This window comes from Peromyscus californicus, unplaced genomic scaffold (genome assembly GCF_007827085.1).
Source record: "Peromyscus californicus insignis strain IS unplaced genomic scaffold, ASM782708v3 Scaffold_3__1_contigs__length_106647218, whole genome shotgun sequence".
NCBI classification, from domain to species: Eukaryota; Metazoa; Chordata; class Mammalia; order Rodentia; family Cricetidae; genus Peromyscus; species Peromyscus californicus.
In genome coordinates, this window is record NW_026294551.1 from 39,399,142 (window position 1) to 39,519,151 (window position 120,010).

At 44.8% G+C, this 120,010-nt stretch overlaps 5 protein-coding genes across 5 annotated transcripts; 3 read left to right on the plus strand and 2 right to left on the minus strand.

The window, feature by feature from the left end:
• The first annotated feature begins 22,367 nt into the window (after positions 1–22,367).
• Ccl5 (C-C motif chemokine ligand 5) lies at positions 22,368–28,186 on the plus strand. Its single transcript, XM_052759782.1, has 3 exons — positions 22,368–22,475; positions 23,617–23,728; positions 27,833–28,186. The coding sequence occupies exons 1-3, from the start codon at positions 22,400–22,402 to the stop codon at positions 27,918–27,920; spliced, it is 276 nt and encodes a 91-aa protein (XP_052615742.1). The 5' UTR covers positions 22,368–22,399; the 3' UTR covers positions 27,921–28,186.
• A 4,611-nt stretch (positions 28,187–32,797) lies between these two features.
• On the plus strand, positions 32,798–43,376 carry Heatr9 (HEAT repeat containing 9). Its single transcript, XM_052759410.1, has 15 exons — positions 32,798–32,840; positions 34,053–34,102; positions 35,554–35,735; positions 36,014–36,140; positions 36,329–36,385; positions 36,591–36,647; positions 37,670–37,727; positions 38,101–38,231; positions 39,695–39,877; positions 40,270–40,359; positions 40,457–40,576; positions 41,735–41,808; positions 42,238–42,289; positions 42,642–42,728; positions 42,940–43,376. Exons 1-15 carry the CDS (start codon positions 32,798–32,800, stop codon positions 43,306–43,308), a joined length of 1,680 nt encoding a protein of 559 aa, XP_052615370.1. The 3' UTR covers positions 43,309–43,376.
• Positions 43,377–48,230: 4,854 nt separating this feature from the next.
• Positions 48,231–82,219, minus strand: Taf15 (TATA-box binding protein associated factor 15). The gene is made up of 16 exons (XM_052755993.1): positions 82,092–82,219; positions 73,395–73,434; positions 70,665–70,716; positions 70,462–70,546; positions 70,277–70,379; positions 68,076–68,266; positions 66,285–66,405; positions 58,014–58,048; positions 57,385–57,417; positions 55,862–55,971; positions 53,847–53,976; positions 52,297–52,389; positions 50,609–50,690; positions 50,415–50,503; positions 49,698–50,292; positions 48,231–48,558 (listed from the first exon to the last, which is right to left on the minus strand). Exons 1-16 carry the CDS (start codon positions 82,096–82,098, stop codon positions 48,519–48,521), a joined length of 1,806 nt encoding a protein of 601 aa, XP_052611953.1. The 5' UTR covers positions 82,099–82,219; the 3' UTR covers positions 48,231–48,518.
• Positions 82,220–92,321: 10,102 nt separating this feature from the next.
• On the plus strand, positions 92,322–117,502 carry Mmp28 (matrix metallopeptidase 28). Its single transcript, XM_052758095.1, has 8 exons — positions 92,322–92,616; positions 106,086–106,165; positions 106,298–106,485; positions 110,724–110,948; positions 113,728–113,973; positions 114,431–114,580; positions 114,891–115,058; positions 115,868–117,502. The coding sequence occupies exons 1-8, from the start codon at positions 92,506–92,508 to the stop codon at positions 116,260–116,262; spliced, it is 1,563 nt and encodes a 520-aa protein (XP_052614055.1). The 5' UTR covers positions 92,322–92,505; the 3' UTR covers positions 116,263–117,502.
• A 118-nt stretch (positions 117,503–117,620) lies between these two features.
• CUNH17orf50 (chromosome unknown C17orf50 homolog) lies at positions 117,621–118,940 on the minus strand. The gene is made up of 2 exons (XM_052758096.1): positions 118,270–118,940; positions 117,621–118,190 (listed from the first exon to the last, which is right to left on the minus strand). Exons 1-2 carry the CDS (start codon positions 118,887–118,889, stop codon positions 117,944–117,946), a joined length of 867 nt encoding a protein of 288 aa, XP_052614056.1. The 5' UTR covers positions 118,890–118,940; the 3' UTR covers positions 117,621–117,943.
• Positions 118,941–120,010: the final 1,070 nt, after the last annotated feature.

Below are 120,010 nucleotides of genomic sequence, written 5' to 3' on the forward strand. Positions count from 1 at the left end.
CATTCAATCAGGGACAAGCATACATCTTCCTGCCTGCATACCTCCCGCCTACATGTGATCAAACACATCCAGCGCAATTGAGTCAAAAAAATGTAGGGAACTGAAAACATGTGGTTTGTTATTTTCCATAAACAATAGCCTCCAGCACTCTAGGAAGTTATCTGTCCTCGGACAAGTGGGGCTTACAGGTTAGCTTTGGCCCTTACATTGCTTGCCTGTATGTCTGTGTACCATGGAGGCCAGGAAAGGGCATTGTGTGGTACTGGAGTTTCAGATGGTTGTGAGCTGTGTGTGAGCTGTGAGATGCCATGTGGGTGCTCTGAATCAACCCCAAGACCTCTGGAAGAACAGTCAGTGCTATGAACCACTGAGCCATCTCCCCAGCCCCAAGTAAAGATAATCTAAAGATAGAGCTACAAAGTGAAATCTTGTCTCAATAAAATAATATTAATAAATAAATAAGTAAAACGTGTCTGAAAGAGATACTTTATAACCCTCCGTGCTAGTTTTTGTCAGCTTGGCATAAACTAGAGGCACCTGGGAAGAAGGACCCTCAGTTAAGGAATTGTCTCAGACAGATTGGTTTATGGGCATGTCTGTAGGGCGGGTTTTGTTGTTGTTGTTTTGTTTTGTTTTGTTTTTGTTTTTTGATGGCTTGTTGATGCAGGAGGGCCCATCTCACTGCGGTAGGCACCATCCCTAGACAGGTGGGCCTGGGCTATAAAAGGTTAACTGAGCAAGCCAGAGAGGAAACCAATTAGCAGTGGTCCTACATTGGTTTCTGCTTCAAGCTCCTGCCTCAGCTCCTGCCGGCTTCCCTACACGATGGACTATACCGAAAACTAAAATAAAACCTTTCCTCCCCAAGTTGCTTTTGCTCAGTGTGTTTATTTATGGCAACAAGGAAGTGCACTAGAACACCCTCCCTTTGCCGATCAGATGACTGAAATAATGAACCTGAAGAACTGGAATATTCCCAGGCATCTGAGCCAGCGGGGAGAGAAATCTGAAGATTGGTGCCACTGAGGAGCAATTTTCCTCCCGGTTCTGACAACTTGTCAGGCCACTTTGCAAGCCAGACAGGAGCCAAGGATGGGTTCATGATGCGGCAGACCACACCTTGAGCAGGACTGCTTAGTTACCAATATCTGTTGTCCTCTACTCAAATCTAAACCACACGTCAGTACCCCGAAGAAGGAGTTGGGTCAGACTCTGGTGGTGCATGTCTCTAATCCCAGCACTCAAGAAGGCAGACCCAGGCAGGTCTCCGAGTTCAACATCAGCCTGGTCTACAGAGCAAGTTCCAGGACAGCCAGGGCTACACAGAGAAACCCTGTCCAAAAAAAAAGGGGGGGGGGGGACTTGGGAGGGGTTGACACTAATCTCTTTCCACAGTGGCCACACTTGAATAAATCTCCTTTCTCTGCTTTTCACTATGACTTGCCTCTTGACAACTTGTTAGGGTGGCCAGAACCCAGGCTTTGACCTTAAAAATCTCTAGTAACATGAGGTCAACTGAAGCTGCCATTGAGGATGGATATGGTTCATTAAAACCCAATAGAAACTACGTGGTATTTTTGGACAACAGACCAAAGGAAGGAGCCTGGGCCACAGAGGGGAACCACAGAAGGGGAAAAAGCCAACAGAGGGGAATCCCAAGGTCTTTGCACAAATTCAGTCCAAGTTTCTGGCTGGCCCTTGAACCGTACAAATTTGATTAGACTAAAAGCATTTGGCAGCTAAAGAACTAAACTAAGATCTGAGCTGCTATCCATGACAGTTTGCAGTTTGAACCCAAGCCCATGGCCTGGTGAAACAAAGACAGAAAATTCATCAGAGCAGTATGGTAGAGTCTAGAGTCAGGACAACGTAATACTCATAGTGTCCAAGACACAAATACGAACTGACTCAACAGGAAATGAGATCCAACCTCAAGCAATAGAGGCCAGCTCTGAGGTGAATCAGATAATGGCATCAGCAGAGAAGGACTTTAAAACAGCTACTGTAAAAAAACAAAAATCCAGCCAGTGAGATGGCTCACCGGATTGAGGCACTTGCCCCCAAGCCTAACAACCTGAGTTCGATCCCTAGAGCCCACACAGTGGAAGGAGAGAATCAACTACCTACAAACTGTTCTCTGACCTCCATATGCTGTAACACACAAAATAAATAAGTAAATAAATAAGTAAGTAAATAAATAAATAAATGTGAAAAGTCACCCTCATATCTGAAGTCTACCACAGACCTTCCTGGGGGATTAAAAACATAGAACAGGTGCTGATGCTTTGCTCATCTAAGAAACCAAATGCCAAGTGACCTGCCATGCCAGATCAGGCTCTAGTCTCAATGATCATGTGGAGTTAGTTACACACAGAAGTCAAAAAACACAGCCTAGGCAAGGGTGGAAGCTAGAGAGTGATATGCTGCTTTTGTACCCATCTCCCAGAAGACACTGATGCACAACACAGCAGCCATATATCGCACTGACCTCAGTTTGAATCCCAGCCCCATCACTCAGACGTAAACTCGGGACCCAGCAACTGCGAAACCTCAGTAGACAACAAGGATTCGCTTCACTGACAGCAGGTCGTATGGTCTAAACTGAATGTGGCCAAATGGCTAAACTCTGTTATTTGTGCCTAAAAGAGCTCATATGATAAAGACTGCCCCATAAACACCAACAAAGCTTGATTCTATTTACTCTAGAACAGGCTATTCACAGCAGCAGGTGTAAGTCACCAAAGCATAGAGTAACAAGGGGCTTTTGTACAGCTTGGGCTTTTGCTGAATATTTTGAGGGAATAAGAAGAAGCTGGAATTCATTTAATAATAATTGCAGTTACCTTTATCCAGAAAGTAGAAGGAACTAGTCAAGGCTGGGGAAAATGGTAGGTAAGAAAACGGTAATCAGATAAGCATGGTGGCATACATCCTCCACCAGGAAGCTGAGGCAGGCAGATCACGAGTTCAGAGCCTGAGATACCTAGCAAGAGCCTGTCTCAAAAAAGAAACAGAAAAATAGCAGTCATTCAAAAAAGATTGTTACAAGGTGTTTTGTTTATTCTTCTATCATTTTTAAATTTAAAATTACACTTGTTGATTTACTTATGGCAGGGGCTGGGGCCAGTGTTACAGTGCGCACATGCAGGCCAGAGGACAGCTTGCAAGAGTCAGTTCTCTCTTTCCACTATGCGGGTTTGGGAGCTTAGGTCACCAGGCTTAGTGGCACTGAGTGATCGCTTGCCTGTAAGCAACATGGTTTAGGCTGCAAAGTGATCCTAGAGAAACAGTTTTCTCTCAACTTCGCAGCTGGCTGGTACTGAGGTCTACCACAGTCTAGTCACTAACAGGATGGTTTTCCACTTTCTCGGTTCTGAGGGGATGTTCTGTGTCTCTCATCTTCCTGGAACAGTGGGCTAGCCAAGGCATATCTTTTTTGTGGTGATGTTAGAGACACTCGAGATGCAATCTAACCTGTGTGTGTGCTTTTCTAGCCAAAGCTTGGTCTCACCTGCAAAAGTATCACTGACCAAACCAAGTGTCACAGCGGAGCCCTGAATCACAAATGAAATATTATATCATGGGGTGATATGGTAAAAGGTGTAGATGTATTAGCCGGTTGCTGAGAACGGTGATAAACAGAGCACTAATCTATCTACCACAAAGTAAGAGCCTGGAAAAATCTGTTGCGTTCTCAGTTTCACTGCTTCCAATCTTAAAAATAGCCTCTAAATGACAGGGCTGTGAAAAGAAGTTGGAATACATATAAACGAGGTTCAGGACCTCTCACCCCAGGGTATGCCATCCCAAACATTTTGGCACGAGGATTATTTTGATCTTATTATTTGGGGAGACAGTAGGCCTAGAAAAAACTCCAATGGAGAAGAAAGTACACATCTCTACAAAAGAAACTATATATAAAGGTGTCTTACCTCTATATTAGAAAACCTAATCGATAGTGAAGCACCAACTTAACGCCGCATTTCAACTTACAGCTCTCAGGTCACACTCCATCACTGAGGGAAGTCAGGTCAGGACCTGGGGGCAGAATATGATACAGAGGCCTTGGAAGAATGCTGTGTACTGGCTTGTTCTTCATGGTTTGCTCAGCCTAATTTTTTCTTTTTCTTTTTTAATATTTTATTTATTTATTATTTACTTATTTTCTGTGCATGCATCACATCTCAGTTAGTTGGTGTGTAGATAAGAAGCATAATAACAATATCTCAAATGGGTTGCTTTATTTTAAATAAGACAAAGTATGTCTGCCACAGAGCACATTACCACAGTTTTAGCTACATGTGGCTTTGATTTAATTAACTTCAGTGTGCATTGGTGACATAGTTGATAACACAGAAATAATAATTTCTGTGCACCCCTGCCACAAGGATTTTAGGAGCTAAAAAGGATGATCTATTTGAAATATTTATGTAGTGTCTTTGGAGCAGTGAATCAGTACTTGGCCAGTTTCAACTATAGTTTTTGTTTGTTTGTTTGTTTAGTTTAGTTTAGTTTGGTTTGGTTTGGTTTGGTTTAGTTTGGTTTTTGTTTCTCAAGACAGAGTTTCTCTGTATAGCCTTGGCTGTCCTGAAACTCACTCTGTAGACCAGGCTGGCCTTGAATTCACAGAGATCCACCTGCTTCTGCCTCCTGAGGGCTGGGATTAAAGGCTTGCACCCCACCACATTCAACCATAGATTTTACTAACTGTATTTATCATTAGAGTTATTGTGATTGTTGTCATCAAGAGTCTGCACTGACTTCACCTAAAAGGAGGAGAAAGAGGAAGAATAATGGTGGTGATTACAGACCAGCCAAGAACTGATGATTCTCAGCTAATTAGGCTGGTAGACGTGAGGCAGGCAATAAAACTAGACCTCTCTGTCACACCTTCCCTGTCTACTTTCCCAAAAGTTAGACAGGACACTAGAAGTGAATAAATAAATCTTTTCAAAAGGTTTTTTATAAAAGAGAGAAGATCAGAGCCTCTGCCTTGGAAAATGGTATATACACTTGATAGATGGACTGCAAATATCAAAGGAGAGAGTCAGAACTCAGGGCAAGGGGGAATGGAGGGATGGCTCAGTGATTAAGAGCAAGTACTGCTTTTCCAGAGGATGCAAGTTCAGTTCCTAGTGCCCATCTCTATGGCTCACAACCACCTAGAACTCCTGAATGTATGTCTGCGTACCATGTGCATGCCAGCTGCCTGTGGAGGTCAGAGGAGGGTATCGGATCCCCTAGGACTGGAATTACAGACAGTTGTAAGCTGTTACGTGGATGCTGGAAATTGAATCCTGGGTCCTCAGGAAGAACAATCAGTGTTCTTGACCTCTGAGACATCTCACCACCACCACCACCACCACCACCACCACCACCACCACCACCACCACCATCACCCATTTTGTTTTAAAGAATTCAGGGCAATCCAGACCTCAGTTGCTAAAAAATAGTAAGTAACAAGAACTCAAAAGATCAAAGTCAAGTCCATGTTCTTTAACTGGAGTCAATGGTGAGAAAAATGGTAATGGTAATAATGGTATTTACAACGTATCTTTTACATGCCAGTGTGGCACTAGGTACTTGGAAGGAAGCTGTATAATGTGCATCCCAGGATGTGTACTGGAGCATTGCCTTCCGTGGCCAACCACGGCCAACTTTAAAAAGGCTCACTACCACTCATAGCGGTCTTCAAGTCAGCCTTGAAATGCTTCACAAGGAGCAACCAAACCTGCGTGTGGAAATCTGCAAGTCCCGCTGTGGGAGGCCAGGGCAAAAGGTGTGAGGAAGGACAAGATGACTTCTGTATCCCTTGCTTCATATCTAGTAAGACTGTAAAACTTTTACTGAGTTCATCTTTAAATGACGTTTGCAAATCATCTAAGTACTGAGTAATGCAATGCTCTCCATCATCGAGGTGGATGTATTCTACACGCTGGTGGCATCATGTGCTTGGTATCTGACAAGGAAATCTTTACTTCAGACACAGTCAGTGCTGAAACTCAGCCAGGTCTTCTGCCTGGAGTGGCTGTGGTTCTGACTTTCCGTAGTACCATCTCTTTCTTCCCAGTGCGTTCCACTAAAATCGCAGAAGTGTGCTTAACACAGCTGTGATGGGTCTGGGTTCGGGCCTGGTACTGACGTACCTCATCTGAAGGTGATGAGTAAGATGAAAAAGATCCTCCAGTAATCCCAACCGCTCTTAAAAGGGGGGTTGCCTTTGTTAAATGAAAGGTAAATGGAAGAAAGGAATCTTAATACATGTGATGGGTGAGGGGGAAGAAACAAAGCTGCAGGGTGTGTGATGTGGGCAAGAAGGTATGAGAAAGGAAGAGAGAAAGTAAAAAAGATGGACAAAAGACAAGACAGCAATACAAGAGAGTGACCAACAGAAAGAAATCCCAGGTGATGGCCAGACCAGAAGACACCAAAGCCTGGGGTGTCTGCCATTTCATTCTGGTTACTTAAGCCATCTAATGTCCCTTCCTACCATTCAGGGAAGCCGGATCTGTGCCCACACACTGGCTGGTAGTGTTCTGAGAAAAAAAAAAAAGGGTAGGGTCGTGAAGGGAAGAGTGTCCTGCCCCACATTCACCCCTCAAGTGAAAAGGGACTGCTTTGCATCTACTCTGCATGGCACGTAGTCTTAGTGGGAGTGTCTGTCTCCCAGAGTCTTGCCAAACCTGACTCACCAGAAAGATGAGTTCCAGATGTGGCCTCCAAACACACACAGGCCAGATGGAGTCACATCCTAAGGGACAGAGAAAGAAACTCAATCTTACTAGGGTTGGCTGAGTTAGAACGAAAAACTTAACCTGAGTTTCTGTCCGTTTCACGAACCTCTGCCTGAAGTAAGCCCATCTTTAGTGGGGAGGAAAAAACCCGGGCAACATACAGAAGAAACAGTGATTAAAAGTAGATTGTAAAAGGGGTTGTGGGAGCCGGGCGGTGGTGGCGCACGCCTTTAATCCCAGCACTCGGGAGGCAGAGCCAGGCGGATCTCTGTGAGTTCGTGGCCAGCCTGGGCTACCAAGTGAGTTCCAGGAAAGGCGCAAAGCTACACAGAGAAACCCTGTCTCGAAAAACCAAAAAAAAAAAAAAAAAAAAAAAAAAAAAAAAAAGGGGTTGTGGGGGCCTGGGGGTGGTAATCAATACTAGTGCTTTCTCCAGAAGACATGGGTTATTAAATAGAAATCTCAGTCCTGGGCATGGGATCAGGGAGGCCCCATAGGCCCTCAAAACAACCCAGACAATGCTCTTGTCTGGCCACCACTACTAGATGGCAAGATCCTATTGCCAAAGACACTATAAAGTTTGGTTGTGGTACATAGAGAAATAAATAAGGAACTAACCTGGAAACTTCCTCCCTACCAGCTAGCTTTCCACTGTGGCAGAAAAGACATCAACAGTCTTACCTGGCACTGAACACTGAATGATGTGCCCATTGGTCCAGCACTGGTGCACTGAATGATGTGCCCATGATGCTATAGGGCAGCCATCAGCTTTCTGATTGGATCTTAGACTTACTCTAAGAAGGGGATTCATTCCGGATACTGTAAACCCACTCGAACTCCTATATGTAGTGAAAGATCCACTGCATCTGGCATGAGTTCCCGAGTGCTAGCACCTAAGCTCTGAAAATAACCTTTTGTTTAAAGTCGGTGCTTGTTATCTGAGTTGCTCTTCCTGGAGGAATTTCAGAACCTTTCCAGAACTTAGTCCTGAGACTAACCTGGCAAGCCAGGAAGTCTCATATGGCTGAGAACTGCTTAGGTACTGGTTCCTTCAAATGACTCCAGATGGAGGTTTTAATATGCAGAAACTGATTTGCTGGACAGTGTCTTTGTGTAAGAATAAAAAGGCTTTTGCAAAGTCGTGAGGCAGTCAGTTCATCAGAAGCTAACTCCTCTGCTGGTGCTGGAGAAACCAAAAACATGCTGGAGTGACTCCCTTTCTTCCACTGACCCATGTAACACAGAACACCTAGGGCAGGGCTGGGGAGATGGGTCTATGGTCAAGGGCACTTGTTATTGAAGAAGACCTAGGTCTGATTCCTAGCACCCACATGGCAACTCACAACCATCTGTAACTCCAGTTGTGAGGGATTGTATGCCCTCTTCTAACCTCCTCAGATATCACCCATGCACGTGGTGCACGGACATTCATGTAAGCAAACACTCATTTGCAAAAAATAAAAAATGCATAAAATAAAAAATAAATTTTATTTTTTGTTTTCTAAATCCTATGGCTATGGAAATCATAAACTGTAGTGGGAAACCTACTACAGTTGTTTTCCAGGATGCTCATGTTGTCAAACTGCATTCTAAATATTTATATTTATACCCATAGAGTAGTGCTATTCTCAACCTTGGTCAGAAAGGCTTCTTTTTGCAGTGGACGAGAGCTAAGGCAGAGACTCATAATTGGTCAAACCACTGAGAATACATGACTGTGGAGTGCTCAGTCCTAAATGGAACATATGTATCAATCCCGGCAAGACTCCAAGAGCCTCGTGGAAGAGGAGGGAGGGGAGCATGTAGAGCAGAAGGATGGGGGCGGGGAGTGTTGTGAAATGCTGTCTTCTGTATATGACACAGTCATGGCACTCATGAACTCACAGTGGCTGTGGTTATCTGCACAGGACAAAGTAAAGATGGTGGTGTCTGTGTGTCTTGCTTGAGGTGCGGTTAGGCTGTGAAGACACAGGAAGGCTGGTGAACCCAACTCTGAGGGCTCTGCTAGGTCCACTGCTTAGAACACAGCATCTTTCCAGTGGGGAGGAGGGTCACAGGGAGCAGTGAAGAAGTGCCTCTGGGGTGGCGGAGTGCTCCCTCTCAGGGACTAGCACAGGTTGCCAAGTTCACGTGCAGACAGACACACTGTTTGTGGGGTCAACTGTGGGAAAGGACTCCTTGTCAGAGGATAGGCTCTGCCATTCTCTTCTCTGGTAGGAAATTGTATTTCCCTATTTTTATCTCTTCTGTTACTCAAGCACACTTGGGGTTCGTGAGGCAGGCAGAGAGTAGAGTTGATTCTTGCTATGTACCCTGACAGGAAGGACCAAAGAAGAAACACACAACATCTTTGCCAGAATTTTTAAAGAAAGCAGATGTCCTCCAAACCAACAGGAGTGTGGGATGGGGGTCCAGGTGTTGCATATGTATCCCAGATAGGAAGGGCTGCAGGGACCACCCAGACTGATGAGCCATCTCCTTTCTCAAGAGGAACCACAGACTACCAGAAAGCCAGCAGACAGACTCACAGCCATGTTTACTGTGGGAACGGTAGTTCAACAAGAATCTGTGGACACAGACAGCCCTATGAGCACCCAAATATCTAAACATGGCCCAGAAAGGCCAACATGGGTGTCCCACCAGGCCCCAAAATACTAGGGAAAATGTATATTCAATTAAGTTATGGGAGTAAACATTCATTTCCTGTCAGTGTAAGTATACACACTTAGATTCTTGCTATGACTATGTGCACGTCTGCATCCTTTGGTTTTTTTGTTTTGTTTTGTTTTTTGTTGTTTTCTTTGGGTTTTTTTTGAGACAGGGTTTCTCTGTGTAGTTTTTGTGCTTGTCCTGGATCTCACTCTGTAGACCAGGCTGGCCTCGAACTCACAGAGATCCTCCTGGCTCTGCCTCCCGAGTGCTGGGACTAAAGGCATGCGCCACCACTGTCCAGCCCTTTGTGTTTTTTTAAGATTTATTTTATTTCATGGGTATGAGTGTTTTGCCTGCATGTCTGTCCATGTTCCATGTGTGTGCCTGACGTTCATGGAGGTCAGAAGAGGACATGGGATCCCCTGGAACTGGAGTTATGGATGGTTGTGAGCCATTCTGTGGGTGCTGGGAATCGAACTCAGTTCCTTTGCAAGAGTAGCAAGTGTTCTTAACCGTCGAGGCAGCTCTCCAGCCCCAACCCTTACGTTTCCTACAATGATTTGTATATTTTCCTTTGAAGCTCTGTATTTGTGCTTTCTCGCCTGGTTGTCATTGTCATTACTGTTGTTGTTACCCTGGGACCATGTGACTCGGGATGGAGGCCCACGAGGAAGGTAGGTGTCAGCAGAGGTGTTCCCACGGTGGCATCCCCCCCCCCCCCCGCGCGCCCCCCCCCCCAGGCCTGCTAGTCTCCCTGCTGCGGCTGCTGGGGCAGAACTAGCTGGGCTCCCACCTGCCTCTTGCGTCTCACTGCTGGACAGCTCCTGGAAACCTCAGAGAAGGGGGGCTCTTCCCCCTCCAGCAAAGCCCCAAATCCCTCCGGTTTGGCTGAGTCTTGTCTATGGACACCTTGCAATGGCAGAGACATTCTGTGAAAGTCCTCAGTCATCCAAGACCCTCTGCACCCCCTTGCCCTCTTCCAGCCTGTGTTTGTTTTTGTTTTTGTTTTTTTCCTGCCACTCTCTGTCCCCATTTCCGACACAGCAGCCCTGTTACTGGCCAGCTCACGGGAGGACAGTTGGAAACAGAAACTAACACTGGGCTGCTGACTCAGTAGCTGTGCTAACCAGACCCAAGTCATCTTGCCTGTGGCATGGGGAAGATAACACTACCTACTGTGAGAATTGAAAGGGAAATGCTCCTGCAGCATGTTACCTGGTACAGGGGAGAGTGGATGAGGTCTGGGGTGAGGGGCTGAGTCAGGGAGGAGCCTCTGTGTGTCACACCATCCCAGAGAGCCTCTGCTGAGAGCAGCTGGGTCTCTCTCTGGGTCTGGGACTGAGCTCCATGGGAATTCTCTATTCGGCACTACGCACTACGGAGGCCCCAGAGCACATGTGCCTTTATTTATGAAACCCCTACTGTGTGCCAGGCATCACATAAAATGACCATTCCTCTTCCCAGGCACCAAGGAAAAACCATCCCATTTTATATATGAGGAACTGCCTAGCAGGAACATGGCATTTTCTTGAGTTTTTGAAGCTTCAGAGGCAGTGACCAAAGTCACACAACTCTGGGGACTGCTCTCTCCCTATACACCACCCTCAGTCAGAGAAGATTATGACCCACCCTCCCTCCTTCCCTGACCCTTGCTCTTCGAGAGGAAGGCACAGAGCTAGGCTGTTTTATTTGAAGTGTGGTCCTAAAAGCCCACTTCCCTGGTGCAGCAAAGGGTGAGGTGAGGGGGCTGGAATAGAGAGGCCGTGAGTGAGTCAGGCCACCTCAGGGAGCCTTTACTGAGCAGCCGGGTCTGTTCAGAGGACCCAGTGAGCTCTGAGGCCTGAGAAAAGCTTTGTGTTGAATCTCATACTTTAACACTGGCCATCACTTCATAAAATGATCAGACATTCGAACACTTACCTGGTATGAAGTTCTTCCTTTGTTTGTTTGTTGTTTGGGGGGCTTGGCAGGGAGAGGGGGTATTCTCATTATCTCTGTTTTTGGAGACAGATTATCGGTGTGTGATCCTCCCTCCCACCCAGCCTTCTAAGTGCTGGATTTACAGGTTTGCGCCAACAAGTTTCAGATGATATCAATTCTAAATGTACAAAATGGTATATAAGGGAAGGGGGTCTCCTGCCATGACCCACCTGGTTCCCTCCTTCACTGTCTTATCAGGAAGGTAACCTTTACTAGTTTTTAATGATAGGTAGTATTCTCTCTCTCTCTCTCTCTCTCTCTCTCTCTCTCTCTCTCTCTCTCTCTCTTTCTCTCTGTGTGTGTGTGTGTGTGTGTACGCATGTTCATGTATGTTGTGTGTGGGGGGTACATGTATGCTCAAACGTGGTGCAGAGGTAAAAAAAAATCAACCTTAGGTGTTTTTTCTCAGATACTGTCCACCTTGTTTTTTGAGGCAAGGTCTTCTCATCAGCCTGGAGCTTGCCAATTAGGCTAGGCTGATTGGTCAATGAGCCTCAGCCCCCCCCCCCCAGCACATGTACAAATACACGCCATCACACACAGCTGTTTGATTTGGGAGCTGAGCTCAAGTCCTTATACCTGCATTCCCACTGAGCTGCCCCCTCAGCTCTCCTCCTGGTTTTGCTTTGTCAATTTTACCCCAGCATACCACACACATTGCAGTAAATTGTACCAGCCTTCTTCCCCTCTTGTTTCTTTTTTTCTTTTTTTTATTTTTCGAGACAGGGTTTCTCTGTGTAGCCCAGGCTGGAACTCACTCTGTAGCCCAGGCTGTCCTCGAACTCACGGAGATCCGCCTGCCTCTGCCTCCCGAGTGCTGGGATTAAAGGCGTGCGCCACCACCGCCCGGCTCAATTTTTTTTTTTTTTTTTAATTTATTTTAATTTATTTTGCAATACAATTCAGTTCTACATATCGGTCACGGATTCCCTTGTTCTCCCCCCTCCCGTCCCCCTCACCTTCCCCCCAACGCCCCCCCCCATTCCCCTCTCCTCCAGGGCAAAGCCTTCCCCACAGACTGAGGTCAACCTGGTAGACTCAGTCCAAGTAGGTCTAGTCCCCTCCTCCCAGGCCGAGCCAAACAATCCTGCATAGGCCCCAGGTTTCAAACAGCCAACTCATGCAATGAGCACAAGATCTGGTCCCACTGCCTGGATGCCTCCCAAACAGATCAAGCCAATCAACTGTCTCACCCATTCGGAGGGCCTGATCCAGTGTGGACCCCTCAGCCATTGGTTCATAGTTCATGTGTTTCCATTCATTTGGCTATTTGTCCCTGTGCTTTATCCAACCTTGGTCTCAACAATTCTCGCTCATATAAACCCTCCTCATTCTCGTTAATTGGACTCCCAGAGATCCACCCGGGGCCTAGTCATGGATCTCTGCATCCAGATCCCTCAGTAGTTGGATGAGGTTTCTAGCACAACAATTAGGGTGTTTGGCCATCCCATCACCAGAGTAGGTCAGTTCGGGCTGTCTCTCGACCATTGCCAGCAGTCTGTTGTGTGGGTATCTTTGTGGATTTCTGTGGGCCTCTCTAGCACTTTGCTTCTTCCTGTTCTCATGTGGTCTTCATTTACCATGGTCTCCTATTCCTTGTTCTCCCTCTCTGTTGTTGATCCAGCTGGGATCTCCCGCTCCCCCAAGCTCTCTTTCCCTCGACCCTTGCCTTTCATTACCCCCACTCATGTCCAGGCTGTTCATGTAGATCTCATTCCATTTCTCTGTCATTGGGCGATCCCTGTGTCTTTCTTGGGGTCCTGTTTTCCGGGTAGCCTCCCTGGTGATCAATTTTTTTTTTTTTTTTTAATTAAAATAAAAATACCCCTTGGAGTCCCTCTGTGCCAATAGCTTCTCTCTATTGCCTTGTCCTATTGTACCGCACTGGGTCTGACAAACCTTTGCCTCCTTCTGTCTTGCTGAATTCATGCACAGCTACTTCACCACAGGCCTGTCAACGTCAGCTCCTGTGTTGACTTGGCTACAACTTGGAGAACCCAGCTCCTTCCTATTATGAGCTGAAACAGTTGGGGCTCCCAAAAGGCTCAGAGTTCAAATTGCTGAGGCCATTTGAATCTACAAGAGACCAAGCCCAATCCCACAGCTACATCCTTACCCAGCTGCCATTCCCAGCCCACCCTAGGCCCCCAGAGCTTTGCTCATCCGCTTCTCCGAGGTGGCTAGTCCTGAACGCTCTATGCCGCCTACCCGAGCATCAAAACCACTTCACAAATCCTCTCCAGTGTCACCGATGGGTGGTGGACAGTGAGTGTGTGGCAAAAGTCAGCAACACCGGAGCCACTCTGGGGATGCCTGGAACTCTGGTGACTCAGTTTCTCCTTTTGCCCCTTGGACAGTGACTCCACATCCATTAACTCATCTCACCTCCACGGCAGTGCTTTAAGGCAGCCAAGGAAGAGAGTCTTATGTTCATTCTTCCCATTTTATAAATGTGAAAGGTGAGGTGCACCCTGTCCACTCTGTGCTGAATCCTAGCTTCATTCTGGGCTTCCCTATGATAAGCAACCTTCTGGTGGTATGATACATTCATCTCTTACTGCCCCATACCTAGAATGAAGTGGCTTTCTGATAAGATAAATAGGTTCTTGAATCTGCTTTTAAAAAGCAACTACTAGTTTTAAATATTTTACATTGGATTGGATTTTTGTATATTGTATACAAATTATGCATATTTATACAAATTTGAGATTGATTTTGTTAGAAAATACTGTATATATATTTCTAATCTTGTTCAAGGTATTGTACCTATACAGCTCATTTAACAATGTAATGCAAATTGCTAGTCCCTGAAAGTTACTATTACCAACTAATTAGGATATAAAGAAATGCAAGTTAGTATTTAGTCACCTATTATAATCAAACTTGTATGTTTTCAAGATCAAACAGAAATATATTTTAGATAAACAGGTCATCTTCAAGCACTTCAGAGATCTGCAGAATATGGCATTTAAGATGTTTTAATTACATAGTGTGGGGCGTTTACCCAACCACCCCCACAGTTCCCCAGAGTTTTCTTAAGTGCGAGCAGCAGGAAATATTAGATAGGATTTATTGCGGAGAATATCGCGGAGATAAACAGATAGAAAATAAAGGATAGCCTCGAGAGGACCTGGAACCTATTCCAACGGGCCCTGACTGTCTCTGCCCCAGGGTTTTTATAGAGACGCCAAGGGGTGGAGCAAAAGACCTCCTCCCCCAGCACAGCCAAGTGCAGACCATCCCAGACACCTGCACTCAGGCCGGTGATCTAATCATCCTCTATGCGGACCTGCTGGGTAAAGCCAGGAGGAACCCGAGAATGGGCTCCCACAACATAGATTCCTTTTTTATGACTATGAGACATGTCTGCTCCTGGCAGCACCAATCTACTTCAGAGAAGATGATGGGCATCGAAGAAATTCCATATGGAGTTTACTTTCTCTGTAAAACTTTCTTTGCAAAAGTTAGCCCCTGGGCAAGAAAGTGCCCTTGCTTCGACTGCTGATAGCGTGCTGTCCAAAATGGACAAGCAGGACACAAAAGAAAGGACTGCCAAACCTTGCCAAGACAAGGTAGGAAGGCTCTTTAGAAAATTCTGCTTCACAGATGAGTTTGTCAGATATGCTAGGCCTATAGGCCGAAGATGGATGCCCCAACGTTGCAGAGAAATCTTGGGTGACTGTCCAGGTAGCCAGCGGTTTCTGTCATTTCCCACATTTTTTGGAACTTGCTTGTTTGCACTTCCTGCTTACTTAGGATATATTATTTCCTTCTTGGATCTCTGAGGGGGTTGAAGACTAGATAGTTATAGTTTTCCTTGTTAACAAATTCAGAAAAGAAACTCACTAAAGATGTGTAAAGTGTGTAAGTTTAAAAGACATCAAAAGATAGTTTTCAGTTGGTAATACAAGTTAGGATAGAAAGTGAATTAGGTGCAACATTTTGGACTCACTAAAATAGGGTAAATAATGGAGTATTTTCTCTGAATCTGTCAAATGTTAATGGACTGGACATTGTTAATGTAATGCTTGACTGTATACATTGCATATACTTATTGTATATAGTTTTTCTTATATTAATTATAAGCTTCTTTTATTATTTTAGACAAAAAGGGGGAAATGTGGTGATATATTGTGTACCCTAATAAACTTGCCCTGAGGATCAGAAGACAGAACCAGCCACTAGATTAGACATAGAGGTCAGGCAGTGGTGGCACACACCTTTAATCCCAGCACTTGAGATCTCATGCCTTTGCTTGGGAACTCACATGTCTTTAATCCCAGGAAATAATATGGCAGGGCAGAGAAAGGTATATAAGGCATAAGGAAACAGGAATTCACTCTCTTTAGGCTGAGGATTTCATAGAGGTAAGAACTAGTGGCTGACTGCTCTGCTTCTCAGACCTTTCAGCTTTCACCCTGATATCTGGCTCTGGGTTTTTTTTTATTAAAAGATTAGCTAAGATTAGAACAACAGCTTTGTCTCTAGTGGTGTACTTTTAGACACCCCCTCCAAGTACACAAATACATATGTGTAGATTTCTTTCCCTGTGTCCTCATCTCTGTTTTAACTGTTGAGGAATCCCTTATGAGGAGATCCTAGATCTCACTGGAGGCCTACAGGTGGTGTCACCCCTAGGCAAGTTGTCCTGAGCTATATTTAAAAAACAACAACAACAAACAAATAAACAGAGCAAGCCATGGAGAGCAGGCCAGTAAGCAGGACTCCTCCATGGCCTTGGTTTTGGTTCCTGCCTTGAGTTCCTGCCCTAAATTCCCTTCATGATGGATTATAATCTGTAAGACAAAATAATCTATCTCCTCCCCAAGTCACTTCGGTAGTGGTGTTTATCACAGTAACAGAAAGCAAACTTACTATATCTAAGCGATTAGCTCATCTTTTGGAACATGATGGGCACTCAATAAAGGTGGAGTTTCTGGCTAAGAAAGCAGATGAATAGATGGATGGGAGCGGATAGATACAGGGATGGTGAGTGAGTGGGGTATCCGTTAGTTTGTTTAGTTTTTCTACACAGTATACATGTTTCGGTCTCACTGTTACCCTGGCACCTTTTCGTGGAATCACCCCTCCTCCCCAGGGTCCTACAAATCCGATGCCTCCTCCCAGCAAGCAAATGACAAAGCTGGTTCTTCCTCTCCTAGAACTGGGAATCCTTAGAACGTATCCAGTTAAGCACTCTGACACCTGCCCCTCTTCCAAGCCGCTTCTCCTCTGTTCCGACTTTTCTATAAACCGCTCCACTCACCCCAGTACATCACCTTCTTGACTGAGTCAACAAATGTGGCTTTGCCCATTTATGAACAATGCATGTTAGCAGACAGGAGCTGTGGAGGTGACTGAGTAGATGGAAGGATGGATGGGTGGAGGCTGGGAGTGGGGAAGTGACTGAGTGGCACAATGGGTAAATGGAGGAATGTAGTTAGAGTTTTCCTGCCTTGCCCACAGTCAGGACAAACCTTTGTCACCCGCCAGTCCCACAGCCGCTCAGACCCAACCAAGTAAACACAGAGACTTATATTGGTTACAAACTGTATGGCCGTGGCAGGCTTCTTGTTATCTACTTCTTCTATCTTGAATTAACCCATTTCTATTAATCTATAAGTTGCCACATGGCTCGTGGCTTACCGGCATCTTCACATGCTGTTTGTCATCGTGGCGGCTGGCAGTGTCTCTGACTCAGCCTTCCACTTTCCAGCTTTATTCTCCTCCTTATCCCGCCTATACTTCCTGCCTGGCCACTGGCCAATCAGTGATTTATTTATTGACCAATCAGCAACACACTTGACATACAGACCATCCCACAGCAGAGGAATACAGAACTGCCTGTGGAAGGGGTACATAAGCTGAGTTGTACAGTGAGTCTCCAGGCCCCAGAAAATGAAAGTGCAAAGAAACCTTCCAGCCTCACCCACAGGAGGAATACTATGTGCTGACTTTAGGGGAATGAGCATCCAGTTCTAAATCACTCCAATGCACTAGAAATCACCCACTATTTTATTTTTCAAATGAGAAGGAAAGGGCCTCAGGGTGATACCGTTACACCTCTACTTCTCTGCTGAAGAAACCAAGATTCACAAAAGCTTTGCCAAATCTCACAGCTAGGTTTAGCACTCGACTGGGACCAAAATTTATGCCTCCTACATCCGGGTCCCTTGCTCGCCTCACATCCAAAGTGGATGTTTAGGGAAAATGACTAAACTGTAGAATTTCCAAACTACAACTTGATGAAATTCCCCAAGGGGACTTCCCTACCCACCCTGACATTCCTAACACTACAGACCTAGGGAGGTTCTGAGGGTAGAAGACTCTCAAGACTTCAGTGCTGAGGGGTGGGTGGGCAATGGGGAGAAGGGGAGGCAGCATGGAAAAACCAGGAATCAGAGATGCCCATCTATGAGCCTGGAAGAAAGTCATAAGGAACAAGGGACTTTCCGAAACCAGATCAAAAAAGGAACAGAACCTAGGAACTTTTGTCATTTCCTTTATAAGCCTGTCTGTCAAAATTGTCTAAAAGTGGTCTGTGTGCTGGACTGTGGGGGCGGGGCAGCCAGGAAAGGAGAAGAGTCAGAGCCTACAGGCCGAGTATTCAGGGCTGGTTTCTTCCTAGGTTGAATAATCATTTAAGGGTCTAGCCCGAGTCTTGGAGCTGATTTGAAGGTCTGACCTGAGACTTGGAGTTAATAAGGCATCACTTTCTGCTTTCCACTTCTCACCCTGTGCCTCCAACGTCTCAACTGACATGAAGTTGGGAAGGAGAGAACAGTAAGGAAAGAGATGTTGGAGCTTGGAGATTTGGGGACTGGTTTTCTAAGTATCCACTGAGAGCTAGAAATAGGGCATTTCCTGACTGCCTCCATTTGGTCATCCTGGGTGTCCTAGGACTGGGTGTTCTTAGCATAGTTTCCATAAGAAAAACCAAAGAGTAGATGTAACAAAAGGCAGCAAGTGCTACCTGATTTCAAATTCAAGGCTGCCTTGCTCCAGCAGACTTCCTTCTGGAGGGGAGGGGCGGAAGAACTGAGGGGCTGTGCTCTCGCAATAAGCTTTCCCAAAGCGTAAAGAATAAAGAATTTCACCAGGGGTATGAAACAAAAAAAGGGAATTCTCGAAGCAACGTGCAGAAGAAAACAATGAAAATGCACTTCTCTCATGGAAGAGGAAAGCCTAAAGTTATCTGTTGATAAGCAATTTTGGAAGAATGCATGTTCCCCACCACCCTGGCCTGGTCATGGCCCTCGTCAGGGCTCCTCTATGACCCGGGCACAGTTCCCGTCAACAAACACACCACATGTGGTCTCCAGCTGCAGAAAGCAAGCGGCTGTTGAGAGCCACTGTCCTGTGTGGCGAAGGTGAGAAGAGCTGGCGGGGCTAGGCTGCAAGCCTCTAGTCTGAATGTGGTTGGAGCTGTTATGAGAGCAGGCGTTAGAGACAGGGGTCAGGACCAACGCCTTCACCACTGGAGCACCTTGTCCAACAGGGCCCTCTGGAAGCAGAAGGCGTGAGCCAACAACTTGCTGTCCCAGATGTAAGGAAGGAAAAAGGGATCCAATCAAGAAGCACGCTCCAATTTGCATATGGCTTTGCTTCTGGCTTTCCTGGGAGCCCAGATGCCTAGAAACTAGACGTTCCCTGCTTTGAACACTTTGACAGGGATGGCCAGAAGAGCCAAGCGCTGACCCACACAGTCATGGGGAAACCCCAAAATCTGACTAAAGCCCTGAAATTCATGTGAAATGGGGTTTCATTTTCTTTGGCTGCCACTGGCTTCATAACATCAGTGTGACTGGGCTGAAAGCCAGCTCCGCTTGGGAAAAGAGTCAATGAGAGAAGGAAATCAAAATCAAGACCAGGCCAGGCCAGGGGGATGGGTGGAGGACTGTCTGCCTATCAGAGAGGCATCTGTAAACACACACCGAAGATGTGAGGGTTGATAAGAGCTGGCACCAATGACTCAGAAGCCCACAAATATGTCTGTCCAGGACTCTAAAAATTAAAAAAAAAAAAAAAAAAAATCACAGCTTTCATCATATCTTAAATGGCTTGAGCAACCAACATGGATTCTGTGCATTTTCTTAATTCACAGAGGAAGAGACTGAGAACCAAAGGAAATAGCAAGTTGCTCGAAGTCACTAATAAGCAATAGAGAGCAGACAGGGAGAACTGTCTGCTGCATCACGAATATGTGCAGCCTTAGGAAATAAGGAGTAGATCTGAGGTTATAAAGGGCAGGGAGGTGGAGGCATGGAGGGACGGTAGCCCGGGGGGTACACAAAGCTGCAGCCATCCAGGGTGAATACGTCTGCAGATCTAAACCCCAGCGTGGGGACTGCAGTTGGTCACACCATGTCTGGTGCTGGAAATTTGCTGAGAGATTTCAGACGCTCACACCACATAAATACAAAGCGGTGGCTATATGAGGAGACAAGTGTGTTCATATGTCTGCTGTAAACATGTCACAAGGTCAAAACTTCATGATACACCGTAAATGTACATTGATTTATTTTAAGAAGTGGAAAATAAAGAAGAGATCTGGATTTTCAGCTCTAGGCAGCCCAGGTACTTAGTGGATGTGCCACAAGAAATGATTAAGACTAACTCACTGCTGATTTAGTACCTATCCTATCCAAACATTCGCTGAAAAGAAGGGGAAGGATACAGAAGACAAACATGATAAGATACTGTGCTCAGGACTGGAGAGATGGCTCAGCGGTTAACAGCACTGGCTGCTCTTACAGAGGACCTGGGTTTGAGTCCCGGCACCTACACGGGACAGCTCACAACTGCCTGTAACTCCACTTCCAGGGGATCCAACACCCTCTTCCAGCCTCCAAGGGCACTGAACACACATGGTACACATACTTGTCAGTATGGCACACTCACATACACATAAAAGAAAATAAATTTGTAAAAGATCCTATGCACACAGAATTGAGAGACAAGTCTGTAACTCCAGCACTGTAGAGAATGGAGAAGTTTAAGGTCAACCTAAATCACAGTGTGAGCACTTTCTTTCTCAACACAAAAGACAAGAGACAAGGCAGAGAAGAGGTGGTTCACAATTGGGGAGTTTATATTTACATATATATTGTCTGTCTCCCTTCTCCCGCTTCATCTCAGAGCCTTAACAAGAGCTGCTGGATTTCTCTAGAAACAATGAAGGGTGGTAGAAAGTGGTCACTAATTCAGTGAGATCTATCATTGCAAGTTATGGCCATAAGCTGCACACTTAACCTCCTTAAACTTGAACCAACCTTTTCAGAGGCTCAAATTCAGGATCCTCCTGCCTCAGCCTCCCAAGTGTTGGGACTACAAGGTGGATGTGGTAGTACACATTTATAAATCCCAGTGTTCAGGAGGCACAGGCAGGAGGATTGCTGTAAGTTCAAGCCCAGCCTCATCCATATAAAAAGTTTAGTCCAGCCATGGTTGCATAGAAAGAAGCTGTTTGCCTCAAAAAGAAAAATGAAAAGGAAAGAGAGAGGGGGGGGGTAAGAGAAGAGAAGAGAAGAAAAGAAAAGTAAAGAAAAGAAAAGAAAGAGTGTTTTCAGTATGTGGTTACTCTTTTCAATATTCAGTTTGGTCACTGCTGATAAATATTTATCTCTTATTCAGAAACCAATTTCAGCCCCCATCCCCTGGCTAAATTTTCCCTAATTCTGAATTGATGATGCACCAAATCCTTTGGAATGGAGTGAGGTCCTACCTCTAACCCCGTGGTTCAAGGAGTCCCCATTCTTTAATGACCAGTTAGACTTACAGATATAGGACCAAAGTGAGACACAGGACAGCTGACTTCAGAACACCTAACATGAGGGTAACAACCTCCACCAGCCTGTCATCGGGCCACATGGTATGTGTGGCAAAGGACTGACAGGCAGAGAATTGCAGACTGTCCCAGAACTTGAGCTCAGATCCATTCCCACTGTGGCATGGCCTACTGGAATTACCATCCACTAGTTCACTTACCTGGACCTGCCATTCACTGCTTGTCCATTGTCCATCTGGACCTAGTCTCCCCTTTCACTTCTACAGCATCCATGTTCTTACATTTTGCTCCAGAGTCTAGCTGGGACTAGACTCTGAGGTTTGCTCTGAGTTGTGATCCTGAAGCTTGATTCTGCAGTAGGCACCTCCAGCAGATCTCTACAGTTTTTAATCTTTAATCCCATAGAGACTCTTTTGCAACCTATGGGATTCCCTATCAGTTCCCCTAGCTCCTAGATAGATAGATGATAGATATATAGATGATAAAGATAGCTATGATAGATAGATAGATAATAGATGGACAGACAGGACACAGATTCTTTTATTCCTTCCTTAATTACTAATATTAACTCTCAGATCACACAGTAGATACCTCTATATCTACCTGGTTATCAAGGGAATCAGAATTACTTGGCAAATTGCTGTCAACAAATCCACCTCCTTCGTTAACTTGCTGTTATCAATAAAGCCTGACATTGTAGAAAGGCACAAGTGTGTTCTATGTTTCTGATACAGTGTGACCATGACAAATATCCTTCCATGGACAAAACAGAAAGACAAAAATCAAGCTCCAGCTAGAACTTGGGAACTTGCCAAGTGAAGATCAGTAGGTCTTGACCTTAACTTAACTGACCCTCATTTGCCTTAAGGCAGCAGCTCCCTGCTATCTGGGGAGGGCCTGCTTGGGAAGGAAGATCTGAGGATGCAGCAGAGGAAGGGATTTTTCATGCCCCGCTGTGCTTGGCCAGAGGAAGCTAATAAGTCATCCTTGGACTGTAGGGTAGTAGAGGCAGAGTCATTCACTTCTGAAGGTGATTTCACTTTTCTTTTCCATTTTGTGTATTTTCATTTATGACAGCAGCTAGTGTTTGGTGTCTGTTGTGGAAACTCCCCCAGTCCGGGGGGGGGGGGCACTTCCTCTGCTGCCCTGCCTCCCTTTAAAAGGTCTGCCTGAGCTGCAGAGCATCCTTGCAGAGGATCCTGAGACAACGGATGCTGCGTCTCCTGTAGCCTCTGCCCCGGGTACCATGAAGATCTCCGCAGCTGCTCTCACGGTCATCCTCACTGCTGCCACCCTCTGCGCTCCTGCATCTGCCTCCCCACGTGAGTTCTGACCACCTTCACCCCTTGTCTAGATGCCCACCCCACCCTCCCTCTCTTTTCAGTCATAGTATGTGTACTGCTTCAACCCCATGCACATTCCTACATTTCATTGACACAGAGATCCTGCCATCCCTGCTAAATCGCTAAGCCACATTATGGCAGGACCCCCTGATGAACGTTTCTGTGTCTCCAAAGTCTACACTATGAACTCTGCAGGTACTCCCTAAGTGTGAACCGGTGCTGGGCATACTGTAAGGCAGGGTAGCTCAAGCCAACTTTGAAAAATGACTGACTCGTATCTGTCACCAGCATAGTTTCTAAGAAATGTCTAATACTTTTTAAAGTGCCTGAGGTGTGATAGTCTCTCGTTTCATAGATAGAAAAGAATTTAGGGATTGAAAAAAAAAAAACAGAAAGAAAGAGAACTAAGTGCTGATACAGGCTGGGCATCACGCAGATTCCTTGACTTGTGCCATCCTAGTCTTTCAGTGGCTGTTCTTGACTTACGGTGGGAAACAGAGGCCCAAGCAGACGGATTCTTGTCTAAGGGCGCACACTGCTAGAGTGTGGAAACTGGTATTCCAACCAGTCTTAACTGGCTGGGAAGACAAGCATCACAGCTCTGCTGTGGGGATGACAGTGTGCCGCTTAGTGGCGTCTTGAATGATGTGACCACCAAGAGCTTCTCTGTTCCGGGGACCTTCACTTCAGCCCAGCCAGGCCCCAGGATGCTAGAGGCACTTTCAGTCCCTATTTAGAATGCCAAGTTATAAAATCTTGGCCTTGGGTGCTTCCCTAGATCTTATTTTACGCATCAAAGAAACTAAGCCTTGACTCCACTAGGGGAGCTGAAAGAACAAGGCAGAAGGCCCAGAGCAGAGAAGGATCCCAGCAGGGCTTGTGGTACAGAGAGCAAAGCACAAGCTTGACTCCAGGACCACATGGGTTTGGACAGATCCTTTCAAGCATCTGTTCAAATCTTCACTGCGGCCACGGTGTCCTCTGAGCCTCCATTTCTGCCAAGATGGATGACAACAGACACTGCTTTGGAGATAAATCATGTGAAGGGCCCAGCACAGTGCCCAGTGTAACTGCCAATTAATAAATTAATTCTTCATCCTTCTTCTCTTCCTTCTCCCAGATGGCTCAGATACCACTCCCTGCTGCTTTTCCTACCTCTCCCTTGCTCTGCCTCGTGCCCACGTCAAGGAGTATTTCTACACCAGCAGCAAGTGCTCCAACTCTGCGGTCGTGTGAGTCTTAGCCCCCATGGGTTCCTCTTTGGGGTATAGAAGCCACCACCGCACCCCACCCCCGCCATGCCCTGACTATAGCCCTGCCATGATCTTTCTCGGAGAGTGTACTCTATCACCCCCACTCACCCCCTCAGCTCCTCAAAGAGCCATGGCTCCTCATCTCCAGCTCAGAGTCCCCAGTTGTAACATAAAAAGAACTAGACACAGTATCCTTAGAGCAGTGGTTCTCAGTCTGTGGGCCATGACCCTTTGGCAAACCTCTATCTCCAAAAATATTTACATTATGATTCATAACAGTAGCAAAATTACAGTCATGAAGTAGCAACAAAAATAATTTTATGGTTGGGGGGGGCTCACCACAACAGGAGGAACTGTATTAAAGGGTCGCAGCATTAGGAAGGTTGAGAACCACTGCCTTAGAGGATCCTCCCTACCCTGACAGACACAGTTCCTAGGACACCAATTTTTGCTGGCGCAGCTCTTATTTGAGCACAGGCTGAAATGTCTGGGAGAAGATCCACTCCATCATTCCTCTCCAGTTAAGAGCCCAAAGTTTCCATATTTCATACCCGATCCAGCTCAACTAATACTCTGAAGAACTAGGCAAGATCAAGGACAGGATGAGTCAAGATCAGGATGGGTCAAGGTCAGGGCCCTAATTTCAATCAAGTAAATAAAATCTAAAATCCTATCCATTTAAGAAGTTATAATGAGATTCAGCCTTAAGTATGCATATGGACAGATTTGGGGAAATATAATAATCCCCACCACACAGGGAGTACTTACTGGGGTGTCATGTCTATGTGAGCTGTCTCTAAATCACACATAGCCCTTACCAATGTGTACAAGTATCTCCACATAATGAAACTGATTTCCAGAGGCGTTTGCTGACTTGCTCAATGCTGCACAGTAAAAGAGGAATGGAGTCTGTCTGTCTCTGGGGCTCCCTTTTCCTGCCACAAAACAAAGTGATTAGTGACAGTAGCTTAAGAAATGTAAGATGCTAATGATTTACAGAATGAAAATGGAGGACTATAGACATGGCTCAGCGGGTAAGAGCACTCGCTGCTCTTGCAGAGGATCCAGGCTCACAATTATCTGCAACTCCAGTTCAGGGGATCCAGTGCCCTCTCTTCTGATCTCCTCAGGCACCAGGAACACATATGATACACAAACATATATGCAGATGAAATATACACATAAAATGAATCCAAAAGTAAAAGAACAAAATGGGACAATAAAAGATTGAAGGGTGTTAATTAAAAAAAAAAAAACACTTTTTTTGTTTGGTTTGGTTTGGTTTGGTTTTTTCGAGACAGGGTTTCTCCATGTAGTTTTGGAGCCTGTCCTGGATCTCGCTCTGTAGACCAGGCTGGCCTCAAACTCTCAGAGATCAGCCTGGCTCTGCCTCCTGAGTACTAGGATTAAAGACAAGCACACCATCACTGCCCGGCTCCAAAAAAACTTTTTTTAAAGATTTATTTATTTATTTAGTATACAGTGTTCTGCCTGCATGTACTCCTGAATGCCAGAAAGGGCACCAGATCTCATTATAGATGGTTGTGAGCCACCATGTAGTTGCTGGGAATTGAACTCAGCACCTCTGGAAGAGCAGCCAGTGCTCTTAACTGCTGAGCCATTTCTCCAGCCCCAATCCAAAGATTTTTGTGACCCTGGCAAAGATGAACTTGGGTCCTGGTGAATTACCGAAAGAATAATATTAATACTTCATTACTAAATTTAGCATTACTAAATTTAGCTCTAAAAATTAGTATTTTTTAAAACCATCCCTTAAGCACCTATTATGAGCAGGCAGAGATGAATAAAATTGCCATCCTCAGCTATGGAGATTTTATTTAGTAAGAGTGATACGTGGGACAGAGAATGACGAAAGCACCCCATAAACCATTACTGAAAGGGAGGAGGGGTTGTGTCTTCAAGGGTAAGGGAGGCAATTCAGAGGTGATGACTGTAAAAGAGACTATGAGTGGAGAGATTAGGAGACGTGTGGGGGGGATGGGGTGTATCCCAGAACATGTTCACAGGCTTCTACTTTGGTTTGTAGGGACATGGGCAGGAGAGCAGAGAGCACCTTGAGTCTCAGAAAACCGAAGGAAAACAGAGCTGGCAAGAGTAAAATGGCCTGGGACAGGGAAAGCCTAGGAAGAAGGGATCTAGATAAGAGGCTGTTGAAGTCACCCGCAGGTGAGGTATTGTAGGCTGAGTGGTACCCAGAGGCAAGAAGAAATAAGAGTCGGGAGCTTTGGAGGCTGAATCAGCCAGGGTAAGAGATTTATGGTCAGGAGCAAGAGATAAGGACGATGCTGAGGTTTTGATGCAGAGATGGAGAGGTATGCAGGTGTACAAGTCTGTCACAGGCTTTTTCTTTTGGGCCACCAACCAGCTCCCAAATCAAGACACGGAGACTTTTTATTAGTTATGAAAGCTCAGCCATATCTTATGCTTGTCCCACTAGCTCTTATAACTTAACCTGTTTCTCTTCATCTACATTTTGCCTTGGGGCTTTTTAACCTTTCTTTCCTTCTGTATACACCTTACTTTCAATGCTTCTCCTGTCTGTCTGTCCAGCAGCTGCCTGGCTTCTGGCCCCGGGTGTGTCCCTCTTTCTCCCTTGTTCTCTCCTCCTCCTCCTTCTCCCTCAAGCCTAGATTTCTCCTCCTACTTCTTTTCTCTGCCCACCGGCCCCACCCATCCTTTCTCTGCCCAGCTATTGGCCAGTCAGCTCTTTATTAGACCAATCAGGTGCCTTAGGCAGGCAAGGTGAAACAAATGCAGCACATCTTTACATAATTAAACACATGCAGCAGAAACAAATGTAACACACCTTTACATAGTTAAAGTAATAGTCTGCAGCAAAAACAAATGTCACACATCTTTACCTAGTTAAAGTAACATTCCACAACACAGGTCTAGAGGGGAAACTGTAAAGAGGGAAGAACCAAGCAAAGTTCTAGGAGACAGTCTGTGGAGATGTTGGGTGGAGTGCAAGCCAAGGGCTGAGGAGAGAGTCCAGGGACTGCCAATAAAAAGAGGCTAGGCCACCTTGTCTTGAACACCCCTGGCTACAGAGCTGGTCTGCCATGTTAGAATCTTAGTTATGGCCCTTGGTCAACTGGGGCCCCTCAGCCTCTCTGAGGTAGTTCCAAAAGAGGGTAATTAAGGCACTATTTTCTCTAGGTCACAGAGAGAATAATAGTCCTTAGACTACTCCCTGGCACAAAATGGGTATAAAGAAGTATCGACCTGTTGTCATCATTATCTAAAGTGTGTGTGTATGTGTGTGTGTGTGTGTGTGTGTGTGTGTGTGTGTGTGTGTGTGTTAGGAATGAATGTAATTCATTCATCCACTTATTCATCCAGTAAGTGTTCACCAAGCATCAACTATATGCCAGGCCTGGGGCCAGAGTTGGAAAGACGAGAACTCAAAAGGGACAGTGTCTTTGAGGACACCTGCTCTGAAGGGACAGGTGGAAAGGGAAGTCAGCTGAGCAAAGGGCCCCAAAAATGGAGGAAGGAAGGGAGGGAAGATTTAGCCAAGATGACTTGTTCTTTGGTATCACACACTATAGAAAGGAGGAGGAAAGGGAAGCCCAACCAGTCCTGACTGCAGGGGTTGTTATCCTGGTCTTTTGACCCCTAGCTACAGGCTGGGAGTCCTGAGAAGAGCGACTAGCCAGTCTTAGGGTTCCCTCCTAATTTCCTCAACTCAGGTTCTGATTTAAATCCAACCAATACTCCACTTCTTTGAATTCAGCACTCAGCATAAGGCCTGGAGCAAGGGAAGGGGCCAATGAAAGGCCAGTGCTTGCCCTGCTCAATGCTGAGTTCCAGATTTGTGTGTGTGTGTGTGTGTGTGTGTGTGTGTGTGTGTGTGTGTGTAGGGAATTAACATGAATGAAACTCTGCCTGGAGCTTAGTGCCTTTAATTCCAACAGAAAAAGAAATGTCTTCTAAAAGGAAAAAAACAGTCCTGAGCTACGAAAAAGCCCTCCCCAACTCCCATAACCATTTCCCTGTATGCTTTTCAGTTTCCTGACACCAAAAGCCGCCCCACTGTCCACCTCTTTTTCTCTCCTACAGCTTTGTCACCCGAAGGAACCGTCAAGTGTGTGCCAACCCAAAGAAGAAGTGGGTTCAGGAATACATCAACTATTTGGAGATGAAGTAGAAGAGAGGGCTTCTTGAGCCTGCTCCTGTATAACTTACCCGTCACTGCTCGTTCTAGTGCTAACCTGCTTGCCGCTCAGCAACCCCCTGCTCCCACTCACTCCTAGGGGTGCAGAGATGCTACCATACCATAGAGATTCTAACAGTGTCCTCTCCCAGAGCCTGGAGGTCTACTGAGGCCCCGCCCCATGACAACAGGAGGGCTCCAGACTCTGAGCTTCAGGCTCCTCAGCTTGGTTTTGGAACCAGAAAAGAAGTCCGAGTATCTCTCAGGAAAAGAAGGAAAATGGAAACCCCACATATAAATGCTCACATGCCAGGCCCTCACAGGCTCTGCACAGCAAACCCAAGAAATCAGCGTTTCATTAAAATTTCTGATGCAAGGACAAAGCTGGCTTCTGATTTGATTTTCTTCCTAAGGAACCCTCTTCCCTACAAGTATGAGGCATGCAGAGATCTAGGCACACACACCTCATATCAACATCAAATTGAGGAGGTATGGCCTGTGCAGTCGGCAGGACTGGGAGCAAACAGCCTCTGAAAATCGAGCATAGATACGCAAAGCTGGTGAAATAACCAGGGACTTACCTCCTAGGGTGGGAATCTGAGTATCATCATGTACAACCTGTATGTCTCCAAGGGTTTATCTGGATCCCCGCCACAACACCTCCCTGCTTGCTCAGGCTTGACTGACTGACCCTTCTACCTTGGCCTGACCCACACCTTATCTCCAGTGGGTTCCTCTAACACTATTATTGTCCCTAGAATAAGACTTAAGGACAATTTCAGAGGCCTACGTTATTTTAGATAAGGTTTTTGATAACTGTACCAGCATCTTTCCCATCGATGGGTCTCTTCAGGTGAACACATATAGGTAACAGATGTAGTCACAGTTGTAGATAACATTAGCTGAGCACTATGTGCCAAGCATTGGTTCAGCCCCTCACGTTCATCACCCTCTTTCACTTTATAACCTTAGGGTGGGCACTAATATAGACCTGTTTACAGTACCAAACTGTTTTCATTTTTAAATTATGTGTGTGAGACAGACAGACAGATACACAGACACACACACACAGACACACACACACACACACACACACACACACACAGGCACACACAGAACTGGGGGAACGGACATATGTGCCATGGCATACATGTGAGTGGGTTCCATCTTCTCTTTTCATCTTCTTGTGGGGTCCAGGGGTAACCAGGTAACCAGGCTTGTGCAGCAAACAACTTTACTCACGGAGCCATCTCACAAACTCAACACTCAGTAAAATTCATGGTAAGATGGAATTTGCCCAAAGCGCCACAAACAAAAGGAAAACAAGTTTTAAAAGTTTCTAAACCCACTAGATCTAATACAAATGGGTATATGTTCCCCCATATTCAATTTACAAATTTTTTAAACACAAAAATTTGTAAACAAATTTTTAAAATTCTCCCTTTTCCTCTGGTATATACTTTTTTTTTCTGAGCCATTCAAAGCTGTATATGCAATACCACTATACCTCTGAGGGTTTCAGTATTATCTACTAATAACAAGAACATTTTATATAACCACAAAGTGCAAAACACAGGAAACTTAATGACACTATTATTTTCTAAAACACAACCATCAAATATAAATGATCACATCCTCCCACTGTCTCAATAACGCCCTCTACAGCTATTTTTTTAAAATTAAGAATCTAATTCAGGCCAGGCAGTGGTGGCACACATTTTTAATCCCAGCACTAGGGAGGCAGAGGCAGGTGGATCTCTGAGTTCGAGGACAGCCTGGTCTACAGATGGAGTTCTGAGACAGTCAGGGCTACACAGAGAAACCCTGTGTGTGTAGGGTGGGGGTGGGGGGATCTAATTCAGTACACGCACTGTATTTAGTGGAATAACCTTTTAGCATTATTTAAAAAAACAAACAAACAAACAAACAAAAAACCCCAAGATCTCACTGTGTAGCCCTTACTGCCTGGAACTGGTATGTAAATAAGGGTGACCTGAACCACCTGCCTCTGCCTTTTGAGTGCTGGGATTAAAGGCATGCACTACAATGCCCGGCCTTTTTAGTGTTCTTTAACACACTTTTTTGGCTTTTGTGGGGCGGGGGAGAGAGAGGGAAGTTTTCCTATGTAGCCCTAAATTGCCTGGAACTCCCTATGTGACTAGGGCGGCCTGGAATTCATGATAATCCCCTCCATCTCCAGTGCTGAGCTTACACAGCTGACCCACCAAGCCCAACCATTTGTTTATTGAGTTGGGATCTCAGTACATAGCCCAGACTGGCCTTGAACTTCCAGGTTGGGATTTCAAGTGTGTGCTACATCACCTGACTGAACAACTTTTTTTTTTTTTTTGGTCCTGAAATTGTTTAGATGTTTAGATTGTATTTTTGTATTTTGTCGTTTAAATTTGCTTATTTCCTTATAATTAGACTTAGATGAAGTAATTTTGGTAGGAATTCCATTTGAATAATGTTATCTTCATCTGTGTAGCACATAAAAGCATATCATGTCAGTTTACTTACATTAAGTCTGATGACTCAATGATCCATATTTTTAATTTTTTAGATTTGTTTATTCCATTTTATGTGTATGAATGTTTTGCGAGCACGCATGTATGTTCACCACATGTGTGCCTGCTGGATCCCTTGTAACTGGGGAATAGATGGTTGCCAGCCACCATGAGTGTGCTGGGAATTGAACTTCAGGTCTTCTGCAAGAGCATCAAGTGCTAACCTTAACTTGGTCGTCAAGACTCAATGAGTCTGACCTGGTGGTAGTGCCACAAGCCTTTAATCCCAGCACTTTGGAAGCAGAGGAAGAAGGATCTCTGTGAGTTTGAGGCCATCCTGGTCTACAAAGCGAGTTCCAGGACAGCCAGAGCTGTTACACAGAGAAACCCTGAAGGAGTCTGGAATCAACTAAGCCACTGGCCATACCTGGAAGGGATTTCCCTTTTTCTTTTTTTAAACATAAATTTAAAAATTGTATTTATTTTATGTGTGTGAGTGTTTACCTGCATGCCTGTGCACCGTGTGTGTTCTTAGAGACCATTGTGAGTTGCCATGTAGGTGCTGGGAACCAAACCCAGGTCATCACTAATGATCTTAACTGATGAGCTACCTCTCCAGCCCCTTGATCAGTTTATAAGTAGTGGGAAGATCTTCCTTTAATGTGGGCAGCACCATCACATGGGTCCGGCCCTGTACTGAATGAAGAGAGTGTGGTGAGCACAAAGTGTTCTCACTGTGACTGACAGGCTGCTGTGACTTCCTTGTCATAATGGAGTGTAACCTGAGCTATGAAATAAAATAAACCCTTTCACCCTTAAGTTGCCTTTGTCAGAGCATTTCAATCACAGCACCAGAAAAGAAAAGAAGACACACAGTAGGCTTCCTGCTGCACATTGACCTACTACATGCCAGTACTGTTAGACACTGGGGTGGAATAAGAAAGGGATTACATCAGAGTCAGGTAGGGAAGGGAGCTTGGGGAGGAAAGCCTGCAGAAATGATGTAGCATTGCCGTGGATTTGAAAGGTCTGAGTCAGGTAGGAAGGAAGGGAAAAGGTGACAAGGTAGATGGAACTACATAAACAATCAGAAGAGATCTGAAGAGCAGCTCCTTACAGTAAATGTTGCAGCTTGGATGGGAGCCAAGGAATACCACAAAGTCACTGTAAGCACAGCAGCTTACAGTTCTGCTCCAGGGAAAGGTTTCCCCAGTGTCACAACTCTGCCTGTGCAGGAGAGGGTTGGCCCAGCAGAACTGTTACAGCTTTGCTCAGATCCCCTGGAGTGTAACAACTCTGCTCTGCTAGGGGAACATTTCCCTAGAAAAAGCGTTACAGTTCTGTTCCCTCTGCTCTGCTCTGCTCTGGCTCCAACCGACATTGTTACTTGTCATCTGTGTGATTTATTGGGAGGGGGGAATCCAGGAGAGTGGCTGCCTCTGCCAGGGTGGGAAAAGGCAGCAGCCAACTCAACAGGCACAGACAGGGCTTATATAGGGCTTCTTAGGGGTGGAGTTTTTCCAGGGTGAAAATTTTCAGGGTGAGAATTGCTCAGATTTCAATCCCTGAGTTTGGACAAGCTCAGGGATTGGCTGGATCTCGTGCTTAGGGTTTGGTTGGTTTTGTGCTCAGGGATGGGTTGGTTTTTGTGCAAAGTTAGTCAGGAGCAGAGTGGGTTTCTTTGGCTCTGGTTTCAGAGCCAAGGTGTTTTTCTTTCACTGGCCCTTTTTAACCTTTTGGCTCTGGTTTTAGGGTCAGTGAATTGGCTTCTGATCTCAGGGTCAGGGTGTGTTTCTTTGGCTCTGGTTTCAGGGCCCAAGTGTTTCTTTGACTCTGGTCAGGGTGTGTTTCTTTGGCTGGCCCTTTTACCGTACAGTTACCACACAACCTCCTACCAGCAGGGAGGGATGCGTTTAAAAGAGCTTTCTCTATCCCTGTCATTTTCCTGATGACCAATCCTGTGAACAACTCCTGCCCCTAACATGGGCTGACTTGAGCTTGGTGGTTCACAAACACTTTGTGGGCCCACCAAAGCCACGGGAGTCGAGCAGACATGTGTGGCTTTGCCACTTTTCTGACGAGGGAAATGAAATTTAGTGAGCAGCTCAGCCAGCAGGCCAACAGAGGCCGGCAGTGGGGCTCAACAATGGAAATGGGTTCTGTTTCCATAGCAACCTGGTTGCCTAGCGCTTGGAAGTCCCAGTGCCTCCCTGTTTTCTCTTGCTAGAGGAAGAAGGGCCGTGTCAAGCTGTGCCCCCTTGGCTTCACATCCTTGAGTTTTTGGCTGTCCTAGCTCACCTCTGGCCTACATCAAACACGATGGGCCACGAAATACGGGACAATTTCTCTCAAATCCCCAAGCCAATGTTCAACTACCCATGGCTGGAATATCGAAACAGGAACAAAAGTGAGGAAGGGATGGGAAGGCCTGGGCCAGGGGCGGGGCCTGAGAGAGCAAAGCTAGCTACCCAGACCCTACCCCAGACACTGGCACTGGGTTTAGCAGATCCATGGGAAAGGCCAGGGCGAGCCTTTGAACAGTTGATGGCTCCCCACAGCCCTGCATCGTCTCTCTTTCTTCAGTAGGATTTCCTGGATTATCTCAAGTCGGGACACCTGTGTGTCCCCAGCTTCTCCCATGCCTGTGCCTTGCTCTCCGCACCAACTCTCACACCTCCAGCTCTCTGCATAACGTCTCTCCGAAAACCCCTGCTCTTACCCCTGACTTTTCTGATGAATTTTTTTTTTTTTTTAATTTTTCGAGACAGGGTTTCTCTGTGTAGCCCTGGCTGTCCTGGAACTCATTCTGTAGACAAGGCTGGCCTCAAATTCAGAGATCCGCCTGCCTCTGCCTCCTGAGTGCTTCGATTAAAGGTGTGCACCACCACCACCTGACTAACTCTTGCTTATATGCAAGCCTTGGTCTGGGTCATCATAAATATCTCATCCTCAGCCCCTCGGGTGCCTCTCAGCCATACTGCCCGTGTGTATTTCCACATTAGTTTCCCTTTGTAAATCACTATAGACCAGAATTTCTACCTCAAATGCTAGACCAGTGGTTCTCAAAATGTCCCAGAATGATCAGATCAAAGCCTAGAGAATCAGATACTAGGGGAATGAGTCCCAGAAATCTGGGTTTTAACATGCTGAGTTTAACAGATGAGTTTATTGCACATTCACATTTGAGAAAATGAATGAGACCAACAGTTGTCACCTTTAACTGATTTTTGGCTCTCCAGGAGAGCTTCCCCAAAATGCCTAGGCTGTATCACCACAAATCTGACTCAAATTAGTTTGATACAGGGCCTAGGCATGTTCAACTAGCATTCCAATAATTCTGATATGCAACCAGGGTTGACAACACTCCGCTAGTCCTGTGTTCCTTAAATGTCAATGACATGGAAGGCACCTGGGGATCTGGTTGAAATGAAGTTCCTGATCATTTCTGAGAGGCTCTCGGGCACAGAAACAGGAAGACTACAGAGCACTGAGTGAAAGTGCCACCCTGGGTCCTGGGGAAATACCTAGTGCTAGTATTTACTAACTGCAGAACAAATGAATGCCTTTAAAAACTACTGTCTTATCTGTACCACACATATATCCTTGCTCCTCCTGCCAGAATACAGAAGAGCCATGGCTCCCATTCACCTGCCTTTGTCCTGTTACAAGGTAAGTAACTTTTACTACCTTAGGAGCTGTGTCAAAGTAGGAAGGGCACCAAACTCCCTCCCAAGTCAAGCTAGCTCACAGAACTACTGACATTCACCTGTGGGTCTGCCATTAATGCTGTGTGATCTTGGACAAGTTACTTTCCTTCTCTGAGTGAGCCTTCAGAGTCTCCTCATTGCAGGTCAATAGTGCCTGCCCCCTTGTGTAGAGTTTCTAATGAGACAAAGTCTGTAAGGCCTGGGCTATGCAGAGTGCTTGCTAAAAGGAATCATTTTGCTAATGCAGCAATCCTTACCTGAGGTTGCCAGATAAAACACAGACTGCCCAATTAAATTTCAATATCCCATAAACAATGCACGGGACTTTTCAAAAAATATATAAATGTCCTAAATATTTTATTCATTACCTGAAATCCAAATTTAAGCTGACAGCCTTTTGAAGTTTTTTATTTGTGCTTTGCTAAACATAGAAGCACTATTTCTACAAGTCAACATTCCATGATTTGAAATCATGATAATCACAGGAAAACCCTTAAGTTCCTATCAGTCACTACATTGGGAGCTCCTGGCTGAAACCCATTGTTCCCTATTGCCCAGGGAGATCTGTTGTAAAGATAGAAAAGTTTGAAAGATGGTTGGATCTTTGCCAAATCCTCCGAAAACCACTGGCCTACACGAACCCTTCTGCTACAGTCCGAACTGTACCACGCAGTCAAAGGCTTGGGATCTAACATGCATAAGGCCCTACATGTGGTCTCGCAACACACACAGCAGAGTAGCCACACAGTTAAGAGAGAACTTGAGGGCTGGAGAGATGGCTCAGAGGTTAAGAGCACTGACTGCTCTTCCAGAGGTTCTGAGTTCAATTCCCAGCACCCATGTGGTGGCTTCCACCCATCTGTAATGAGATCTGGTGCCCTCTTCTGGTGTGCAGGGATACATGCAGGCAGAACAGTGTATACATAATAAATAAATCTTTGGGGGGGGAAAAAAAGTACTTGAAGGAAGCCTGTTTTCTCAAGTAGCCTATGAAATAAATTCACGGAGGTGGAGAACTATGTAACATACAGTAGGTGCTCATGTCTGAATAAGCAGTAGCTTATTCAAATTGTGAACTCAGATCAATTTACAAATCTCTTCAAAAAAAAAAAAACCACAAATCTCTTCAAGATCTAGAGTGTGTGTGAGCTTCGTGACTATGTTGGGAGAGGAACAGAACAAGTAATTAGACTCATTTTACAGAGAAGGTTGAGGCCTTGGTAGAATGAAGTAACTTCCCTAAGCCATATAATGGGGGACATGGTAGCTGTGGCCCCAGCCTAGATGAGAGGCTTAAAGTGCTATCTCTCATGTTTCCTTTTCCTCCCTCCAATAGCCTTTCTCTGGCCTTAGCACTCCAGTAACGGCCTAGGAGAGCCCTCTGAAGGCTCTGCCACTTTCTCTCCCCACCAGATGCCAAAGGAAGCATTCCCCCCAAATCCAGAGCGCTGGAGGGTGCATCCAAGCAAGCCAAACTCAACTCCTTGCTTCCGTGATAAGAACCCTGATATCTTCATACATTGGCGCACCCTGTTTGATCAACGCAAGGAACGAGAGTCAAAGAATTTGTTTTGGAAAAGGAGAAAGCTCCCAAGGTGTGCTTTGCCCATCTCCACATTCTTCATACCGTACAACAACTCCAGGAAAAGAGAGGAAGAATCAGAATGGGTTGGGCCAAGAGTGGGACAAGTTGGGTGCTAGGAGAACGCTGGGGTTCTAGAAGGGCAACTCCATCAAATGGGTATCATTGAGTCCTCTTTGACATCAGTCTCTCTCTGGTCTCTTCTCTGAGACTCTGTGGCACAGCTACGGTTGGGACCTGAAGAGGGGAGGAAGAAAGGGACCATGGCTGTCTGTGCAATTTCTCACACAGGTACTTCAAAGACAGTGCCCAAATAAAAAACCTTCGTGTCTCTATCACCAAGTTGACTTTACAGCCTAAGTTGGTGACAGGACCATTAGATCCCACCAAGGACCACCTGAAGTGGCAAAGACTAAAGGTCAGGACAGTGGCGGGACAAGGACTGTGGACACTCCTTTCCTGTGGATCCCTTTACCTACCCGTCAGCCCTGAGTCGTCCTCTGCCAAATGGAGGGAAGGGAGAATGGGGATACAGTTGCCTGGACACCTTTCAATTCGGAGTTCTGCTTTTTTCTTCTATTCAATTGGCCCACCTTGGATGAGCAGGAGCTCACAAACAGCCTGAAATCTCCACGAGAGGATGAGCAGCGCTATGCAGCCTATGTGAGAAGCAGCAAGGGGATGGGAGGGCAGGGTCCAGGGGTGGTAACTGAGATGGAAAGGTAAAAAAGCAGCTAGAGGTGGATGGTGGGGGGCGCGGGGGACACCCCAGGTATAAATTCCAGTGGTGTCCAGAAGACAATAACTCTTGAGCTGGTGTCCAAGTTCTTTTTTTTTTTTTTTCTTCCCTCCATCCCTCTTCCTGCAGGCTTTAGGGACCCTGGGCATCAATAACAAGTTTGTCTTAGAAGCGCTGTGGCAGGTGGTGAGTCTGGGGGGCTGCATGGAATTCAGGGAAAGAGGAAAGAGGGTCTGAGGTCTGTAGAAGGCGGGAGCATGGGCACAAGATGAGGCTTCCTGGAGTACCAGGAAAGGTCAGGTCCACTGCTGTGTGGTGAAGTTCCCATCTTGTGCCTGTGGCCTCTTTAGACTGCAGCTTGAGGAGCGTGGGAATCTGAAGATCCTCCTTGTTTATGAAAATATTTTGGACTAAAAAGCCAGAAAAGAACTGGAGTTGCAGCCAGGCTTAGCAGCTCATGCCTGTACTCCTAGCACTCAGGGGGTGGAGGCGGGAAGACTCTATGTTCCATGAGAGCTTGAGCTACATGAGTTCAAGCCTGGGCTGCAGAGCAAGACTCGGTCTTGAAACACTAGGGACTGAGGAGGGAGCTCAGTAGTAAAGCCTTGGCTAGCATATACCCGGCCCTTGAGTTCTATCGCCACACATGGAAGCGTACACCACCCTGGGACTGAGTTCATCCTGACTTGAAACATCACTCCTGGCTCACATACGTTAAGCTCAGCATCCCTGCTTTCCTCACTGACGGTGGCCAGTTGTGTTGTTGTCATTTGTTGGAGACAGGGTTTTGCTGTGTTGCCCAGGCTTGGAACTCGTGGGCAATCCTCCTGCCTCCCGACCAAAGTGTTGGAATTACAGGCATGAATCACCACCCCCAGCCTGAGCCCTAATTATTCTTTATAGTCACACCTACAATCTTACGGAACTCTCAGAAAAGTGAATCGTGCCTCACAAATAGAGGCTCTGAGAATCCAGGTGCTGGCCCAAGCCAAGTGACTACGAGACACCACACAAAGATGTGCACAGAAGCTGACTCCCTGGCTCCGTGCTGCTCCCATTGCACCATCCTGCCTGTGTACTCTGTGTGAGCAGGAACAAGCCACTAGTTCTCTGACTTCTGCTTTGTAGAAGTTACACTGACACAATCCTTAAAGCTTTAATAATCTATCACTTTTGGGTATGTTCTCACTATTTCCTTCTTAAATCAGGCTCGAACTGGTTCAGCAAAAGTGAAGGATGAGGCCTATAGAGCCCTGGCCATCCTAGGTATGTTCTTACGCTTTGTAGGGAGTTGAGGAGGTATAAAAGTGCGGCCACTTTCTTCTATGGGTATGGGTGGAAGGGAAGTGGGAATGACCCCACTCCAACCTAGCATTCTGCACGGTCTGGGAACTACCTTACTAGGTACTGCTGGGCAGAGAGAAGGTAGGATGCAAAGGGAAAACAGATTTGAGAGAGGGACAGGGAAGGCTCTACAAATTCCATTCATGCTTAGCCAGCTCTCTGATACAGTGGGTAACACTCTTGGAAACCAGTACTTGGACTGCCTGTCTTAAGAGTAAAGTGGCATTAAATGGGTCCTTACAAAGAGGAGCAATCCTGGAGGCCCTGGCCTGACCTGAGCACCCTCCCTGCCCAGGTTGCTTGGACAAGGCTGTGATCCACGCTTTCATCAAACACCTGACAGGACAAAACGAGAGTAAAAAGAGAGAGGCCCTGGTGGGGCTACGAGTCGCTCTGAACTCCTGGGCTGCTGTGCCTAATAGCAAGGTGATTGGGAAGAGAATCTGTAATTGGGCCAGAGAAGGTCAAGGTAACTGGTGATTTGGGCTGGGACTTGAGTCCAGAGGAGGGTAGCCTAACTCTTAGATTTAATAGAAGACACTGTCCTTGTGGAGTTCCCTCTAAGGTTGAACAAAAGTATAGGCTGATATACTCACAGCTAGACAAGCTCTGCAAAGTTGAACAGATTAAATGAGATTCTATAAGAAACCAGCATGCCTGTGCTCTTTAAGTGGGAACCATCGTTACCATCACGTTTAAAGCAGCCCATTGATGCAAGCTTTCTGTCAAAAAGGAGCAGAAACTAAGGGAGTCCACTGATATGGCTCTCACTTATTCCCCCTTTACAGCCCTCATCCTCTCATTCCAACAGTGCTTCATGTGAAAAAGAATCCATTACTCATCCATTTATTCAGCAAATACATATTAAACAGTTACCATGTGCCAGGCACTGTTGGTCCTTTGGGATTATCAAAACAAACAAACAAACAAACAAACAAACAAACAAACAAAAAACCAAAAAGGCAAAGCACCCTGCCTTTGTTGTGGGACTCACAAAATAATTTAATTATGAAAGTATATAGTATGTTAGAGGTCACAGGTGTGGTGGGAGAAAGGAAGGAGCACCAAGACTGCCAAGTAGGGATGAGGATGGGCGGTGGCAGACATGGTAGACAGAGAAGGTCCAATATGAACAGTGCGTTTGAGCAAGACACGAAGATGCTTTACAGATACCTGAGAGAAGGTGTCCCAGGCAGAAAGACTAGTCAGCACAAAGGCAGGAACAGCGTTGGCATGGTCAAGGATCATCAAGAAAAGCCAGTGGTGTTGAGTGGAATCAGAATAGGAAAAGCAACAGGAAATGAAGGTCTACTCAAAGCAGTTAACAGACCAGACCGTATGTGGCTTTGCGGACTTTTTAAGTACCTGGGTTCTTACTCTATATAAGGGACTATTAGAAGTATTAACCAAAATGTAATTTGCATTTCAAAAAGTTCACTCCTAATGGGCAGATCTCTGTGAGTTCGAGGTCAGCCTGGTCTACAGAGTGAGTTCCAGGACAGCCAGAGCCACACAGAGAAATGCTGTCTTGAAAAAGAAAGAAAAAAAGAAAAAAAAAAGTTCACTCTAAAGAGATATGGCTTAGGAGAGAGCAGGCAACAGCAAAAAGTAAGGGAAAGAGTGCAAACACCATGTGACGGCCTGCAGCAGCTTAGTTTAGAGAAAAAAAAACACGAAGCAATATTCTAGAAAACAGGAAGCCTGAGCCAGGGATGGCAGCATGTGCCCGAAATCTCAGCTCTTGTGAGACTGAGGCAAGAAGATCCTGAATTTGGGCTCACCTATAAAATGAGGTCCTATCTCAAAAAAGAAAACATGAAATTAATGGGGAATGCCAGCTGGAGACATAGCGCCCCCTGCTGCCCGGTTCAATACCGTTTCCCTTTCAGAGGCCTGAAATCGGAAATGAGGAAAAGCTGGTGCCTGTGCTGCAGAAACTGATAGACAAGTCATGGAATGAAGTGTCCTTGGAGGCAGCCCTGTGCTTAGGTTTCCTGAGGCCCGGCAACAGCATGGTCCGAGAGTTCTTGCTGCTATGTCTGGGCCAAGGGCCCATGCCTCAGAGGATGAAGGTACGAGAGGCAGGAAGCCAGGAAGTGCTTGGAAAACAGTGGTCAGTGTTGTCTCGGGTGGAGTATGGGCCTACCATCACATCCAAAAAAAAAAAAACAAGCTTCAGCTTGGGGCACAGCACAGTTCTCTGTGTGTCTACGAATAAAATATGTAAATATATGACTATGGGAACACATGGGCAAGTAAGTGTGCACACTTGTACATATAATTGGTATGAGTGTTCATCTATGTGTGCACACACCCACTTGTACTCTCACTCCAAAGGCCAAGGGGCAGAAAGAAGCACCCTCTCCCAGTTCTCCAGTGACTTCTAGGCCCAGCCCTAAAGTCTGCTTGGCTATCAACACACCGCTGGGTACACCATACCCTGCTGCCATCCCATCCTTCACAGGCACTCAGGATGCTGGTCAAGATGATGAATGTTCACTCAGCTGCGGTCACCAGGGCCATTCTGCAACAACTACACTCTGACGTCCTTGACGTAAGCTCTAGGCTACCTGCCTCAGCACTAGAAGAGGACAGTTGGAGGATGGGAAAAATATATATCATCTTTCACACCTCCCTGTCCCTTCCCCTAGGACCGCTTTGAAGCTACCCAGATGCTCAAGACCATTGGGCTGGAAAAGATCCAGGCGCAGGGGCTGGAGGAACTCACATTTGACCTGCTCAAGAGGAAGATACACAACGAACCTTTCCTAGTGAGACCATAGCTCTTGGGCCCAAATCTGTCTCCTTTTTCTTCTCTGGAGATGGTGGTTCCTAACAAACCCCACACCCTAGTATCACACTGGTTTTCCCCTATTCCTCTCATGTTGTCCATGTTTTTAATCTACCTTGTCTGGTCAAGCAGTTCCTCAGTACAAAAATGCCACCCAAACTGCTTCCTGTATTCATTTCTTCTCCTTTCTTCCTATGACAATGCTATTACTCCTTCCAGACTATTCCAAGCCCAGTGTGGTAGTACACGCCCACAATCCTAGCACTCGGACGGTAGAAGCAGGATGATCAGGAATTCAAAGCCAGTCTCAGTTACAAGTGTGAGGACCCTGTGGGCAAACATGGGATGTGACAAGCAAGGATGGTCCACACAGCACCTCCTAGGGGGAGCTTCCCCAAATCACCAGTCCTGCCTTTCCCACACCCATTGCATTTTACTTGATAGAACTGCAGCATTTCCATTGTCCTAAGATGGAGATTCTCTCTCTCCTCTTCACAAAACTTCTCAGTGGTTTCCAGCGCCCTCACTTACTTTGTGTCCCGTCTCAAGCCCTACTGACCTCTTCAGTTTGTTCCCTCCAGTGCTAAGGACCAAACCCAAGCCCCTGTGTATGGTAGACAAGTGCTCTGCCACTGAGCTATGTCTCCAGGCCTTGATTCTTTGAAGACTCATTGTCGCTGGCCTCAAACTCACACTCCTCCTCCCTCTGCCTCCCAAGTGCTGAGGTTTCAGGTGTGCATCACCCTGCTCAGAGCCTCTCCAGCTTTACTTCTCAGAGCCACATACCAGCTGTGCTGAGGGTGGCTATATCCCGATTTGCCCTTGTATACCAGTATAATTACTGAGGGCATTCTGAAAAGCCCTGCCCCCCACCTCCACTCCATCCTTCCGCTCCTCCTTCAACGACAAGCTGAGGCATCACTTCCTCCAGGAAGACATCCCAGAACCCAACACTGAATAAGGAAATCCTATGTGCACCTTTCAGAGTACTGGAATTGCCTGTTGGCTTGTCCTTTGCCCATGCAGTTGCTCAAGGCAGATGCCTTTTGTAACAAAAACTGAGTGTTGAATTAATAGCGGTGTATGAAGTACTGCAACGGTACAGCCTTCATTCTCTTTCTGTTGTCCCACTCTGCAGGCAATGAGGCAGGCTGTATCGGAAACAGCAGAAGTTCTCAAGATGAAGCCTTTAATAATGAAACTGATGGAGGCGTGAGTTGGACTAGATAGGGCCAGAAGGCAACAGAAGGGTTGGCTGAAAACCTTATCTGTACTTCTGGGCGGGCCACTCTGACTCTAGGCTTTTATCTGTTTTTTTGTTTGTTTGTTTGTTTTTTGTTTTTTGTTTTTTTAAAAAAAGCTAGTAATGTCACTCAGGGTTACTATAAAACTGTACCACAACCCCAAGGGAAGTTTCAAAAGGCCAACAGTTGTGGTGACGATCAAACCCTGATCACCATGTTAGTGATTCATGGCAAACTACACTATCTGTTCCCCCCCAGCTTCTGATCTGAGAAACAAGAGAGGGAAAGGAAATTAGCAGCACTCATCACGCCCGACTCACTCCGGGCTTGCGATGTAACCAGCCTCCCTCTCACTCTCCCTTTCCTATAACTGAACAACATACTCCCTTCTACACAGGCAACTGATGAGCCCAGATGCCAGTGACCGCCAGGAAGCAATCATCTCTTTGGTAAGCAGGCTATTTTTTCTGACTTAATACTTAATGTGTATTGATGATGGTGGGGGAGAAAATGGCTTGTCAGTTACTGAGGATAAGAAAGAACTGTGGTTTGGGAAGGTTATTTACTTCAGAATTCTAGTTCTATTGAAGGTTCAAGCCTTGAAGGATGCTAACATTACAGGTATTACAGAAAAGGTCTTGACTTGCTGATAATGGGAACTAGATCCCCAAAGCCAAGGAAAGGGAAACCATATCTCTCTGTAGATCATAGAGTCATCTCAAGGGAGTAAAATGGGAAAGAATGGGCATCTCCCCTTTCTGGGGTTGGCTACTTAGGCAGATTTATTCATTCTCTGCCCAGGGTGCCCTGGGGATCCGTAATCAGCAGGTGTTCCACTTGCTGCTGGACATGCTAGATGCAGAAGAGACCCAGGCTGTGAAGAAGAGTGTAAGTCATTCCTGTCACATACCCCTCCCATTCATCTTCCAATTTGTGCAGTCAACAGTGGGGAATTGGGGCAAAAGTCCTTAGACGCTGTCCCTTGGCTTAATTCCTTGGGGCCATAGTAACCATGTCTTAGAATTTCCACTCAGGTGCTACCTCCTTTCCCAGGCCCAGCCCACAGTGAGCCAACTCCAGGGTCTTTGTTTCCATGCAGATACAAGAAACACTACTTGTTTGGGCCTCAAGCCACCCCTGGATCCAAAATAAGCTGCAGAATAAAGTTTTCTTTGTGTATGACATACCGAAAGCCTCAAAGGTAGAGCCTACAAGGTTCCGCTGGAAGGAGCCCGAGAGCGTAGATGACTTATGTATCAAAGACTTTCGATGTGCTAAGCTGAGCCCCTTGTTCATCGCAAAGACGTGCAACAAGCTAGGCAAAAAGGAAGAGGCGCCTGCTTTTTCATTCTATTTCTCCAAACCAAGAAAGCAAAGGCCAGAAGCCACAGGCCCTTGGGAGCCAAAAATCAGGGAACAACTCCGGAACATGGTGAGGCCTCAAAATAAGTTTGGTTTTTGGGCCTAATTCCTATTCTCTCCTTCAGGATGGTTTCCTGATAACTCTTTTGTTTTCTCTTCCATGAATAAATACTTGTTGCTTTACCTAGCTTCTGAAGCACTATTGCTGAGGCTGCACTGGAACAGACAGACGCCTTCCCGTGGTTGAGTGTTCTTTCTATGCAGTCATATTTCCTTTCATCAGAGCAAGAAGGGAAGGGCAGAGCCAAAAGTTCTTCCTCTGTGGCTACGCTTTTCCTCTTGTTCTAGCTTCCTTCTCTTGCTATGACAAATACCATGACCAGAAACAACGCTGGGGAGGGAAGGATTTGTTTGGCTTATACTTCCAGGTCACAGTCCATCAGTGAGGGAAGTCAGAGCAGGAATTTAAAGGCAGGAGCTTGAAGGCATGAACTATGCAGGAACACTACCTGCAGGCTTATGCTTAGCCAGCTTTCTTACATGTCCATGGGATGATACCACCCAGTGAAACGGGCCCTCCTATATCAATTTGGAATCCACATAATCCTCCCACAGTCCAATCAGATCTAGGTAACAATGCCTTAATTGAAGTTTTCTTTTCCCAGGAGACTAAGATTGTGTCAAGTTGATAATAATTAAAAAAAAAAAAAGAGCCGGGCGGTGGTGGCGCACGCCTTTAATCACAGCTCTCTGGAGGCAGAGCCACGCGGATCTCTGTGAGTTCGAGGCCAGCCTGGTCTACAGAGCGAGATCCAGGACAGGCACCAAAACTACACAGAGAAACCCTGTCTCGAGAAAAAAAAAAAAAAAAAGTAGGACACTTCCCTAAATCAAGTCCCTTGTTAGTGCCCAGAATCTGGCAACAAAACTAGAGTTGGGCCTCTGCCAAAAGAAAGTAAGAAGATGCTGGGAAGTTTGCTTCTCAGATCATTTTCTTACTAACTTTGCCCCAACCTCATTCATCTCTCTAAAATGGTGAGAATTTTAACTTTTAAATTTTATTTATTCATTCATTCGTGAGTACCTATATGTATATGTATATGAATCCACACACCATAGCTTAACTTGGAAAAGTCAGTTCTCCCCATACACCATATGGATCCCAGGCATCCAAGTTGTCAGGCTGAGCCTTAAAAAAAAAAAATCTCGAAAAGAGTATTTTTTGAGACAGCATCCAGCTATGTATTCCAGACTAGTGCTGACTGATAACTCAGCTTAGTCAAACTTTCTGCTGCCTACCTACCTCACCATCATTCACTTAAAAGACCCCATTAACTCTGTAAAATTGCCTTAGTTTTCCTCTTATTTCTATTGACATTTGGATTGCTCTTTGTCAACAAAACCTACTCCACCAATCTCAACAAGCTACAACCATATTAAAAGGTTGCCAGGTATGGTGGTGTATATCCATAATCCCAGCATTTGGAATGTTACCCGAATAGTAGGTTCGAGGTCAGTCTGTTGTACATAGTTGTTTTAAGATTTAACCAAAGCCAGGTCCTTTGCAAGAGCAACAAGGCTTTTGACCACTGAACCGTATCTATAGCCCTGTAGATACCGAGTTTAATGCTAGCCTGAGCTATCTACAGCAATAAAGAAAACAAGTGGTGAAAGAAAGGGAGGGAGAAAAAGGAGGAAGTTGAAGGCAGTGTAGCTGGCTGCAGTGTGGGACCTTTAGAGGAACAATGATGTTTTGTTTTGTTTTCCCGAGACCAGGTTTCTCGGTGTAGCCGGGGCTGTCCTGAAACTCATTCTGTAGACCAGGCTGGCCTCAGACTCACAGAGACCTGACTGTCTCTACCTCCCGAGGGCTGGGATTAAAGGTGTGTGCCACCACAGCCTGGCAGAGAAACACTGATTTTTTTTTTTAATGCAGTATGGTGGTGACAATACAAAGAATAAATGATCAACATCTGAGAGCTTTGGCAAGTGGTTATATCAAGACAAGATTTCAGATAAGCAAAGAGATGACAATGTTTGAAGAAGTGGAGCTTGTAGATAGCCTTTATTTGCTATTAGGGAGCATGCAGAGATCCCATTTCAAAGATTTGTTACAGAGGGGTGTGTGACATTTTGATGTCCTAGAATCAGTTCTAATAGACTGTGATGGTTGAGTAGGCATCTTGGGACTCTGAGAGGAGCTAATGGGAAGGCTCGGACACACTGGTGACAGACCCAGATGGTAGGTGCTGTGTGAAGCCATTTATGCTCAGTGCTATCAATTCTTCTTCTGAGGATGGGTGAAATTAGGATCAAGATGTTACCATGCAGAGACCGCTTATCTGGTTGAGTAATATAAGACATGACTCCAAAGACACCATAAATACAGGAAAAAGGGGTTGGGGATCTGGGCAGGGTTTTACACTAGTTGAAAGCTTAAACAATTTAGTTAATAACACAATGTTTGTGTCTGGAGGCTGTTGAAACCCAGGGAAATAAGAATTACATTGTTCGTTCATCCAAAACTACAAGAACAACCAAGGAAAAAACATCTTTACTGTCTTTGAACATTGTGCCACACTGTTGGGGGGGTTCTCTATAATTTCTATTTTACTTTGCATTCAGAATTCAATTCTCTACCAAAACTTTCAGTAAGACAGTAATTCCCCAAAAGGGCAACTCTGCCCCCAGGGCATCTGGCAATGTCTGCACACATTTAGCTGTCAGGATTTGGTGTGCAGAAGGGCTATTATTAGCTTCCAATGAGCAGATAGATATCAGGGATGCGTCAGGATATATGCCTATAAACCCAGCACTTTCGAGGCTAAGGAAAGGGAAGAGTTCAGACTAACTTGAGTTACATAGAAAGATCCTGTCTAAAAAACAAGGGGGTGGTGAGAATATGTAATCCAGAGTATTACTTTATTTTTTACTTTTTTGTGTGTAAATGAATACCAGTGTGTGAGGGTATCTGTGGAACCCAGAAGAGGGCATCAGATCCCTTGAAGCTGGAGTTAAGAGGTGGTTGTAAACCACCTGAGGTTGGGTACTGGAAACTGAACTTGGTTCTCTGGAAAAGCAGCAAGTGATCTTCATGACTGAACTAACATCTTTCCAGCCTCAATACTATCATCTTCAGAAAGGATTTTATACTATATGTAGCCCAGGCTGGCTCTGAACTTATGACCTCCTGCCTCAGCCTCCCAAGTGCTAGGATTAGATGCACCACCACACATATCAGGTTTTCACATCTTGAAATTCACTTTTCCCAGTATTATATTAACTCAGACTTAAGACAAAAATTATGTTCTTTCTCATATGTAGGTACTAGTTCACAATGTATGTGAGAGTGAGTATTGGTATAGGCTATGAAGCTAGAAAGGAAAGCACAAGAGGTGAAAAAAGGCCCCATTAGCCACACAGGTTATTTCCTAGTTTCAGGATCCTCTTTTAGTCACCTTTTTTTTTTTCTGGTTTTTTGAGAGAGTTTCTGTGTAGCTTTGGAGCCTTTTCCTGGAACTCACAGAGATCCGCCTGCCTCGGCCTCCTGAGTGCTGGGATTAAAGGCATGTGCCACCACCGCCTGGCATAATTGTATCTATTCTCTCAACTCCCACTTATTGGTTGGTTCATAAATTGCAATTATGTATAATGAAGATGTTACAAAAGGTGATGTGTGAATGACTAAGAAGGGGCAGTATTTTAGATAAAATGGCCAGGAAAAACAAGGAAGAAAATGGTAGACTATAATCTAACGCAGTATTAAAAAAGGAGTAGGCCATATAGTATCTGAAAACACTACACAAAGATGTGCAAAGATACTGAAGCAGAAGCCTATTTGGTATGACCAAGAATTATAGGCCAAAGGTTGAGATGTGTTAAGAATGTTTGCTTGCCGGGCGGTGGTGGCGCACGCCTTTAATCCCAGCACTCGGGAGGCAGAGCCAGGCGGATCTCTGTGAGTTCGAGGCCAGCCTGGTCTCCAAAGCGAGTTCCAGGAAAGGCGCAAAGCTACACAGAGAAACCCTGTCTCGAAAAACCAAAAAAAAAAAAAAAAAAAAAAAAGAATGTTTGCTCAACATGAATAATCTCTTAGGTTCAGTATTGCCACCCCTCAAAAAAGAGGGATGATCACTGAGGTTGAACAATAAGCATGAGTGGACATTACAGTATGAGGTTGGTGAGAAAGACAAATTCTGTTGGATCTTGTAATTTAGGGAGAGGAATTTAGGTTATAGCCTAAATATACAGCAATATATAGCAATATACAATATAAAGCAGTTCAAAGAGGGGCTGGAGAGAGATGGCTCAGCAGTAAAGAGTGCTCACTGCTCTTGTACAAGACCTGGGTGTGGTTCCCAGCATCCACATAGCAGCTCACAAAACTCAAGTTCCAGGGGATCCAAAGCCCTCTTCGGATTTCCACAGGCTCCTCTGCACATGTGGTGCAGACATATACACATAAAATTAAATAAACATTAAAAAAAGTAAAGTCACTGAAAGTTTTAAAAAATACTGACATATAGTATTATAACTTATATCTTTAATCATTTAGCTGTGTAGGGAGACGTGTGAACACACTATTACAACTGTCATAAAGAGACAAATGTAGCTTGCTATCAGAACTGTCCAGAGTATATATAGTTGTAGTGTGTATTTTGAAGGTAGAATCAAAATGGCCTGCATATGTACAGGATGTAAGTTAGAAATCAAGAAATTCTAAGTTTTGATCTGATCTGACCTGGGTGTGCTGGTAAAGACATCAGGTTAGGAAGACTAAGAAGAAGGTGAATTGGAAGATCAAATATTCTATTCAGTACTTGATAAGTTTTAAGACTTAAATTCCTCAGGTGATTCTGACTCTAAGTCATCCCAGAGAACCACTTCTAAACAAAGCAGGAGCTCAATAACTAATAGTTGGAAATAACAAGTTATATTTAAATTTATTTAGGTAATAGTGGTTTTTTAATTCTGTAGGGTTAGTTTGCTGTAACTGAGTCCAAAGTATGATAAACAATGTACTCAATGTCCACAAAAAAACAAGCAGCTTTTATTGCAGTATTACAAAACACTTTCCATTTTGGCAATATTTTACAACGCACTTAGCTTTAAGGGTTAGGAAAGAGAAGGTGGGAAACTAGAAGGGAAAATTTCAATGGACATTTCTAAAAGGAAAACTGTCCCTAGCCCTCCCACCCAAATAAAAACCCAAATGTCAATTTCACTACCCAAGAGGCCATGAGGAAAGCAGCAGGCAAACTCTTGACAATTCCACTACGGACCATGTCAGAGACAAAGGGATTTTCCAAACAGTCATCAGTATGGTCGGTTGCGCTGATCATTTCTGTAGTCATTTCTAGGGATGAAAAATAAAGACCCAAACTAAATTCTAGGTTTTTTACCAATGGACATATTTCTTTAGAGTGCTGGTGACCTGTACCAGCTAGATACTTTTTATAAAAGCTGGCACTACACCTTATTTCTGTATCCCATAAAAGTATTCCTTTTTTGAGACAAGGTCTCTATATAGCCTCAGCTGCCCTGGAACTCACTACGTAAACCAGACTGGCCTCAAACTCAAAAAAGCATTCTTAATAAATCTAATTCATCACTTTAAGACTTAACAAAGTTTCCTAAAGAGGCTTTGCCATCCATCAACTCTAGCAATTTTCCGCCTAGACAAAGGACTAACAAAACCACTGTAAATACTTCCAGATATCTACTATGCCAACTATCCTAGTATCTATTATGCCACAGATCCGTGGCACAATGGAATAAGCAAACTTTTAAAATTCACATTTCATGTATGAGTTCTGTCACATACTATGTACGTGATCTCAGAAAAGTTACTAAATGTCTGACTGTTAGGAGACTGACACAGGGACCAGAATTAAAGTTGTATAAAGATACTCTACAGTATTTGCCACACAACAAGTTTATGAGAACTAGGCTATTAGTAATATCTAACAATTATACAATGCTTTCTAAGGGCAAGCAACTGTTATAATCTCATAAAACTCTACAAATTAGGTATTATTTGCTCCATTGTACAGATGAGGCTACTGATGCTCTAAAGGGTTATATAACTTGTCTAAGGTCACATTAAGATGGGGAGCAGAAGCCAGGCATCTTGACACTACAATATGTAAGTACTATACTAACTAATTCTCATTAGCTTATACTATCTACAGCAAATAGAGGAACTTGTATAAGGAACAAGTGCAGGGGTTGAAAATCCTCCATGATACTCTTAATTTAAATATTATCAAGTTATCTCTTCATCCCAATTTTCTTTAGCCATGAGAAAACAGATTTATTAATTTACAAAATAAAACCAAAATTTTAAATTATTAAACAAGGAACTAAACATTTTCCTGAAAGGTATCACTGGGATTAAAGAAGGGAAAAAAAAACCAAAAAAACCAAAAAATGGCTTGAACCCTAAAACCTAGAAACATTGAGGCAAAGAGATCACAAGTACATTTGAGTACTCACCTTCCTCCCATTTTGCCTCCATAGCCACCTCGGTCTCCTCCATAACCCCCACCTCGGTCTCCTCCATAGCCACCACCACTTCGGTCTCCAACGTAGCCTCCACTTCGGTCTCCACCGTAGCCTCCACTGCTGCCACCACCACCACCACCTCGGTCTCCTCCATAGCCCCCCCGGCTTCGGTCTCCTCCATAGCCTCCTCGATCACCTCCATAGCCTCCTCGATCACCTCCATAGCCTCCTCGATCGCCTCCATAGCCTCCTCGGTCACCTCCATAGCCACCTCGATCTCCTCCATAGCCACCCCCTCGGTCTCCACCATAACCACCTCGGTCTCCTCCATAGCCACCTCCTCTATCTCCACCGTAGCCGCCACCTCTATCTCCACCGTAGCCACCTCCTCTATCCCCACCATAGCCCCCCCCACTTCTGTCTCCACCATAACCACCCCCACTTCTATCTGCACCATAGCTACCCCCACTTCTGTCTCCACCATAACCTCCCCCACTTCTGTCTCCACCATAGCCACCTCGGTCTCCACCTCTGCCCCCACGACCTCTGTAGCCCCTTTCTCCACCGTAGCCTCTCCCCCGGAAATCTGCAAGGTAAAATTACAAACCAATAAGGCCAGTATTAATGCAAAGCCTCCCCAATGCTAGTTAGAAGACAAGCACCTTATACATGCTGTTAAAGGACTACCTAAAGAAAAAGCTGGCCTACCTCCCCCTGAGGGACGAGAGTCCTCCGGTCTAGGCTCATTGCACTGATTGCAGGAATTCCTTCGAGCAAAATTCATATTTCCACATGACCTAAAGAAGGGAAATAAATGTTCCTAAGTCTCCAATAAACCCAGAATCATTCCTTATACCCTCCAACTATATCTCTACACCCACCAACATAAATGGCATACTTACGGATTAGGGCAAACCCAGTCCCCATTCTTGGGGTCTCCACCTCGCCCCTGAAAACCTCCACGGCCTCTATAGCCTCCACGGCCTACAGGGGGAATAAAGTAGAAGTGAAAAATCAGCAGCAGATATTAACAATAGACAGGAAGAACACCAGATGAAAGAAATAAAAGAATAAAGTGCCCATTAATACCTGGACAGACCCCTTCAAAATGGACTTCCAGTACAGCAAGACTAATTCTTGGAGGTTTCACTTAAGAAATGCAGCAAATGTTAAGAATGGCCGTGGTAAACAGCACAATATAAAACTACAGTAAAAACCCTTCAAAGTCTACTTTTCATAATAGTCAACATAGTTTGAGAATTTCAGTTATAAAAATTAAATCTATGTAGTGCCGGGCGGTGGTGGCGCACGCCTTTAATCCCAGCACTCGGGAGGCAGAGGCAGGTGGATCTCTGTGAGTTCGAGGCCAGCCTGGACTACCAAGTGAGTTCCAGGAAAGGCGCAAAGCTACACAGAGAAACCCTGTCTCGAAAAAACCAAAAAAAAAAATAAATAAATAAATAAATCTATGTAGTAAATTCCAAAGTTGAGGAAATGAACCCAATTTTTAAAAAAATTAAGAAGCTGCACTGGGGAGCTTAAAAATTGGGTCGGCTCTGGCAGCGAGACTCAGCAGGCATAGGACTTGCTCTAAGCCTGAAAAACTGAGTTTGTGTACCACAGCGTGCATGTGCACACACAAGGAAGTGCTTTTAAAAAGTTACATCAACTACCTAAGTAGGTTCAATTAAATAACTGTTCCAGAGGTCCTTTACCACAGCTGTAGAGCGTTGCAAAGGCATTTCTACAACCTTTCCTACCACTTTCTTAACCACTGGAATATCCTCATTTTAAGATAAAAGGCAGACTTGGAGAGAAACCTCAGTGGTTAAAAGCACTAGATGCTCATGCAGAAGACCAAGGTTTGACTGCCAGTATCCATATGATGGCTCACAACCATCTGTAACCCCAGTTCTAGGGGATCCAACGGCACCTTCTGGCATCCTTGTGCACTAGGCATTCACATGGTACATATACGTACATGCAAGCAAACCATTCATGCAAAAGCCAAAAGCCAGGCATGTGTGGTGGTGGTACACACCTTTAATCCCAATTGGGGGTGCAAGGTGGCAGAGTGTCAGAGGCAGGTGGACCTCTGAGTTGAGGCCAGCCTGATCTACAGAGTAAGTTCCAGGACAGCCAAGCTACACAGAGAAACCTTGTCTTGAAAAAAACCAAAATTTTTTTTAAAAAAAATTTTTTTTTAATTTATGGGGCTGGAGAGATGGCTCAGTGGTTAAGAGCACTGGCTGCTCTTCCAGAAGTAATAATATTTTTTTTTTTTTTTTTTTTTTTTTTTTTGGTTTTTCGAGACAGGGTTTCTCTGTGTAGCTTTGCGCCTTTTCCTGGAACTCACTTGTTAGCCCAGGCTGGCCTCAAACTCACAGAGATCCGCCTGGCTCTGCCTCCCGAGTGCTGGGATTAAAGGCGTGCGCCACCACCGCCCGGCTCAATAATAATATTTTTTAAATAAAAAAGGGAAGCAAGTAATTCCATGCAAGCAAGGACAGAATAGACACAAATCCAATGTATAGCATTTGGGCCTTTTTATTTATTTACACAATGCTGAAAATCAATGTAAATATCCTACCTCGTCGTCCACCTCCACTTCCACCACCTCTCATGAATTCAGGCCTTCTGGTAGCAAACGACACTTTAATGATGTTTCCATGGAATTCTTTTCCTAAGAAGAAAAACAGTTCTGAGGCTGAGCAAGGTGGTACACACCTACAATCTCAACACTCAACAGGCTGAGCAAGGTGGTACACACCTACAATCTCAACACTCAACAGGCTGAGCAAGGTGGTTCACACCTACAATCTCAACACTCAACAGGCTGAGCAAGGTGGTTCACACCTACAATCTCAACACTCAACAGGCTGAGCAAGGTGGTTCACACCTACAATCTCAACACTCAACAGGCTGAAGCAAGAGGATCACTGAGATTGTGAGGTCCCAGCTTCAGCTACACAATAAGACCCCTTTTCCAAAAGGAAAAGGAGGGAAAGGAAGAAGGGAAAAGGAGAGCATTTTAAATAAATGCTACAATGCCACATCATACCTCCACCTCCCGACAAAATAATAAGACTGTCTTGGCTTAGTTTCAGAAGAATAATAAACACATCCCCACAGAAACTCAAATATACTACTGTTCTGTGTTCCACAATAGTGCTAAATATAACCCATAATCTACACAAGAACAGATCTCCCCATAAGCTGAAAGACAAAGAAAAACATCTAATATTTCTAATAGTAAATGCAGGCAAAAGTTTGTTTTCCAGTGTTGAAGACTGAACCCAAGGCCTAATGCAAATACTCTACATAGCACTGAGCTACATTCCTAATTCCTGTTTAATATTTTATATAAGGATCTAATTTGTAGAATTGTCAACTGTGCCACCATTTATTTCTTAAAGGGAATTGGTGTATGTACATGTGCATACACATGTAGTTAACTATATATATCCACACATATGCATGAATATGGGCTTCCTAGTGTGTTTATAATTTAAAATAAACAAACTGGGGAAGGGAGGCGGACAAGACTGAGGTTCAGATTTGAATGTAAAATTGTCCACAACAGGATCATGTTTGAATACTTGGTCCTCAGTTTGTGGCACTGTTTGGGAAGTTTGTAGCATGTTTTGAACAAAGTGCCTAGCTGGCAGATGTCAACTAAGCCAATTTTCTATATCTGTATCAGGGTTAGAATTAATGTGCAAGGTTAAGATTAAGGGAACACTCTGAGCAAGCAAAGACATGAACTATTCATCTCATTTCTACAAGCATATAAAAGCACACACTTGTATTCTTGATCGCTATTAAACTGGAAAATAACCATGATCTCACAGAATATGTTTTCACTTTCAGATTAGGAAAACACTTCTGAAGTATATGAATGGAGCTAGAGAAATATTCAGCAGTTAGGAGCACTGGCTACTCCTCTAGGACCCTGGTTTGATTCCCAGCACCCACATGGCAGCTCACAACCATCTATACCTCCATTTCCAGGGGATGTGATATAACTCTTTGGGCCTCCAAAGAATTGCACCAGCTGAGCAAATGTCTGTATGCACAGACATACATGCAGGCAAAACACCCATACACATATGTAATTTTAAATACAGGAATGAAGCATACCATCAAACCAATCAATGGCCGCCTTAGCTGATGGAGGGTCATCAAATGATACTGTTGCTTCCCCTTTTGGCTTTCCCGTGTCTTTGTCTGTGTAAAGATTTATCATTGGTTTTCCAGTCTTTTTGTTAGTCTAAGAAAAAAAAAATGACCAAATTGATGTTGTATTTCAGGAATAAGTGATCATGAATCATTCAGGTAGATTTTTTTTCAAAGATTATTTTTAATTATTTGTATATATGTATGTATGTATGTGGTGTGCATATGAGTTCAAGTCCCTTCAGAAACCAGAACCGTCCGATTCCCTGTCGCTGAAATTTCAGGAGGGGTAAGCAGCCCAACAAGGGTGCTGAAAACTGAACTCAGGTCCTCTGGAAGAACAGTACACGATCTTCACAGCTGAGCCATCTCTCAAGCCAGGTAAAGATTTTTAAAAAGGCATCCACACATCTATACTACAAAATATTATATATCTAATATAAAAATGAAGTTATCTGTAGGTGTGGTTAATAAAAACTTTCCATGCTACAGTAAGTGAAAAACAAACTATAAAAATTTTGTAAGGGGCTGGTCATGGTGGTACATGCCTTCAATCCCAGTACTTTGGAGACAGAGGCAAGGTTGATCTTAAGAGTTTAAGGTCAGCTTGGTCTACCTAGTGAGTTCCACAACAGCCAGAACTTTACAACAACAACAACCAAAAGAAAAAAAAATCTTGTAAGGGCTAGCACAGGTGAGAGTCTGGATCCCACTTCCGCAAAACAAAACAAAAACAAACAAAAAACCCAACTACTCCCAAACCCTAAAAAATAGTATGCTGTTTATGTGCAATTTAGTTAAACCCATAAAAATCAAATGTGGATAATGTTTCATAAAAGAATGCATATTTTGTAAAAACAGGAAGAATCTTTCAATAAAATCAATATTATTATTAAGGAATACACTGGGCTTTGGCTGGGATGAGGGTAGAAAACAGAATTCTACTTTATTAAAAATGTGTGGCCAGCAATGGTGTCTTGCACCTCTAATCCCAGTACTCAGGAGGCTAAGGCAGATAGATTGTGAGTCTGAGGCTAGCCTGGGCACAATGGGAACCCCTATCTCAAACAACAAAGAAAAGCTCTGAACTTGTGTGAGTGTTTCATGTTTAAATTAAAAAAAAAACAAAAAAACAAAAAACAAACAAAAAAATCAGTAATTCCTCAACAAGAAAAAAAATGAGTAATTTCACCAACAACCAAAACAAGGAATAATGAACACAAACAAGTACTTAACCCTGCTCTAAAGGCTGCTTTTCAGTTCAAGATGAGAGGTACATGCATGTAAGTGAACAACAACAACAACAAACCAAATACAAGATAATGGATTAATGCAGTACAGACATTAAGCATAAAAGAAGTTGTTATTAATAACTTTAGTTTGCATATATTGGCATTTCAGAATCCGGGAATGAAGCTTAAGCACAGGTAGAAAGATAAACATGAGTAAGAAATAAAATGTACTTAGTGTGCTCTTTAGGTTTGTTTGTTTGTTTGTTTTGTAAACTTGACTCTAGCTAAAGTCATCTGGGAAAAGGAACTGCAATTGAGAAAATGCTTCCATCAGACTGGTTGATGACTGATGTGGGAAGGCTCAGACCACTGAAGGAGTTGCCACCTCTGAGCAGGTGGTCCTGGGCAGTGTAAGAAAGCAGGCTGAGCAAACCACCCATGGGGAACAAGCAAGTAAGCAGTGTTCCTCCACGGTTTCTACTTCAGTTCCTGCCCTGACTTCTTTCAATGATGTACTGATATGCCAAATAAAATAAACCCTCTCCTACCCAAGTTTCTTTTGGTCAGAATAGTCTATCACAGTAATGGAAACCTAAATAAGACACTTAGCAAAGGCCTATAGACATGAGGTAGCACATGCATTACAGGATTTAGATAATGCTTACTTCAGTATACACAATGTAATGCATGTATCTTAATTAGAATATTAGTAATTATGAAATCTTCAGTGTGACACTTTTTACTTACCTTGATAATTCCTATTTGCTTAAAGAATTCTCCCACTTGATCTGTAGACACACCCTCCCCAAGTCCTTGCACAAAGATTGTGTTGTTATCTGAATTATCAGACTCTGAATCTAAGGGGAAAAAATTACGATCAATTTCATGTACATATTCCTTGGTTTTACTACTCCTGTTCAGTAATCAAAATCATTTATTGACTAATATTGTATTGCTTCTAAGCCCCAAATAGAAGGACCAAAATGAAATCTTATATAAACATGCAAAGTATTTACAGTAGTTGTATGGAAGATCAATTCTTACAACAAAACTTCAGATAAAATGCAGGTTACACTTTGAAATACATATAGACCAATGAAGGGAGATGTTAACAGTATCGTTCTTCAGATCCAGTACTACAGCTCATGAAGAGATGAAGAAAGTTAATTAGCATACCTTTCTCTGAAGAACTTTTAATCATATATAGTCATATGGCTGACTAATCAATGCTTTTAAAAGACTTTCTAGTACAAAATTCCCCCAAATTGGACACTTGACTCTCAAGTCAGCTAGCCAAGCAGAATTGCTGGTTTCCCATTCACTGCAAAAAGCCTTGTATATATCAGAAGGTAAGAGCACCTGGTACACACACCTTACCTTACACGCACACTTTTGGATTAGTACAACAAAGTAAGAAAGTTGTATAAAAATTCAGTCCATCAAGGGATAATTCAGAAATTGCCATCCATATAGAATACTTTGGCATCTTAATAAAAACAAAAGTTCTGATTTCAATATATATTAAATATTTTTTACTCAAATAGATTTTAACCTCTAAACCATAACTTTCAAAAGGCTCCAAAAGCAAATCTACAGCCTTGAATTCATCTAAAAATGAAAAGCCACATAAAATTAGTGCCTTCCACCCAGAGAAAGACAATTCTCTTATGCATGAACTTAAATTTCTTATGCCTACTAAAATTATTAATCTAATGTAAGAACTTTTTATTTTATTACTATTATTATTATTTTACTATTTTTTTTTTTTTTTGAGACAGGGTTTCTCTGTGTAGCCCTGGTTGTTCTGGAACTTGCTCTATAGCCCAGGCTGATTACAAACTCAGAGATCTGCCTGCCTCTGCCTCCAAATGCTGGTATTAAGGCGTGCATCACCACTGCCCAGCTGAAAGAGTTTTTTCAACATATCTTTTTTTTTTTAACCTCTATGTTGCTACGATAGCAAACTTCTCTTAAGTTGGACTGCATTAATACTAATAACAGCAAAAATTTGAATGTTTCTTCAAATAAGAAAAAGCACAAGAGAGGAAAGCACAAACCCAGCAATTTCTCTAGCAAGCTTTCTAATCAGACCTCCTGAATTTTTATTTTTTTGGTTATTTTTTTTAAGAAATCAAATTGCCCTAATATGGCAGCACCATTAAATTAAATTAAATCTCCCTTTAGTATTTACTCCTCCAAACACATATCCTCTTTCAGAAGTGGAAAACTGACATTATGTAACTGCAAAACTAAACTATCAAGAATCTTACCAGCATCTGGTCTGGGTCCATAATCCCTGTGACCTAAGAGAGAAGAAAAGAAAAGGCTGTCTAAGGCAACTCATTTGAAATTAAAAGATGGTAATATCCAAGTATGTAAAGTCAATACTTCCAAATGCTTCAAAGTCAACCATCACAGGTTTATAAAATAACTACATAAATTTTATTATTAAAAGTTTAAGAAATTGAGATGAATGTCAACATTTCCTTAATCTTGTCCAAGACGGCACCCGCCACTTCTGTCATTATTCTAATATCACTTTTGTCAAGAACTGATTGTAAAGGCTGATTCAAAACCCCTAATAATTTAAAAACACCATGTCAGCTACCTTTATAAATGAAAAAACCTACTGTCAAAACCCAGTGAAATCCTCATTCATTGGTCAGACTCTTTCATGCAAATGCACTGTGCAGCAGAAAACCCATTGGACTATTTGAGATCAGTTTTGGCTTTTAATATTTACTTTGAAATAAACGTGTATACAGAGTATTTTGTAATGCACACAACACACCAGCCTCAACAGAGTAAGAATGGGCTTAGACTGCATCTGCGGGATATTGGTGGCTTTTAGATTTATATAGCATTTCCACTGAAACATTTTGGGATACTCAGCACTTACCACCAAAATTTTTGAAGCCACCGCGGTCACCACCACTGCAGAGGAAAAATTGAAGAAATGATTTCTTCCTTAAGTCTCTAATGTGCTGAGCCCTGGGCTCAATCTACACTTAATGTCACAAGTAGAGTGCCTAGGAAAATAGTAGCACCACTAACTTTCTAGTAAATTCCATTTCAGAGTTCAATGATTCAATCTAAGTGTTTTCTCAAGGATTTATTTCTACAAGTTGCCTTTTCACATTTACTATAATATACTTTTTATGTTTAAAAAAAAAACAAAAAAACTTCCAAACCTCAAGCCAAAAGGTTACTACTCAAACCGTAAATTAAAAAGCTGGAGGCACAGCATGATGAATGTGAAATTAGAACAAGTTTTCTTTCCCAAGGGGTATTTTTGAAATATGGGGAAAAAGCTAAAAGACCAGAGGAATAAAAAGCAAGTTAAGCTTTGATAGCATAACAGGAAATGTAAAAACCTGAGTATAGATTCTGCTGTGATATTCAATTATAGGTTGTATGAGATGAACTTCTTTAAAGTGATACATAAATTTAAACAAAAATGAGCCTGAATGAAAGCAGTCTTAGTATTTGAAATTTTAAAGAAAATTAATAAATTTATAAAATGAGGACTAAAAACTCAAAACTGCTCTTCTCCATTATCCACTGCAATATAAGATCTTTTCATACCACAGCTGAGGTTCAAGTTGCCAAATGCTCTAAGTATCAAAGCAACAAGAATATACAATGCAAATGCTCCAACACTGCAGCTGCCCACAGAATGACTTTATTTGGCAAAGTTAGAATGTCAGTTAAGTCAATGGTTCTTGTACACACAGCTTTATGTAACAAATCTAAGCAGCTCATACTAATTAAGAAAGTAAAACAAAACAAACAAAAAAAAGAAATTCTCCTTATCCCATAAAAGTCTGTTTCTCTTGACTAAAATACATAGTATTTCTAAAACATAGGTGCTGATAAAGAAATCACACAGAAATTTCAGGAATCTGATTTGCTGCTCATCTTGGGTGCTCATGATGCTAGAAGAGATCTGCTTACAAACTTCTGCTCTAGTAATTACCCAACTCCAGATGGCTTTTCTGAATCATCCAATGAAAACTACTGGCTAAATGAGAAAGCTTTCTCTTTCATATTTTATTATCCTGACATAAAGATATTTTGCCTTGTAATCAACTTAGGTACAGACACATGTGTTTTAATTTGCTTTTAAATTGTGTAAATCCCAGAAAATCTTTATAGCAAGAGAATAAGGCTAGTTCAAGGCTATGGAGACAATATTAAACTGAAGTCCTTCATAGACACAGCTTTGTATTTAAAATTACTATTTCAACATAGTACCTAAGTCTTCCCTGTACTTTAAATGACAGGTATATCATTGCCACCTCTGTAAGAAAGAGAAGCTAGTCATTTTCATTTTGAGACAGGGTCTTAATGATGGTCCTGAATTTGCTATGTAGATAAAGATGACCTTGAGTATTCTTCATACTTCTGCTTCCTCCTCAAGTGCAATCGACATGAGGAACCCAATAAAGCTCAGGTTAAGCTGTTGAGAAAAAAGTCCCCCCTCTTTTGAAGTACTGGGGATTGACCTTAGGGCCTCATGCTTGCTTAAGTAGGTGGTCTACTGTTAAGCTATACTCCAAGCCCTTTGAAAATTATATTAGAAGCCAAGGTTCCCTTAAAGATGAACCTCAGAATCCCAATGACAGACAAGAAGAATTACTGAAAATATCAAGCCCACTTTTCTTAAAAATTGTATGATGTTTAATCTCTTTATTTTCTCATCTATGGTGCATGCATGTATGGGCATGTACAACTGTGCCTGCCTGTGGAGGCCAGCCGTCTATAAGGAGTTTTCTACCATTCTTCACTTTATATTCTGAGATATGATTTTTTCACTGAACCTGAAGCTCATGGATCAGCTAGACTGGCTGGCAACTCAGCCCTAGGATCTTCAAGCCCTCTCTTCCCAGCTCTGAGATCACAGGTGTGTGCCATCATGCCCATTTTAGGAGGTTAAGGTGCTTAAAGATGAAGGCAAGAAACTAGAAGCTATGTGTTCATAAGATACATCCTAAATGCTTTGTTGTCAACAAAACTGCTGATCTCACCCACAATGAAAGGAAAATATGCAATTTTATATATAAGGCAGACTCATTTCCATGCTGGCCAACAATATAACTTTGAAAAATTTTAGTGGTGGTGGTTGTTTTTGAGACAGGGTCTCTCTACATAGCCCTGGCTATCCTGGAATTCATTCTATAGACCAGGCTGGCCTCAGAGTCAGAGATCTACCTGCCTCTGACTCCTAAGTGATGAGATTAAAGGTGTGTGTCATTATGTGGCCTGGCTGAACAACAACAAAAGATAGAGATGACTCAGTGGTTAAGAGCTACTTTCAGAAGACCCAAGTTCAGTTTCCCAGCACATATGTTCAGCGGTTGCATATAACAGCCTATAACTGTAGCTCCCGAGGATCTAACAAGCTCTTCTGTCTACAGACACCCCATATGGCAAATATTTACACAGATAAATACAAATAGAAAAATTTTTTAAAGGTACATCCTCTAAAAGGATATATAAAAACAATGAGTTTCTTTCTTTACAAAACTCGGTTCTACATCCTTACTATTCAAAGGGAAGCACAGCATAAAAATAGTTTAAGAGTGTCTCAGAAAAACTCAGGCTCTCAGGCTCCATACAATGATAATTTGTATTTCATTAAGAGCTCCGGGTAGTTCATATGCATATTTAAATCTGAGAAGTACTGATCTAAACGTTTATATTCAAATAACATTCAACCATTTTCTCTTATTATATTATTTTAAATTTTATATTAATTATATTACATTCCCTTTATTAAGAGATTGTATTAACTCCAGAAATAGACTTCAGGGAGTATTCATTAGTACTAAGGAAGATATTCCTGTGACAAATGTTTCTTTCAAACTTGCTGTTAAGTTACAAAGTTCTTTCTTCCACATATTAAGGTCTCATTAGGAAATTAAGACAGAAAAGTATTTCAACAGCTGAGTCAAGATGCTGCAAATTTGTTTTCAATCCCAGCAATAGAAGCAAACGTGCACATAAAGAATTCCCCAAGACCATTTTAAGGTAAAGCAATGGAAATACTTAAGAGACATATGCATCTTCAACTTAATTGTCTGAGTATCCTTACATAAGGAAACTTAAAGACATGGGTCATCCAGATTCAAAACCACCATGAAGAGTACTCTAGGGTAGACTGTGGAGGTTTCAATGGGATAGCATCATATATTTAGAAAAGACAGATTCAACAGAAAAGAAAACCTGGGGACTGGAAAGATGGTTCAGTGGTTGAAAGCACCAGCTGCTCTTCCAGAGAATCCATATTCAATTCCCAGCACCCACATGGCTCACAGCTGTCTGGAACTCTAGTCCTAGTGGATCCAACACCCTCTTCTGGCCTTCATGGGCAATGCATGCATGCAGTGTACAGACATCAATGCAGGAAGAATACCCGTACGTATAAAATAAAAAGTTAAAAAAAATTTTTTTTGAAGAAAAATTTTGTGGGCACCCCCCACCCCCAAGACAAGGTTTCTCTGTGTAACATCCCTGGCTGTCCTGGAACTTGCTCTGTCGACCAGGCCCGGCTAGAACTCAGAAATCCGACTACCTCTGTCTCCCAAGTGCTGGGATTAAAGGCATTTGCCACCAAGCCCGCTTAAGTTTTTGTTTTAGGGGCTTGTGTTTGTTTGAAGACAGAGTTTCCTATCTTATATAACTCTGGTCATCCTAGTACAAGGGAGCCCAAGCTGGCCTCCAACTCATGACAGTGCTCCCAAGTACTGAGACTAATAAAAACACAAGCCATCACATTAAGCTCTCAATTTGTAATTAAAAACAAAAAACAAAAAACCCAACAACTACCTGTTCCTAAAATTCCTAGGAAGTCACAGAATGAGGCAGGAATACTACTATACCACCATCTTTTCAATCCTAGGAAATGAACCCAGAACAATGTTGCTAAGTTATCCAGTCTAGCTCAAGCTCTGATTCTTCTGCGTTTACCTCCCAAGTAGTTGGGCTTAGACATGAACTAGGCTGCAGCAATCTTTTATCTTAGAAAACTCACTTAGAGAGAAAAAAGGGACAGTTAAAAAGCAATAAAAGAATTAAAAACCTTGCACTGTGCCTGAGTTTTCATACTAATAAATCCAGAATACATATTTTGGGACTAGGAGGAAAAGACCAACAATATCATAAGTGAATGATTCAATCAATTTGAACATCATTCTAAATAGTCTGTTTGACTTCCCTCTATGTCATAGATGTGTGTGTGTGGCAAAAAGGCTTTCAGAATCAAGATTTATTAATTAACTTCAAGAAGACAAGAATCTTCTCTTTATAGAGCTGCAATGCCCAATATATAGTTAATATCTGCATGAGTGTTTAAATGTAGGTAGACTCAACTGCAATGAGCTCTAAATGTCAAAAATGAAATTAATTTCTAGTTCTAGAATCATAGCTTATCTATGATGGAATATTTTAGATGTACTGGGTTAAATAAAGTATATTATTAAAACTGATTTCAGTGATATTATTTCTATGTTTCGTTTCTTTTGCAGTCCTGAAAACTGAACCCAAGAGACCCAGCTCTGGGCTTTCTGTTTTCTTTTCAATGAAGCTACTAGAAAATTTAAAACTATATGCATAGTTCAAATTTATAACCCACATTGTTTCCTATGGAGTAAGTGCTGTTCTAGACCACAGCTAGACCATATATACTCTCCATCACACCCAAGTGCTGGGAATAGAGAGAACTTTTACTTATTTATTTATTAATTAGTTGGTCGGTTGGTTGGTTTTTCCAGACAAGGTTTCTCTGTGTGGCCCTGGCTATCCTAGAACTCACTCTGTTGACCAGGCTGGCCTCGAACTCATAAAGATTCACCTGCCTGGGATTAAAGGTGTATACAACCTCAGCAGGCTAGAATCCAACATTTTTAACCATTTAGTAAGTACTTTACCACTGAGCTATATATACCTATAACTCAATACACATACATATTTTGTTTGAGACAGGTTCTATGTAGTCCCAGCTGCCCCGGAACTCAAGAGATCCATCTACCTTTGCTTCCCAGGTGCTGGGATTAAAGGCATGTGCCATCATACCTAGATGGACATACACATTTTTTAAGGGAGCTAACTAAAATTCTCTTGCAAAAGGGAGAAACTACTCAAAATTTCAGAACAACTTTGAAATTTACCCATAAGAGCCTGAAACACTTAACTTCACCACATACAAAGAAAAAAAGGTATTATGCTAGATAGTAATCAATGCTAAAAATAAATAAATAAATAAAATTTAAAAAAAAAAAAGGTCCTGAGACACTTTTATTTTAGCTTCTAGCCTACTAAGTTATCAATGTCAGAGGACAATAAGAAATTTAGTACTCTCTGCAACAATTGCTTTTCAATGAAGAGACCTTTCCCTGTAGTCCCTATAAACTTCACATATCTCTCTTCAAATTATGTCAATGGCTTCTTTTTTGGTTTGAAGTCTTCCTCTAGCCAACCAATCACAGAATAAGAACATCCCATTCTTTACCACATATTCAAACCTCACCCTCAAACTATGATCCTTCTTTAAAGATGATAAATCTAATTAATGCCAGGAAATCTTCAAATCGTTGTGTCCCTCTACCCTTGTACACCACCCCCACAGATAAAAATTTCAACCTACTAAGATAATTAGAAACACAAATAGTGGTGTTGAAGACTAATTAAAATTCCTGTGTATTTTGGTATTTTAGCACAAAACCAAGTGCTCTTTTTTAAGAGCAAGAGAGAACATTTGTAACTGGACGTTTATAGTCAAATTCACAATGCTGCACCCTAAGGAATAAACTAAAGGGCACATCAAGATGTGGTAGCACATGAAAATTATATGAACTTTCATTTTTTGTTTTTTTGAGAGACAGTAGTTCTGGAACTCTATGTAGACCAAGTTGGCTTTGAACTCACAGAGTGCTAGGATTAAAGACGTGCACCACAACACCCAGCCCAGAATTCTAATTTCAGTATTCTTAAATAAAGTTTTATTAGAACAAGCCTGGTTTGTTTACATTCATTTATGCCTACTTTGGTGCTCTAAAGGCAAGTCTGAAGAGGTGCAAAGCCTAAAACATTTACCATCTTACCTTTAACAACAATAACAACAGAAAACAAACAACCCCCACCCTACCCCCCAAAAAAACCAAAACTTTGCCATCTCAATCCAAAGAGTAATAGCCACCCAGATTTCTAAACAGGCTTTATGTGAACAACTACTTTACTGGGGGAAGAGGAAGTAGTCACTACTAAAAAACTCTATCACTTTTACAAGATCAGCATCATTCTAACCTAATATACATCAGGTTTCTACACAGGCTCTTTGTATACAGTTTCTATGTATAGAGAGATTTAAAAATAAAAACTTAGCTCATCAATTAGTATCTGAGCTACAAATTATACTCAAATATATTGCCAAGGAAGTTTTGTTGCTTTAAAAAACAAGGGTGGGGGGGGGGGGTGGGGGGACGACTCAGGCTGTTTAAGGTCCTTTTCCCTCAGCAGGAAAGAATTTTTCAACATCCTTTCAACCCTGTGGTTCTAAGCTGGGTGCTCACTCACAAACTAAAATGTTATTTATCAACTCCCTACCCATTCCCTTCCTCCTAAAAAGTGGGATTCCACTGTTCAATTATATAGTCACAGTTTTAATAGAAAATCTATTAGATTGTAACTTCCTTATACAGAAAATTAAATTTATGGCACATGTAACATTTATAGCATTCCAGATAGCCAGTTCTCTAAAACAACTCCATTGGAAAATTAAGTATCTAGCATTTGTTATCTCAGGGATTCGGTTTTAGGTTGGAGACAGGCTACCAGGTAAAATATAAGTACCACTTCACTTTACACTGTTAATTTATATACAATTAATAAATGATGGTGACAGACTGCTCTTTTGATAATGAAGACACATAAATATCATTTATCTTGGTAAAGTGAATGACTACCAAACACAAAAACTAATGTCAATTTTTTAAAAAGCCTTTAATGTCTCTTAGAACAATTTTCAAAATTATCAAACGTTGGAATTCCCATAATATTAAAGACTATATTAAAAACAGACATAAAAGCAAATTTGTGGCTCACTTGAACTAATAGTATATATAAGTTGTTTTTTCATGTCACCTTAAGAGACATTTAGTCCCTAAGGACAGGACTGAACTGCTACTGACATATCATTAAATATCAGGCCACTGACAATTTCAATTCCCAGTAAACATAAATTATTTTAAAGCCTGTGTGTTTCACAAATTTACAATTTACAAATTTCATCATTGGTTTTTCATTACATTTTCAAGACATTTAAAAATGTATGCTAAAATCAGCTTTTATAACCTATGTTGCAAACATGAAATCAACATTAATAATTTAAAATGGTAATGAGAAAAGCTAAATTGAAGGCTTCCTACACTACAGCTACAATCAGAAAAATTACAGAACATTATGTGATATACTAATTATTTCAATAATTATGTTTAAAGAGAGACATACATTAAAGCTTTCTTTTTGTTTTTTTGTTTTTTTTGGTTTTTTGAGACAGGGTTTCTCTGTGTAGCTTTGCGTCTTTCCTGGAACTCACTCTGTAGTCCAGGCTGGCCTCGAACTCACAGAGATCCGCCTGGCTCTGCCTCCCAAGCGCTGGGATTAAAGGCGTGCGCCACCACAGCCGGCTCATTAAAGCTTTCTTACATGTCTATCTATCTTTATACTCTGCTACTGCCTAATACTTTCCATGTCTATCTACCATTATACTCTGCTATTGCCTAATACTTTCCCTGCCCAAGGGAACTCTTTGTCTTCCATACAGATTAACTTACTTTTCATTGTTAAGACACTTTGGTTTCCAGAGTTATCTTTTAAAGGAGTTTTGAATCTAGCTCCAGCAGGAAAACCAATCAAGTAATTTAATCGAATCATAACCATGGTAAGGAGCTTTAATAGTATTTAAATTAACATACACCATATAAAATACTATCAACATAGCCTCTTCTGAAGTGATTTATGACATATAAAGATTTCAAAATAGAGTTAATTTGTTCTTTTTTCTACAACATAATCTCTGAAAGCCTCTTCAACTAAAGTAAGTGCCAGAATAAAATAAGGAAACCACTAAGAGAAAGAGAGAAAATGAAGGCATCTGTATCAAAATACTTACCTTGATCCTGTCATAGGACCTCTTCCATCCTTGTCATATCCCCCACGCCCTCTACCTCCTCCCTGTGACCCGCCATATCCTCTATTATCTTCTCCATACCTACTCACATCACGACGGTCATCTATAAAAAGGAAAATACAACACACAAAAATACTGTCATTTCATTTCTTTATGTTGTTGCAACAAACATCTCCCTACATTAGACTGATCTTGAATTCTTGAACTTAAGTAATTCTGTCTAACTCCCATATAAGATGACATATACCACACCAAGCAACTACTGTCATTTCTAATTAAATGTTGCCTTAAGCCACATAGTATGTCCTTCAGGGAAGAACACAAATACACCAAAATGCAAGCCATCATACAACATTCTGGAAATGTGCTTGAGAATATTATATCTACATCAGATTATATTTTACTACAAAATCTGAAAGCAAATGGAATAATTTAAGCTAAACTAGAAACTTCAAATTCAAGAATTTTAATAACTTAAAGACAGAACTCTAATTCTATTTTTTCACCTCAAACACATTAAATGTAAATCAAGAGCCGGGCAGTGATGGTGCACACCTTTAATCCCAGCACTCGGGAGGCAGAGCCAGGAGTATCTCTGTGAGTTTGAGGCCAGCCTGGTCTACAGAGCGAGATCCAGGACAGGCTCCAAAGCTACACAGAGAAACCCTGTCTCGAAAAACAAAAAACAAAACAATGTAAATCAAGCATAGGTCAGGCATAATAACCACAGCCACCATATACATTCAAACTGAGCAGACAGATAGTCAGGAAATGACTATCTGCTTTTACTCATTCACTCTATTATCAATATGGCCGGTGCTATAGCTCAGTGATGAAATGTTTACCTAACATATACAAAAGCCCTTGAATTCAATTCTTAGCACCACCAAAATAATTTTTTTCCCCAGCAAAAATGTTTAATGATCACTTACTTGGAGCCAAGTCCTATCTAAACAATAAAGGCATTACAAGGGGGAAAAGTCACCAAGTTTCATGGTGTGGTCTGAGTCCTATGTATCAGTAATATATATAAAGTGCTATGGAACAAAAGAAATTAATGACTTTCCTTCTTACATGAGATTAGAGAAGACTAGCATAGGACAACTTTCCAATCAAGTATACCATCACCAAAAGAACTGACAACTGGGGCTGGAGAGATGGCTCTGGGGTTAAGAGCACTGTCTGCTCTTCCAGAGGGCCTGAGTTCAATTCCCAGCACCACACGGTGGCTCACAGCCATCTATAATGAAATCTGATGCCCTCTTCTGGCATGCAGGCATACGTGCAGATAGAGCATCATATACATAAAATAAATAAATCTTAAAAATTCTAAATTATTAAAATGGGTGGTAGTGGCGCACACCTTTAATCCCAGCACTTGGGAGGCAGAGGCAGGTGGAACTCTGTGAGTTTGAGGCCAGCCTAGTATACAGAGTGAGTTCCAGGACAGCCAAGGTGCTTACACAGAGAGACCCTTCTAGAAAAAAAAAAAAGAATAGAAAAAAACTGACAACAAAAGCATTGTCAAATGCTCAGAGTTTAAGACAACAAAGGAAATGTAATCAGTAAACAAAAAGTCACACAACCTTCTAACAATCTCCAGGAAGCTTTAAAAAAAAAAAAAAAAAAGTAATAGTTCTGATGGTCATGAGAAATCTATGTCCAGTCATCCCAAATTTTTATCAACAAGTAAAATCCTAGGAGTAAAACCAAACTCAATGAACAATTTTGTGAAGGAATAAAGAAAAAGTTAAGAGGTCATTATAATCTTACCTTGTGTGTGGTGGCTATAGTTTTCCCTTTGTGAATGGTAAGACTGCTGGTTTTGATTATAGGAATCATGTTGCTGATAATTTGACTGCTCATCATATGAGCCTTGATGCTGATCATAGCCTGACTGCTGGTCATAAGAATCTTGCTGACCATAGTCAGACTGGCCATACGAAGGTGCTCTTCCACCTTGGCTAAACAGAAATCAAGAACGTAAGACGTTACAGAATTGTGTTTACTATAGCAAGTGCAAGAACACTAATATAAAAGGCCTAGTCAGCCAGACCTCCGAAGTGTCTAGTGCTATGCTCTCAGTAATTATCTGGTTCTTCAATCTATGAAAATTCATCAATGGAACACCCTCCAAAAACAATTTCACTATCACTAAAAAGATGCCAAAGGGGAGAAGAGAGGTTGTTGCACAACACTGGGGAAAAACAACAACAAAAACAAGCCCTTTTAATTATTAACAAAATAACTAGTTTTTACTTTCTTGAGTTAAAAGAAAAAAATACTACCAAAATACAGTGATATGTATGATTCTTTAGCAAACAAGGCCATTAAGTGATTGAGTTCCCTTTTTAGTTATACTGAAAGGCTCAATGTCACTTCCTTTCTACATCATGCAGAATACCACAACAATCTATTCCGATTCCCAACACAAAGCACCACAAAGCTATAGTTTGAACACTAACTCTACTTTAAACATTGCTCTTTGCTTTACATTTATTTCATGCTTTCAAGCACACAGCCTTTATAAAAGCATTTCCCTTATGATTAAACTTATCAATAAGGCTTAAAGTATTTTCCTAATGCAGCATGACTTTCAGATATTATTCCTTACATATGTACTTTCTACTTTTTAGAGCACTTTTGTAACTTTAAGACCAATGATTTCACCTCTTTCCCCAGTGCCATTTAAATTTCATCTAAAGTACTTCTGTCACTGCTGCCAGAAACGACTAGAGGCCTCAGGCACTGGTTCTTTTAACCTTCTTCACCTCTATAAAATAGGAATAACTACTAGTGTTGGTTCATAGTGGTGTCTGGGGACCAATTACATTAGGGAATGTGGAATTAGTCCACCAAACAGAGCGCAATAAAAACTCCACTATGAAATAATACTTGTAGTTATTTATTTCTATTTTATAGCGGCCTACATAGTTTTAGGCCATTCACTATTGTAATAGTTAATCACTATTCCAAACGAAAAAGGGGAGGGAGGGCTAGGGAGATAACTCAGTGTTTGAGAGCACTTGTTTTTGCACAGGACCCAGAGTCAATTCCTAACACCTACATGGTGGCTCACAACCATTTACAACTCCACTTCTAGGAGATGCCCTCTTTTGGCCTCTGGCCTCTGTGGGCACCAAGCACATACACGGTACCCAGATACACATAATACTCATAAATCAAAATAAATGTATCTAAAATATATTTTTATTATAGTAATTTTTAATTTTTATATTAATATAAGTACATCATTTCCTCCAAAGTTCTCCATGCACCCCCTTACACTTTTTCAAATATATAACTTTTATTCCATGACTTATGTAAAGGGAGAGCACACATTTCATCATTTTAAATAGAAATCTACTTTATTTCTATCTGCCTCATCAAGAACTGTTAGACACTGATATGGGAGTACACAGGACCCTAAGGTTTCAAGAATAGCACCCACTTAGAATCAATAGGCAAAGAAGGACTGCTGCAGATATCTCAGTGTGCAGAGGGCAGTCTCCACTGGAAAGGATAAAATCACTTAGTCTGAGCACAGAATAGGACAGGCACATGATGAATGTAATGCATAGGCCACTGTTGCCCTGTTATATAGAATCAAGCAGTGAAGTTGTGAGGTGCATGGGTGAGGACATCAGTGTGCAGACTCAGCTTAAACTGAGGCCTTGGGGAAAACAAAAGCTGTGTGAAGACATGAACACCAGACACTGAATGGGACTTGTTTACCCATCTGGAGTCATGGATCCTTGTATATTAGATTGTACTGAAAACTATATATTTTTAAAAGGTAATGCATCCAAGTGGCACAAAAACAAAATGAAGGATTTGGACACCCAGCTCAGTGGTAGAGTACGTATGCAGCGTATGCAAAGCCCTGGGTTCTATTACCAGCACTACAAAATAATTAAATGGAAATACAAAGCAGGCCTGCCCAACACAATTTTAATAATTTACTGTTTCCTTACCCTCCTGATGATTCCGTGTTTTGTTGTCCCTGGTTATTATATGATTGCTGGCCATATGAGCTCTGCTTTTGATTCTCATAACTACCATAGGACTGTGAATAACCTAAAAATTAGATAAGAATACTATTTAGTGAGGGCTCTGATTCCTGACTCTCTAAAATAGCAATTTAACAAACCAGTCCAACCTGATTGATTTTGTCCATAACTGGAGTAACCACCATAGTTTTGTCCATACGAAGAATCAGTCGTTTGCCCATAGCCAGAATAGCTCTGAAATTCAGGTAAACACTCAAACTTTATTACTTACTAGACAAAATAACTATGTATAAATTTTATTACTTATTAAATAAAATAACTATTTATAGGGAAAACTGATTTTTCAACTTACTTGTGATGTTTGTCCATAGCTTTGACTGCCTTGATTTCCATAGGAAGAATAACTGTAAAAGAAAATTGTAATGCTTGAAAGACATATGCTTAAAGAAATTGAAAAGCTTAAATGAAAACTCTGCCTTCAACAAAACTTAAGTGTTTGTCCTGCTTACATCTCAACTGTTTTCTGGCTACTGGTTATAAAAAGTTATTTTTTCAGTTGTGAGTGAGTGACTCAACTCACTCAACTCACAACTTTTTCATAGTGAGTGACTCAAAAGACTATTTATATTTAAACAATTCTGCCGTCTCTTAGAATTCAAATTGACGACCTACAACTAAAGACATAATGAAGTCAATCCCAGACCTCTTGAACTTCAATATCAAGGTGATGCTGTAAAATTTCTCACAAATAATATTTCATCAGAGCTACAAAACTAAGAAAATTATGCTTTGGGATAAATAACAAAACAGAGAAAGGCAATGAACAGCATTATTCCATGAACAGGTTTTTATTTAATATCAGGTACATAGATTACTAATACTTAAAAAGCCTATACAGTTGTTTGTAGCTAAAAAATGTTTATACAAATAACCATTCTGATGACCACATGGTGGCCCAGGCCTTTAATCCTAGCATTCACAAGACAGAAGCAGGCAGACCTCTGTGAGTTTGAGACTAGCCTGGTCTACATAGCAAGTTTCAAGCTTGCCAAAGCTACACAGTAAGACCCTGTCTCCAAACAAAAATAACCAATCACTCCTAAGAATATGCTATTTCCAAAAACTGCATGGTAAAACCCATAGTAATTATCTAAAAGAGTAAAAAGGTAACTTTTTTGTTTGTTTTTTGAGACAGGGTTTCTCTGGCTGTCCTCACTCTATAGACCAGGCTGGCCTCCAACTCAGAAATCCCCGAGTGCTGGGATTAAATGCATGTGCTACCATGCCTGGTTTAAAAATGTAACTTTTAAAGCTGTATTTGAACAGATTAATTTCTTCATACTATTTGTTTGAACTGAATGTCTTTAACTTCCCAGAAAAGGCACAATATGGAACAAAAGTCTAGTTTAAATGCTTCAATAATTAGAGGCATATGTATATCCAAAGTACCAACAGAGAATGAAATTATATTGTATCAAAACTGCCATGTGGTTTGATAAATATGCATTGTGTTATTGAATAAATGTACCTTCCTAAGACTTAACTTTTAAAAATTATATCATGTAAGTACTAGCAAGTACTTAGTACAAAAAACTAACTCTTTGAATATATGGCTCTTTAATACCCAAAGAAAAGTATCTTCAAAACGTTTTATTTTAGAGCAATCAAATACTAAAATTCCTGAACTTTTTTTTTTTTTCAGAATTCCGTAACTTTTAAAAATACAAGCAATAAAGAAACATTTGCCAGGTACCTACTAAGAGGCTGGCATGATCTTACAGGAATAAAATCATATCAATTTTGTTTCTGATAAGCTTCTTAGTATCTCACATTGAGCCTCTAATAGTTGTAGTGTTAGGTTGAAAGCTGTCACTTCTGGTAAGCAAAAACAAGAACAGCCCGCCATCATATAGATATACGTGATGCATATTAGGACTTTTAAGAACTGCTAAACACTGTACCATAGTGATTCAAGAAAATCTGCTCTAGCTCTGGTTCTTCCTTAATGTGCAGTGCTGTTTTCTGGCTCAAGCTCTGCTGGAACTGGAGGCTGCTAACTGGCCTCGAGGACAGTAGGGTTCAGTTGTCCTTGTTCAAATAAATGGCTTAATCAAAAAAAAAAAAATTAAGGAAGGAAGGAAGGGAGGGAGGAAAGGAAGGAAGGGAGGGAGGGAGAGAAGGAGGGAAAGAGGGAGGGAGAAAATATGCTCTAGGGGCTGGAGAGATGGCTCAATGGTTAAGAGCATTTGCTGCTCTTCCAGATGACCTGAGTTTGATTGCCATCATTCACATATTGGCTCACCACCAACACCCTCTTCTGGCCTCCATGGACACTGCATGTACTTGATACACAAGACATTCATGCAGACAGAATACCCATATAAATAAATTATTTTTAAAATCACATTAGCATATTATATATCATCAAAAAGTAAAATGCTTTTTCTAAGAACTTGTTTGATGTGAGTTTTAAGAAATTCTATAGGTAGAGGGATGGCTCAGGTTAGGAACACTGCCTGCTCTTCCAGTGGACCTGGGTTCAACTCCCAGCACCCACATTACTAAGATCACAAAAGTCTGTAACTACAACTCCAGGGAATCTGACCCTCTTACTTCAAGAGGCACCGGTACTCATGTGCACATATCCACATGCAGACATACACACAATCAAAAAATAACAATAAAATTTTTAAAAAATTCTTAAATTCTCTTAATTTCTAAAGAAAATTTCTAAAGAAAAAAATCTTTACAATACCTAGGGGGTTTTTGTCTTTATCTTCAAGGCATATATTTATTAAACAGACTACTTTAAAGGGGAAGAATTAACAAGCTTTAATTATTTATTTATACCCCACCCCCAATTCTTTTAAGAGATAGGGTCTTTTTATGTAGCCCAGGCTGGCCTCAAATTTCTGACGGTCCTCCTACCTCAAGCTCCTGAGTGCTGGGATTATAAGCCTGAACTACCACATCTAGCCTTATTATCTTAATACATCCAGACAGCAAATTTTAGAGAGAAAATTGTATTATTTTTCTCAGTTTCAGCCTTTCATTATATTATGAAAACATATGTATACTTTACCTTTGCTGCTCACCCCCAGACTGACTGTAACTTCCAGAATCTAAAACACATAAAAAGAATTTTAAATCATATTTAAAATTATGCTTTCCCCTAAAACTAACTTTAGTTTATACAAATGAAAATACAGCTAAAAACTGTCAAAAATTACATTAAGAAAAACTAGAAGCCAGGTATGGTGGTACACACCTTTAATTCCAGCACTCAGAAGGCAGAGGCAGGCAGATTTCTATGAGTTCAAGGCCAGTCTAGTTTGCATAGTGAGTTCTAAGCCAGCCAGAGCTACAGCGAGGCCCTGTCTCAAAAAAAAAAAAAAAAAAAAAAAAAAAATTGAAATAAAAAAATTAAAAGAAAACCTAGAAATTAAATCTGTGTATGGGGAGACATACACAATATTTTTTTTAAACAATAACTACTTTTGTTTTTAAGTAACAACATTGTTAAACCACTATTCTACATACAAGTATGTGCTGGTGATCGCAAGAAAGGGAACAAATATGCCATCAGTGAAAATCCATCATTTAAAAACAAAACAAAAAACTCAACCAGGTGTAGTTGCTCATGCCTGTAAACCCAGCACTTGTCAAACTAAGGCAAAAAGGATTGCCAGAAGCAAGACCAGCCTAGGATAGGTACGTAAACTTCCAGACCAGGCTGGATGAACTAGTGAGACCCTACTCCAAAGGAAAAAACAAAAACCCACCCTTCAGAAGCTCAAGCTACATTTATGTATCTTTACATTAATAAAAGCAAACCAAAAAAAAGTAAGTGTTTAAACTAATCAGGGCCAAAAAAGGAAGAAACATGCACTCTGACATGATTAATCTACAGAATCACACTCACTATCATTACCACACACCGTTCTTCTGTATTGGACTACTGTGGCTGTCAGTATCAATAAGAGTCTCCTAAGACTTGCTAAGAAAAGCTGTTGATATTACCAAACTTTCAAGCAATTAGCCAATTGGTGACATATAAACCAGCAATGATACCTACCTTCTAGCCTGCATTTTACCAACAAAAACTACCTTAGAAAAACGTCTAAATAAACATGTCAAGTAAAGGGGGCAGAAGAGGGTAGACTATAAACTTTTTTCTGTAGTTCAAAGTGTAAGTTATACCAAAAATTGTTGAGAAGGCTCTACCCTTTAGGTTTATATTCAATGTCAAACGAACAGCCTTAATTTGTGATAAGATACATGTTATGTAAAATATTACAACTACAAAATAGGAGTGTCGAATTGACCACATGACCAACCTTATCTAGTCTTAAACTCTTTAACGAACAATTCAAATAAAATCAATAGCTTCCTTTTTAGTCAATTTATATCAAGTTATCATATAAAACTACATCACTACAGGTTTAAAGAGGTAACATTAAATTTGTCACCATGCTATTACAAATATCTAAAATATGACATTTCTTTTAAAATCCCTAAGATTACTAAATGAAATCCGATAAATTATTTCTATGAAGGACACAGACTACATAAAATGGGGGAGGAGAGGGAACTACCTTACATGCCACAGCTATTTCCATAACTGGTAAGAGTTGCAGCTAGCAACTCAAGAAGCAAAAGAAAGTCACCCAAATCAGAGTCAAAAAAGATTGGGGGGGAGGGGTGTGTTAAAATTTAAACACTTCGAAGACACATGTATTCCTCTATGGACAATCTAATACCTCAATGTTTCCTTTTGGTTCAGACAAAACTATTTAAGTATATAGCATTTAAATCTTCTGACCTTCTCTCAAAATCTAGTAGTTACGTCCTTAACTTTAGCCTAAGTAATTAGTCTTCTGAAACTACAAATTCGACTTCAGCTGAATTAAAACTTCAAGATACACAAATAAGCAGTCACCAGAAAATACCTACTTCATTAATAAAAATACAGGTGTTATTTTAAAAAAAAATCAGTTTATAAATGCCATTTAGGGCAACAAGTAAGTCCTTGTTAAGATTACCTGACACTTAAGACTTGTGTCTGGACTTACTCATTATTTAGAAGTGCTTCTAAATTACCAAAGTGTACCAGTGTACTGGCTATTTTATGTCAACTTGACACAAGCTAGAATCATCTGAAAGGAGGGAACTTCAATTGAGAAAATGCCTCCCTAAGATCCAGCTATAAGGCATTTTTTTAATTGGTGATTGACAGGGGAGGACCCAGCCCATTTGTGGGTGGTGGTCTTGGATTCTATAAAGCAAGCAAGTTGAGCAAGCCATGGGAAACAAACCAGTAAGCAGCACCTCTCCATGGCCTCTGCATCAGTTCCTGTCTCCAGGAGCTGCCTGCCCTGTTTGCGTACCTGTCCTGACTTCCTTCGATGACAGTAGCCAAATAAACCGTCCCCAAGTTGCTTTGGCCATCATCACAGTCATAGTAACCCTATGACAAATTCATACCAGGACAGTGGGGTATTGCTGTGACAGACCTGACCATGTCTTTTGGGGACTGGGGAAGGACTTTGGAACTTTGAACTAGAAAAGCCACTGAGTGTTAAGAGCTCAGTGAGCTGTTCTTCAGGAGCTTGGAAGATAATTATACTGAGGGCAATTCAGACAACGGAGGCCTGGCTTGGGAAGCTGCTGGGGGAAACAAAGACTCTGCCGGGTCTTTTGTGTGAACCTGAACCACTAAAGTAAAACCTTTCCTTTACTGGGACAATTGATGCTGGTCACCTAAGAAATTTGTGATGATTAAAAGACCAACTAGAAAGAGGTTCCCAAGAGTTAATGCACAGAAGGTGGCCTAGAAGCTGGTAGCTCCCAGGTGGTACTGGTTTTGAAGGCATGAAGGGGTCATAGAGAATAACTGAGGCTTGGCACTGTGAGAAGCCAGTGGTGAAAGTGCAGCCATAGTACCAGTTGGATCGCCAGGAATGAAGGGGTCATGAAGAGAAGCTGAAGCTTGGCACCATAAAGAGCCCAGGACAGGCTACTAGTGAAAAGTGCAGCCCAACTGCAGTGAAATGCCACTACCATGGAATGACTACCAAGAACAGCAGCAGCAGTGGAGCAGTCAGCTGGAGCCTGGACAACAAGCTGTATGTGCTAAGAGGGAGGAGCCAGAGAAGTGACCCAAGCCCTTTGGAAGAGTCCAGAAGATTGTGAGTGGATCCCAGATATTGAATACTGAGTTATTTACAGTTGGAGTTTGGTTTTGCTGTGTTCAGACTATAACTGTGCCTTGGTTTCTCCCTCTTGAAAAAAGCATTTTTTTATTTTACAGAAGCCCACTGTAAAGAGACTGAATTTTTAAAGAGATTTTAGGTTTTAAAAGACTTTAGACTTTTAAAGACACTGAATTTTAAGTGATTGAATTTGTAAAGAACTATGGGACTTTTAAAATTTATAAAATGTTTTATAGTGTGATGGTGATGTTAATGTGTGATCTTGGGGATGAACAAGAAAGGAAAGGCTGTGGCTAGACTGTAATGTTTGTGTCAAACTGACAAGTAGTCATTTGTCCTGGATAATTTTATGTCAACTTGACACAGTTATCTCAAAGGAAGGAACCTCAATTGAGAAAGGTTGGGGTTCCCCCTAAGATCCAGCTGCAGGACACTTTTTAAATTATCAGTTGATGGGGAAGGGCCCAGTCCATTGTAGATGGTGTCATCCCTGGGCTGGTGGTCCTGGGTTCTTTAAGAAAGCAGTCTGAGCAAGCCAATACATAGCACTCCTCCTTGGCCTCTGCATCAGCTCCTGCCTCCAGGTTCCTGTCTTGTTTGAGTTCCTGTCCTGACTTCTGTGATCAACAGACATGAAGTGTAAGCCAAACAAATCCTTTCACCACAGCAACAGTAACTCCAAGGCAACCAGGTATGTCCGACTTATGGCCCAAGTGTTGGAACTGTAGGCAGGAGCCACAAATCCTGGCTTGTGAATTTCCTTTAAGATCATATACACTAGCTTCAAGCACATGATATTTCATCTGATGTTTACCTGGTTACTCTTTCCATCTTACCTCCAATGTATTTAACGTGTATTATTTCTGAACAGCATTTACCAAAGTAATTTTTTTTAGCACTATGAACACCTTTGTGCTTTAGGTGGGCTGTTTTTTCCTGCTAATTTTTACTTGTACCTGACAAATTAGAATTTTCTATCTATCATAGTTTTTTTTTCTTTTTAACTCCTTTACTATTTTCATTTTCTTTAGCCACATTCTTACTATTGCTTTATTTACATTTGATTTCCATGGTCTTATAACTAAATTTTTGCATATTTTCTTGACAAAATTCAAAATTATCAACCTCCACTAAAACATCTAGATTTTACTATCTTAATGTCAATCAAAATCTTCACCTTTATTTTCTTTGCAGTTTTTATTCCTTTTCCTTTCTACACATTAATTCTTTTAGCAAAGATCAGTATGACTATGTGCCAGTTTATTTGGTAGGAAACTCAAGGTCATTGGTTATTTTCCTTCTAAACATTATTCTCTTAAAACTTTTGCCGGGCGGTGGTGGCGCAGCCGGGCGGTGGTGTCGCACGCCTTTAATCCCAGCACTCGGGAGGCAGAGCCAGGCGGATCTCTGTGAGTTCAAGGCCAGCCTGGGCTACCAAGTGAGTCCCAGGAAAGGCGCAAAGCTGCACAGAGAAACCCTGTCTCGAAAAACCAAAAAAAAAACTTTTAAAAAAGAGTTATATGTATATCTGTGAAAGAGTATGCACACATGCATGCAAGACAGAAAAGGGGGTAAGATGCTTTAGAGCTGGAGATACCAGGTAATTGTGGGCTTTGAGATGTGGGTGCTGGTAACCAACCCTGGTTCTCTGTGCCAAGAGCAGTAGCCACAGCTCCAGGGCCACTCTTAAAATTGTTTTTATGGGTTATTAAATTATAATCTGTAATTTTATAGATTACTTGAAATTATTTTTAGGCATATTTGAAACTAATGCTTGATTAAAAATTACAACTCATTGGGCTTGTCCGCCTTTAATCCCAACACTCTGAGCTCCTGGCCATCTAGAGCTAACGAGGCCCTGTCTCAAAAACAAAACAAACAAAAAACAATTCAACTTTTCTAAAAAAAATTTAAGTCAAGAATTTCCTATGTTGCTCACTCCGGTTTAAAACTGGAGCTCTTCCCAACTCAGCTTCCTGAGTGCTGATGAGAGGTATGTACCACCATACCCAACAACTTTCATTTTCATCTCATCTCTATCCTTCTGAGTTTTGAAAGACAGACAACTACATTTATAATTTGTAATTTCATTTTTCCCACTTTTGAAGACTATATTTAGGGGAGGAGAAGGGTGAGATGGCTCAGTAGGTAACAATGCCTGACATAAGCTTGACAACCTGGGTCTAATACCTTGTACCTACATGGTGAAAGTAAAGAACTCCTTTGTCCTGACTTTCACAGGTATACACCCACACATTAATGTAATTTTTAAAAATTATATTTTATTCCTTTTTCAAATCTATGTGGCCTTTCCACATAATATGTTGGCCTTAAAGTTGAGTCATTCTTTTAGGTTTTTAATCTTCAACCTAAAAACATTTGCTCTAATCCAGTTTGTCATTTGACTCATTTTGACACCTGTCCCTGGTTTTTACCATGAACTCACCTTTGAAAGGTTTGGATTTCCTCGGATTCTTTGTGATCTATGCTGTGAGAATTCCTCCAGTTTTTCACTGTTTTTATTATTTTTTTAAACCAGGAACCCAAAGATGTTAATCAGCCCAGATTTTTATTTTTATGTTAAATCATTTTATGGTTTCCTAAAGGCTAATTGAGTACCTAAAAGGAAGTAAGAGGTTCCAGGTTACAACTTCTAAGATTATGCTGTGTCTAAGCTTCCTTGTTATGGCTTACACTATGATTTTTTCCTTTGTTCATTTCTTTACTGAAGGACACAGTCCTTCAAATCTATAATCTGTAAATCCAAGATTTATAAGGGTTTCAGTTTCCATTATCTGGCTAACAGTTCAAGGTTTCATCACCCATCCTTAGATAATAAAACCACTCTACACAAGACCTACACTCTGTAGGATAACTGCCTAAATAGCTCTATGCATATCATACTGGCTTCACTTCACTTTTACCATGGGTCCCCAAATTTTTGCCCATTTTTTTTGAGGTGTATATAGAGGATAAGATATCTTGATCTGTCCTAATTGCCAAAATGAGAAATAGCTTAACTTTATTTTATATATAACTAATATTTTACTCATGATTTTAACTCACAAGCTCTGGTAATTTACTTTTGCAAATTCTTGAATGTCAGACTGACAATAACTTTGACTTATTGACAAAATGCTATGTATCCCTCTCTTTCCCCTGAGGCAGGGGATCAAATCCTTAAGTTTTGTGTGTGCTAAGCATTAATTCCAGCCCAAATGCTTATATTTTAATAGGTTTGTAAGTCTGACCCGGCAAGCATATGGATTAGTTGAGTCAATTAAATTTCTAAGTGTAGTCTGGAATGTTTAAAGAATGTAACTTATTAATGATACTAGTTGCTTAGGGGGGATTTATTCTGTTAAGTTTATTAATTTAAACATGCACTAAAAAACAAGTCAAAAGCATTACTTTTATACAAAAGTCAAAATATTTTATACAAATATCACAAAACATGTTAAGTTGAATATAACACTAAAAAGAACTTAAAAGATTTGAACTTAAGCCTCTAAACTTAAATTCTCCATTGAAACTACCCAGTCCTATAAAAATGTCATTGTCTTATATGAATAATTACATTAAAAACCAACACCGTTTGGGCAAGGTGCAGCAACCCTGTAATTCCACTCAGAAGGCTGGCTAAGGATGATAATTCAAGGCCAGCCTGGAGATACACTGGAAGACCCTCTCCAAACGATCCCGAGTTTTTTTTTTTTTTTGGTTTTTCGAGACAGGGTTTCTCTGTGTAGCTTTGCGCCTTTCCTGGAACTCGCTTTGGAGACCAGGCTGGCCTCGAACTCACAGAGATCCGCCTGGCTCTGCCTCCCGAGTGCTGGGATTAAAGGCGTGCGCCACCACCGCCCGGCTACGATCCCGAGTTTTTACTGATCATTGCTTGCACTGGATTTTGGTAAATACATACATGAGGGTAGCACTTTAATATTTTTTACAGTCATAGTTAACCGACACAAACCCTTCCTAAGGAAGCATTTGTACATATTTTTCTGGAACTTTATCAGATATCATGACAAATTATATACCTGGTAGAAGACACACCAATGTCTACTTTGGAATAGTCCCTTGCTTGAAAAAGAATTAAAACAGAATTTGAAGAACTAACTTCAATGCAGCTTAGCCTTTTCCATCACTGCTCCCCAGAGCTTTCGAGCTCCTTAGTATCAATGCTAATCTAAGGAAAGATTATCATTCCCTTGCCCAGTCTTTCTTGCTCATTTGCAATCTTCTCCAATTGTTGCTGCTCTGATCACAGACACACACACACCGGGTAGACTAGGGAAATCCTTTTAAAAGGTGTTTCAATTAACAGAAGTGTAAAACTGGCAGATGTAGTGGTTCATGCCTTTAATTCCAGCACTTGAGAGGCAGGGGCAGGTGGATCCCTGAGTTCGAGGCCAGCCTGATCTACATATCGAGTTCCAGTCCAGCCAAGGATACATAATGAGACCCTGTCTCCAATAGATAAGTAAATGTAAAATTACCAAAAGGCGTATTTCATCCCAGCCATATGGCTTTAGGCAATGCTTCTCTCGGAAGTAAAGTACAAACTCATGCTGGCTTCTAAGATCAAGTGGCTATATCTCGGTCTGTCTTTGCCACCTGTAAACGTAGCCCAACAATAAAGGACCCTGTGTGAGCGACTGGAACTGTTAGAATCAAGAGGACTTTTTAATTCTGGTTTAACAGGATCCAAACTGGCTGTCCGGGAGGGGTAAATGCCTCTCTTCCACACATCAGTGGCCTCTATAAATATCACTTAGAGGAAGACGCCGTCTTTCCTCTGGTCTCTGTTTCAAGGGAAATGCCACGAAGACCTCATAGTGCTCATCAGTAACTGTCAAGGCTCGCTTTTAAGCTCAGGAGATTAACAAGTAGAGGAGGGAGTACAAAGGTGAAAACCGAGTACACAAACACCCCCAACCCCAATCAATCCCGGTGGTTACAGCAGAGGGAATGACCTGTGAAGTGCGATTTCGGGTAAGGCAATGTGCTTTGAAAAGGGCTCCCAGAGCCCAAGACCCCCACCTGATGAATGGGTGAGTCAGGAAGGCCCAGCTCCACTTCTCGGATGGGGAAGCTGAGGAACGAGGCGGCGAGACGACCGGCCAGAGGCCTCGCTGAGAGATCTGAGGCGGAGCGGAGGACCAGAAGCCCCAGTCCTCAGGCTGATGCTCAGATCTCGGCTTCCCCCGCCCCTACGATGGTGTGGACTGGACGGGCCTCCGCCCCCCTCCCCAACTCACACACACACACCCCGCTCCCCGGGGAGGAGCTGCACAGTCTCCTCGGGTTCCGTTCCAAGGGCAGGGTCAAGAAAAGACAAGAGCTCCAGAGCGCTCCCGCCGCCGGGATGTGTAGCCAGAGAGCGTTGGAAGCGTGCGTGTGCCTCCGCTCCAACATGGCGGCGACGCGGCCGCCCCCCCCCCCCCACCCGAGCCTCCCTCGGGCCCGGAGGCTTGCCCTCGCCGCCCTCCGGTGGGCCAGAAGACGGCCCGAACCCGCCGGACCCCTTCTCGCCGCTGCCGCTGCTCGCTGGAGGAGTCACCTACCCGACATGACTAACAGCCGCGGCGCGGAGCCCCCACGGCCCGCGGAGAACAAGGCAAACGAAAAGCCAGGCGGCGCGGCTGCGGGAGCTGGTCTGAGGGCGGCGCGGCGGGCCGAGGCCGACTGCGGGACCGCGGCAGCCAATCAGCGCCCGCCGGGCGATACCACCGCGCCGGAGCCGGAGGGGTGGCTCCACGCCAACTCCAGTCCGCCGACCCCGGAGTCCCTCCCGGGTCTCCCCTCCGCGACCGTACCATTATTGAGAGGGAACTGAGAAAGGAAAGTACCAATGCCCTCGTGGGGCTCGGGGACGGGAGGAAGCCCGGGCCCGCTCGCTCCGCCCCATTGACAACCCATTGACTTCTGATTTTATGGGGTCAGGTAGAATTGGAAGCCATAAAGCGAAAGAGGAGGCGCCCCTTTTATGAAGTCGGAACTGTTTGCCTGGGGAGCTGGTTTCTTCCTCGGAAATCGGGAATGGTGTAGCCGGCCTCGCTCCGGCTCTGGCTGCGGAGTTTGAACCACACGGGGGCGTTCCGAGTCCGAGGAGCGCGCCGGACGAAAGTCGTGACGAGCTCGGTGCCCGATCACCTCCTGGCTTGCTAGAACTGCTTTGTCTATTAAAAAATCAAGGTGAGACGAGGACAAACAAACAAACAAAAAAAAATGTGAGTTCAGTCTAAATCACGCGCAAACCTGACCCCGGGAATAAGGTGGTGCGGGAATTGAGCTTTTTCAGTGCTATAGAATAACAAGCTCATTGTCGCGTCTTACATCATCTCATTTAATTCGCGCGGCAGACTGATGAAATATTTCCCCCTGGTTGCGGATAAAGCCGAACAGACTGAGGTCGTGTGGCTAATAAAGGGCAAAGGTGGAATTTGGAAGTCTAGTAACCCAACCCCACTGCTGAGGGCTTTAACCCGTAAAGCTGTACAGTCAGTTGGGGAAAGGGCTTGGAAAACTTAAAAGAGAATCAGCGAGGACATTTCCCCTGAGTGAGTGACCCCTGAACCAAAGCCTGGGTGATGAGTTAATCAAGTTGAAGACGTGGGCAAAAGATCTGTCCAGACTAGTTGTAGAACAAATCATTTGATAAGTTTGGAGTGTAGCCTCCAGGGGAGAATACTAGAACATGGCAGAAAACTAGGAGGCTAAACAGCTGAGGCCTTGTAGTTTGGACTTTGTCCCGAAGGCGGAGGATCCACCCACTAGAAACCTTCAGAAGGGGGAGATCAGGTATGTATTTTCCAGTTGCAGAATGAAGAACGGATTAGAGGTGAGAGGTGCCTAAAAGTGTGTGTGTTGCGGGGAGAGGGAGTGACTGAGAATATGACTCCGTGATTAAAAACCTGGCCCAGCATGCTTGAGTTTCTGGGTTCAATTCCCAGCACTGGTAAGTAATTTTTTCTTCAGCCAATCGAGTTGGCACATGCCTATTCATCCCAGCACTCGGAGGGCAAAATCAGGCAGACTTCTGAATTCAAGGCCAGCCTGGTAATACATAGTGAGTTCCAGGACACACAAGGCTACAAAGAGAGACCTTACCTCAAAACAAAATAAAAAATTGTAAGCAGAGAGATTATGTGATTGGCCAATGCAGTAATTATAGTGAGAGGTCATCGTGCACTGGACTCAAATTAGCTGTGGAGGTAAGTGCAGATATCACAGGTACACTTATGAGGAAATGGTGATATCTATGTGTGAGGGGCAGGGGCAGAGAGTTCTAAGTTTCCTGTTTACATAATGACCAGATGGAGGTGTCACTCACTGTGATAGGGACCAAGAGGAACAGATTGGGATGGAGTGACAACATAAGTTCAGAATTGATACTTGAGGTCAGAAAAGGGCATGAGGTCATTTCTCCTCATTATGCCCTCAGCTGTATAGATGGAAGATTATAGAAACCTCCAGGCAGGTCCAAACAAGCAAGGCTAAAGAAATAAAAAGTCTGTCATTACTACAAGCCATATAACTTGAGCACCTGTATTGAGGAAACAAACCCAGAGGAGGAGAGCTTGTGCAGTATCGGTAGTCAGGTCACAGGAGGAAGAAAGTTAGTTTTTTGTTTTGTTTTTATCTTTTTAATAATTTACTTAACTTTATTTTATGTGCATTGGTATGAAGGTGTCAGGTCCCCTGGAACTGGAGTTACAGACGAATGTGAGCTGCTGTGTGTGTGTGTGTGTGTGTGTGTGTGCTGGGAATTGAACCCTCGGTCCTCTGGAAGGACAACCAGTGCTCTTAACCGCTGAGCCATCTCTCCAGCCCATTGTTTTTAATTTAAAAAAAAAAAAAAAAACAGTGTTGCTCATCTTTGACTGCTTACGTTTATATCATGATTTATTCACTTATTCACTCAGTTTCCCTTTCCTAAGGCCTGCTCTGTGTGTAGGACCTGGGAAGTCCCAAAGACAGAGAAACACACCCAGCCACTGCCCTCCAGAAACTGCAGTCATGTAATAGGCATGGTGCAGACCCGTGGTTCCTACCAGTTACTGGATTTGAATGTTCTAGGGGTGGAAGACGTTTTAAAAACTGGACACTTCATCCATAGGAAGGTAGGATCGTCAAGGAAAGATCTTGCCTGAGGTGCCTCCTAAACTGAGCTTTGAAGAAAGAACAGGAATTAGCAGGTGGGTATTCCAAACAAAGTGGGCTGCAGTGGTGATCAGGAGAGAGGGCACTTCGGGGCACTGTAAGTGGCCCTCCTTGGCTTGTCGATGGAGTGGCAGGGATGAGGGAAGATAAGAAATGTCATGACAAGTAGGCATGTGCACATGGAGATGCATGTGTATAATCCCAGCACACAGGAAGCTGAGGCAGGAGGATCCTAAATGTGAGGCCAGCCTGGACTACAAAGACCCTGTCTCAGAAATTTAAAAAAAAAAAAATTAAAAAGGCAGCAGCTACTCTGGAAAGCCTTGTATGCTTTATGGATGACTTTGGACATGACAATTTTAAAAAATGGGAACTTGAGGACCAGTGAAATGGCTCACCAGGTAGTCACTTGCTGCCAAACCTGACCACCTAAGTTCCATCCTTGGAACCTGCATGGTGGAAGGAGAGAACTGGCTCTTGCATGTTGTCCTCTGACCTCTGCATGCATTAATTAGTTAATTAATTAATTAAAGAAGAAAATGGGAGCTTCTGAGGGACTTAATTTAGGAGTGACAATTAGTTTTCTATATCCATTATCTCTAATTTTTCTGGACAGGCTTGTGAAATAGGGATCTACATTTTGTAGATGATAACCGTGAAACTCAGAGAGGTGAACGCTTTGATCAAGTTCCCGTGGCCAATTAGGGATAGAAGCAGGGCTCCTACCAGCCTTTGGACGAAGGTCAGTGATCTGTGCACAGTGTCCCTGCCCTCCAAACTGGAAACTCCTCCCATGTCTACACTGTTCCAGGTCCTTCTTCACCACAGGTGGAGCCCTGTGCCCTTCTGCCTTCCAAGCTTTTGCCTCATAGATGAATCCAGTGGGCCATGATGATACCTGCACCAAGCTTTGTCTTCACCCACATAACGCTCCATGGTGGCTGTTCCTACTCTCGTGATGTCCACTCACCTGGCCTTGGTCTCCATGTTGAGAGAAGAGAGCAGGAACGTTGAACCCAACAGTGTTAGCAGAATGTTTCTGGGGAAGTCTTGTTTCTGGGCTTGTTTGCCTCTGGCCCGTTCCCCCATGACCTCGCAGGAGGCACTGTCCTCTGCAACCCCCTCATGGGGGTGGGGGTTGGGTTGGCTGTATGCCTAGCGAGCTATAGGCACTAGATTTAATCCTCAGACAAAAATATTTTAAATTAAAATTGCTTAATCGTTACCACTGGGATTGGTAAGTAAGGGGCTGGGGAGAAAAGCCTGAGAATCGGAGTTAAGACCCCCATTACCCACGTAAATGTTGGGTATCATGGTGGTCTGCCTGGAATCCTAGCACTTCAGGGCAGGGGATGCCCAAGGCAAGCTGCTAGCTAAGATTCCTCAAATTAAATGAGCTCTGGGTTCAGAGTGAGACCCTTCTTCAGTAAATAAAATGGAGAACAATGGAAGAAGACATTGGAGTTTAATCTCTGGCCTCTTTATGTAGCAATTTTCTCAGGGAGTGAAACATTCTACCTGCAGAGACACTTCTTAAGACAGGAAGTAAATAATTTCCAAACAACTTCAGGAAGTCCCTGAAACCAACCAGATTTGCCAGGCCTTTCTTCCCTAAGACTATGTGAGTGACTCCTGAGAGTTGCTCTCAGACGAGCCAAGCTACGAAGACGCTTCTCAAAGCCCAGCTTCCTGGAAGAGGCTCAGACTGACTGAGCCACTAGGAAAAGACGCATTCCAACCGGTTGAGCTGCCTGCAAGCTGTGCAGTGTGCTCCAGGTTTCCAGCTTTTGTGAGCTGTCGCCATGCTAGAGTGGATTTGAGTGATGTAGCTGTCTTTGAGTCAGTTCTGTTCCTGTAAATTATAATCCCACCTCCATAGCCCTGTAAATAACCCCAGTGGAACTCACTGGTTTATCACGTTGTACTCTGATGTAGCCATACTGTACTCCCTTTCTAGGGTGAATAGGTGTGTGTGTGTGTTTGTCTTCCCAGGAAAAGTCTGTCACATAATACCTCTACATATGCATGTGCACCTGCGCACACACACTTAATACACAAACCAAACACACACACACACACACACACACACACACACACACACACACACACACACACAGCATAGAATTTGTCAATGGGAAACTGATGGGAGACAAAACTCAAGGAGAAATGGAGGTCACTCCACAGGGATTTAGCACAGCTTCAGGTTCCGCTGGTGACCTGAGCTCTAGCACCTGCCTCCTGGAGGAGGGAAGTGTTCAAAGCCCTGATCCCTGGCTCCAAGAACCACCCCCTCCCTTTGTCCTTCCCGTCCGTGGCTTGTATAGTCCTATTACCACTGGTAATATCTGAGTTGCCTCCACTGCCCCGTTAGCTCCCCAACTCTTCCACCACTGATGCAAGCCTTGCAAGGACATTTGAAGGACTGTAGATTTACGTAGGGTGAGAGGAAAGGTTGTCAGAAGGAGCTATTGAGCAGAGGTGTGACCCGTTGGACCAGGATTTCTCTGGCCGCTCTTTTGAAAATGTAAGTAGACTGGCGGACACACAACAAGGAGAAGCCGAGCGAAGTAATTGCTCAAAACAGAGTCAAACCCAGGCCACAGTGAGCTCCTGTGGCAGTGACAGGATTCGAGGTTTTCCAATTTTTTTTTTTTAATTTGTTCTGTGATACGTGGCATATTTCTCTCCAAACCTACAGCACCCCACCACAATACCTAAAATGGTAGACATAAAAAAAGATTATTTATTTTGATTTTATGTGTATTGAGTGTTTTGCCTTCCTGTCGTGCATGCCTGGTGCCGGCAGAGGTCAAAAGAGGGCATTGGATCCTCTGGAAATGGGGAGTTACAGATGGTTGTGAGCTACCTAGGGTGCTGAGAACTGAACCCGGCTCCTCTGGAAGACCAATAAGTGCGCTTAACGACTGAAGCCATCCATCTCTCCAGCTCCAACAGTATGCATTTTTTAAAAGGAAGTCGGGGTGGGGTGGGGGAAACCTGTGTACGATGAATGCGTAAATAAGAGTGTCACCACACAGAAATGACCTGCCTTTCTGTCTTGTGTGTTAACTCCTCAAACTTGAAGAGCTTGTCTAGAACTGTCCTATGTCTCCCAGGAGGCACAAGTGACCGTCTCATGAGTGTTTGCTGAAAGAATGACATCTGCTCTGTGCCAAGTGCCACGGGCAGTGTGTGGCCATTGTCAGCACTCCGCCCCTTGCAAGGGAGGGGTCCCTGGGGCCCAGTTCCTCCGGCCTTCCTCGAGAGCAGGCCTTCCAGCTGCAGCAGGAGACTCCTTCTAAATGACCAGGCTACCCCGTCCTCCCACCGTGGCAGGCACTTCCTGTTTAGGGTGGAAAGGAACCAGACACTTTCCTGTTAGCAGGTCTCTTAAGCAAAGCAGCAGATGCTGAGCAAGTCATGGCCCAGTCTTGCCGGCCAGATGCCTGGCCTGGCGGCAGACAGCCTTTATGTGGAAGGGAAGTGGGGCACAGTGCCAGATTGGCCCAGCTTTTATTGTGTTCCTCACACGTCCCCAGGGTCCTGGTGTGAGTAAAAAACAAACCAAGAAGAGGCCGAAGCTTTTGCTAAGCTGTGATGAGGGTCGGAGCAGTGGGGCTGCTCCGAACTTACGGAATTAGTACTGTGATTGTTCTGCAGTGTGTCGTCTGGAATATGAGTGGGTCCAGGTATGGAAACTGCATGGTAAAGGGGTAAACACTTGTGTCTGTGCAACCCATTGCCAATACTTGATAGGACAGGTTACTAATTATCTTGCTCACTCCTCATCACTTGTCAGGGGCATGGGGAAAAGACAAGAATTCTCTTTGTCCTACTTGAGAATGGCAGAAACTCAGAGTCATTAGTTAATTTACAAAGGTCACACAATATGAAAAGGCCAAGATTCAAAGCCAGGTCTGTCTCATTCCAAATGCCTTGCTTTTCCCAGATCGGGAAGAGAGAGACAGAGACAGAGATCTCTCAGGTGTACTTGTGAAGGTGCCGTAGACTGAGAAGGCCTTGTCCACTGTGTTGGAGAGGAGGGACCTCCCTCTGTTGTAGGCAGAGGTGATTGCTAGAAAGTGGGGAATTGCATCACTAAAAGCTCAAAGGCCACTGCCAATGATAAGTCATATCTCCACAAGAGCCCTCACCACCCAGAGAAAGCCTCTCCAGCTCCTCTCCTGTCTTCATTATTCCTCAGATTTTGCTATTCTTGGGATTCCTTGAGGCTGGTCCTGTGACCAGCCTTACTTGGGAGCCCAGAATCCTTTCTGATAGAATCTACTTTGTGTTCTGCACACTTCCTGGGGAGGAGGAAAGGGCAAAGACAACCCTGGTTGTTCCTGTTATACAGAGAGAAACTGAGGCCTAAAGGTTCCCTGTTCTGGTTCATACATCTTGCCTGGTTCAAGGAACCTGCTGTGACCTGCCAGAACAGGAGGAATGGCTGCTGAAGGCTACTCCCCTTGGCACACAGCATGCCCAGGCCTGGCAAGAATTCCAGAGTCCTGTCCACTCTGGGAGGGTTGGGAGGCTCTAAGGAACTAAGCCAAACCCCAAGTTCTGCAGGAGGAAGGGAGGGGAGGCAACTCTCTTTGAAGAGGACATGTGGTGAATGCTACCAGCACTGCTGGGTCAGAATCAGAAACCACCCAGCAAAGACGGGGTAGGAAGGAAGACAAAAACAAGACCATTGGAAAACTCGGAGCTGATTTCCTCTTGGACGCTGGCATTCGGTATTTAGTGATTCGTTAAGTCTGCAGTAAACCTCAGGAATCTGAATGTTTCTGGAAGGGGGAAGGGAGTTTTGTGTTCTGGAGACTGAACCCAGAGCCTTGTGCTTGCTGGGCAGACATTTGATCTCTGAGTTATAGCCCAGCCCAGGAATCAGAATTTTTAGCATTTGTTTCTGTGAGGGACCTAAGAACCACATTTTATGCATTTCACTTGATGTATGATAATGCAGCGTTCTAGAGTTACACCATTCAGGTTTGAATCCTGCCTCCATTACTAGAACTAGGACATTGGGCAAATGATGGGATCTCTGAGCCTCATTTTTCTCATCCTTTAAAAAAAGAATGTGTAGAATAGTTTTCTCATAAAGAAGTCACAGGGTCTTTCTCTGTAGCCCTGGCTGTCCTGGAACTGACTCTCTGGACCAGCCTGGTCTTGAATTCACAGATTCCCACCTGCCTCAGCCTCCCAAGTCCTGGGATTAAAGGCATGTGCCACCTTTATTTTAAGGGCTGGAGAAATAGCTCCACAGTTAAAAGCACTGGTTTCTCTTGCAGAGGACTAGGTTTCGTTTCCAGCACCTCCATGGCAGCTGACAGCTGTTTGTAACTCCATTTCTACTCGATCTGATGCCCTCTTTTGCCCTCCAAGGACACTGCACACATGTGGTGCACATACATAACATAAATACAGGCAAAACATCCATACACATAAATTTTTTTAAAGATCTTTATTTTAAAATATTTAACTTTTAATTGTGTGTGTGTGTGTGCATGCGGGTGTGCGCACATGGACGCTAATGCCCTCAGAGGTCAGAAGAGGGTATCAGATCCCCTGGAGCACCACCATTGTAGGTGCTGGAAGGTGAACTACTGTCCTTTGTAAGAGCAGCAAGTGCTCTTATCCGCTGAGCCATTACTCTAGCCCCTGCTGTGTGGGGGGTTCTGGGGGACCCTAATAGCTCAACCTAGGAGACAGGGTAAAGTGAAAGAAAGTAGCTCCCCAACTCAGCAGTGTGAGAGGTCCGTGAATGGGACTGACCTGGGGTTCATAGGAAGGCAGAGTCAGCCGTCTGTGTGGCCAAGCCTGTGTTCTTCCAGATGCTGCGCTATCTAGAGACCCACAGCTCCCTCTTTCCCTTTCTCAATAGTGCAGCTGAAACAGACGCTGGGATGTGCTAGAAGAGAGGATGGAGAGACTCTGACTGGAGGAAGAGACTCTGGCCAGCTCAGACTGGACGTCTGCTCAGAGTCTACTCTCAGTTAGGTGTCCCTTAGTTCCCAGAGCTCCCTGATCCAAAGACGTGCTTTCAGGCCTGTTAGAATCCACCCGTTAGTGAAGGCTACCAGATGCCATTGTCATACCCATAATTTATACATAGGCTCTACAGTTGCCAGTTAAACTATAAGATGCCCAGTTGAACTCTGTCTAGTCATTTTTAGTATGCCTGCCCCGAATACCACACGATACCCACCTAGATTAGACAACTCTTAATGTAATATTGAAGTTTAACTGAGGGTTATGGGTTTTTTTTTTATTTGCTGTCTTTAGCAACTCTGTCCCGCTCCCCTTCAGAACCCCTCTTGCAGGTCACCGAAGCTTGCCCACCATTTGTTTTGTTCTTAACTGAGAATTTACACTGTAGACCATGGCAGTGAACTGGAAGCTCTGAGGACAAGGCTCAAGCCTCAGGCGGCACCTCTGAGGAGGATGCCCTGCTGGATAGTTAGGTGAAGAAACCCATCTCCAGCTCTGCTCCCAGCTGCTCCCTGGCACAGGGATTGTCTGCCCCAGGGAAGGGTGGATTTTTCTCGTTGGTCTTCCCAGAGGAGTGCTTGTTTCTAATCCTCAGAGATGGGTGCCCCTTTCCACTGGTTGGTTGGAAGGTATGGTGGAAGAGAGTGCTGTTTCCAGTTAGTGCCACACAGGGAATGCCTGTTTATAAGATGGAGATGTGTATTCAAAGAACTTTTTCCATGTCCTCTACCCCAGTGTCTTTTTCTACCACAAAACTTCGAGGGCAATTGAGGCCTCAGGGTTTAGAACACTGCATTATTTTTGTTTAGCATTTAATAGATTCCAGATTAGTTTTTACAACCCTCACCTAATCCCAGAAGGAGGAAGTCCTGGTCCCGTTTACATTTTACAGATGAGTGGACTGAGACAGCAACCTGCGAGTCCTCTCAAAGGTAGACACAGAGGAGTTCACTTTTGCTCAGTATGTGTGTAGCAAAGGCTGCCAGAGAGATCTTTCCATTCCGTCCTTACACACTGTATGGTCTATATGGACTCTTTGGGGATGTATGCCCTTCATTTTCATGCTATTCTGGGAACTAAATATCACATACTCTCCTACTGATGAAGAAAGCGACACTTGAAGTAGATGATCCTTTAGCAAAGCCGGCACCATCGCATCCTGCCATTTACTGTGTTCTGCGTAATACCAGGCACCATGCTTACACATGTGCCGGCATCATCTCATTGAATCTCCCCCCTAGACCCCAAGATCTATGCATTCTTATCCCTATTTCCCCACGGTAAGAGGTTCAGAAAGGGTGAGTAGCCCAGGACTACACAGCCTGCTGGTGGCTGGGGCGGCACTCAGAGTATTTCCAAAGGAGCCCATCTCAAACTAAAGCCCCCAGCTCCCTGACCCCAGCCCTGGCTTCTCCCTCAGTCAAGGACCTCGCCCCGCACCTGACCGAAACCAGAAACCTCGCTTAGGCCGGGACCCTTCTTTACCGTAACTGAATAACTAGGAGACCTATCTGTCCGGGCCCTTCCTGGAGAGACCGGGGACTAAGAGTGGCAGCAGGCGCCGGGGCGAGGCTGCACCGCGGGCGGAAAAGGCTGGTGGGTGGGGCGGCGCCCGGCACTCCCTCCCCTCTCCGCCCCCTCGGTCCTCCGGCCGGCCGACCCGCGGGCAGGCACCGCGGGTGCGGGCCGACCTCGGGCGGCGGCGGAGCAGGGCTCTAGAGAGCCCCGGGAGCTGGCAGGTCTGCGCGTGGACCACGACGACCTGGCGTTCGCGGGAGTCGGGCGCAGCTGACCACCAGCAGCACCCCGCAGCTGGCCGCGATGGTGACCGGCGTGAGCCTCCTGCTGCGCTCCCTGCCACTGCTGCTGTGGAGCTGCCGGGACGCACAGCCCGCCCGGCTAGGACGCCCGGAGCTGCGCCAGGAGGCGGAGGTACGGTGTGTGCCTGGCAGAGAGGGGGGCGCCAACCGCGGTCCCCTCTCAGCGACCAGCTGCTTGCCCTCGCTCTGATAACTTGAACACAAAGAGACGGGACAGGATTTCTCCCGGTGTCAAAGCTGTGTGGGACCACACAGGCCTGCGATCCCTCATTGACTAGCAGGGTCAAGAGACGGTGACCAGACGGGACAGACAGACCGACTAGAGCCTAGAGAGAACCCCACCTTCACTGCTAAGCCGGGGAGACTAAGACGCTCACCCATGGAATGTCCCGGCACTTGGGGTGTAGTGTAGAGGGTACTGCTGACTGGCCAGAGCAACCGTGGCCTCCTTTCTGGCTTGCGCTGCCCTACCTAGCAAAAGCAAGCCTTTTAAACTGCTCAAAACCAGTTTAATCTGTCAAACAGGGCCAGTCTGCAGAGGTCCGTATTAAAGCTCCTAAGGGGAGCTTTAAATAGTGCTTTAGGACCGAAAGCGAGAAAAGGAGGCAGAGGTAAATAAACCTCAAAAGATTTCTCATTTCACTTTTCTCAACTGCTTGGCGGGGGTAGCACAGTGGAACCTTTGTGAGGTGGAATGGGGATCGGTGGAATGGGGATCGGTGCAAGGGGTCTCTTTTCCGCTTTGATTGTATTAGCACCAATTTCTCTCTCTCTCTCTCTCTCTCTCTCTCTCTCTCTCTCTCTCTCTCTCTCTCTCTCTCTCTCTCTCTCTCTCTCTCACACACACACACACACACACACACACACACACCAAAAAAATCTGTTCTTTCCACTTTCAAGAATAGCACCCACTGTTGTAAGAAGAGGTGGAAATAAGTTTTCAGCATTGGAGTGCAGGTTCTGTGCCCTGCTTCCTTCCATTCACTAGCTCCCATCGCGGCTTGGGGAGATCTGGAAATGACCTTGTCTTAACAGGCAATCCATTCTCCAACTCAGTCAGCCCTTCCCTTTGCAATAGAGGAGGCACTCTCCGATTTTGCATATGAGGATTCGATTGCCTCTCTGGATTTACTCTTACAGCATCAAGTGCAGTCATGAGGTCCCAGGAGAAGGCTTCTGCCTACAAAGCCAAGTCTTGCTAAGAGTCCCATCCCGCCTCCCCCTAGGCAATCCCTGGCAGAGGAACAGAGACAGTATCTCTGCCGCCCATGCCTGTGGTGGCCCCAGATGGAGAGAATTTCATCTTGGGGTATGCTTGGGAAACTTAATATCTAGCAGATTGAATCCCTTTCAATCTGTTTAACATGAATTGGGGGGGGGGATTTTAAACTCTGGGCATTAAAAATGTTTTAAAAGCATAAATGCTCTGGAAATGTGTAGTAGGTATACATCTCTGTGTGTCTATGCAAGAACACATGTGGGTGTATATAGTGTGTGACAGTCTGTGTTTCTGTGCATAGTTATAGTGTCCATTGCTTACATGGGCTTTCAAACCTGCATGTACACCAGGGCAAGTTGTTTAAACAGTAGATACTCCTAATGCCGGTTTCAGAAGATTGTTGTATGGTTTCACTGAAATTATGTATCTGAAATGCTCAGCCTGGTTGTAGAAAGCAGTCTGTATGTAGAAAGCAGTCTGTACAAAGAAGCTGTTCTAATGTTGACGTTAGAATTATCTGTATCATTATCTCAGAGCACTGGGCCTCAGATTTAGAGCTTCTGGCCAGGAGTCTAGCTCTCCAACAATAGCACAGAACAAAATTTGTAAAGCAATTAATTTGTAAAGCAATTATTTCCAGCGTTGACCAACAGGCATCAAAGGACCGCAGCTCCTTATAGTGTTGCAGTGACTGTGGCTATGACAAACTGTATCCCGTAAAATTAAGCACCATGGCACACACCTGTAATCCCAGCACTTGGGTGGTCTAAACGGGAGGATCAAAAGTTCAGGTCATCCTTGGCAACATAGTGCATTTGAGGCCAGCCTGGGATACACAAGACCCTGTATCAAAAAATCAAAACCAAACCAACCAACCAAGCAAAAACAAACAAAATAAAAAAATCACCTACTCTCCAAGATTTGGTAACATAAAACAACACTTTATTAAGTTCACAGATACAGTGGGTCAAAATTTCAGATAAGGCACATCAGGGTAGCTCCTCTCCACTCCAAAATGTCTGGGGCTGTTCTCTCACATACCTGGCAGTGGACCCTGGCTCTCAACCAGAGCACTGGGTCACTGAGGGGAACACAGTCATCACAGAATGGCAGTTCTGAGGGTGAGCCCAGCACCTCCCCAGTTCTTGGCTTGGACACAGTTCCATGACTGCTGTGCAGAGAAGTAGACCAGAAGCGGACTTGAACTGAGGTGGCAAGCTCCAGCGTTGAGGGCCGTGGAAGCAGCTTGAACGATCGGAGCACAGTACCATTGACAAGGGAGCTAGGCTTAAGGGTACACCACAGTCTTATGGGGTCCACTGCAAACTTTGACCCGGGGACTTCCCTGGCATGTGCAATGTGGGACTTACTAGAGGACAACTGCTATATGACTGAGCAGGTCTGGAAGATGTGAGAGGTCTGGCCCAGACAAAAATGGGCAAAACTTGGATACCCCAAACGTCCATGAGAAGCTCCAGTGATGCCATGGTTTAGTGTTGAAGATGGTCAGTGAGAACAAAGCTTAGAAATGAGTGGACATAGAATGTGTTGTCCCTTGCTGAAATTCCTTACAAGACAACTGACTAAAGAAAAATAACCCTCTATGTTGGGCTCTGCAACACATTCGAGATGTTGGACAATTGCACAAGAAATGAGGGGGTAGGAAAATGAAATTATGCTGTCGTGGATTAATGGATTTGTGAATTGGAAGTGTCTGGTGTGAAGTACAAAATGGGATGTGTCAAATGGGAAGTGGGAAGTGCTATATTGGTGCAATAGTAACTGTAAATAGACCAAAATAAGTTAAGGATGTACTGAGATAGGTTAAGGAAGTCATACATATGCCCCCACCCACACACACACAGAACAAAGCCAAGCCTTGCAAAGATCTGCCTCTACATATTTGCATGATCTGGACATTCTGTATAAATGGAATCATATAAAATATGGTGGGATTTTTTTTTACTTTTAAAGGGGGGAGTTGGGGGCTTTTTAAATATTTGTTTTGCTTTCTAAGACAAAGTCTTACCGTGCCGCTCCAGACTGCCTTCAGATTCACTATGTAGCTCAGCCAGGCTTCAGACTTGTGCTGGCCCTTCGCCTTCGTCTCCTCCAAAGCTGGGACTACAGGCATAAGCCAGTATTCCCTGCCTAAAATGTGGTGCTTTGTGGAGAGTGTGAACATCTCTAATCCAATAAAGAGAAGAACAAAGCCAGATGTGGTGGTGCACACATTTAATTCCAGCACTCAGAGACAGAGGCAGGCAGATCTCTGAGTTCAAGACCAGCCTGGTCTACAGAACAAGTTCCAGGACAGCGAGGGCTACACAGAGAAGCCCAGTCTCAAAAAACCAAAACAAAACAAAGAGCAGAATAAATATACTTTAAAAACAAACAACAACAACAACAAAAACCAGTGACCTCATGGTGGCACACACCTTTATTCCCAGCACTTGGGAGGCAGAGGCAGGTGGATCTCTGTGAGTTCGAGGCTACATAGCAAGTTCGAGGACAGCCAAAGCTACGAGTGACCCTAAAAAATAAAATAGGTCTTAAAAAATAAAATACATAAATAAAAACAAAAACCCTGAGCATTTGAAGCAGTGGTTGAGTGCTGGTATAGCATGGGTGGGGTCTTGGGTTTGATCTCAGCACAGATACTTACATATCAGAATGTTGAGGTGGCTCAGCAGGTAAAGGCACTTGCTGAGCAAGCCTGACGGCCCGACTACCTCAGTTCAACCCTCTGAACCCCCATGGAAGGAAACAACTTTGGAAAGTTGTTCTCTGAGCTCCACACGTGCATGCCAATGGCATTGCGCACACGTGCACACACTTACAAATAGTAAATTAAAAAGACAAAGACTGGTTAAAGATGTAGACGGCTTGAGCAACAGGATCAGCTGTGTTGACTTAACTGCTACTGTTGGAAAAATACCCCCTGAAACTCCCAGAATACAAATTCTTTTCAAGTGCATGTGAATTATTTACTAAGATAACCCATACACTGGGTCAGAAAGTGAGTCCAAGTAGATTCCCAAGCAGGAGTATTGTAGTCTATGCCTTCTGACTAATGCAGAACTAAATTAGGAGTCAGTAACAAGATACCCAACAAAGCTCTAAATACTTAGAAATTAGACAACACACTTCTCAGTCACCCACAAGTGAATGGAATCACAATAAAAATTGGAAAACACATTATACAGCAGTATTTAGGGATACAGCTAAAGCAATATTCATTTAGTGAAATTTAATGCTTTAAGTGCCTACAGAGTACAAGAAAACGTTCTTGGGAGGGTGTTGAGACTGGGTCTTTCAATGTAGCTCTGGCTGTCCTGGACCTCATTCTGTAGACCAGGCTGGCCATGAACTCACAGAAATCCACCTGTGTCTGCCTCCTGGGTGCTGGGATTAAAGGCATGCATCTCCATGCCCGGTCTAAGAAGGTTTTAGATCAGTGATCTAGACTTACAATCTAGAGAAGGTAGGAAAAGAACAGGATAGGGTAGAAGGAAAGAAAGGATAAAATAAGCTGTGATCATGGGCTAATTCCTTCACTTCTCTGGGCTGCAGTAAAATCAGGAGATCAAAATTTTAAAGACGCTGGGTGGTGGTGGCAGTGGTGCACACCTTTGATCCCAGCACTTGGGAGGCCAGCCTGGTCTACAGAGTGAGATCCAGGACAGGCACCAAAAACTACGCAGAGAAATCCTGTCTCGAAAAACAAAAAAAAAAACAAAACAAAACAAAAAAATTTTTGGAAAACTTCTAAGATTCTCTCTAGCTAAAATGTTGTTTGGCTTTGGTGTTTGTGTGTGCCTGTGTAGCTGTGCATCTGTGTGTGTGTGTGCATGTGCCAGCATCTGCCTGTATGGCCGTATATCTGTGTCTATAGCTTTGTTTAGTTTGGAGTTTTGTTTTGTTTTTGTTGAGACAGTCTTGCTTTGTAGCCCAGGCTGGCCTCAAGCTTGTGTTCCTCCTGCCTTAGCCTCCCCAGTGCCGGGACTGTAGGCCATGCCCATCTGGATGTGTCTGTGTTCTCAGATTGTCACATTTGTTCCTGTATCCAGTGTGCCTGGGTCTGTGTTTCCTTTGTGTGCCGAGTGATAATGTCGAGGACTTTCCAGGGTGGGTTTTGCCTGGGAAGAGATTTACTGCTTCCAAAGTGTTATGAACAAGTGCATTGTTGTCCTTAGGAAAATCGGAGCCACTCACAATACTCCGAAGTAGGAAGAGTACCCAGCACTGAGTTGCAAGATTGGGTTAATGAATGACATCACCATCCTGGCCTGTGGTGATGTAATTATGTCCCCCAATATATTGTGCATCCTAATAAACTTATCTGGGGTCAGAGGACAGAACAGCCACTAGATAGACATTGAGGCCAGAAAATGGTGGCACACACACCTTTAATCCTATCACTTGGGAGGCAGAGATCCATCAGGATCTCTGTGAGTTCAAAGCCACACTGGAAACAACCAGGCATGGTGACACACGCCTTTAATCCCAGGAAGTGATAGCAGAAAGCAGAAAGGTATATAAGGCATGAGGACTAGAAACTAGAGCTGGTTAAGCTTTCAGGCTTTTGAGCAGCAGTTCAGCTGAGATCCATTCTCAGAGGCTTCCAGTCTGAGGAAACAGGATCAGCTGAGGAACTGTCGAGGTGAGGAAGCTGTGGCTTGTTCTGCTTCTCTGATTTTCTGGCATTCACCCCAATACCTGGCTTCAGGTTTGATTTTATTAATAAGACCGTTAAGATTCGTGCTGCACTGGCCCCCATTCCCAGCCAGGTTCTATCCTATGTTGGGCAACAGAGTATTCTAAGGGATCTATCTATCTACCCTTAGCTTTGTTTGGGTCTTTTTTTTTTTTTTTTTTCTCGAGACAGGGTTTCTCCGTGTAGCTCTGCGCCTTTCCTGGAACTCACTTGGTAGCCCAGGCTGGCCTCGAACTCACAGAGATCCGCCTAGCTCTGCCTCCCGAGTGCTGGGATTAAAGGCGTGCGCCGCCGCCGCCGCCGCCGCCGCCGCCGCCGCCGCCGCCGCCGCCGCCGCCACCACCACCCGGCTTTATTTGGGTCTTTTTACAACAACCAGACTACTAAGTGGTTCCAGGACCTGCCTTCCACTCAGTGACCTACCCATATCTGCACAGCCACCCCTAGTGTGCGGTACAAGAAGCTGGACTGTTTATTTCCCCAGAGACTCTCTGTGGAGTATCCATGCCAAGATGTAGTGTCTCTTTCTCATACCCCAGGGCCATTCATTTGACTTCTTGTGAGTCAGAAATCAGAAGCCTGGGCGTGGAAGCCATTCCCAGGAGCTCAGCATAGTGACTCATGAGTCGAGGGCGAATAGAAGAATAGAGGTCCCAAGAGTGACAGAGGACCACAGTTGGTGGAAAAGCATTCATCAACCCGGTTTGAGAACAAAGAAAGCTAGCAAAAAGCTGTGTAGTGGAAGCAGGACACAATGAGGGAATCTGTTGAGTTGCTCCTTTAAACTCAGTCTTGGCTAGGGCATTATCTGGCACCCTAAATTTAGCCCCAGAAGCCTAGTAAGGGCTATGTCCACACAAACGGTAATTCTTCGTTAGAAAGAGTGTAATCCCAACCCTTTGGGGGATTAGGCAAGAGGATCTGTAGTTCAAGGCCTGCCTAGCTACAGAGTGAGACATAGTCCCTAAAGAAAGGGATGAAATAAGATGGATCTTGATGGAGATTAGCCAGTCAATGGTTTCCATCTTGCCTAAGAATAAAAAAGAAAGAAAGAAAGAGAGGAAGGAAGGAAGGAAGGAAGGAAGGAAGGAAGGAAGAAAGAAAGAAAGAAAGAAAGAAAGAAAGAAAGAAAGAAAGAAAGAAAGAAAGAAAGAAAGAAAGAAAGAAAGAAAGAAAGAAAGAAAGAAAGAAAGAATACAATTCGGGTGTTATGTAGGCTCACCTCCATCACCCCCCACCCTGCTGGACAGAACCCTGTGAATGGCAGGACTCGGATGTGAGGAGTCAGCCAGATGGGAGGGGAAAGCCTAGGTCCAGTCCACAGGAGAAGGGTGGGGTTGATCCCACCGCAAGACCTTCGCTAGTCCCCCGGAGCCAGGGAAGTAGAACATTCTGGAAGCAGATGTTGGCCTTTTGAAGGAACATGGTTCAATACAGTTGGGAACCTATGGCTTGTCAGGTGGTCTGCTGGGGTATGAAGAGAAGGGCCATCTGGGCTCCGCCTGGCAACCACGGAGTCCCCTGAGCAAGCAGCTTCTCCTCCCTGCCCTGCCCCCCCTTCCTACAGAGGAAAACCCCAGCTTCATCTCTGGTGTAGCTGAGAGCCACTGCTCCCAGGTTCAGTTTGGGAGAGCAACTTGTCCCCCCTTCCCCCCCCACCCCACTCCCACCCGCCACATGAAAGCTGCAGGATCACTAATGCAGATGTCAGCAAAACACCCGAGCTAGTTGTCAGGGGGTCTGGATTCGATCACTGGTTCTACTCCTTACTGGGACACTTCAACACACCACTGTGCTCCCCTGGCACTGACCGTCCTTTAACATGGGAATAAGTTCATCTGCTCTGGTTTCTTCCTGCAAGGTGGTTGTAAGGTTCAAAGAGGCTTGATGTCTAGCAAGCTCCACAGATGTGAAGGACTGTTTGTGCTCCTGGTTACCAGAGAAACCTCTTTCCATAGAGAGCAGGTCAAGGCAGGACACCAGCTGCTGTCCTTTCCATCTTAACTTGACTAATAGCTAAAGGGATAAGTGGAACCCACAGTGCGCCTATGTGGAGACAGAAACCACGAAACAGACTATGACATGGAGCCCAGTGTGGCGGCGCACATCTGTGGTCCCAGCACTCAGGAGACAGAGGCAGGTAGATTGCTGCAAGCATCGTGGCAACCAGCACCTCAAAAATCAAATAAAGGTGGGGGTGGGAGGCAGAGGAGGGAAGGAAAGAAGGAAGAAAGAAAAAAAATGACAAGAGAAAGAAAAGGAAGAAAGATAGATGGCCTATAGCATGGGCAAAACAACATGGTGTCTGCATGAGTTTGTCATTTTGCAATTTTTAAATGCTGTATTACTATTACTGTTGTTGTTGTTAGTGTGTGTGTGTGTGTGTGTGTGTGTGTGTGTGTGTGTGTGTGTGTGTGTTCATGCCACTGTGTGCCACTATGCACTTGTGGGGGTCAGAGGACAACCTTCAGGGGTCGATTCTCTCCTTCCACCATGTGGGTCCTAGGAATCAAACTCAGGTTGTCCAGTTTGGTGGCAAGTGCCTTTACCTGCTGAGCCACCTCCCCACCCTCTTTGCTTTATTTTTGCTTCTGAAATTGATGCAGAGAGTGTTTAAGAGGCCGGTTACTAGAGTCACCTGGCAAAGGTCTCCATGACTGCAGAAGTTAAAATAACATTCTCGGCGGGATGGCTCCCCTGAAGCTTCCTTCTCAGGGCATCTTACTCAATTTGGGGATGCTGTGGTGGGGTCAGGCAGTGGTCTTCCACCTGATGTCAGGCAATTCTGTCAGAGTATACACACCGGTCATTTACCTACAACCACAGTGAGGGCTGGGTATATCTAGGGATCTAATCCAGCACCTCGTTTTATAGAAGAGGAACAGAGTCCCTGAGAATAGCATGCCTGAGGACACAGCAGCAGCAGGGATCCACCCAATTCTCAGTCCAGTGACTCAGTTCTTCACTCTGCCTGGTTACCCTGCTCAGAAATGGCCAGAATCTTCCCTTCCCTCAGGCACTAAATAGACTGAGCTAGACACACACCCTCTTATGACAAGTAGGGACCCATGCTGGATGAGCTCCTGTAGAGCAGTGGTCCCACCCCTCTGGCTGATCCTGTGAGCATGCTCACTTTACTCGGGGACCACAGCCACTCCCAGGGACTTTCAGAGATGACTCCCCAGCAACGTGGCCCCATCCTTACTCAAGATGGGCCAGGCATGTTGGCACAGGTTTTTAGGCCAAAGCAAGGTGAATCACCCAAAGGGCAAGGTTCTCAGCTTCCTCTCCCTTTAGATATAGCCCTGGGCTCCCCGGGAGAGAGAACAGGCAGATAGAGACCAGGGAAGAGAGATAGTCGCTTGCTTGAACTTCAAGGGAGGGAGGAATTGCCTGGCACCACCTTCAGGAAAGCAGGAAAGGCTTGACCCTGGCTAGAGCTTGGAGTCCCTAAGACACGCGAGCCAAGCCTCAGAAAATGGAAGCCAGTAGGAGAAATGCCACCATCAGGGCAAGGATGAGGTCTGGTGCTCTGCCACTAGTCCGGGTCTTATAAGATTCCTCTGCTCCCCACTGTCAAGCAGCTACCTATCCACCCCACTGCTGCTCTTTCTGCCATGCAGGTGGGGAATTGCTCTCACCTTGTCAGAGAGACTGAGGCACAGAAAAATAGCAAAGGGTTAAGGACAGTTCCAGAGGCAGGGGTCTAACCTTCTCACCCTTCTACTGCCCAGAACTTCAGAGAGCTAACAGTAGCAAGGGGGCCCTTCTTGTATGTCATTTTAAATGTCTAAATATGCATTGTTATGCACAAGTGTGGAAGTCCATAAATCTAGATGATCCACATCATAATATTTGAGTACTGTTATGGAAATATAAAATGTCAAATTCTTAAAATGCCTTTTCTCGTTCTCTGGTGCTGGTGGCCTGGGCGTGTGTCCTTTCTGGTCACTGGGGATTCAAATCTGCTAAGCCACCACGGAGGCCAACACTTCCCCTCTGAGGACCCCTGAACCCGCCTCTGCCTCAACTTGTTGCCAGAGTACCAGGCCATGCAGCCCAGCCAGGAAACAGGGCCCCCGCCACACAACTTCCCCTCCTTCCCCCTGTCCCAGAACCTCAGCCAACTCCCTGATAGAAGTCTGGGCGGGTTTGTGGGGAGAGAAACAAGGGAGTGCCAGCCAGGCTGACCTGTGACCTGGTCTGTTGAAAGTCACTGGTCCTGTTAAAGGGCTTCCTTCTAACATCCTCTTTCCAGCCTCACCCAAGAGAAAGGGAAGTGGCAGCCTAGCTGATGTGAGGCATATGCCAGGTAACAGCCCCTGAACAGAACACAGAGGCACAGGTGGGCTGCATGCCAGAAGCATGTGGTTAATTTTCCCTGCTCACCAGTGAAATCAGTACTTGCTGGGCATTTACAGTGTGCCTGGCACTGAGCCAACTGTGCATTGCTTTATGTAGTATTTATTTTTTGAGATAGTGTCTTACAGTGTAGCCCTAAATGGCCTTGAACTTACTATCCCGAGCTGGTCTTGAGCCAGAGGCTCTCCAGCCTCCTCCTCCTGAGTGCTGGGATCACAGGCATGCACTACCACACTCTGAACGAATTTGCCTGTAGTCCTGAGGGTCCTGTGAAAAAACAAACAAATAAACTGAGCCTCAAAGATGTTCTGTGTCCTGTCACCTAGTAGGGTCAGGGTTAGAAACATTCTCTACCTCAAGTCCTGTGAGCAATACATGATTTTCTTGATTGAGACACTAGGGCCCCTTTAATCCCATATGTGTCCGAAAATGATGTGTATTTACAAAGGGAAAGAAGAAAACAAGAGTGCTGAGATGTTAATAAACCAGCAGAGAAACAGCAAGGCTGGTGTGGGAAGTGGTCTGCTGTCCAGAATAAGAGCTCCTTACGGAAAGTGTCTGTTTTAGTAAAGTCTTACAGTTGAGGTTGCCAAAGATGGATGCGAATGTTTTGTTTGTTTGCTTTATTTTTTTTAAAATAACTATTATCTTGTTTTTTGTTTTCTTTGTTTGTTTGTTTGTTTGTTTGTTTTTTGAGACAGGGTTTCTCTGTGTAGCCCTGGCTGCCCTGAAACTCACTCTGTAGACCAGGCTGGTTTCGAACTCAGAGAACTCTGCCTGCCTCTGCCTCCTGAGTGCTGGGATTAAAGATGTGCACCACCACCTGGCTCGTTCGGGTTTCTAAAAAATACTTTTTATGCTCACCACACACATGCAGAAGCCCACAGAGGTCAGAAAGGGGCATCAGGTCCCCTGGACCTGGAGTTATAGGTGGTGTGGACCACCATCTGGGCACTGGGAACAGAACCTGAGTCCTCTGCAAGAGCAGCCAGTGCTCTTAACTGCTGAGCCATCTCTCCAGCTCCTGTCTTGTTTTGGGGGACAGGGTCTCATACGGCCCATGTTGACCTCAAATTTGCTGGGTAGCTGAGGCTGGCCCTGAACTTCTGATCCTTCCCTTGTTTCCCACATGCTGGGGGTCACTGGGGTGCACTGACATGGAAAATCCACTGAGGAAGCTTGCCAGCCCTTGCGAGTCTGGTCTCATCCAGCGGTGTGTTTGACCTGAGGCAGCGGCTGTGACTGGAGTTACTCTGAGTTAGTAAATTCAGCAAAGAAAGATGAGGGTAAATAACAAGGAAAAGAGAAAATTATTTCTGTACAGATAAGCCAACAAAGAAGACATTACCACACTGGTTGTGGTGGCACACTCCTTTAATCCAAACACCCAAGAGGCAGAGACAGCCAGATCTGTGTGAGCTCGAGGCCAGCCTGGTCTACGTAGTAAGTTCTGGGTGAGCCAGAGCTACACAGTGAGATCCCGTCTCAAAACAAACAAAGATTTAAGACACTGACTGTATGTTAGAGTCAAGCAGCTGAAGGGCAGGGGATGAGGCTCGGTTGGTAGGATGTTTGCCTAACATGAACAATGACCTGTATTCAGTTCTCAGCACTACATAGACTAGCCATGGTGGTGCAAGTCTGTAATCCTTGCAGGAAGATGAGGTCATTTATCTTCATTCAAGGCCATTCTTGCCTACATGGGAAGTTCAAGGCTAGCCTAGAATAAATGAAACCCAAGAAGGAAGAAAATGAGAGAGGAAGGAGAGACTTTTTTCATATCCAAGGTGTGGTTTATGGGGCTTTATCAATGCTCTGGGCAAGCAGGAAGCCAAGTGTACCAACTCCCCAAAGGAGAGAACTAGTGATGGGTGAGAATAATGAGTCACCTTCTTCTCTCAGCTGGCACCAAGAACTTGGTCACTGGGAGACTATCTTCTGTGTATGTGAGGGTATGCAGGCAATAAAAGGCTGGGGGACTATGGGACATTATCTAATTGTATTCATTTCCCCAGAGGCCCTCTGGGGAAGTTGCAGATTTCTAATTCAAAATATACATCTCTAGAAAGTCATGTTTTTATATCAGGTCAAAGATTGGCGGTAAGTACATTTGCTGTCAAAGGGGCTTTAGCGTCCTTGCCTTTGGGGAGGAAAATTAAAAAGAAGCTAAAATCAGAGGGATCATTTTTTTTTTTTTTTTTTTTTTGGTTTTTCGAGACAGGGTTTCTCTGTGTAGCTTTGCGCCTTTCCTGGTACTCGCTTTGGAGACCAGGCTGGCCTCGAACTCACAGAGATCCGCCTGCCTCTGCCTCCCGAGTGCTGGGATTAAAGGCGTGCGCCACCACCGCCCGGCCAGAGGGATCATTTTATGCAAGACCAAGCAGGGCAGAGCCAGCCCTCGATCAGCTCCTAGAGCACTTGGCTGTTTTAAAGCAAATGGAATGCATGCATGTGGACGGTGTATATATGCATAGCACAGATCCTAGCTGTTCCATGTGGGGGGTCCCTCCTGTGAGGCAGGTGCCTTTTAATTGCTTTTGAAGACTAGTCCTCATAAAAAAGATCTTAATAATAACTACTCTGTAGCTGAGAAACATGTAGCTTAAAGTCAGGCAGCTGAAGGGCAGGGGATGAGCCGCGGTTGGTAGGATGATGAAGCATTGATAAAGCCCCATAAACAGCACCTTGGGCCGGGCGGTGGTGGCACACGCCTTTAATCCCAGCACTCAGGAGGCAGAGGCAGGCGGATCTCTGTGAGTTCAAGGCCAGCCTGGTCTCCAAAGCGAGTTCCAGGAAAGGCGCAAAGCTACACAGAGAAACCCTGTCTCGAAAAACCAAAAAAAAAAAAAAAAAAAAAAAAAAAAAAACAGCACCTTGGATATGAAAAAAAAAAAATCCCTCCTTACCTCCTCCTTCTTTCCTTTTCCTCCTTCTTGGGTCTCATTTATTCCAGGCTGGCTTTGAACTCCCTATGTAGACAAGAGGTAACTTGAGAGCTGGTATTCAAATACAGAACAGCCTGCCTCCAGAGCCCACCACTGTCCGGCACACCCTGTTGGGTTTCTGACAATGCCAGAAGATTATAGGAAAGCCGGATGTTCAGATACACTGAGGAGCTTGCCTGCAGCCCTCCAGATAGTCACAGTGACCTTCTGACTTTAATCCCAGAACTTTTTTCTGCTATAGTGTACAAACCTTCTTAGGACAGGAAGGGAAACTGGGCTGGATGTATGTGCCTCAGAACTTTGGGTGCAAGGATGCTGCATGGTCCTCTCTCCCCCAGGCATTCCTGGAGAAATATGGATACTTCAATGAGCAGGGTTCGAAAGCTCCAGCCTCCACACAGTTCAGCAATGCCATCAGGTATGATGGAGGGATGTAAAGGGGTACAGGATACAGAGCTCCAACTTTCCCCTCACCCCCCCACCCTATCCCCCCACCCTCTCACCCCCCCCCCCCACCTCTGCAGTCCTTTCGCTCAATTCCTCCTGGCAGAGAGTTCCAGTGGGTGTCCCAGCTGCCCATCAGTGGCATGTTGGACCAGGCCACACTGCATCAGATGACACTTCCGCGCTGTGGGGTTGCAGACGCTGACAGTCATGCAGCTTGGGCAGAGAGGATCAGTGCCCGGTTTGCTGGACCCTGGGCCAAAATGAGACGTAAGAAACGCTTTGCGAAGACAGGTGAGTGCATTGAAATCCAATTAGGCTGGGATTCCCCGGGGCCCAGAAGAACCCAAAAAATGTGGCTGAGCTGATGAGTGGGGACTCTGGGAGAAAGCCTCTCTTGCCTCAGGCAGAAGAGGGGCGGATCCTTTGGCTCAAGGATCATAATCATGACTACAGATATTTAACTCTAAGTTATATCTGCATTGTTGAATTTTCATTGCACATGTATTCTCCAGATTAAATGCCATCAAGCCCACTTAATTCTCTGATCAATTTTCTACGCAGGGCAGTTAAACAATTGTCAATTTTTTTTCTTTATATTTTGTTGAAGTTATTTCCATAAGGATTGATTCTTTTCGTAACACTTATTCAACCAAGATGTGATCTGTTGACGCGAGTTTTATTCTGTTCATAGCACCTTTAAAAGAAAACAGTTTTATTTAAAAACAGTTTTATTTAAAGGGAATTCACATGCCATGCAATTTACCATTTAAAGTATCCATTTAAAGAGGGGTTTAGTATATCTGTGGAATTGTGCAACCATTACCACAAGCTAATTCCTCCTTCCAGAACATTTTCATTATCCTCTGAAGAAACCCCATGCCTGTTATCTGTTAACTCCCCATTGTGCCCCGCTGCCAGCCCTGGCAACCACTAATCTGCTTTGTGTCTCAGGGGACCCGCCTGTATTGAACATTTCGTCACAGTCCATTCTATACACCGTACAGTTTCTCCTGTTGGGATTTTTCTTGTTTTCTCTTTCCCTCTCCTCTTCCCCCTTCCTGCTCCTTTCTTTCCAGTGCTGGGACTGGAACCCAGGGCCATGAGTGATGCCACTGACCTACATCAAAAAGATTCTCCTCTCCCTCTTCCTTGCCTCCCTCCTCTTCTCTCTCCTCCTTCTCTCCCTCCTCCCCTCCTTCTCTCTCTTCCTCTTCTTTCTTCTGCTCCTCTTCTACCCCCCCAAATATTCCAGGGTCATTGCGACTCATCTATAGTTTATGAAGATTTGATTCTTCAATCAATCTTCCACAAATAGCGGTTTTGCTATGTAAAATTGTGGTATCATGATTGCTTTGACGAAGTCAGTTTTTCTTTGATCAATTTTTGCAGCTTTCAAAGTTGTTCGCAAGATGAGGTTTTTCTGTCATGACTTTCAAGTATAATTAATTTTACTGTGCACATATTGGATTGTGGCCACTCTTAATTGTGCTGCTTTTACTGACCTCACTCGCTGTACACAGGATTTGAACACACAGGATTTGTTTTCATTTCTTAGTTAATGTATAAGGAGATTGTGCACAGCTGCAGGGTGGCTGTTCCCAAGCACATGCTAGTCCATTTCTGCTGCATTTACATGCCCATCCACCCTGGCTGCCCTGTTCTGAATGACCATATTCATCCAGTCAGTTCTGGGGTCCTGGCACTGGGGTCAAGATGTCTGCGGTGTCAACCTGCTATACATCCCATTGTGTTTCTGGGCAGCAGAGAGGAAGAGTGAAGTGGGAAAGGGAAGGTACACATTCACAACAGGCCAGAACAGAGAGAACACTATTCCAGAGCCCGAGGCACTGGGTTCAAGTATCGGCTGTCATGACCAAGTTATGTCACTTGGTTCTGATCCCTCATCCTCCTTCATGGAGGAGTCAGGACTGCCTAGGTTGCAGAGGAGAGCCACCCAGGACTGTGGAGTGCAAGGGGCCTGTGAGAATGCTGTGGGAAGTGAGCAAGCCCGGAAGTACTTGAGCCTGAGCGCTGGGGATGTTTCCTTCTGGCTGCATCTCATCTTCTCCTGCCCCAAGGTAGGGTCTAACTGAGTGCATTCAGAGCTAGCAGTTTGAGTGCCTGCTTGCCAGATAAATGCAGGGTGCTTAGTTAAATTGGAACTTCAGATAAAAAATAGGTAATTGAATTTATGTTTTCTTATTCAAATTTTACTAGGCATCCTGAATTCATATCTGCTGCATCTGCCAACCTCAGGCCAAGTACCTGCTCCTCTCTGTGCCTGCAGGGCTTATTTCTAACCCCCCTGTTACTTCACAGAGTTGGTAGGTTGGGGACCGGGGTGTGCATCTGAGTTGAAAAAGGAAATCAAAGCTAATGCGCATGTTCTAAGCCCCCACCACATTTTAGGCAGCTTCACAATGCTGTTCCAAAAGGTAAGCCTTATCAACCCCACCGTACAGAGCAGGAAACTGAGGCTTGGAGAGATTCCACAACTCCCGAGAGCTTGCATGTGCAGGATCACAATTTCAGCCTATACCCTTTCCTATCATCAGTTCCCTGCTGGGAGTCAGGACTCCACAGTCCTTCTAACCCAACTTCTAGCTTTCCTGTCCCTGTCCTCCTTAGAGTCTTCTCTTCCCTCTTCCCATTGGGACCCTGGAGAGAGGGCATAGAGGGCAATACTGCATTCTAGGGGCCTGCAGTCACTATGAAAAGCAGTCCTGCCCAGGCTGGACTTGAGATTAGAGCCTGAAACAGTCAGCCTTCTCCTGGGGACCAAGGTAGAAGAGGACAGGGGAGCAGGCTAGTGCTGCCCCTACCCACACAGACAGGCAGTTCCTTCCTTCCTGGTCCCTCCCAAGGAAAGCACTTTTTTTTTTAAATTTTTTTTTCTTCGCAATTCCTGTTCCTATTTACTATCTCTACCCTTTCCCCACCTCATTCCCCACTTCACAGAGGAATTTTTTTCTTGAGAACCTGTTACCTTCACTGGCTACTAAAATGACTTCTACCCTCCTTCTTTCCTGCCTGGGGGGTTCATGGGGAATGACAGGCCATAACTGCAGAAGGAGCCACCCCAGACCATTTGCTAGAGGGTTAAAGGTTTGGTGATGGCGGTCGGGAAGAGTCCGAGATTCGGTCATGCACACCAGGATGTAGGAGAGCCCAGTGCACGCTGCTCTGTGCCCTGTGAAGACTTACAGGAAGCAGCATAGTGTTCTTGGGAAAGAACGAGCTGTTCTGGGTGGACACCTCTGGACCCCCAGCCTTGCCTCCACCTTCCCTGTCTCCCTCCCTCCCTCCCTCAAAATAATTCCCTCTTCACTCCCTGAGGACTGGTCACTGGCTGAGAGGCAGCGGCTGGGTGCCTGCCAGGCCAAACAAGCCAAAGGAGATGCATTGCCTTGAATGGAGCGGGGCACACCCCACCCCCACTTCCATGGGTGGAGAGGGCCAGAATAAACCTCCCTCCCATCGTGGGGGCTGGGGAGAATCTCAGCCCTTGCTAAGCTTTGACCCGATCCAATAGTGTTTAGGCAGCTTTATAGGCCTGGCATCTCTGCAGAGAAAGCTGCTTCTCTCTGTGGACTGTAGGGGCCCTGGGCCAGGGGTCGGGCCCCAGCTCGGCTCCTCTCGCACTCTGCAGCTGTGGGCAGGTGCCTTCCCCTGGGTCACAGTCATCCAAGTCTGGGCCTGGGGAATCTTGCCTGTGAGCTCTGAGGCTTCCATTTGGGATTTTTAGTCTCTGAGCTACAGGGCTCAGAGGCTGCCCCTGACAAACTCAGAAGCCCGACTTTCTGCCTTCTCTGTTCCTGGCTGATGGCAGACTGCAGATGGGTCCAGTGTCATGAATGACCTGGGGCTGTGGCGGAGGCCAGACTCCCAGCCCTCAGGGAGGAACTGAGGTTTGGGGCAAAGGGAAAGAAGCTTAAGTAAGAGGAGATGGAAAACTTTTCCTGGGCCTGTGACAAAACACACCCTTTGTTCTTACTTGTCTTCAACTCAGAGGTCTCGGAGTCCCTAAGGGAACAGGGAGGGGGTCAAGGGGGCAGGGAAAGACCTCACATATATGGTTATTTTGGTTGTTGGCCAGCCACAGGCCCTAGGTTCTGGCAATTGCAGGATCTCTGGGAGGGGACAGGAGACCATGAGGGTAGAGGGAGCGCCTTGGGGCAGGCACAGCTGTGACCTCAGTGGTCCCACTGACTCTCCCTCCGAGACCAGGGCTTCAGATTGATCTTGAAAGAGGTCTTTTCTGGGCAGAAACTCTATCTCTATCATCAGCCGGTGCCTCTCAGGCCACTAGATTGGAGACTCTCCAAGGGAAGGGTAGTCTGTCCAGGGGGAGAGCTCCCTTCCGCAGGGACATATCTTTCCTCCTATCAAATGGGAGGCCGCTCAAGGCAAGGACTAAGTGTTCCCTATCAGATCAGGGGCTCCCTGGGGCAGAGCCAACCCATCCTACTGGGCCTGTGGGGACAAGCCTCAGCAGCAAGTATGACTCTCATGGCCTTTCTGGGTGACAGGTAACAAATGGTACAAGCAGCATCTCTCCTACCGCCTGGTGAACTGGCCTGAGCGCCTGCCCGAGCCAGCTGTGCGAGGGGCCGTGCGAGCTGCCTTCCGGTTGTGGAGCAATGTGTCAGCGCTGGAGTTCTGGGAGGCCCCAGCCACAGGCCCTGCTGACATCCGCCTCACCTTCTTCCAAGGGGACCACAATGATGGGCTAGCCAACGCATTCGATGGCCCAGGTGCTGCCACAAAGCCTCTGTCCACACAGCAAGAGGGGCACCTGGCTAGGAGGGCAGGCAGCCTGGGGGTGGCAGTGGAGTTTCTATTCTTGAAACCATGGCCAAGCCAGGTTCTCCCCTCCCCCCCCCACCCAAGGGCCCTCCGTCTCCTCATCTGTAAAATGGGAACAGCAGCCTCTGCCCAAAATGTACCACATGGTTGAAAGAACAGCCAGATGAGGTTTGGTGTGGAAAGCACTTTGGTAACTCTAGAGTATGCTGGATTCTTGGAGAACATTCTGAGAGTCTGTCTGCCTGCTTCTAGACAGGCCTGTGCTTCTATCGTTCTCCATACTAGACTCTCATTAGATTTCCAGAGGACATCATCAGCCCTTTTCTCCCCTTGCCCCCAGACAACCAGCGCAAGAGGCCTTTACCCTGGCACTTACAGAAATGCTTCACAGATCCCAGCCACAGCTGCTCCCATCTGTCCTCAGCCTGCAGGCTTCCTCTTCAGTATAAGCCCATCTTCCCTTGTGCTCAGCACTGGCCTTCGGGGTCTGAATATGGGCCGTTCATGCACTCTAGTGAGAGCTAAGCAGAGCGGACAGCGCATCCAGGGAACACGAATTCCTCCTGCATTTGACAGGCTCTGCCTCCACCTTTGTCAGCCCTGCCGACCGGGGCTCCTAGACGGCCGTGCTGGAAGGACTCTTGATGAGCCTTCTAGGCTCACATTATCACAGTGCTGTTGGTTAACCTCTATCAGGGACACGTGCCTTAGCGTAGGTAGATATGAGGGGGAGGACCTGAAAGCTACCTATCTAATCATGTCTGTGGGGACCGCTATACACCTGTGAGACTCACTGAGGAGCTTAACTCCTTTGCTCACTCCTGTGATGGTAGGGAGAGAGGCCCACAGAGGGACCCTGGCAGAAGACAGGAACACAAGAATATGTGTGTTTATAAAAAAAAAAAAAAAAAAAAAAAAAAAAAAAAAAAAAAAAAAAAAAAAAAACATATACACCAGCCAGGTGTGGTGGCATGTACTTGTGACCCCAGCACTCTGGTGGCCGTGACACTGGAGGGATGGCTCAGGGTTGCACAAGTGTGAGGACCTGAGTTCAGATTCTCAGCACTGGGGGATGGAGACAGGAAAATCTTGGAGGCTCACTGGCCAGCCAATCTAGGCAAAATAGCAAGCTTTAGGTTCAATGAGAGGCCCTGTCTCAAAGGGAAAAAAAAAAAAAGAGGTGGAGGAGGCTGGAGAGATGCTCAGTGGTTAAGAGCACTGGCTGTTCTTCCAAAGAACCTTGAGTTTGGATCTCATCATCTCATGCCGGCAGGCTCACTTTGTAACTCTAGTTTCAGGGGATCTGACGCCCCCTTCTGGCATCTGAGGGTACCAGGCACACATGTGGTACACAGACATACATGTGAGCTCAAATACTCATACACATAATAAAATAATAATTTAGCTGGGTGTAGTGATGCACACCTTTAATTCCAGCACTTGAAAGGCAGAGGCAGGCAGAGGCCAGCGTGGTCTACATAATGAGTTCCAGGACAGGCAGGGCTACATAGAGACACTCCCTCCCTCATAAAATAATTTAAACGTTTTAAAGGTAGAAAAGTGACTGAGGAAAGACATCCCAACATCAACCTCTGGCCTGCACAAGTGAGCACCCCTGCAACACACACACACACACACACACACACACACACACACACACACACACACACAGCCAGCATAATAAGACCCTGTTGAAAAGAAGTGGGGTGGGCGTGAGATGGCTCAGTGGATGAAGGTGTTTGCCTCACTCTCAAACCTGCATGCAGACTGTTTGATCCCCGGGACCCACGTGGTAGAAGATGAGAATTGAGTCCCTCAGATTGTCTTCTACGTGACACACTTGACACACACACTAAAAATAATAATAATAATAATAATAATAATAATAATAACAAAAAAACAGGGTCTCACTATGTAGCCCGGGCTGGCCTTGAACTCTCTTTATAAACCAAACTGACCTGGAACTCAAAGAGATCCAGTCTGCCTTTGCCTCCTGAGTGCTGGAGGTTAGAGGCGTGCCCAACCATGACCAGCCATAAAAACGACAAAAACTTTTTTTTTTTTGAGACAGGGTTTCTCTGTGTATCCCTGGTTGCCCTGGAACTGACTATGTAGACCAGGCTGGCCTCGAACTCACAACGACCCTCCTGCCTCTGCCTCCCAAGTGCTGGGATTAAAGGCATGGGCCACCACCGCCTGGCTCAAAAACTTAAAAAAAAAAATGTGCATACACGTAGAAGCACATTGTGTTAAGTTTGCCGGCTCCTGAACACAACACACCACGCACCCAGGTCAGGAAACAGCATAAAACCTTCCCGTCCCTCTTCTAGGAGTAACCAATATTAATAATGCCTAGGCTAGGCACCGTTCTAAGAATCAAGTGTGACACACGCACGTTCCTGTGAGGAAGAAGCTCTTCATTACCATACCGATTTTCAGATCAGGAAGCTTAGCACAGAGAGATTAAGCTGTCTCCCCGAGCTCACACAGGTAGCAAACGGTAAATCTAGTGTTGGAGCCCAGGCAGTTTGACCCCTAGCTGAGTCTACAGTGTACTTCCCGCAAGAGTCCACCGCTTAGTCATCTGCTCACCTCCCGCACTCCTGCAGCTATCAGACTGGGAAGGGAAGTTAGTGGATGACAGCCGCACCCCCGACGTGGGAGCGCGGGGTCTGGGAGGGAGCCCCTGGTCTCGGCTCGCCCTAACCCTCGGTGCCACGCTCGCAGGGGGCGCCCTGGCGCACGCCTTCCTGCCCCGCCGGGGCGAAGCGCATTTCGACGGAGATGAGCGTTGGTCCCTGAGCCGCCGCCGCGGGCGCAACCTGTTCGTGGTGCTGGCGCACGAAATCGGCCACACGCTCGGTCTCGCGCACTCGCCCGCGCCGCGCGCGCTCATGGCGCCCTACTACAAGAAGCTGGGCCGCGACGCCCTGCTCAGCTGGGACGACGTGCTAGCGGTGCAGAGCCTGTATGGTGAGCCCCTAGCCCGCTACTGGCTCTACCCTTGTGTCCCCTAGGGTCTTCAGTCCTCGGTCTCTGGCTCCTCAAATAGGATTCCCCGTCCCCGTCCTTGCTGCGATCCTTCTCTGTCCTAAAGCCCCAGGCGCCCTTGAAATCTGAATATCCGCAGACTTTGCTTTTCCCCAGTTCTCTATCAGTTCCAAGCAATTCCTGCGTGTAAACCTTTGCCCTTAGCTCAAAACCCTTTGTTTGGTCTCCCAATCTCATGTTATCTCTTTTCCTGGGCTGTTGGGTGGGAGAGGAGATTCCAGGGTTAGTGTGCTCTTGGTTAAAACCAAACAACCAGAGCTGCACTTGCCCCTCCCTTCTCTTTCCTAGGGTCTCAGATCATGGGCAGAGTAGAGGGAAGGGTCTTGAGTCCTCCATATACGCCCACCCACGTCTGCTATCTCTCTTCTTGGATTTTAAGGGAAGCCTCTGGGACGCTCAGTGGCCACCCAGCTCCCCGGAAAGCTATTCACTGACTTTGAGGCTTGGGACCCTCGCAACTCCCGGAGGATACGCCCCGAAACCAGAGGTCCTAAATACTGCCACTCTTCCTTTGATGCCATCACAGTAGGTAAGATGGTCCCAGCCATGCCTGGTGTCTTTTTCCCCTCCTCCACATCTCTAGGGGTCCCAGAGCTGAATGACATGGTGTGGGGAATGGAGGTATCAAGAATATAAATATCCGGAATCACGTGCTTTCCGGGGTGGAGTTGGGGGTGAGGGGGGGTCCAAGCTCAGGCCCAGCACAGAACTGCTGCTTCTCTCAACCCCCATTGTGCGCCCCACGTTCAGCTTGTCTAGAAAACCGGGTCTAGAGCATCATCCTCCCCCAAAGTCAGCAGGAGGCCAATGGCCTTTCCTCACATCTCCTCTTGGGACAGATGGACAGTGGCGACTGTACGTCTTCAAAGGAAGCCACTTCTGGGAAGTCACAGCTGACGGCAATGTTTCAGAGCCCCGTCTCCTACAGAAAAGGTGGCCTGGGCTGCCTCCCAATGTCGAGGCAGCTGCAGTGTCGCTGGAAGATGGAGACTTCTACTTCTTCAAAGGTATCAGCCCTGAGTCAGCTGAGATTAAGATGGAGGTGCTCCCCAACAATGAGTCCCTGGGGGGACTCATTCTTGAACCTGTGGCCCAGGAAAGTTGGAGTTGGGAGCAGCAAGTGTCCACCAGGTTGTCCCGTGTAGAAACGTGTAGGGGGAGGACTGACTGATCTCCAGTCTGCAGGTCAGCAGAAAGTCTGGAGGTGTCTGCCCTGGCAGCCTGGCCGTGTGAGGTTGGCATGCCACTTAGCTTTTGGAACTTGCATTCCTTGGATAGGGAAAGTAACACTCAGGTGTGATGAGGAAGTCGGATAAAAGGCACTGACTGAAGGGTGGGTGGCACACATCTGGACCTGTGGTAATACTGTATTGAACAGCACTCCTTCAAACAGTGCTGAGTACCTTGTGTCCTAGGCACACACGAGAGGGAGGGACTGGAGACACAGTGGTCGGCAAAACAAACACCTTTGCCCTCGAGGAATTATTAGTAGTCAGGGAGTGATGAAGCCCTCTCAATCTCCCATTCCACACCAAGGCAGGGAATCCTGCCTCCACACCCCTCCCCAACACCCTCCTACCCTCTCCAGCCTGGGATAAATGGGTTCATTCTGCTCTCTGCTGGCACCTGCTGGGAGTCTAGACCATAGCAGGTTCCCCTCCAAGGTGTACTCCTAGTTCTTAGCAACACTTGGACTGGCTCTAAGGGGAACTAACTGTCTTGGGCTCTTAGAAAGGAACTAAGGGGACAGAGATGGGGTGGGAAGGCCGATGAGTGAGCGCCTCCAGCTCACCCTGGCTCTCTTAATGCCCCACAGGGAGTCGATGTTGGAGGTTCCAGGGCATGAAGTCTGTGTGGGGTAACTCAAAACTGTGCCAGGCTGGAGGTCTGCCCAGACACCCGGACGCAGCTCTCTTCTTCCCGCCTCTGCGCCGCCTTGTCCTCTTCAAGGGCGCCCGCTACTACGTGCTGGCTCGAGGCGGGAAGCAAGTGGAGCCCTACTATCCTCGCAGCCTGAGGGACTGGGCCGGGGTCCCTGAGGAGGTCAGTGGCGCCCTACCAAGGCCGGATGGCTCCGTCGTCTTCTTCAGAGATGACCACTACTGGCACCTGGATCAAGCCAAACTGCGGGTGGCCAGCTCCGGCCGCTGGGCCACAGAGCTGCCCTGGATGGGCTGTTGGAATGCCAACTCAGGAGGTGCCCTGTTCTGAAGGCGCCCCATGCTGAATGAACAGTGGTTGCCCCCGCCCAAGGGGCGGGACCTGTCTAGGGAGTCTTGAACCTCGCAGGAACTTCCCACTATCACTGGGCTCAGCAGGAAATCGGCATTTATCTCCCCCCCACCCCCCGCCTCGTGGTCGAAGGAGAAACGAAAATAGGGTTCCCATAGCCCTTTCCCTCAAGGACCTCCTTCCTTCCCACTCCTGAGGGGATTCTGTTCTGATGAAGGTGCGGTCCCATGCCCGTAGTGCTGAGTCCCACCAGAGAAGATGCAAAACTCAACTGGGGGTGAGGACCACTCTGCAGGACCTCCCTTTCTATGCCTTTCAGGCTCAGTTCTTGGGAAATCACGTATTATTCCATCAGAGACCTCACCCTACTTCCCACGCCCAGCAAGTTTGGATGTGGTGAAGGCTCCTCTCCACTGTCAGGGGCCCTTTGCTGGATCAAGAGGCAGAGCAGAAGGGAATGTGGTCCTCTTAGGCCTGACTTCTTGTCTGGGGTGATGAAGAAGTACCCCTAGCTGGTCAGCCCGGAGGTGTAGCAGCCTTCCTTGGGCAGCCTCAGTAGAAGCAGATGAGTGTGGGGCGCTTGAGACACGGGGACCATGCTCTTACATCCAACTAAGGGACAACCAGCTGCGTATGGTTGTCATGGAGGGGGGGGGGGCGCACCTCTCTTCAAAAAGCAGACCATCTTCACCAGTTTGCCTTCCAGATGGCAGAGGGTCCTTCGGGGTCTGACCATTGCAGGCACTGGGAATACAGCCTCCATAGTGCTCTGCAGGTTGGGTGAGGCCTGTTTGCTCTCAATGGCCCCATTCTCCAGGCCACACACGCAGCAGCATTCCAAAGTTCATGCTGTCTAGCCAAGAATAGCTGGGATTCCTGGAGAAGGAACCAGCTCCCCAGCTTTCCCCTTTTGTCTGAGCCAGTCTTGGTATTAATTTTAGCATCTGGATCTCCATCCCACCCTGCCTCCCCCTCCATCTCCACCTACCAATGCCTCTGCGAGCGCGCGAGCGCGCGCGCGCGCGCGCACACACACACACACACACACACACACACACACACACACACACACAGTGACCACCGAGAGCCAGCTCTCAGGGAGGGGAGAACGATTTGGCAGGGGGGCAGCCCACAGTTCCCCAGAGGCATTGCTGGCCCTGTGCCCTCCTTTCTTCTCTGTGCAGTGGACAGAATGGCCTTTGACTGCCCTTAGATGCAAGTGCTTTGTACTGCCCTGTCCTGGGGAGACCATGGAGGAACCTCCCTGCTATCCCCTGCTTTCTGGGTTGTACTCGGGAGAGAGAAAGGAGGGTCCCATCTTTATCACCCCACTCCACTTCAGGCGACTCTGATTTGAGACTTTATTGAGGGATTAGAGGGAAAGAGGTAATTTCTTAAAGGGCAGAGGGAACCCCGAGGCTGTTTTTCTCAAGGCGATGCCTCTGTTCGCCTGGCCAGAAAGACACGAAAAAGATGCAGGTGAGGCTGTATTGGAGGCGTGGGTCAGGAGAGCTGTAGATGTTGGGTACTGTCTCTGGAGGAGTGTCTAGGTTCTGCTGTGGTTCGGCGGCGAGACAACAGGTGTGAACGGACAGTGGGCCTTTTCACCGGAAGGAGGAGCCAAGGACTGCAGTTTGAAAGGACAGCTCTGTGGAACGCACTAGAGATAGAAGAGTTTGGAGCTTTGTGGGTGCAGCGGCTGGGACTGGATGCGCTCAGAGCTCCCGGCGGCCTCTGCCTTACCCGGGTCAGGGTGCTCCAGAATACAGTGCTCTATGTAGGCCGGGTGGCTATGCAGGCTCTTGCATTTCTTGCAGAAAAGGATCTCGCAGCGCGCACAAACCCCGTGGCGCGGTGGCCGCCGCCGCGTCTCCAACACGCACGGTTCTTCCGGGGCACCACGCTTCCTATGGGCCGGGGACGTGAGTGCTCAGTAGCCCTGAGGCCCTCCTCCCTAAAACTCGGCCCCGGGTGCTTGCGTCTCACCTGTCCGCAGGGGCCGCCAGGCCACCCAGCAGCGCGAACGGGCTGAGCCAGCCCCAGAAGCCGCTGTCCGAGCGTCGCAGCAGCGCCACCTGCTGGGTACTGGGCTCCTGGCGCAGCGGGCAGTAGCACACCGAGAGGGCCTCGCGCTCCTCCGCATCGCGGGCGTCCTCCTCGACCTCCGCTGTGCTCTCGGGGTCCCGCTTCTCCACCTCCGACGATGACGACGACGACGACGACTCGTCCTCCGGCTCCTCCTCTCTGGGCTCGGGCTCCTCCACCTCCTTCTTCCACAGAGGGGTCTTCACGCCTGCAGGCGGGGAGGGGGAGCCTGAATCCAGCATGCCTGGGGGAGATGCCGCCGTCCAGCTGCTGCCTGCCAAAGGGCTTCGGAGTCCCAGATTCCCGGACTGCGGCCAAGTTCCCGCCCTCCTGAGCTTCCTTGCTAAGGATTCCAAGCAAGTCACCTCGCTTCCATCAAGCTCCATTTTTTTTTTTTTTTCCGTCTCTGAAGCGGGAAAAGTAGCACCTACCTCAAGAGTGGTTGTGAGGCTGACTCTAGATAGTGTCTGGGTAAAGCACACAGTTTCCTGCTTGCCGTTGTGCAAGCAATCAACGAACATATATTGCCAACACGGAAGGGGGAGGGTTACCCAACGTTAATAAACATCAATTGTTATTTCAATAGGTGGTCGTTTATGGGTTGTTGTTGTTGTTTTTTTTTTAAAAAGGTAGTTCTCATAATAATTTTCTTCTTCTTCTTTTCTTCTTCTTCTTCTTCTTCTTCTTCTTCTTCTTATTCTTATTATTCTTATTATTATTATTAATTATTAATTATTACACAGTCTCACTATGTAGCTCTGTCCGACGAGGAAACTCACTATATAAACCAGGCTGGCCTGGAACTCACAGAGCTCTGCCTGCCTCTGCCTCCTGAGTATGTTTGTTTCTAGTTTTGACTTTCCCTGGTGGTAGGAAGCCCAGGGTCACTGCAGGCCGGGTGGACAGGCATAGCTGACTAAACCGGAAACTGATCTCAGGCTCGACCAATTGCGAGTGGATTTCAGCCACACTGCCCCTCTCCAGCTGACTGACATCCTAACTGCAAGCCGCAGATCGGCCTGAAGCAAGTCCCTCAGCTGAAACTAAGCAGGGCTTCCCTGGAAGGTGTCCACTCCATCAGCAGATATTCACCTTGCACATAGGCAGCCCCAGGACAGCTGGATTTATAGTGCAAAGAGGGGGGCAGCCCCTGGGGTTTGCCCTGGAAAGACCAAGGACAATTTCTATCGCCCACTGCCCATCTTTTCCCCAAGCTAGGAATTGACTAGACTGATAGTAAAGGGCAAGAAAGCTTGTGTGTGTGTGTGTGTGTGTGTGTGTGTGTGTGTGTGTGTGTGTGTGTGTGTGTGAATCTTAACTGTTAAATTGACAGGATCAAAAAACACCTAAGAGAGTTTGTGTGAAAGGGTTTCTAGGTTGGTTTAACTAATGTGTGAAGACCCACCCTGAATATGAGTGACACCATCCCATGGGCTAGTCTGGGACTGAATACAAAGGAGAAAGCAAGGTGATCTGTTTTCTGGGTGCAGACACCATGTGACTTCATGCTCCTGCCACCGTGATTTCCCCATCACAAGGGACTGCACCCTCAAACTGGGAGCCAGGATAGCGCTTTCCTTCCTTAAGCTGCTTGCTTGTGTTGGGTATTGTCACAGCAAGGAGGAGAGCAAGTGACCGCCTA

Excerpts from the sequence above, each read along its gene's own strand:
- Ccl5 (XM_052759782.1), top strand. The coding sequence starts at position 22,400 with ATGAAGATCTCCGCAGCTGCTCTCACGGTCATCCTCACTGCTGCCACC. Across the intron at positions 22,476-23,616 it reads TCCTGCATCTGCCTCCCCAC|ATGGCTCAGATACCACTCCC; the intron begins GTGAGTTCTGAC and ends TCCTTCTCCCAG. Across the intron at positions 23,729-27,832 it reads TGCTCCAACTCTGCGGTCGT|CTTTGTCACCCGAAGGAACC; the intron begins GTGAGTCTTAGC and ends TCTCTCCTACAG.
- Heatr9 (XM_052759410.1), top strand. The coding sequence starts at position 32,798 with ATGTTCAACTACCCATGGCTGGAATATCGAAACAGGAACAAAA. Across the intron at positions 32,841-34,052 it reads ATATCGAAACAGGAACAAAA|AATACAGAAGAGCCATGGCT; the intron begins GTGAGGAAGGGA and ends TCCTCCTGCCAG. Across the intron at positions 36,648-37,669 it reads TAGAAGCGCTGTGGCAGGTG|GCTCGAACTGGTTCAGCAAA; the intron begins GTGAGTCTGGGG and ends TTCTTAAATCAG.
- Taf15 (XM_052755993.1), bottom strand. Across the intron at positions 70,717-73,394 it reads TCTGGGGGTGAGCAGCAAAG|TTATTCTTCCTATGGAAATC; the intron begins GTAAAGTATACA and ends TTTCTTTTACAG. Across the intron at positions 50,504-50,608 it reads GACTGGGTTTGCCCTAATCC|GTCATGTGGAAATATGAATT; the intron begins GTAAGTATGCCA and ends TCCCTTCTTTAG.
- Mmp28 (XM_052758095.1), top strand. The coding sequence starts at position 92,506 with ATGGTGACCGGCGTGAGCCTCCTGCTGCGCTCCCTGCCACTGCTGCTG. Across the intron at positions 110,949-113,727 it reads CAACGCATTCGATGGCCCAG|GGGGCGCCCTGGCGCACGCC; the intron begins GTGCTGCCACAA and ends CCACGCTCGCAG. Across the intron at positions 113,974-114,430 it reads AGCGGTGCAGAGCCTGTATG|GGAAGCCTCTGGGACGCTCA; the intron begins GTGAGCCCCTAG and ends TTGGATTTTAAG.
- CUNH17orf50 (XM_052758096.1), bottom strand. The coding sequence starts at position 118,889 with ATGTTCGTTGATTGCTTGCACAACGGCAAGCAGGAAACTGTGTGCTTT. Across the intron at positions 118,191-118,269 it reads CTGGCGGCCCCTGCGGACAG|GAAGCGTGGTGCCCCGGAAG; the intron begins GTGAGACGCAAG and ends CCCGGCCCATAG.